This window comes from Aristolochia californica, unplaced genomic scaffold (assembly GCF_029961685.1).
Source record: "Aristolochia californica isolate CCGP_79_NKW_82.1479 unplaced genomic scaffold, dmAriCali1.0.hap1 SCAF_1, whole genome shotgun sequence".
NCBI lineage: Eukaryota > Viridiplantae > Streptophyta > Magnoliopsida > Piperales > Aristolochiaceae > Aristolochia > Aristolochia californica.
Genome location: NW_027181770.1, coordinates 30882609 through 31026787, shown reverse-complemented (window position 1 = coordinate 31026787; position 144179 = coordinate 30882609).

Sequence of the window (144179 nt, the reverse complement as noted above, 5' to 3'; positions counted from 1 at the left end):
CGTCGGGAAAAGGGGGAGGCGGTGGATTTTTAACCTGAGTGTTGATTCCCAATCCATAAGCCATTTCTTAGGGTAATATAGCCCTTACGCATGATAAATCAATTTACAATCATCAATGGTTGTTAAGTCAACTACTTGTAAATGGTCAAAATAATGGCTTGTTTGACTAGGCTAAATATCCCACCACACGTTCACTTGAGTATTTAATGAGCGTTTGTTATTATCTTTAAAAGGTTTGGATCCATAGGTGATTTGCATCTTTAACATGCTTCAAGCATGTATATCCATTTTTAAAGTTTGTGTGGAAGAAATCTCTTTCTTAGAAAGCTCCAAGTTGTTTGGATTCAACTAGTGGAATTTCCCAAACCATGATAACAAAACTTTTGTCTTCATTTGTGGTGCCTTTTTGGTTTATAGGATGAAGGGAGAGCGAAAACTCAAATTTTTGATTGAAGAAAAAAGAGTACATCTAAAATGAAATCCATAATGCACAAATTTAGAGAGAGATAATTTCAAAGAGTGTCTGTAATTTTTAGGGATTGTAAACTTTTTTAAGTTTTTATATATCAGGTTTTGCAATCGTCAGGAAAAGGGGGAGGCGGGGGATTTTTAACTGTGTATTTACTCCAAATCCATAAGCCAATTCTTAGGGTAATATAGCCCGTTTTGCACGATAAATCCCTGTACAATCATCTATGATTATTAGGTCAACTTTTTGTATAGGACAAAATAATGGCTTGTTTGACTCGGGTAAATATCCCACCGCACGTTCACTTGAGAATTTAATGAGCGTTTGTTCTTCTCTTTAAAATGTTTGGATCCATAGGTGATTTGCTTCTTTAAAATGTTTCAAGCATGCATATCCATTTTTAAAGCATGTGTCGAAGAAATCTCTTTCTTATAAAATTCCAAGCTGTTAGGGTTGAACTAGTGGAATTTCCCAAACTTGGACAACAAAAATTTTGTGTTCGTTGGTGGTGTGTGAATAAATTTTCTTTACTTACATTTGTTATTGTTTTAAATTTTTTCCACACATAAACTCTAAAATTTTCTTTTTGTTGTGATCAATTTGCCTTTTTCGTTTACGGCAAGAAGGGAGCGTGAAAACTCAAAGTTTTGATTTAAGAAAAAAGAGTACATCTAAAATTGAAATGGAAAATGCACAAATTTAGAGAGAGATATTTCCAAAGAGTGTTTGTAATTTTTAGGGATTGTAAGCTCTTTTTAGTTTTTATATATCAGGTTTTGCAATCGACGGGAAAAATGGGAGGCAAAGGATTTTTAACTGAGTGTTGAATCCCAATCCATAAGCCATTTCTTAGGGTAATATAGCCGGTTACGTACGATAAATCACTTTACATTCATTTGTGATATTTAGGTTAGGTTTTTATAAATGGGCAAAATAATGGCTAGTTTGACTCGTGTAAATATCCCAAGCATGTTCTCTTGAGAATTTAACGAGCTTTTGTTATTCTCTTTAAAAGGTTTAGATCCATCTAAAATTCCTAAATGTCTGAACAAATAGGAATAGAATGTACTTCTCTCCAAAATAGTGTTCATATACAGCATGAAACACAGGGAGAATACGATGAACATCCTAATCTGATGCAGGATGGACAAAAGTGGACAATAAGTATCCCTCGGATAACTGAAGTCTACAACAAAGATTGGATTGAATTCCAAAAGAAATCCTTCGTCTTCCAGAAGGAACTATCTGTAGAAATACAGGATACCGACTCAGGTACTTTCTGCTACAGATTATTAAGTGAATCTGACTTAGCTAAGCTAAAAAGATTCAAATATGTCCATTATGGACTAGTTCGTATAGGATTAGACCCCTTAATACGAATCAATCATAGCAGCTATAGTAGATAACTCTGTGAAGAATAATTTTGAAAAAGCCCTACTCGGAGGAGTTAGAGAAAATTTAGGATTAGGCCCAGTATCCTTTACAACATGGCCCAATCTACAATTAGATTTAGAAGACAAGCACATCCAAGATACCTTGTCCCTAAAAATCTATACAGACAACTAGTCAAAAAATGGAATTCAACTAGGAAGAAGAGTTATGCGCATACTTGTATGCATAGTAGGCCGAGGAATCAACACTGGAAAGGTTCCAGTTAAAGATTCAAAGAAACTCACAGAATTAGCCAAAAACATTGGTTATTCTGAAAACTTGACCATAGAAGAACTCGACCCAAGAGAGTTAACATGGCCAACAGAATGGGTAGTTCAACCTTTGGCACCCAGACACCTTCCTCTCTCTCGAAAAACCATAAAGGAGATAGAAGGAAAACTAGTGATCACAAACACTAGACCCAGCTTTTCCATCGAACAGGACAGGCCCTCTATTTAACATGTTTCAAGAAGGCAAATCTATTTTTAAAGCTTATGTGAAAGAAATCTCTATCTTATAAAATTCTAAGCTGTTATGGTTGAACTAGTGGAATTTCCCAAACTTGGACAATAAAACTTTTGTGTTCATTTATGGTGTGTGATTAAATTTTATTTACTTACTTTTGTTATTGTTTTAAATTTTTTCCAATCATAAATTCTAAAATTTTCATTTTGTTGTGATCTATTTGCCTTTTTGGTTTACGGGATGAAGGGAGAGAGAAAACTCAAAGTTTTGAATTAAGAAAAAAGAGTACATATAAAATGGAAATGTACAATACACAATGTAGATAGAAAAAATTCCTAAGAGTGTCTGTAATTTTTAGGGATTGTAAACTCTTTTTAGTTTCTATATATCAGGTTTTGGAATCGTCTGGAAAAGGGGGAGACATGGGATTTTTAACTAAGTGTTGAATCCCAATCCATAAGCCATTTCTTAGGGTAATATAGCCCGTTACGTATGATAAATCACTTTACAATCATCAGTGATTGTTAGGTCGGCTTTTTGTAAATGGGCAAAATAATGGCTTTTTTGACTCATGTAAATATCCCACAAATGTTCACTTGAGAATTTAAAGAGCTTTTGTTATTCTCTTTAAAAGGTTTAGATCCATATGTGATTTGCATATTTAACATGTTTCAAGAAGGTATATCCATTTTTAAAGCTTATGTGGAAGAAATCTCTATCTTATAAAATTCCAAGTTGTTAGGGTTGAACTAGTGGAATTTCCCAAACTTGGATAACAAAACTTTTGTGTTCATTTTTGGTGTGTGAATAAATTTTATTTACTTAAATTTGTTATTTTTAAAATGTTTTTCCATACATAAACTCTAAAATTTTTATTTTGTTGTGATCTATTTGCTTTTTTTGTTTACGGGATGAAGGGAGAGAGAAAAATCAAAGTTTTGAATTAAGAAAAAAGAGTACATATAAAATTGAAATGCACAATACACAAATGTAGAAAGAAATAATTCCAAAGAGTGTCTGTAATTTTTAGGGATTGTAAATCTTTCTAATTTCTATATATCAGGTTTTGCAATCATCGGGAAAAGGGGGAGATGGGGGATTTTTAACTGAGTGTTGACTCCCAATCCATAAGGCATTTCTTAGGGTAATATAACCCATTAAGTAAGATAAATCACATTACAATCATCTATGATTGTTAGGTCAACTTTTTATAAATGGGCAAAATAATGGCTTGTTTGACTCAGGCAAATATCCCACCGCACGTTCACTTGAGAATTTAATGGGCATTTGCTATTCTCTTTAAAAGGTTTGGATCCAAAGGTGATTTGCATCTTTATGAAGTTTCAAGCATGCATATAAATTTTTAAAGAATGTGTGGAAGAAATCTCTTTCTTATAAAACTCCAAGCTATTCAGGTTGAACTAGTGAAATTTCCCAAACCCTAACAACAAAACTTTTTTGTTCATTTGTGGTGTGTGAATAAATTTTTTTTTTCTACATTTGTTATTGTTTTAAATTTTTTCCATACATTAACTCTAAAATTTTCATTTTGTTGTGATCTATTTGCCTTTTTGGTTTACAGGATGAAGAGAGAGCGAAAACTCAAACATTTGAATTAAGAAAAAATAGTACGAATAAAATGGAAATTCACAATGCACAAATGTAGAAAGAGATAATTCATCACAGTGTCTGTAATTTTTAGGGATTGTAAACCCTTTTTAGTTTTTATATATTAGGTTTTGCAATCGTCGGGAAAAGGGGGAGGTGGGGAATTTTTAACTGAGTGTTGACTCCCAATCCGTAAGCCATTTCTTAGGGTAAAATAGCCTGTTACGCACGATAAATCATTGTACAGTCATCTATGATTGTTAGGTCAGCTTTTTGTAAAAGGGCAAAATAATGGCTTGTGTGACTAGGGGAAATATCCCACCTCACGTTCATTCGCTTGAAAATTTAATGAGCGTTTGTGATTCTCTTTAAAAGGTTTGCATCCATAGATTATTTGCATCTTTAAGCTGTTTCAAGCATGCATATCCATTTTTAAAGCTTATTTGGAAGAAATCTCTTTCTTATAAAATTCCAAGCTGTTAGGGCTGATCTAGTGGAATTTCACAAACTTGGACAACAAAACTTTTGTGTTCATTCGTGTTCTATGAATAAATTCTCTTTACTTACATTTGTTATTGTTTTAAATTTTTTCCATACATAAACTCCAAAAATTTCATTTTGTTGTGATCTATTTGCCTTTTTGGTTAAGGGATTAAGGGAAAGAGAAAACTCAAAGTTTTGATTTAAGAAAAAATTGTACATTTAAAATGGAAATGCACAATTCAACAATGTAGAGAGAGATAATTCAAAAGCATGTCTGTAATTTTTAGGGATTGTAAGCTTTTTTTAGTTTTTATATATCAGGTTTTACAATCGTTGGGAAAAGGGGGAGGCGGGGATTTGAAACTGAGTGTTGACTCCCAATCCGTAAGCTATTTCTTAGGGTACTATAGCCCGTTACGCATGATAAATGACTGTACAATCATCTGTGATTGTTAGGTCAGCTTTTTGTGAAAGGGTAAAATAATTGCTTGTTTGACTCGGGTAAATATCCCACCGCACGTTCACTTGAGAATTTAATGAGCGTTTGTTACTCTCTTTAAAAGGTTTGGATCCATAGGTGATTTGCATCTTTAACATGTTTCAAGCATGCATATCCATTTTCAAAGCAAGTGTGGAAGAAATCTCTATCTTATAAAATTCCAAGTTGTTAGGGTTGAACTAGTGGAATTTTCCAAACTTGGAAAACAAAACTTTTGTGTTCATTTGTGGTGTGCGACTAAATTTTCTTTTCTTACATTTGGTATTGTTTTAAATTTTTTCCACACTTAAACTCTTAAATTTTCATTTTGTTGTGATCTCTTTGCCTTTTTCGTTTACCGCATGAAGGGAGCGCAAAAACACAAAGTTTTGATTTAATAAAAAAGAGAAAATATAAAATAGAAATGGACAATGCACAAATGTAGAGAGAGATAATTCCAAAGTGTGTTTGCAATTTTTAGAAAATGTAAGCTCTTTTTAGTGTTTATATATCAGGCTTTGCAATCGTCAGGAAAAGGGGGAGTCCGGGGATTTTTAACTAAGTGTTGACTCCAATCCATAAGCCATTTCTTAGGGTAATATAGCCCATTACGCATGATAAATCACTTTAAAATCATCTATGATGGTTAGGTCTGCTTTTTGTTAAAGGGAAAAATAATGGCTTGTTTGACTCCTGTAAATATCCCACGGCACGTTCACTTGAGAATTTAATAAGCGTTTGTTATTATTTTTAAAAGGTTTGGATCCATATGTGATTTTCATCTTTAACATGTTTCAAGCATGCGTATCCATTTTTAAAGCTCATGTGGAAGAAATCTCTTTCTTATAAAATTCCAAGCTGTTAGGGTTGAGCTAGAGGAATTACCCAAACTTGGACAACAAAAATTTTGTGTTCATTTGTGGTGTGCGAATAAATTTTCCTTACTTAAATTTGTTATTGTTTCAAATTTTTTCCATACATAAACTCTAAAATTTTTATTTTGTTGTGATTTATTTGCCTTTTTTGTTTACGGGATAAAGGGAGAGTGAAAACTCAAAGTTTTGATTTAAGAAAAAAGAGTACATCTAAAATGGAAATGCACAATGCACAAATGTACAGAGAGATAATTCAAAAGAGTGTATGTAATTTTTAGGGATTGTACACTCTTTTTATTTTTTATATATCAGGTTTTACAATCGTCGGGAAAAAGGGGAGGCAGGGGATTTTTAACTAAGTGTTGCTCCCAATCCATAAGCCTTTTGTAAGGGTACTATAGCCCGTTACACAAGATAAATCACTTTATAATCATCTATGATTTTTAAGTCAACATTTTTTAAATGGGTAAAATAATGGCTTGTTTGATTCCGGTAATTATCCCACCGCATGTTCACTAGAGAATTTAATGAGCGTTTGTTAATCTCTTTAAAAGGTTTGGATCCATATTGGATTTGAATCTTTAACATGTTTCAAGCATGCATATCCATTTTTAAAGCATATGTGGAAGAAATCTCTTTCTTATAAACTTCCAAGCTATTAGGGTTGAACAAGTGGAATTTCCTAAACTTGAACAACAAAGCTTTTGTGTTCATTTGTGGTGTGTGAATAAATTTTCTTTACTTACATTTGTTAATTTTTCAAATTTTTTCCATACATAAACTCTAAAATTTTCATTTTGTTGTGATCTATTTGCTTTTTTGGATTATGGGATTTAGGGAGAGCGAAAAACTCAAAGTTTTGATTTAAGTAAAAAGAGTACATCTAAAATTCAAATGCACAATCCAAAAATGTAGAGAGAGAGAATTCCAAAGAGTGTCCATATTTTTTTTGGGATTTTAAGCTCTTTTTATTTTGTAATTTTAGGGTTTTGCAATCGTCGGGAAAAGGGGATGGTAGGGGATTTTTAACTGAGTGTTGACTCCGAATCTGTAAGCCATTTCATAGGGTAATATAGCCCGTTACGCATGATAAATCACTTTGCAATAATCTATGATTGTTAGGTCAACTTTTTGTAAACGGGCAAAATAATGGGTTGTTGGAATAAATATCCCACCACACGTTGACATGAGAATTTAATGAGCATTTGTTATTCTCTTTAAAATGTTTGGATCCATTGGTGATTTGCATCTTTAACATGTTTCAAGCATGCATATCCATTTTTAAAGCATGTGGGGTAGAAATCTCTTTCTTATAAAATTCCAAGCTGTTAGGGTTGAACTAGTGGAATTTTCAAAACTTGGACAACAAAACATTTGTATTCATTAGTGGTGTGAATAAATTTTCTTTACCAACAGTTGTTATTGTTTTAAATTTTTTCCTCACATAATGTCTAAAATTTTCAATTTGTTGTGATCAATTTGCATTTTTTGTTTACAGAATGAAGGGAGTGTGAAAACGCAAAGTTTTGATTTAAGAAGAAAGAGGACATCTAAAATGGAAATTGACAATGCACAAATGTAGAGGGAGATAATTCCAAAGAGTGTCTGTAATTTTTAGGGATTGTAAGCTCTTTTTAGTTTTTATATATCAGGTTTTGCAATCGTCGGGAAAAGGTGGAGGAAGGGGATTTTTAACTGAGTATTGACTCGCAATCCATAAGCCATTTCTTAGGGTAATATAGCCCATTACGCACGATAAATCACTTTACAATCATCTATGATTTTTTGGTCAGCTTGTTGTAAATGGGTAAAATAATGGCTTGTTTGACTCAGGTATATATCCCACCGCACGTTCACTTGAGAATTTAATAAGATTTTGTTATTCTCTTTAAAAGGTTTGGATCCATATGTGATTTGCATCTTGAACATGTTACAAGCATCCATATCCATTTTTAAAGCATGTTTGGAAGAAATCTCTTTCTTATAAAATTCCAAGCTGTTAGGGTTGATCTAGTGGAATTTCACAAACTTGGACAACAAAACTTTTGTGTTCATTGGTGGTGTCTGAATAAATTCTCTTTACTTACATTTGTTATTGTTTTAAATTTTTTTGATACATAAAATCTAAAATTTTCATTTTGTTGTGATCTATTTGCCTTTTTGGTTAAGGGATTAAGGGAAAGAGAAAACTCAATGTTTTGATTTAAGAAAAAATACTACATTTAAAATGGAAATTCACAATGCAACAATGTAGAGAGAGATAATTCCAAAGAGTGTCTGAAATTTTTAGGGATTATAAGCTCTTTTTAGTTTTTATATATGAGGTTTTGCTATCGTCGGGAAAAGGGGGATGCGGGGGATTTTTAACTGAGTGTTGACTCCCTATCCGTAATCAATTTCCTAGGGTACTATAGCTCGTTACACACGATAAATCACTGTACAATCTTCTATGATTGTTAGGTCAGCTTTTTGTAAAAGGGCCAAATAATGGCTTGTATGACTCGGGTAAATATCCCACCGCAGGTTCACTTGAGAATTTAATGAGCGTTTGTTATTCTCTTTCAAATGTTTGGATCCATAGGTAATTTTTATCTTTAACATGTTAAAAGCATGCATATCCATTTTTAAAGCATGTGTGGTAGAAATGTCGTTGTTATAAAATTCCAAGCTGTAAGGGTTGAACTAGTGGAATTTCCCAAACTTGGACAACAAAACTTTTTGTGTTCATTTGTGGTGTGTGAATAAACTTTCTTTACATAATTTGTTATTGTTTTAAATTTTTTCCAGAAATAAACTCTAAAATTTTCATTTTGTGGTGATCTATTTACCTTTTTGGTTTACAGAATGAAGGGAGAGCGAAAACTCAATGTTTTAATTTAAGAAAAAAGATTACATCTAAAATGGAAATGAACAATGCAAAAATGTAGAGAGAGATAATTCCAAAGAATGTCTATAATTTTTAGGGATTGTAAGCTCTTTTTATTTTTTTATATATCTGGTTTTGCAATCGTCGGGAAAAGGGGGAGGCGGTGGATTTTTAACCTGAGTGTTGATTCCTAATCCATAAGCCATTTCTTAGGGTAATATAGCCCATTACGCATGATAAATCACTTTACAATCATCGATGATCGTTAGGTCAACTTTTTGTAAATGGTCAAAATAATGGCTTGTTTGACTCGGCTAAATATCCCACCGCACGTTCACTTGAGAATTTTTATGAGCATTTGTTATTCTCTTTAAAAGGTTTGGATCCATAGGTGATTTGCATCTTTAACATGTTTCAATCATGCATATCCATTTTTAAGGTATGTGTGGAAGAAATCTCTTTCTTACAAAACTCCAAGCTGCTAGGGTTGAAGTAGTGGAATTTCCCCAATCATGACAACAAAACTTTTGTCTTCATTTATGGTGTGTGAATAAATTTTATTTACTTACATTTGTTATTGTTTTAAATTTTCTCCATACATAAACTCTAAAATTTTCAATTTTTTGTGATCTATTGCCTTTTACATTTACAGGATGAAGCGAGAGCGAAAACTCAAAGTTTTGATTTAAGAAAAAAGAGTACATCTAAAATGAAATGCAAAATGCACAAATTTTGAGAGAGATAATTCCAAAGAGTGTCAGTAATTTTTAGGGATTGTATGCTTTTTTAAGTTTTTATATATCAGGTTTTGCAATCGTCGGGAAAAGGGGGAGGCAGGGGATTTTTAACTGAGTGTTGACTCCCAATCCATAAGCCAATTCTTAGGGTAATATAGCCTGTTATGCACGATAAATCACTTTACAATCATCTATGATTGTTATGTCAGCCTTTTGTAAATGGGCAAAATAATGGCTTGTTTGACTCAGGTAAATATCTCATTGCACATTCACTTCAGAATTTAATGAGCGTTTGCTATTCTCTTTAAATGATTTGTATCCATATGTGATTTGCATCTTTAACATTTTTCAAGAATGCTTATCAATTTTAAAGCATAAGTGGCTGAAATCTCTTTCTTATAATATTCCAAGCTGTTAGGGTTGAACTAGTGGAATTTCCCAAATTTGGACCACAAAACTTTTGTGTTCATTGTCGTGTGTGAATAAATTTTCCTTACTTACATTTGTTATTTTTTAAAGTTTTTTCCATACACAAACTCTAAAATTTTCATTTTGTTGGGATCTATTTGCCTTTTTGGGTTACAGGATGAAGGGAGAGCGAAAACTCAAAATTTTCATTTAAGAAAAAAGACTACATCTAAAATGGAAATGCACAATGCACAAATGTAGAGAGAAATAATTCCAAAGATGTCTGTAATTTTTAGGGATTGTAAGGTCTTTTTAGTTTTTATATATCAGGTTTTGCAATCGTCAGGACAAGGGGGAGGCAGGGGATTTTTAACTGAGTGTTGACACCCAATCCGTAAGCCATTTCTTAGGGTACTACAGCCCATTACGTATGATAAATCACTTTACAATCATTTATGATTGTTAGGTCATCTTTTTGTAAAAGGAAAAAATAATGGCTTGTTTGACTCGGGTAAATATCCCACCGGACGTTCACTTGAGAATTTAATGAACGTTTGTTATTCTCTTTAAAAGGTTTGGATCCATAGGTGATTTGCATCTTTAACATTTTACAAGCATGCATATCCATTTTTAAAGCATGTGTGGAAGAAATCTCTTTTTTATAAAATTCCAAGCGTTAGGGTTGAACTAGTGGAATTTCCCAAACTTCGACAACAAAACTTTTGTCTTCATTTGTGGTGTGTGAATAAATTTTTTTTACATTTGTTATTGTTTTAAATTTTTACCATACATAAACTCTAAAATTTTCATTTTGTTGTGATCTATATGTCTTTTTTGTTTACGGGATGAAGGGATACCGAAAACTCAAAGCTTTGATTTAAGAAAACAGAGTACATCTAAAATGGAAATGCACAATCCAAAAATGTAGAGAGATATAATTCCAAAGAGTGTATATAATTTATAGGGATTGAAAGCTCTTTTTAGTTTTTTTATATCAGGTTTTGCAATCTTCGCGAAAAAGGGGAGACGGGAGATTTTTAACTGAGTATTGACTCCCAATCCATAAGCCATTTGTTAGGGTAATATAGCCCGTTAAGCAAGATAAATCACATTACCATCATTTGTGATTCCTAGGTCAAATTTTTTTAAATAGGAAAAATAATGGCTTGTTTGACTCGGGTAAATATCCCACCACACGTTAACTTGAGAATTTAATGAGCATTTGTTATTCTCTTTAAAAGGTTTGGATCCATAGGTGATTTGCATCTTTAACATGTTACAAGCATGCATATCCATTTTTCAAGCATGTGTGGTAGAAATCTCTTTTTTATAAAATTCCAAGCTGTAAGGGTAGAACTAGTGGAATTTCAAAAACTTGGACGACAAAACTTTTTTGTTCATTTGTGGTGTGTGAATAAATTTTATTTACTTACATTTTTTATTGTTAAAATTTTTGCAAAATAAACTCTCAAATTTTCATTTTGTTGTGATCTATTTGACTTTTTGGTTTACGGGATGAAGGGAGAGCGAAAACTCATAGTTTTGATTTAAGAGAACAGTGTATATCTAAAATGGAAATGCACAATCCAAAAATGTAGAGAGAGATAATTCCAAAGAGTGTATGTAATTTTTAGGGATTGAAAGTTGTTTATAGTTTTTATATATCAGGTTTTGCAATCGTCTGGAAAAGGGGGAGACGGGGGATTTTTAACAGAGTGTTGACTCCCAATCCATAAGACACTTCTTATGGTAATATAGCCCGTTAAGCAAGATAAATCACTTTACAATCATCTATGATTGTTAGGTCAGCTTTTTGTAAATGGGCAAAATAATGGCTTGTTTGACTCAGGTAAATATCTCATCGCACGTTCACTTCAAAATTTAATGAGTGTTTGTTGTTCTCTTTATAAGATTTGGATCCATATGTGATTTTTATCTTTAACATGTTTCAAGAATGCTTATCCATTTTTAAAGCATAAGTGGAAGAAATCTCTTTCTTACAAAATTCCAAGTTGTAAGGGTTGAACTAGTGGAATTTCCCAAACTTGAACCACAACTTTTGTGTTCATTTGTGGTGTGTGAATAAATTTTCCTTACTTTCAATTTTTATAGTTTTTAATTTTTCCTAACATAAACTCTAAAATTTTCATTTTTTTCTGATCTATTTGCCTTTTTCGTTTATGGGATGAAGGGAGAGAGAAAACTCAAAGTTTTGCTTTAAGAAAAAAAAGAACGTCTAAAATGGAAATAAAAAGTGCAAAAATATAGAGAGAGATAATTCAAAAGAGTTTCCGTATTTTTTAGGGATTGTAAGCTCTTTTTTGTTTTTATATATCATGTTTTGCAATCATTAGGACAAGGAGGAGGCAAGGGATTTTTAACTAAGTGTTGACTCCCAATCCGTATGCCATTTTTAGGGTACTATAGCCCATTACATATGATAAATCACTTTACAATCATCTATGATTGTTAGGTCAACTTTTTGTAAAAGGGAAAAATAATGGCTTGTTTGACTCAGGTAAATATCCCACTGCATTGTTCACTTGAGAATTTAATGAGCGTTTGTTATTCTCTTTAAAAGGTTTGGATCCATAGGTGATTTGCATCTTTAACATGTTACAATCATGCATATCCATTCTTAAAGCATGTGTGGAATAAATCTCTTCCTTATAAAATTCCAAGCTGTTAGGGTTGAACTAGTGGAAGTTCCCAAACTTGGACAACGAAACTTTTGTGTTTATTTGTGATGTGTGAATAAATTTTCTTTACTTACATTTGTTATTGTTTTAAATTTTTTCCATACATAAAATCTAAAATATTCATTTTGTTGTGATCTATTTGCCTTTTTGTTTTACGGGATGAACGGGGAGCGAAAACACAAAGTTTTGATTTTAGAAAAAAGAGTACATCTAAAATGGAAATGCACAATCCACAAATGTGGAGAGAGATAATTCCCAAGAGTGTATGTAATTTTTAGGGATTGTAAGCTCTTTTTAGCTTTTATACATCAGGTTTTGCAATCTTTGGGAAAAGGAGGAGACGAGGTTTTTTAACTGAGTGTTGACTCCCAATCTATAAGCCATTTCTTAGGGTAATATAGCCCGTTAAGAAAGATAAATGACAATACAATCATCTATGAATGTTAGGTCAACATTTAGTAAATGGGCAAAATAATAGCTTGTTTGACTCGCGTAAATATCCCACCGCACGTTCACTTGGATCCATAGGTAATTTGCATCTTGAAAATGTTAGAAGCATGCACATCCATTTTCAAAGCATGTGTGGAAGAAATCTCTTTCTTATAAAATTCCAATCTATTAGGCTTGAACTAGTGGAATTTCCCAAACTTGGACAACAAAACTTTTGTGTTCATTTGTGGTGTGTGAATAAATTTTATTTAGTTACATTTGTTATTGATTTGAATTTTTTCTATACATCAACTCTAAAATTTTCATTTTGTTGTGATCTATTTGCCTTTTTGGTTTACGGGATGAAGGAAGAGCGAAAACTCAAAATTTTGATTTAAGAAAACATAGTACATCTAAAATGGAAATGCACAATCCACAAATGTGGAGAGATATAATTCCAAAGAGTGTATGTAATTTTTAGGGATTGTAAGCTCTTTTTAGTTTTTATATATCAGGTTTTGCAATCGTCGGGAAAAGGGGGAGACGTGGGATTATTAACTGAGTGTTGACTCCCAATCCATAAGCCATTTCTTAGGGTAATATGACTCATTAAGCAAGATAAATCACATTACAATCATCTACGATTGTTAGGTCAACTTTTTGTAAATGGGTAAAATAATGGCTTGTTTGACTCGGGTAAATATCTCACCGCACGTTCACTTGAGAATTTAATTAGCTTTTGTTATTCTCTTTCAATGGTATGGATCCATAGGTGATTTGGATCTTTAACATGTTTCAAGCATGCATATCCATTTTTAAAGCATGTGTGGAAGAAATCGCTTTCTTATAAAACTCCAAAACCTTGACAACAAAACTTTTGTGTTCATTTGTTGTGTGTGAATAAATTTCTTTTCATACATTTGTTATTATTTTAAATTTTTTGCATAGATTAACTCTAAAATTTTCATTTTGATGTGATTTGTTTGCCTTTTAGGTTTATGGGAAGAAGGGAGAGCAAAAACTCAAAGTTCTGATTTAAGAAAAAAGATTACATCTAAAATGGAAATGCACATTGCACAAATGTAGAGAGAGATAATTCCAATGAGTGTTTGTAATTTTTAGGGATTGTAAGCTCTTTTTAGTTTTTTATATATCAGGTTTTGCAATCGTATGGAAAAGGGGGGGACGGAGGATTTTTAACTGAGTGTTCACACCCAATCCATAAGCAATTTTTTAGGATAATATAACCAGTTACGCATGATAAATTACTTTACAGCAATCTATGATTTTTAGGTCAGCTTTTTGTAAATGGGAACAATAATGGCTTGTTTGATTGGGGTAAATATCCCACCGCACGTTCACTAGAGAATTTAACCAGTGTTTGTTATTCTCTTTAAAAGCTTTGGATCCATAGGTGATTTGCATATTTAACATGTTTCAAGCATGCATATGCATTTTTAAAGCATGTGTGGAAAAAATCTCTTGGTTATAAAATTCCAAGTTGTTAGGGTTCAACGAGTGGAATTTCCCAAAGTTGGACAACAAAACTTTTGTGTTCAATTATGGTGTGTTAATAAATTTTCTTTACTTACATTTGTTATTGTTTTAAATTTTTTCCATACATAAAATCTAAAATATTGATTTTGTTGTGTTGTATTTGCCTTTCTGGTTTACGGGACAAAGGGAGAGCGAAAACTCAAAGTTTTGATTTAAGAAAAAAGACTACATCTAAAATGGAAATGCACAATGCACAAATGTAGAGAGAGATAATTCCAAAGAGTGTCTATAATTTTTAGGGATTGTAAGCTCTTTTCATTTTTATATAGAAGGTTTAGATCACGTTGGGAAAAGGGGGAGGCAGGCTATTTTTAACTGAGTGTTGACTAACATTCCGTAAACTATTTCTTAGGGTACTATCGCTCGTTACCCACGATAAATCACTTTACAATCTTCTATGATTGTTAGGTCAGCTTTTTGTAAATAGGCATAATAATGGCTTGTTTGATTCAAGTAAATATCTCACTGCACGTTCACTACAGAATTTAATGAGCGTTTGTTATTCTCTTTAAAAGGTTTGGATCCATATGTGATTTGCATCTTTAACATGTTTCAAGAATGCATATCCATTTTTAAAGCATAAGTGGAAGAAATCTCTTTCTTATAAAATTTCAAGCAGTTAGGGTTGAACTAGTGGAATTTCCCAAACTTAACCCACAAAACTTTTGTGTTCATTTGTGGTGTGTGAATAAATTTTCCACTCATCAACTCTAAAATTTTCATTTTTTTGTGATCTATTTGCCTTTTTGGGTTACGGGATGAAGGGAAAGCGAAAACTCAAAGTTTTGATTTAAGAAAAAAGAGTACATCTAAAATGGAAATGCACAATGCACAAATGTATAGAGAGATAATTCCAAAGAGTGTCTGTAATTTTTAGGGATTGTAAGCTCTTTTTAGTTATTACATATAAGGTTTTGCAATCGTCGGGACAAGGGGGAGGCGGGGGATATTTTTGACTGAGTGTTGACACCCAATCCATAAGCCATTTCTTAGGGTACTATAGCCCATTACGTACGATAAATAACTTTACAATCATCTATGATTGTTAGGTTAGATTTTTGTAGAAGGGAAAAATAATGGCTTGTTTGACTCGGGTAAATATCCCACCGCAAGTTCACTTGAGAATTTAATGAGCGTTTGTTATTCTCTTTAATAGGTTTGGATCCATAGGTGATTTGCATCTTTAACATGTTACAAGCATGCATATCCATTTTTAAAGCATATGTGAAAGAAATCTCTTTCTTATAAAATTCCAAGCTGTTAGGGTTGAACTGGTGGAATTTCCCAAACTTGGACAATAAAACTTTTGTGTTCATTTGTGGTGTGTGAATAAATTTTCTTTACATTTGTTATTGTTTTAAATTTTTTCCTTACATAAACTCTAAAATTTTCATTTTGTTGTGACCTATTTGCCTTTTTGGTTTAGAGGATGAAGGGAGAGTGAAAACTCAAAGTTTTGATTTAAAAAAGTAGAGTACATCTAAAATGGAAATGCATAATCCACATTTGTAGAGAGAGATAATTCCAAAGAGTGTATGTAATTTTTTGGGATGGTAAGCTCTTCTTAGTTTTTATATATCAGGTTTTGCAATCTTCAGGAAAAGGGGGAGACGAGGTAAATTTAATTGAGTGTTGACACCCAATCCACAAGCCATTTCTTAGGGTAATATAGCCCGTTAATCAAGATAAATCACATTGCAATCATCTATGATTGTTAGGTCAACTTTTGGTAAATGGGCAAAATAATGGCTTATTTTACTCGGGTAAATATTCCACCCCACGTTCACTTGAGAATTTAATGAGCGTTTGTTATTCTCTGTAAAAGGTTTGGATCCATAGGTGATTTGCATCTTTAACATGTTACAAGCATGCATATCCATTTTTAAAGCATGTGTTGAAGAAATCTCTTTCTTATAAAATTCCAAGCTATTAGGGTTAAAATAGTGGAATTTCCCAAACTTGGACAACAAAACTTTTCTGTTCATTTGTGGTGTGAATAAATTTCGTTTACTTACATTTGTTATTGTTTTGAATTTTTTCCATATATTAACTCTAAAATTTTCATTTTATTGTGATCTATTTGCCTTTTTTGTTTACAGGATGAATGGAGAGCAAAAACTCAATGTTTTGATTTAAGAAAACAGAGTACATTTAAAATGGAAATGCACAATCCACAAATGTAGAGAGAGATAATTCCAAAGTGTGTATGTAATTTTTAGGGATTGTAAGCTCTTTTTTTTATATATATCAGGTTTTGCAATCGTCTGGAAAAGGGGGGAGACGGGGGATTTTTAACTAAGTGTTGACTCCCAATCCATAAGCCATTTCTTAGGTAATATAGCCCATTAAGCAAGATAAATCACATTACAATCATCTATGAATGTTAGGTCAACTTTTTGTAAATGGGCAAAATAATGGCTTGTTTGACTCGGGTAAATATTCCACCGCACGTTCACTTGAGAATTTAATGAGCGTTTGTTATTCTCGTTAAATGGTTTGGATCCAAAGGTGATTTTCATCTTTAACATGTTTCTAGCATGCATATCAATTTTAAAAGCATGTGTGGAAGAATTCTCTTTCTTCTAAAACGCCAAGCTGATAAGGTTGAACTAGTGGAATTTCCCAAACCTTGACAACAAAATTTTTGTGGTTAATAGTGGTGTGTGAATAAAATTTTTTTATTATATTTTTTATTGTTTTAAAATTTTTCCATACATTAACCCTAAAATTTTAATTTTTTTTTATCTTTTTGCCTTTTAGGTTTAAGGGAAGAAGGGACAACGAAAACCCAAAGTTCTGATTTAAGAAAAAAGATTACATCTTAAATGGAAATGGACATTGCACAAATGTAGAGAGTGATAATTCCAATGAGTGTCTGTAATTTTTAGGGATTGGAAGCTCTTTTTAGTTTTTATATATCAGGTTTTGCAATCGTCGGGGAAAGGGGGAGACGGGGGATTTTTAACTGAGTATTGACTCCCAATCCATAAGCAATTTTTTAGGGTAATATAGCCCATTACGCATAATAAATCACTTTACAATAATCTATTATTCTTAGGTCAGCTTTTTGTAATTAGGCAAAATAATGGCTTGTTTGAATTGGGTAAATATCCCCCGGCACGTTCAATTGAGAATTTAACGAGTGTTTATTATTCTCTTTAAAAGGTTTGGATCCATAGGTGATTTGCAAATTTAACAAGTTTCAAGCATGCAAATGCCTTTTTAATGCATGTGTGGAAGAAATCTCTTTCTTATAAAATTCCAAGCTGTAAGGGTTGAACTAGTGGAATTTCCCAAACATGGACAACAAAACTTTTGTGTTCAATTCTGATGTGTGAATAAATTTTCTTTACTTACATTTGTTATTGTTTTAAATTTTTTCCATACATAAACTCTAAAATTTTCATTTTGTTGTGATCTATTTGCCTTTTTGGTTTACGGGATAAAGGGACAGCGAAAACTCAATGTTTTGATATAAGAAAATAGAGTACATCTAAAATGGAAGTGCACAATGCACAAATATAGAGAGAGATAATTCCAGAGAGCGTCTGTAATTTTTAAGGATTGTAAGCTCTTCTTAGTTTTTATATATAAAGTTTTGCAATGGTTGGGAAAAGGGGGAGGCGGGGGATTTTTAATTGAGTGTTGACTGCCAATCCGTAACCTATTTCTTAGGGTACTATTGCCCGTTACGCATGATAAATCACTTTATAATCATATATGATTGTTAGGTCAGCTTTTTCTAAATGGACAAATTAATGGCTTGTTTGACTCAGGTAAATATCTCACCCAACGTTCACTTTTGAATTTAATGAGCGTTTGTTATTCTCTTTAAAAGGTTTGGATCCATATGTGATTTGCATCTTTAACATGTTTCAAGAAGGCATATCGATTTTTAAAGCATAAGTGGAAGAAATCTCTTTCTTACAAAATTCCAAGCTATTAGGGTTGAACTAGTGGAATTTCCCAAACTTGAACCACAAAACTTTTGTGCTCATTTGTGGTGTGTGAATAAATTTTCCTTACTTACATTTGTTGTTGTTTAAATTTTTTCCACTCATAAACTCTAAAAATTTTATTTTGTTGTGATCTATTTGTCTTTTTGGTTTACAAGATGAAGGGAGAGCGAAAACTCAAAGTTTTGATTTAAGAAAAAAGAGTACATCTAAAATGGAAATGAACAATGCACAAATGAAGAGAGAGATAATTCCAAAGAGTGTTTGTAAGTTTTAGGGATTGTAAGCTCTTTTTAGTTTTTATATATCAGGTTTTGCAATCGTCGAGAGAATGGGGAGGTAGGGGATTTTTAACTGAGTATTGACTCCCAATCCGTATGCCATTTCTTTGGGTACTATAGCCCATTTCGTACGATAAATCAATGTACAATCATCTATGATTGTTAGGTCAGCATTTTGTAAAAGAGCAAAATAATGGCTTGTTTGACTCGGGTAAATATCCCACCGCACGTTCACTTGAGAATTTAATGTACGTTTGTTATTCTCTTTAAAAGGTTTGGATCCGTAGATGATTTGAATCTTTAACATGTTACAAGCATGCATGTCCATTCTAAAGCATGTGTGGAAGAAATCTCTTTCTTAAAAAATTCCATGTTGTTAGGGTTGAACTTGTGGCATTTCCCAAACTTGGTCAACAAAACTTTTGTGTTCATTTGTGGTGTGTGAATAAATTTTCTTTGCTTACATTTGTTATTGTTTTAATTTTTTTCCATACATAAACTCTAAAATTTTCATTTTGTTGTGATCTATTTGCCTTTTCTGTTTACGGGATGAAGGGAGAGCGAAAACTCAAAATTTTGATTTAGGAAAATAGAGTACATCTAAAATGGAAATGCACAATCCACATATGTAGAGAGAGATAATTCCAAAGAGTGTCTGTAATTTTTAGGGATTATATGCTCCTTTTAGTTTTTATATACCAGGTTTTGCAATTTTTGGAAAAGGTGGAAACAGGGCATTTTTAACTGAGTATTGACACCCAATCCATAAGCCATTTCTTAGGGTAATATAGCCCGTTAAGCAAGATAAATGACATTACAATCATCTATGATTGTTAGGTCAACTTTTTTAAAATGGGTAAAATGATGGCTTGTTTGACTCGGGTAAATATGCCACCGCACGTTCACTTGAGAATTTAATGAGAGTTTCTTATTCTCTTTTAAAGGTTTGGATCCATAGGTGATTTGCATCTTTAACATGTTACAAGCATGTGTGCAACAAATCTCTTTCTTATAAAATTCCAAGCAGTTAGGCTTGAACTAGTGGAATTTCCCAAACTAGGACAACAAAAATTTGTGTTCATTAGCGGTGTGTGAATAAATTTTATTTACTTACATTTAGTATTGTTTTAAATTTTTCTATACATAAATTCTAAAATTTTCTTTTTGTTGTGAACTATTTGCCTTTTTGGTTTACGGGATGAAGGGAGAGCAAAAACTCAGTGTTTTGATTTAAGAAAACAGAGTACATCTAAAATGGAAATGCACAATCCACAAATGTAGAGAGAGATAACTCCAAAGAGTGTATTTAATTTTTAGGGATTTTAAGCTCTTTTTAGTTTTTATATATCAGGTTTTGCAATCGGCAGGAATAGGGGGAGACGGGGGATTTTTAGCTGAGTGTTGACTCCCTATCCATAAGCCATTTCTTAGGGTAATTTAGCCCTTGAAGAAAGATAAATCACATTACAATCATCTAAGATTGTTAGGTCAACTTTTTGTAAATGGGCAAAATAATGGCTTGTTTGACTCGAGTAAATATCCCAACACAGCTTCACTTGAGAATTTAATGAGCGTTTGTTATTCTCTTTAAATGGTTTGGATCCATAGGTGATTTGCATATTCAACATATTTCAAGCATGCATATCCATTTTAAAAGCATTTGTGGAAGAAATCTCTTTTTTATAAAACTCCAAGCTGTTAAGGTTGAACTAGTGGAATTTCCCAAACCTTGACAACAAAACTTTTGTATTCATTTGTTGTGTGTGAATAAATTTTTTTTCTTACATTTTTTATTGCTTTAAATTTTTTGCTTACATTAACTCTAAAATTTTCATTTTTTTGTGATCTTTTTTCCTTTTATGTTTACAGGAAGAAGGGCGAGCGAAAACTCAAAGTTCTGATTTAAGAAAAAAGATTAAATCTAAAATGGAAATGCAAATTGAAAAAATGTAGAGAGAGATAATTCCATTGAGTGTCTGTAATTTGTAGGGATTGTCAACTCTTTTTAGTTTTTATATATCAGGTTTTGTAATCGTCGGGGAAAGGGGGGGACGAGGGATTTTTAATTGAGTGTTGACTCCCAATCCATAAGCAATTTTTTAGGGTAATATAGCCCATTACGCATGATAAATCACTTTACAATAATCTATGATTGTTAGGTGAGCTTTTTGTAAATGGGCAAAACATTGACTTGTTTGACTCGGGTAAATATCCCACCGCACGTTCACTTGAGAATTCACAAGCGCATGTTATTCTCTTTAAAAGGTTTGGATCCATACGTGATTTTCATATTTAACATGTTTCAAGCATGCATTTGCATTTTTAAAGCATGTGTGGAAGAAATTTATTTCTTATAAAATTCCAAGCTGTTAGGGTTGAACGAGTGGAATTTCCCAAACTTGGACAACAAAACTTTTGTGTTCAATTGTGGTGTGTGAATAAATTTTCTTTACTTACATTTGTTATTGGTTTAAATTTTTTCCAGACATAAACTCTAAAATTTTCATTTTGTTCTGATCTATTTGCTTTTTTGGTTTACGGGAAGAAGGGAGAGAGAAAACTCAAAATTTTTATTTAAGAAAAAGAGTACATCTAAAATGGAAATACACAATGAAAAATGTAGAGAGAGACAATTCCAAAGAGTTTCGGTAATTTTTAGGGATTGTAAGCTCTTTTTAGTTTTTATATATCAAGTTTTGCAATCGTCGGGAAAAGGGGCAGGCGGGGGATTTTTAACTGAGTATCGACTCCCAATCCATAAGCCATTTCTTAGGTTAATATAGCCCGTTACGCATGATAAATCACTTTACAATCATCTATGATTGTTAGGTCAACTTTTTGTAAATGGGCAATATAATGGCTTGTTTGACTCCGATAAATATCCCACCGCACGTTCACTTGAGAATTTAATGAGCATTTCTTATTCTCCTTTAAAGGTTTGGATCCATAGGTGATTTGCATCTTTAAGATGTTTCAAGCATGCATATTCATTTTTAAAGCATATGTGGAAGAAATCACTCTCTTATAAAATCCCAAGCTGTTAGGTTTGAACTAGTGGAATTTCCCAAAATTGGACAACAAAACTTTTGTGTTCATTTGTGGTGTGTGAATAAATTTTATTTATGTGCATTTGTTATTTTTTAAAAAAATTTCCATACATAAACTCTAAAATTTTCATTATGTTGTGATCTATTTGCCTTTATGGTTTAGGGGATGAAGAGAGAGCGAAAACTCAACGTTTTGATTTAAGAAAAAAGAGTACATCTAAAACAGAAATGCACAATCCACAAATGTAGAGAGAGATAATTCCAAGGAGTGTATGTAATTTTTATGGATTGTAAGCTCTTTTTAGTTTTTATAAATCATGTTTTGTAATAGTCGAGAAAAAGGGGAGGCTGGGGATTTTTAACTGAGTGTTGAATCCTAATCCATAACCCATTTCTTAGGGTAATATATCCCGTTAAGCAAGATAAATCACTTTAAAATCACCTATGATTGTTAGGTCAACTTTTTGTAAATGGGAAAAATAATGGCCTGTTTGACTCTGGTAAATATCCCACAGCACGTTCACTCGAGAATTTAATGAGCATTTTTTATTCCCCTTAAAAGCTTTGGATCCATAGGCGATTTGCATCTTTTACATGTTTCAATCATACCTATCTATTTTTAAAGCATGTGTGGAAGAAATCTCTTTCTTATAAAACTCCAAGCTATTAAGGTTGAACTAGTGGAATCTCCCAAACCTTGACAACAAAACTTTTGTGTTTATTTGTGGTTTGTGAATAAATTTTCTTTACTTACATTTGTTATTGTTTTAAATTTTTTCCATACATTAACTCTAAAATTTTAATTTTGTTGTGATATTTTTGAGTTTTAGGTTTACGAGAAGAAGGGAGAGCGAAAAATCAACGTTTTGATTTAAGAAAAAAGATTACATCTAAAATGGAAATGCACAATGCACAAATGTAGAGAGAGATAATTCCAATGAGTGCCTGTAATTTTTAGGGATTGTAAGCTCTTTTTAGTTATTATAAATAAGGTTTTGGAAACGTCAGGGAAAGGGGTAGGCGGGGGATTTTTTACTGAGTGTTGACTCCCAATCCGTAAGCAATTTTTTAGGGTACTATAGCCTGTTACTCAAGATAAATCACTTTACAATCATATATAATTGTAAGGTCAAATTTTTGTAAATGGGTAAAATAATGGCTTGTTTGACTTTGGAAAATATTCCACCGCATGTTCACTTGAGAATTTAATGAGCGTTTGTTATTCTCTTTAAAAGGTTTGGATCTATAGGTGATTTCCATCTTTAACTTGTTTCTAGCATGCATATCCATTTTTAAAACATGTCTGGAAGAAATCTCTTTCTTATACAATTCCAAGCTGTTAGGGTTGAACTAGTGGAATTTCCCAAACTTGGACAATTAAACTTTTTTGTACATTTTTGGGGTGTGAATAAATTTTCTTTACTTACATTTTTTATTTTTTAAAATTTATTCCATACTTAAACTCTAAAATTTTCATTTTTTTGCGATCTATTTGCCTTTTGGTTTACGGGATAAAGGGAGAGCCAAAACTCAAAGTTTTGATTTAAGAAAAAAGATTACATCTAAATCTGAAATGCACAACGCAGAAATGTAGAGAGAGATAATTCCAAAGAGTGTCTGTAATTTTTAGGGATTGTAAGATCTTTTCAGTTTTTATATATAAAATTTTGCAATGGTTGGGAAAAGGGGGAGGCGGGGGATATTTAACTGAATGTTGACTCCCAATCCACATGCTATTTCTTAGGGTACTATAGCTCATTATGCATGATAAATCACTTTACAATCATCTATGATTGTTAGGTCAGCTTTTTGTACATGGGCAAAATAATGGTTTGTTTAACTCGGGTAAATATCCCACCGCACATTCACTTGAGAATTTAATGAGCGTTTATTATTCTCTTTAAAAGGTTTGGATTCATAGGTGATTTCCATCTTTAACATGTTACATGCATGCATATCCATTTTTAAAGCATGAGTGGAAGAAATCTCTTTCTTATAAAATTCCAGTCTGTTAAGGTTGAACTAGTGGAATTTCCCAAAATTGGACAACAAAACTTTTGTGTTCATTTGTGGTGTGTGAATAAATTTTCTTTACTTACATTTTTTATAGTTTTAAATTTTTTCCATACATAAACTCTAAAATTTTCATTTTTTTGTGATCTATTTGCCTTTTTGGTTTACGGGATGAAGGGAGAGAAAAAACTCAAAGTTTTGATTAAAGAAAATAGAGTACATCTAAAATGGAAATGCACAATCCACAAATGTAGAAAAAGATAATTCCAAAGAGTGTATGTAATTTATAGGGATTGTAAGCTCTTTTAGTTTTTATATATCAGGTTTTGCAATCTTCGAGAAAAAGGGGAGACGGGGGATTTTTAACTAAGTGTTGACTCCCAAACCATAAGCCATTTCTTAGGGTACTATAGCCCGTTAAGCAAGATAAACCACATTACAATCATCTATGATTGTTAGGTCAGCTTTTTGTAAATGGGCAAAATAATGGTTTGTTTGAGTCGGGTAAATATCCCATCGCACATTCACTTGAGAGATTAATGAGCGTTTGTTATTCTCTTTAACAGTTTGGATTCGTAGGTGATTTCCATCTTTAACATGTTACATGCATGCATATCCATTTTTAAAGCATGAGTGGAAGAAATCTCTTTCTTATAAAATTCCAAGCTGTTAGGGTTGAACTAGTGGAATTTCCCAAACTTGGACAACAAAACTTTTGTGTTCATTTGTGGTGTGTGAATAAATTTTATTTACTTACATTTGTTAATGTTTTAAATTTTTTCCATACGTAAACTGTAAAATTTTCATTTTGTTGTGATCTATTTGCCTTTTTGGTTTACGGGATGAAGGGAGAGCGAAAACTCAAAGTTTTGATTTAAGAAAATAGAGTACATCTAAAATGGAAATGCACAATTCACAAATGTAGAGAGAGATAATTCCAAAGAGCGTATGTAATTTTTAGGGATTTTAAGCTCTTTTTAGTTTTTATATATCAAGTTTTGCAATTGTCGGGAAAAGGGGGAAACGGGGGATTTTTAACTGAGTGTTGACTCCCAATGTATAAGCCATTTCTTATGGTAATACAGCCCGTTAAGCAAGAAAAATCACATTACAATCATCTATGATTGTTAGGTCAACTTTTTGTAAATGGGCAAAATAATGGCTTGTTTGACTCGGGTAAATATCCCACGGCACATTCATTTGAGAATTTAACGAGCGTTTGTTATTCTCTTTAAAATGTTTGGATCCATAAGTGATTTGCATATTTAACATATTTCGAGCATGCATATGCAGTTTTTAAGCATATGTGGAAGAAATCTCTTTCATATAAAATTGCAATCACTTAGCATTGAACTAGTGGAATTTCCCAAACTTGGACAACAAAACTTTTGTGTTCAATTGTGGTGTGTGAATAAAATTTCTTTACTTACATTTGTTATTGTTTTAAATTTTTTCCATACATAAACTCTAGAATTTTCATTTTGTTGCATCTATTTACCTTTCTGGTTTACGGGATAAAGGGAGTGCGAAAACTCAAATTTTTTATTTAAGAAAAAAAATATATCTAAAATGGAAATGCACAATGCACAAATGTAGAGAGAGATAATTCCAAAGAGTGTCTGTAATTTTTAGGGATTGTAATCTCTTTTTAGTTTTTATATCTAAGGTTTTGCAATCATCGGGAAAAGAGGGAGGCGGGGGATTTCTAACTGAGTGTTGACTCCCAATCCATAAGCTATTTCTTAGTTTACTATTGCCCGTTACGCACGATAAATCACTTTACAATCATCTATGATTGTTATGTCAGCTTTTTGTAAATGGGCAAAATAATGGTTTGTTTGACTCAGGTAAATATCTCACCGCAAGTTCAGTTGAGAATTTACTCAGCGTTTGTTATTCTCTTTAAAAGGTTTGGATCCATATGTGATTTGCATCTTTAACATGTTTCAAGAATGAATATCCATTTTTAAAGCATAAGCGGAAGAAATCTCTTTCTGATAAAATTCCAAGCTGTTAGGGTTGAACTACTGAAATTTCCCAAACTTGGAAAACAAAACTTTTGTGTTCATTTGTGGTGTGTGAATAAATTTTCTTTACTTACATTTGTTATTGTTTTAAATTTTTTCCATACATAAACACTAAAATTTTCATTTTGTTGTGATCAATTTGCCATTTTTGTTTACGGGATGAAGGGAGAGCGAAAACTCAGAGTTTTTATTTAAGGAAATAGAATACATCTAAAATAGAAATGCACAATCCACAGATGTAGATAGATATAATTCCAAGGAGTGTATGTAATTTTTAGGGATTGTAAGTTGTTTTTAGTTTTTATATATCAGGTTTTGCGATCGTCGGGAAAAGGAGGAGACGGGGGATTTTTAACTAAGTGTTGACTCCCAATCCATAAGCCATTTCTTAGGGTAATATAGCCCGTTAAGCAAGATAAATCACATTACAATCATCTATGATTGTTAGGTCAACTTTTTGTAAATGGGCAAAATAATGGCTTGTTTGACTCGGTTAAGTATCCCACCGCACGTTCACTTGAGAATTTAATGAGCGTTTGTTATTCTCTTTAAAAGGTTTGGATCCATAGGTGATTTGGATCTTTAACTTGTTTCATGCTTGCATATCCATTTTTAAAGCATGTGCGGAAGAAATCTCTTTCTTATAAAACACCAAGCTATTAAGGTTGAACTAGTGGAATTTCCCAAACCTTGACAACAAAACTTTTGCATTCATTTGTGGTGTGTGAATAAATTTTTTTTCTTACATTTATTATTGTTTTAAATTTTTTCCATACATGAACTCAAAAATTATCATTTTGTTGTGATCTTTTTGCCTTTTAGGTTTACTAGAAGAAGGGAGAGTGAAAACTCAAAATTCTGATTTATGAAAAAAGATTACATCTAAAATGGAAATGCACATCGCACAAATGTAGAGAGACATAATTCCATTTAGTGTCTGTAATTTTTAGGGATATTAAGCTCTTTTTAGTTTTTATATATCAGGTTGTGCAATCGTCTAGAAAAGGGGGAGACGAGGGATTTTTAACTGAGTTTTCACTCCCAATCCATAAGCAATTTTTTAGGGTAATATAGCCCTTTACACATGATAAATCACTTTACAATATTCTATGATTGTTAGGTCAGCTTTTTGTAAATGGGTGAAATAATGGCTTGTTTGACTCGGGTAAATATCCCACTGCACGTTCACTTGAGAATTTAACTGGCGTTTGTTATTCTCTTTAAAAGGTTTGGATCCGTAGGTGATTTCCATCTTTAACAAGTTACAAGCAGGTATATCATTTTTAAAGCATGTATGGAAGAAATCTCTTTCTTATAAAATTCCAAGCTATTAGGGTTGAACTAGTGGAATTTCCCAAACTTGGACAACAAATTTTTTTTGTTCATTTGTGGTGTGTGAATAAATTTTCTTTACTTACATTTGTTTTTTTTTTTAAAAAAATTCCATACATAAACTCTAAATTTTTCATTTTGTTGTGATTTATTTGCCTTTATGGTTTATGAGATGAAGAGAGAGCGAAAACTCAAAGTTTTTTATTGAAGAAAAAAGAGTACATCAAAAATGGAAATGCACAATCCAAAAATGTAGAGAGAGATAACTCCAAAGAGTGTATGTAATTTTTTGGGATTGTAAGCTGCTTTTAGTTTTTATAAATCAGGTTTTGCTTTTGTCGGGAAAAAGGGGAGGCAAGGGATTTTTAACTGAGTGTTGACTCCCAATCCATAAGATATTTCTTAGGATAATATATCCCGTTCAGCAAGATAAATCACTTTACAATCATCTATGATTGTTAGGTCAACTTTTTGTTAATGGGCATAATAATGGCCTGTTTAACTCTGGTAAATATCCCACAACACGTTCACTTGCGAATTTAATGAGCATTTTTTATACTCTTTAAAAGCTTTGGATCCATAGGTGATTTGCATCTTTAACATGTTTCAAGCATGCATATCCATTTGTAAAGCATGTGTGGAAGAATTTTCTTTCTTATAAAACTCCAAGCTATTAAGGTTGAACTAGTGGAGTTTCCCAAACCTTGACAACAAAACTTTTGTGTTCATTTGTGGTTTGTGAATAAATTTTTTTCTTACATTTGTTATTGTTTTAAATTTTTTACATACATTAACTCTAAAATTTTCATTTTGTTGTAATCTTTTTGCCTTTTAGGTTTACGGGAAGAAGGGAGAGCGAAAACTCAAAGTTTTGATATAAGAAAATAGAGTACATCTAAAATAGAAGTGCACAATCCACAAATGTAGAGAGAGATAATTCCAAGGAGTGTATGTAATTTTTAGGGATTGTAAGCTGTTTTTAGTTTTTATATATCAGGTTTTCCGATCGTCGGGAAAAGGGGGAGACGGGGGATTTTTAACTGAGTGTTGACACCCAATCCATAAGCAATTTTTTAGGATAATATAACTAGTTACGCATGATAAATTACTTTACAATAATCTATGATTTTTAGGTCAGCTTTTTATAAATGGAACAATAATGGCTTGTTTGACTTGGGTAAATATCCCACCGCACGTTCACTAGAGAATTTAACCAGTGTTTGTTATTCTCTTTAAAAGGTTTGGATCCATAGGTGATTTGCATATTTAACATGTTTCAAGCATGCATATGCATTTTTAAAGCATGTGTGGAAGAAATCTCATTCTTATAAAATTTCAAGCTGTTAGGGATGAAGGAGTGGAATTTCCCAAAGTTGGACAACAAAACTTTTGTGTTCAATTGTGGTGTGTGATTAAATTTTTTTTACTTACATTTGCTATTTTTTAAAATTTTTTCCATACATAAAATCTAAAATATTGATTTTTTTGTGTTGTATTAGCCTTTCTGGTTTACGGGACAAAGGGAGAGCAAAAACTCAAAGTTTTGATTTAATAAAAAAGACTACATCTAAAATGGAAATGCATAATGCACAAATGTTGAGAGAGATAATTCCAAAGAGTGTCTATAATTTTTAGGGATTGTAAGCTCTTTTCAGTTTTTATATAGAAGGTTTAGATCACGTCGGGAAAAGGGGGAGGCGGGCAATTTTTAACTGAGTGTTGACTCACAATCTGTAAACTATTTCTTATGGTACTATCGCTCGTTGCCCACGATAAATCACTTTACAATCTTCTATGATTGTTAGGTTAGCTTTTTGTAAATGGGCATAATAATGGCTTGTTTGACTTAGGTAAATATCTCACCGCACGTTCACTACAGAATTTATTGAGCGTTTGTTATTCTCTTTAAAAGGTTTGGATCCATATGTGATTTGCATCTTTAACATGTTTCAAGAATGCATATCCATTTTTAAAGCATAAGTGGAAGAAATCTCTTTCTTATAAAATTCCAAGCAGTTAGGGTTGAACGAGTGGAATTTCCCAAACTTAACCCACAAAACTTTTGTGTTCATTTGTGGTGTGTGAATAAATTTTCCTTACTTTCATTTGTTATTGTTTTAAATTTTTTCCATTCATCAACTCTAAAATTTTCATTTTGTTGTGATCTATTTGCCATTTTGGGTTACGGGATGAAAGGAAAGCGAAAACTCAAAGTTTTGATTTAAGAAAAAAGAGTACATCTAAAATGGAAATGCACAATGCACAAATGTAGAGAGAGATAATTCCAAAGAGTGTCTGTAATTTTTAGGTATTGTAAGCTCTTTTTAGTTTTTACATATCAGGTTTTGCAATCGTCGGGACAAGGGGGAGGCGGGGGATTTTTTGACTGAGTGTTGACACCCAATCTATAAGCCATTTCTTAGGGTACTATAGCCCGTTACGTACGATAAATAACTTTACAATCATCTACGATTGTAAGGTCATATTTTTGTAAAAGGGCAAAATAACGGCTTGTTTGACTCGGGTAAATATCCCACCGCAAGTTCACTTGAGAATTTAATGAGCGTTTGTTAATCTCTTTAATAGGTTTGGATCCATAGGTGATTTTCATCTTTAAAATGTTACAAGCATGCATATCCATTTTTAAAGCATATGTGGAAGAAATCTTTTTCATATCAAATTCCAAGCTATTAGGGTTGAACTGGTGGAATTTCCCAAACTTGGACAATAAAACTTTTGTGTTCATTTGTGGTGTGTGAATAAATTTTCTTTACATTTGTTATTGTTTTAAATTTTTTCCTTACAAAAACTCTAAAATTTTCATTTTGTTGTGATCTATTTGCCTTTTTGGTTTACAGGATGAAGGGAGAGTGAAAACTCAAAGTTTTGATTTAAGAAAATAGAGTATATCTAAAATGGAAATGCACAATCCACAAATGTAGAGAGAGATAATTCCAAAGAGTGTATGTAATTTTTTGGGATGGTAAGCTCTTTTTAGTTTTTATATATCAGTTTTTGCAATCTTCGGGAAAAGGGGGAGATGAGGGAAATTTAACTGAGTGTTGACTCCCAATCCACAAGCCATTTCATAGGCTAATATAGCCCATTAATCAAGATAAATCACATTCCAATCATCTATGATTGTTAGGTCAACTTTTTGTAAATGGGCAAAATAATGGCTTGTTTTACTCGGGTAAATATTCCACCGCACGTTCACTTGAGAATTTAATGAGTGTTTGTTATTTTCTGTAAAAGGTTTGGATAAACAAGTGATTTGCATCTTTAACTTGTTACAAGCATGCATATCCATTTTTAAAGCATGTGTTGAAGAAATCTCTTTCTTATAAAATTCCAAGCTATTAGGGTTGAAATAGTGGAATTTCCCAAACTTGGACAACAAAACTTTTCTATTCATTTGTGGTATGAATAAATTTCATTTACTTACATTTGTTTTTGTTTTGAATTTTTTCCATATATTAACTCTAAAATTTGTATTTTATTGGATCTATTTGCCTTTTTGGTTTACGGGATGAAGGGAGAGCGAAAACTCAAAGTTTTTATTTAATAAAATAGAGTACATTTAAAATGGAAATGCACAATCCACAAATGTAGAGAGAGATAATTCCAAAGTGTGTATGTAATTTTTAGGGATTGTAAGCTCTTTTTTGTTTTTATATACCAGGTTTTGCAATCGTCTGGAAAAGGGGGAGACGGGCGATTTTTAACTGAGTGTTGACTCCCAATCCATCAGTCATTTCTTAGGGTAATATAGCCCATTAAGCAAGATAAAACACATTACAATCATCTATGATTGTTAGGTCAACTTTTTGTAAATGGGCAAAATAACGGCTTGTTTGACTCGGGTAAATATTCCACCGCACGTTCACTTGAGAATTTAATGAGCGTTTGTTATTCTCTTTAAAAGGTTTGGATCCATAGGTGATTTGCATATTTAACATGTTTCTAGCATGCATATCAATTTTAAAAGCATGTGGGGAAGAATTCTCTTTCTTCTAAAACGCCAAGCTGTTAAGGTTGAACTAGTGGAATTTCCCAAACCTTGACAAAAAAACTTTTGTGTTCAATTGTGGTGTGTGAATAAATTTTTTTTATTATATTTTTTATTGTTTTAAAATTTTTCCCGACCTTAACTCTAAAATTTTGATTTTTTTTTATCTTTTAGCCTTTTAGGTTTAAGGGAAGAAGGGAGAGCGAAAACCTAAAGTTCTGATTTAAGAAAAAAGATTACATCTTAAAAGGAAATGGACATTGCACAAATGTAGAGAGTGATAATTCCAATGAGTGTCTGTAATTTTTAGGGATTGTAACCTCTTTTTATTTTTTATATATCAGGTTTTGCAATCGTCGGGGAAAGGGGGAGACGGGGGATTTTTAACTGAGTATTGACTCCCAATCCATAAGCAATTTTTTAGGGTATAGCCCATTACGCATAATAAATCACTTTACAATAATCTATTATTCTTAGGTCAGCTTTTTGTAATTAGGCAAAATAATGGCTTGTTTGAATTGGGTAAATATCCCCCGGCACGTTCAATTGAGAATTTAACGAGTGTTTGTTATTCTCTTTAAAAGGTTTGGATCCATAGGTGATTTGCAAATTTAACAAGTTTCAAGCATGCAAATGCCTTTTTAATGCATGTGTGGAAGAAATCTCTTTCTTATAAAATTCCAAGCTGTAAGGGTTGAACTAGTTGAATTTCCCAAACATGGACAACAAAACTTTTGTGTTCAATTATGATGTGTGAATAAATTTTCTTTACTTACATTTGTTATTGTTTTAAATTTTTTCCATACATAAACTCTAAAATTTTCATTTTGTTGTGATCTATTTGCCTTTTTGGTTTACGGGATAAAGGGACAGCGAAAACTCAATGTTTTGATATAAGAAAATAGAGTACATCTAAAATGGAAGTGCACAATGCACAAATATAGAGAGAGATAATTCCAGAGAGCGTCTGTAATTTTTAAGGATTGTAAGCTCTTCTCAATTTTTATATATAAAGTTTTGCAATGGTTGGGAAAAGGGGGAGGCGGGGGATTTTTAATTGAGTGTTGACTGCCAATCCGTAACCTATTTCTTAGGGTACTATTGCCCATTACGCATGATAAATCACTTTATAATCATATATGATTGTTAGGTCAGCTTTTTCTAAATGGACAAATTAATGGCTTGTTTGACTCAGGTAAATATCTCACCACACGTTCACTTTTGAATTTAATGAGCGTTTGTTATTCTCTTTAAAAGGTTTGGATCCATATGTGATTTGCATCTTTAACATGTTTCAAGAAGGCATATCGATTTTTAAAGCATAAGTGGAAGAAATCTCTTTCTTACAAAATTCCAAGCTATTAGGGTTGAACTAGTGGAATTTCCCAAACTTGAACCACAAGACTTTTGTGCTCATTTGTGGTGTGTGAATAAATTTTCCTTACTTACATTTGTTGTTGTTTAAATTTTTTCCACTCATAAACTCTAAAAATTTCATTTTGTTGTGATCTATTTGTCTTTTTGGTTTACAAGATGAAGGGAGAGCGAAAACTCAAAGTTTTGATTTAAGAAAAAAGAGTACATCTAAAATGGAAATGAACAATGCACAAATGAAGAGAGAGATAATTCCAAAGAGTGTTTGTAAGTTTTAGGGATTGTAAGCTCTTTTTAGTTTTTATATATCAGGTTTTGCAATCGTCGAGAGAATGGGGAGGTAGGGGATTTTTAACTGAGTGTTGACTCCCAATCCGTATGCCATTTCTTTGGGTACTATAGCCCATTTCGTACGATAAATCAATGTACAATCATCTATGATTGTTAGGTCAGCATTTTGTAAAAGAGCAAAATAATGGCTTGTTTGACTCGGGTAAATATCCCACCGCACGTTCTCTTGAGAATTTAATGTGCGTTTGTTATTCTCTTTAAAAGGTTTGGATCCGTAGATGATTTGAATCTTTAACATGTTACAAGCATGCATGTCCATTCTAAAGCATGTGTGGAAGAAATCTCTTTCTTAAAAAATTCCATGTTGTTAGGGTTGAACTTGTGGCATTTCCCAAACTTGGTCAACAAAACTTTTGTGTTCATTTGTGGTGTGTGAATAAATTTTCTTTACTTACATTTGTTATTGTTTTAATTTTTTTCCATACATAAACTCTAAAATTTTTATTTTGTTGTAATCTATTTGCCTTTTTGGTTTACGGGATGAAGGGAAAGCGATAACTCAAAATTTTGATTTAGGAAAATAGAGTACATCTAAAATGGAAATGGACAATCCACAAATGTAGAGAGTGATAATTCCAAAGAGTGTCTGTCATTTTTAGGGATTGTATGCTCCTTTTAGTTTTTATATACACCCAATCCATAAGCCATTTCTTAGGGTAATATAGCCCGTCAAGCTTGATAAATGACATTACAATCATCTATGAATGTTAGGTCAACTTTTTTTAAATGGGAAAAATAATGGCTTGTTTGACTCGGGTAAATATGCTCGCACGTTCACTTGAGAATTTAATGAGAGTTTCTTATTCTCTTTAAAAGGTTTGGATCCATAGGTGATTTGCATCTTTAACATGTTACAAGCATGTGTGCAAGAAATCTTTTTCTTATAAAATTCCAAGCAGTTAGGCTTGAACTAGTGGAATTTCCCAAACTAGGACAACAAAAATTTGTGTTCATTTGTGGTGTGTGAATAAATTTTATTTACTTACATTTATTATTTTTTAAAATTTTTCTATACATAAATTCTAAAATTTTATTTTTGTTGTGACCTATTTGCCTTTTTGGTCTACGGGATGAAGGGAGAGCGAAGACTCAATGTTTTGATTTAAGAAAACAGTGTACATGTAAAATGGAAATGCACAATCCACAAATGTAGAGAGAGATAACTCCAAAGAGTGTATTTAATTTTTAGGGATTTTAAGCTCTTTTTAGTTTTTATATATCAGGTTTTGCAATCGGCGGGAAAAGGGGGAGACGGGGGATTTTTAGCTGAGTATTGACTCCCTATCCATAAGCCATTTCTTAGGGTAATTTAGCCCGTTAAGAAAGATAAATCACATTATAATCATCTAAGATTGTTAAGTCAACTTTTTGTAAATGGGCAAAATAATGGCTTGTTTGACTCGGGTAAATATCCCACTGCATGTTCACTTGAGAATTTAATGAGCGTTTGTTATTCTCTTTAAATGGTTTGGATCCATAGGTGATTTGCATCTTTAATATGTTTCAAGCATGCATATCCATTTTAAAAGCATTTGTGGAAGAAATCTCTTTCTTATAAAACTCCAACCTGTTAAGGTTGAACTGGTGGAATTTCCCAAACCTTGACAACAAAACTTTTGTGTTCATTTGTTGTGTGTGAATAAATTTTTTTTCTTACATTTTTTATTGCTTTAAATTTTTTCCTTACATTAACTCTAAAATTTTCATTTTGTTGTGATCTTTTTTCCTTTTATGTTTACGGGAAGAAGGGCGAACGAAAACTCAAAGTTCTGATTTATGAAAAAAGATTAAATCTAAAATGGAAATGCACATTGAAAAAATGTAGAGAGAGATAATTCCATTGAGTGTCTGTAATTTGTAGGGATTGTCAGCTCTTTTTAGTTTTTATATATCAGGTATTCCAATCATCGGGAAAAGGGGGGGACGGGGGATTTTTAACTGAGTGTTGATTCCCAATCCATAAGCAATTTTTTAGGGTAATATAGCCCGTTACGCATGATAAATCACTTTACAATAATCTATGATTATTAGGTGAGCATTTTTTAAATGGGCAAAACATTTACTTGTTTGACTTGGGTAAATATCCCACCGCACGTTCACTTGAGAATTCATGAGCGCATGTTATTCTCTTTAAAAGGTTTGGATCCATAGGTGATTTTCATGTTTAACATGTTTCAAGCATGCATATGCATTTTTAAAGCATGTGTGGAAGAAATTTCTTTCTTATAAAATTTCAAGCTGTTAGGGTTGAACTAGTTGAATTTCCTAAACTCTGACAACAAAACTTTTGTGTTCAATTGTGGTGTGTGAATAAATTTTCTTTACTTACATTTCTTATTGGTTTAAATATTTTCCAGACATAAACTCTAAAATTTTCATTTTGTTCTGATCTATTTGCCTTTTTGGTTTACGGGAAGAAGGGACAGAGAAAACTCAAAATTTTGATTTAAGAAAAAGAGTACATCTAAAATGGAAATGCACAATGAAAAATGTAGAGAGAGATAATTCCAAAGAGTTTCGGTAATTTTTAGGGATTGTAAGCTCTTTTTAGTTTTTATATATCAGGTTTTGCAATCGTCGGGAAAAGGGGGAGGCGGGGGATTTTTAACTGAGTGTTGACTCCCAATCCATAAGCCATTTCTTAGGTTAATATAGCCCGTTACGCATGATAAATCACTTTACAATCATCTATGATTGTTAGGTCAAATTTTTGTAAATGGGCAATATAATGGCTTGTTTGACTCCGATAAATATCCCACCGCACGTTCACTTGAGAATTTAATGAGCGTTTCTTATTCTCCTTAAAAGGTTTGGATCAAAAGGTGATTTGCATCTTTAACATGTTTCAAGCATGCATATTCATTTTTAAAGCATAAGTGGAAGAAATCTCTTTCTTATAAAATTCCAAGCAGTTAGGGTTGAACTAGTGGAATTTCCCGAACTTAACCCACAAAACTTTTGTGTTCATTTGTGGTGTGTGAATAAATTTTCCTTACTTTCATTTGTTATTGTTTTAAATTTTTTCCATTCATCAACTCTAAAACTTTCATTTTGTTGTGATCTATTTGCCTTTTTGGGTTCAGGATGAAGGGAAAGCGAAAACTTAAAGTTTTTATTTAAGAAAAAAGAGTACATCTAAACTGGAAATGAACAATGCACAAATGTCGAGAGAGATTATTACAAAGAGTGTCTGTAATTTTTAGGGATTGTAAGCTCTTTTTAGTTTTTACATATTAGGTTTTGCAATCGTCTGGACAAGGGGAGGCGGGGGATTTTTTGACTGAGTGTTGACACCCAATCCATAAGCCATTTCTTAGGGTACTGTAGCCCGTTACGTACGATAAATAACTTTACAATCATCTATGATTGTTAGGTCAGATTTTTGTAAAAGGGCAAAATAATGGCTTGTTTGACTCGGGTAAATATCCCACTGCACGTTCACTTGAGAATTTAATGAGCGTTTGTTATTCTCTTTAAATGGTTTGGATCCATAGGTGATTTGCATCTTTAATATGTTTCAAGCATGCATATCCATTTTAAAAGCATTTGTGGAAGAAATCTCTTTCTTATAAAACTCCAAGCTGTTAAGGTTGAACTGGTGGAATTTCCCAAACCTTGACAACAAAACTTTTGTGTTCATTTGTTGTGTGTGAATAAATTTTTTTTCTTACATTTTTTATTGCTTTAAATTTTTTCCTTACATTAACTCTAAAATTTTCATTTTGTGTGATCTTTTTTCCTTTTATGTTTACGGGAAGAAGGGCGAACGAAAACTCAAAGTTCTGATTTATGAAAAAAGATTAAATCTAAAATGGAAATGCACATTGAAAAAATGTAGAGAGAGATAATTCCATTGAGTGTCTGTAATTTGTAGGGATTGTCAACTCTTTTTAGTTTTTATATATCAGGTATTCCAATCATCGGGAAAAGGGGGGGACGGGGGATTTTTAACTGAGTGTTGATTCCCAATCCATAAGCAATTTTTTAGGGTAATATAGCCCGTTATGCATGATAAATCACTTTACAATAATCTATGATTATTAGGTGAGCATTTTTTAAATGGGCAAAACATTTACTTGTTTGACTTGGGTAAATATCCCACCGCACGTTCACTTGAGAATTCATGAGCGCATGTTATTCTCTTTAAAAGGTTTGGATCCATAGGTGATTTTCATGTTTAACATGTTTCAAGCATGCATATGCATTTTTAAAGCATGTGTGGAAGAAATTTCTTTCTTATAAAATTTCAAGCTGTTAGGGTTGAACTAGTGGAATTTCCTAAACTCTGACAACAAAACTTTTGTGTTCAATTGTGGTGTGTGAATAAATTTTCTTTACTTACATTTGTTATTGGTTTAAATATTTTCCAGACATAAACTCTAAAATTTTCATTTTGTTCTGATCTATTTGCCTTTTTGGTTTACGGGAAGAAGGGACAGAGAAAACTCAAAATTTTGATTTAAGAAAAAGAGTACATCTAAAATGGAAATGCACAATGAAAAATGTAGAGAGAGATAATTCCAAAGAGTTTCGGTAATTTTTAGGGATTGTAAGCTCTTTTTAGTTTTTATATATCAGGTTTTGCAATCGTCGGGAAAAGGGGGAGGCGGGGGATTTTTAACTGAGTGTTGACTCCCAATCCATAAGCCATTTCTTAGGTTAATATAGCCCGTTACGCATGATAAATCACTTTACAATCATCTATGATTGTTAGGTCAACTTTTTGTAAATGGGCAATATAATGGCTTGTTTGACTCCGATAAATATCCCATCGCACGTTCACTTGAGAATTTAATGAGCGTTTCTTATTCTCCTTAAAAGGTTTGGATCAATAGGTGATTGCATCTTTAACATGTTTCAAGCATGCATATTCATTTTTAAAGCATAAGTGGAAGAAATCTCTTTCTTATAAAATTCCAAGCAGTTAGGGTTGAACTAGTGGAATTTCCCGAACTTAACCCACAAAACTTTTGTGTTCATTTGTGGTGCGTGAATAAATTTTCCTTACTTTCATTTGTTATTGTTTTAAATTTTTTCCATTCATAAACTCTAAAACTTTCATTTTGTTGTGATCTATTTGCCTTTTTGGGTTACAGGATGAAGGGAAAGCGAAAACTCAAAGTTTTTATTTAAGAAAAAAGAGTACATCTAAACTGGAAATGAACAATGCACAAATGTAGAGAGACATTATTACAAAGAGTGTCTGTAATTTTTAGGGATTGTAAGCTCTTTTTAGTTTTTACATATTAGGTTTTGCAATCGTCGGGACAAGGGGAGGCGGGGGATTTTTTGACTGAGTGTTGACACCCAATCCATACGACATTTCTTAGGGTACTGTAGCCCGTTACGTACGATAAATAACTTTACAATCATCTATGATTGTTAGGTCAGATTTTTGTAAAAGGGCAAAATAATGGCTTGTTTGATTCGGGTAAATATCCCACTGCACGTTCACTTGAGAATTTAATGAGCGTTTGTTATTCTCTTTAAATGGTTTGGATCCATAGGTGATTTGCATCTTTAATATGTTTCAAGCATGCATATCCATTTTAAAAGCATTTGTGGAAGAAATCTCTTTCTTATAAAACTCCAAGCTGTTAAGGTTGAACTGGTGGAATTTCCCAAACCTTGACAACAAAACTTTTGTGTTCATTTGTTGTGTGTGAATAAATTTTTTTTCTTACATTTTTTATTGCTTTAAAGTTTTTGCTTACATTAACTCTAAAATTTTCATTTTGTGTGATCTTTTTTCCTTTTATGTTTACGGGAAGAAGGGCGAACGAAAACTCAAAGTTCTGATTTATGAAAAAAGATTAAATCTAAAATGGAAATGCACATTGAAAAAATGTAGAGAGAGATAATTCCATTGAGTGTCTGTAATTTGTAGGGATTGTCAGCTCTTTTTAGTTTTTATATATCAGGTATTCCAATCATCGGGAAAAGGGGGGGACGGGGGATTTTTAACTGAGTGTTGATTCCCAATCCATAAGCAATTTTTTAGGGTAATATAGCCCGTTACGCATGATAAATCACTTTACAATAATCTATGATTATTAGGTGAGCATTTTTTAAATGGGCAAAACATTTACTTGTTTGACTTGGGTAAATATCCCACCGCACGTTCACTTGAGAATTCATGAGCGCATGTTATTCTCTTTAAAAGGTTTGGATCCATAGGTGATTTTCATGTTTAACATGTTTCAAGCATGCATATGCATTTTTAAAGCATGTGTGGAAGAAATTTCTTTCTTATAAAATTTCAAGCTGTTAGGGTTGAACTAGTGAAATTTCCTAAACTCTAACAACAAAACTTTTGTGTTCAATTGTGGTGTGTGAATAAATTTTCTTTACTTACATTTGTTATTGGTTTAAATATTTTCCAGACATAAACTCTAAAATTTTCATTTTGTTCTGATCTATTTGCCTTTTTGGTTTACGGGAAGAAGGGACAGAGAAAACTCAAAATTTTGATTTAAGAAAAAGAGTACATCTAAAATGGAAATGCACAATGAAAAATGTAGAGAGAGATAATTCCAAAGAGTTTCGGTAATATTTAGGGATTGTAAGCTCTTTTTAGTTTTTATATATCAGGTTTTGCAATCGTCGGGAAAAGGGGGAGGCGGGGGATTTTTAACTGAGTGTTGACTCCCAATCCATAAGCCATTTCTTAGGTTAATATAGCCCGTTACGCATGATAAATCACTTTACAATCATCTATGATTGTTAGGTCAACTTTTTGTAAATGGGCAATATAATGGCTTGTTTGACTCCGATAAATATCCCATCGCACGTTCACTTGAGAATTTAATGAGCATTTTTTATTCTCCTTAAAAGGTTTGGATCAATAGGTGATTTGCATCTTTAACATGTTTCAAGCATGCATATTCATTTTTAAAGCATAAGTGGAAGAAATTTCTTTCTTATAAAATTCCAAGCAGTTAGGGTTGAACTAGTGGAATTTCCCGAACTTAACCCACAAAACTTTTGTGTTCATTTGTGGTGTGTGAATAAATTTTCCTTACTTTCATTTGTTATTGTTTTAAAGTTTTTCCATTCATCAACTCTAAAACTTTCATTTTGTTGTGATCTATTTGCCTTTTTGGGTTACAGGATGAAGGGAAAGCGAAAACTCAAAGTTTTTATTTAAGAAAAAAGAGTACATCTAAACTGGAAATGAACAATGCACAAATGTAGAGAGAGATTATTACAAAGAGTGTTTGTAATTTTTAGGGATTGTAAGCTCTTTTTAGTTTTTACATATTAGGTTTTGCAATCGTCGGGACAAGGGGAGGCGGGGGATTTTTTGACTGAGTGTTGACACCCAATCCATAAGCCATTTCTTAGGGTACTGTAGCCCGTTACGTACGATAAATAACTTTACAATCATCTATGATTGTTAGGTCAGATTTTTGTAAAAGGGCAAAATAATGGCTTGTTTGACTCGGGTAAATATCCCACCGCAAGTTCACTTGAGAATTTAATGAGCGTTTTTTATTCTCTTTAATAGATTTGGATCCATAGGTGATTTGCATCTTTAACATATTACAAGCATGCATATCCGTTTTTAAAGCATATGTGGAAGAAATCTCTTTCTTATAAAATTCCAAGCTGTTAGGGTTGAACTGGTGGAATTTCCCAGACTTGGACAATAAAACTTTTGTGTTCATTTGTGGTGTGTGAATAAATTTTCTTTACATTTGTTATTGTTTTAAATTTTTTCCTTACATAAACTCTAAAATTTTCATTTTGTTGTGATCTATTTGCCTTTATGGTTTACAGGATGAAGGGAGAGTGAAAACTCAAAGTTTTGATTTAAGAAAACAAAGTACATCTAAAATGGAAATGCACAATCCAAAAATGTAGAGAGAGATAATTCCAAAGAGTGTATGTAATTTTTTGGGATGGTAAGCTCTTTTTAGTTTTTATATATCAGGTTTTGTAATCTTCGGGAAAAGGGGGAGACGAGGGAAATTTAACTGAGTGTTGACTCCCAATCCACAAGCCATTTCTTAGGGTAATATAGCCCGTTAATCAAGATAAATCACATTGCAATCATCTATGATTGTTAGGTCAACTTTTTGTAAATGGGCAAAATAATGGCTTGTTTTACTCGGGTAAATATTCCACCGCACGTTCACTTGAGAATTTAATGAGCGTTTGTTATTCTCTGTAAAAGGTTTGGATCCACAGGTGATTTGCATCTTTAACATGTTACAAGCATGCATATCCATTTTTAAAGCATGTGTTGAAGAAATCTCTTTCTTATAAAATTCCAAGCTATTAGGGTTGAAATAGTGGAATTTCCCAAACTTGGACAACAAAACTTTTCTGTTCATTTGTGGTGTGAATAAATTTCATTTACTTACATTTGTTATTTTTTTGAATTTTTTCCACATATTAACTCTAAAATTTGCATTTTATTAGATCTATTTGCCTTTTTGGTTTACAGGATGAATGGAGAGTGAAAACTCAAAGTTTTTATTTAAGAAAATAGAGTACATTTAAAATGGAAATGCACAATCCACAAATGTAGTGAGAGATAATTCCAAAGTGTGTATGTAATTTTTAGGGATTGTAAGGTCTTTTTTTTTATATATACCAGGTTTTGCAATCATCTGGAAAAGGGGGAGACGGGGAATTTTTAACTGAGTGTTGACTCCCAATCTATAAGCCATTTCTTAGGATAATATAGCCCGTTAAGCAAGATAAATCACATTACAATCATCTATGATTGTTAAGTCAACTTTTTGTAAATGGGCAAAATAACTGCTTGTTTGACTCGGGTAAATATTCCACCGCACGTTCACTTGAGAATTTAATGAGCGTTTGTTATTCTCTTTAAAAGGTTTGGATCCATAGGTGATTTTCATATTTAACATGTTTCTAGCATGCATATCAATTTTAAAAGCATGTGTGGAAGAATTCTCTTTCTTCTAAAACGCCAAGCTGTTAAGGTTGAACTAGTGGAATTTCCCTAACCTTGACAACAAAACTTTTGTGTTCAATTGTGGTGTGTAAATAAATTGTTTTTATTATATTTTTTTATGTTTTAAAATTTTTCCATACATTAACTCTAAAATTTTCTTTTTTTTTTTTTATCTTTTTGCCTTTTAGGTTTAAGGGATGATGGGAGAGCGAAAACCCAAAGTTCTGATTTAAGAAAAAACATTACATCTTAAATGGAAATGGACATTGCACAAATGTAGAGAGTGATAATTCCAATGAGTGTCTGTAATTTTTAGCGATTGTAAGCTCTTTTTGGTTTTTATATATCAGGTTTTGCAATCGTCGGGGAAAGGGGGAGACGGGGGATTTTTAACTGAGTATTGACTTCCAATCCATAAGTAAATTTTTAGGGTAATATTGCCCATTACGCATGATAAATCACTTTACAATAATCTATGATTGTTAGGTCAGCTTTTTGTAATTAGGCAAAATAATGGCTTGTTTGAATTGGGTAAATATCCCGCGGCACGGTCAATTGAGAATTTAACGAGCGTTTGTTATTCTCTTTAAAAGGTTTGGATCCATAGGTGATTTTCAAATTTAACAAGTTTCAAGCATGCATATGCATTTTTAATACATGTGTGGAAGAAATCTCTTTCTTATAAAATTCCAAGCTGTAAGGGTTGAACTAGTGGAATTTCCCAAACATGGACAACAAAACTTTTGTGTTCAATTGTGATGTGTGAATAAATTTTCTTTACTTACATTTGTTATTGTTTTAAATTTTTTTCGTACATAAACTCTAAAATTTTCATTTTGTTGTGATCTATTTGCCTTTTTGGTTTACGGGATAAAGGGACAGCGAAAACTCAATGTTTTGATATAAGAAGATAGAGTACATCTAAAATGGAAATACACAATGCACAAATATAGAGAGAGATAATTCCAAAGAGTGTCTGTAATTTTTAAGGATTGTAAGCTCTTCTCAGTTTTTATATACAAAGTTTTGCAATGGTTGGGAAAAGGGGGAGGCGGGGGATTTTTAATTGAGTGTTGACTGCCAATCCGTAAGCTATTTCTTAGGGTACTATAGCCTGTTACGCATGATAAATCACTTTATAATCATCTATGATTGTTAGGTCAGCTTTTTCTAAATGGGCAAATTAATGGCTTATTTGACTCAGGTAAATATCTCACCGCACATTCACTTTAGAATTTAATGAGCGTTTGTTATTCTCTTTAAAAGGTTTGGATCCATATGTGATTTGCATCTTTAACATGTTTCAAGAAGGCATATCGATTTTTAAAGCATAAGTGGAAGAAATCTCTTTCTTACAAAATTCCAAGCTATTAGGGTTGAACTAGTGGAATTTCCCAAACTTGAACCACAAAACTTTTGTGTTCATTTGTGGTGTGTGAATAAATTTTCCTTACTTACATTTGTCATTGTTTAAATTTTTTCCACTCATAAACTCTAAAAATTTCATTTTGTTGTGATCTATTTGTCTTTTTGGTTTACAAGATGAAGGGAGAGCGAAAACTCAAAGTTTTGATTTAAGAAAAAAGAGTACATCTAAAATGGAAACGAACAATGCAAAAATGTAGAGAGAGATAATTCCAAAGAGTGTTTGTATGTTTTAGGGATTGAAAGATCTTTTTAGTTTTTATATATCAGGTTTTGCAATCGTCGAGAGAATGAGGTGGCAGGGGATTTTTAACTGAGTATTGACTCCCAATCCGTATGCCATTTCTTTGGGTACTTAGCCCATTACGTACGATAAATCAATTTACAATCATCTATGATTGTTAGGTCAGCATTTAGTAAAAGGGCAAAATAATGGCTTGTTTGACTCGGGTAAATATCCCACCGCACGTTCACTTGAGAAATTAATGAGCATTTGTTATTCTCTTTAAAAGGTTTGGATCCGTAGATGATTTGCATCTTTAACATGTTACAAGCATGCATGTCCATTCTAAAGCATGTGTGGAAGAAATCTCTTTCTTAAAAAATTCCATGTTGTTAGGGTTGAACTTGTGGCATTTCCCAAACTTGGTCAACAAAACTTTTGTGTTCATTTGTGGTGTGCGAATAAATTTTCTTTACTTACATTTGTTATTGTTTTACTTTTTTTCCATACATAAACTCTAAAATTTTCATTTTTTTGTGATCTATTTTCCTTTTTGGTTAACGGGATGAAGGGAGAGCGAAAAGTTAAAATTGTGATTTAGGAAAATAGAGTACATATAAAATGGAAATGCACAATCCACAAATGGAGAGAGAGATAATTCCAAAGAGTGTCTGTAATTTTTAGGGATTGTATGCTCCTTTTAGTTTTTATATACCAGGTTTTGCAATCTTTGGGAAAAGGGGGAAACGGGGCATTTTTAACTAAGTATTGACACCCAATCCATAAGCCATTTCTTAGGGTAATATAGCCAGTTAAGCAAGATAAATGACATTACAATCATTTATGAATGTTAGGTCAACTTTTTTTAAATGGGCAAAATAATGGCTTGTTTGACTCGGGTAAATATGCCACTGCACGTTCACTTGAGAATTTAATGAGAGTTTCTTATTCTCAGGTTTGGATCCATAGGTGATTTGCATCTTTAACCTGTTACAAGCATGTGTCCAAGAAATCTCTTTCTTATAAAACTCCAAGCTGTTAAGGTTGAACTAGTGGAATTTCCCAAACCTTGACAACAAAACTTTTGTGTTCATTTGTTGTGTGTGAATAAATTTTTTTTCTTACATTTTTTATTGCTTTAAATTTTTTCCTTACATTAACTCTAAAATTTTCATTTTGTTGTGATCTTTTTTCCTTTTAGGTTTACGGGAAGAAGGGCGAGCGCCAACTCAAAGTTCTGATTTAATAAAAAAGATTAAATCTAAAATGGAAATGCACATTGAAAAAATGTAGAGAGAGATAATTCCATTGAGTGTCTGTAATTTGTAGGGATTGTCCGCTCTTTTTAGTTTTTATATATCAGGTTTGGCAATCGTTGGGAAAAGGGGGGGACGGGGGATTTTTAATTGAGTGTTGACTCCCAATCCATAAGCAATTTTTTAGGGTAATATAGCCCGTTATGCATGATAAATCTCTTTACAATAATCTATGATTGTTAGGTGAGCTTTTTGTAAATGGGCAAAACATTGACTTGTTTGACTCGGGTAAATATCCCACCGCACGTTCACTTGAGAATTCACGAGCGCATGTTATTCTCTTTAAAAGGTTTGGATCCATAGGTGATTTTCATGTTTAACATGTTTCAAGCATGCATATGCATTTTTAAAGCATGTGTAGAAGAAATTTCTTTCTTATAAAATTCCAAGCTGTTAGGGTTGAACTAGTGGAATTTCCCAAACTTGGCCAACAAAACTTTAGTGTTCAATTTTGGTGTGTGAATAAATTTTCTTTACTTACATTTTTTATTGGTTTAAATTTTTTCCATACATAAACTCTAAAATTTTCATTTTTTTCTGATCTATTTGCCTTTTTGGTTTACGGGAAGATGGGAGAGAGAAAACTCAAAATTTTGATTTAAGAAAAAGAGTACATCTAAAATGGAAATTCACAATGAAAAATGTAGAGAGAGATAATTCCATAGAGTTTCGGTAATTTTTAGGGATTGTAAGCTCTTTTTAGTTTTTTATATATCAGGTTTTGCAATCGTCGGGAAAAGGGGGAGGCGGGGGATTTTTAACTGAGTGTTGACTCCCAATCCGTAAGCCATTTCTTAGGTTAATATAGCCCGTTACGCACGATAAATCACTTTACAATCATCTATGATTGTTAGGTCAACTTTTTGTAAATGGGCAATATAATGGCTTGTTTGACTCCGATAAATATCCCACCGCATGTTCACTTGAGAATTTAATGAGCGTTTCTTATTCTCCTTAAAAGGTTTGGATCCATAGGTGATTTGCATCTTTAACATGTTTCAGGCATGCATATTCTTTTTTAAAGCATATGTGGAAGAAATCTCTTTCTTATAAAATTCCAAGCTGTTAGGGTTGAACTAGTGGAATTTCCCAAACTTGGACAACAAAACTTTTGTGCTCATTTGTGGTGTGTGAATAAATTTTCTTTATGTGCATTTGTTATTTTTGAAATAAATTTCCATACATAAACTCTAAAATTTTCATTATGTTGTGATCTATTTGCTTTTATGGTTTACGGGATGAAGAGAGAGCGAAAACTCAATGTTTTGATTTAAGAAAAAAGAGTACATCTAAAACAGAAATGCACAATCCACAAATGTAGAGAGAGATAATTCCAAAGAGTGTATGTAATTTTTATTCATTGTAAGCTCTTTTTAGTTTTTATAAATCATATTTTGCAATAGTGGAGAAAAAGGGGAGGCTGGCGATTTTTAACTGAGTGTTGACTCCCAATCCATAACCCATTTCTTAGGGTAATATATCCCGTTAAACAAGATAAATCACTTTAAAATCATCTATGATTGTTAGGTCAACTTTTTGTAAATGGGAAAAATAATGGCCTGTTTGACTCTAGTAAATATCTCACAGCACGTTCACTCGAGAATTTAATGAGTATTTTTTATTCCCCTTAAAAGCTTTGGATCCATAGGTGATTTGCATCTTTAACATGTTTCAATCATGCCTATCTATTTTTAAAGCATGTGTGGAAGAAATCTCTTTCTTATAAAACTCCAAGCTATTAAGGTTGAACTAGTGGAATTTCCCAAACCTTGACAACAAAACTTTTGTGTTCATTTGTGGTTTGTGAATAAATTTTCTTTACTTACATTTGTTATTGTTTTAAATTTTAATTTTGTTGTGATATTTTTGACTTTTAGGGTTATGAGAAGAAAGGAGAGCGAAAAATCAACGTTTTGATTTAAGAAAAAAGATTACATCTAAAATGGAAATGCACAATGCACAAATGTAGAGAGAGATAATTCCAATGAGTGTCTGTAATTTTTAGGGATTGTAAGCACTTTTTAGTTATTATAAATAAGGGTTTGGAAACGTCAGGGAAAGGGGGAGGCGGGGGATTTTTAACTGAGTGTTGACTCCCAATCCGTAAGCTATTTCTTAGGGTACTATAGCCCGTTACTCAAGATAAATCACTTTACAATCATCTATGATTGTAAGGTCAAATTTTTTTAAATGGGCAAAATAATGGCTTGTTTGACTCTTGAAAATATTCCACCGCATGTTCACTTGAGAATTTAGTGAGCGTTTGTTATTCTCTTTAAAAGGTTTGGATCTATAGGTGATTTGCATCTTTAACTTGTTTCAAGCATGCATATCCATTTTTAAAACAAGTCTGGAAGAAATCTCTTTCTTATAAAATTCCAAGCTTTTAGGGTTGAAGTAGTGGAATTTCCCAAACTTGGACAATTAAACTTTTTTGTACTTTTGTGGGGTGTGAATAAATTTTCTTTACTTACATTTGTTATTTTTTAAAATTTATTCCATACTTAGACTCTAAAATTTTTATTTTATTGCGATCTATTTGCCTTTTGTGTTTACGGGATATAGGTGATGTAGAATTTTAGTTACATCGACTTTTATACCTCGCAAGCGTACGAATCGTTCATGTAATCTAGCAGTAAGCGAGGGTCATATCCACAGGGAGGATTGAATTTCGTGTATTCTTCAGTCAACTAGCCTAACCAAATATGATGAATTAATATGAACTAAATACTAATTATATCCTAAATTATCAAGCAATAATTTAATTAACTACTTGCACAACAGGAAACGTCAACTCTGGATTTTACCGTGATTCGTGCCTCTCTCGAGCGCCACGTAACTACGAATCCAGATTTCTCAATCCTTGCGTCTAGCCCCTCTCGGGCGCCTAGAGTTAAAGACAGAAATCGGATTAAAATACCAAAATCTAACCTCAATTAGAATCTTACCCTAATTAACTAATTTAATCAAATATCAAGAAAACAAATCTCAAATAAACCTTAATTATCAAATCAGATTCAATTAACATTCAAAACCTAAGTTCAAACCATATAAAAAATCAAATTCAATAATGATGAATTACTCCCCTTCTTCCTCCTCTCGCTCGGGCGGCAACTCATTCTCACGGGTGCTGCGATTTCCGGAAATTGGTGGCGTCGGGTAGCAATAGTGAGTGGCCGGAGGTAGAGACGACGCCGGCGACGACGGTTAGAAGCCGACGGCCGGAGGTAATGTCCGGCAAAGAGCGAAACAGAGCTGACGTTCTCTAACCGGCTCTCTCGAGTCTCGGTTAGAGTCGGAATGGCTCCGGGACTGGTCGGAATATGTAAACGACACCAGAGGATGGTCTGAAAACGGAAGTGGCGCCAGAGAAGCCCTCTCGGATCCCCTCCCGGCCTGGCGAGCAAAGACTGGCATCGTCAAACTCGCCGCGACGGAGACTCTCTCAAGCTCTCCTCGGGTCTGTTCTCGGTTGCCTGATGGTGGTGGACGACGGTGGACGACGGTGGCGAAAGGTCTTGGCCGGCGAACAGCGGTGGGGAACTCCTCTCGGGTCCTCCCCTGTTTCCGGTCAAAGTCCTCCCTTTTGGTCTCTACTCCTCTTCTCTTTACGCTCCCCCTTCTTCACGCCCCTCTCGTTCTTTAAATATGATTTTCTTATTTTAAAACGATTTGCCCTAGAAATTACCTCCATTTCACTAAGGGCATTTTGGTAAATATCTTCTTCTCCACCCAAATTCTCCTGAAATTCCATAATTGAATCTATAAAAAGCATTTCAGGAAGAAATAAGACTAAAAAATAATGAAATATAATTCAGGAGAGAGAAATATGCAATATCGACAGTGATTAATGCCAAATTCAATAAATGTTCATTTCATTTGAAAACCAATAAGTAACTACCTATAATACAATTATAAAGGTTATTCTATTATAATTAACCTAGTTCTCATGTCAAAATATGGCATCTATCACACCCCCAAACCTAAATCTTTGCTAGTCCCTAGCAAAACAACAATCGAACCAAAATTAAGCCTAGGAAAACAAAATGCCACTTTTGTAGGGAGCACGATTGCATTTAGCGTATGCAACAAGCCGTTAAACCCCTACTCTGCAGTAGTGGACGAGTTATGTCTCGTGAGGGTTTGCATGGAATTTACCCACAAAATTCATCTAAATCAATAATATAAAAAGAAGAAAAACTGAAGAAAATTTACTCCTCATTAGCATATGACTAACACTTAGTATCGTAAAATATTTGAAATTCATATGAGATCTTGCGAAATATTAAAACCTGTGTAAAAGATAGCCTATTATCAATCCAAATACACTCATTGTTACTCCACCTAAACCAATGTGACCCATAAGCTATTACTTCAACAGAACAAAGAGGCAGCAAATAACAATAAAATCCTGGTCACATCACAATTAAGAGAAAATAGTAAAGTAAGCCTGTTGTCTTACAATCTCACCAAAGAAATATACCAATTTCAATCTTGACTTGTAACTTCTTTCAAATTACAATTCATCATCAAAGTTAAGGAAACTCATTGCTTCCAGATTTAAAACCATTTTTCACTATTACCAGCGCACTTTTGCTATTACCAACGTAATTTTTGTTTTTTTTGTTTTCTTCACTGAATACTTTTGGTATTACCACCATTTTGTATTCGTCTTCACTGCACAAGCACTTATTTTTAAGTAACCCACTGTTCCGGTGCATGTCCCTGGGTTTGCCCAGGCTGTTTCTGAAGTTATCTGTCTTTTCCAAGCAAGAGCATTTCCATTTGCATTTATACATTACAACAAGGAATTTTACTGAGGTATGAGTTCAAACAGGCATACAAGACTATTCAGACTAACATAGATCAACACTAGATTTACATGTTCTCTTTTGCAACTAAGTTCCAAGTCTAATGCAATAGGAAGCTATCCCACTGAATTCTCATGAATCACAACAAATGATATCGGATTTCTAATAGGCATATTCTACACAAATTTACGAAAATTTTTGAAAAACATTTGAGCAACTTATTTTAACTCTACTAATGTTAACCACATACTAAGAGGAGTAATTTGAAAACCACGAACAAAAATCGAACGAAAATTATTGCTAAGACATAAAAGAGTCGTTCCCCCCCCCCCCCCCCAAAACCTAAACCTGACATTGTCCTCAATGGGGAAAAGTTAAAACACTATAACGACTACAAAAAAAAAAAAAAAAAATAATAAAGACCCCCAGGAATGATACATAGTCTCCCTCGAAGAAGGTTTACTCGTATCAGCCGTACCCGTAGGTAATCATCCGTAGATGAAACCGCTATCCCACATCACACTTTGAAGAAATCTCCGTGTGACTGGCCACTGAAGGCAGCAGGAATCACGCGCTGAACACAAGTCCTTAAGTTACTCACCATAAGGTTTTCATTCAATACTTCAAGATCGAACTGGTCAATCCCAGAACGGTTGTTTGAGTACAGACCTCTCAAACTAGGGACCAAAAGTCTGGTCATCGACTATCGGAACCATTTATGCTCTCAGCCGGTAAGAGAGTATGAATAAACCAAAAAAATAAAATAAAAATAAAAATAAAAATAAAACTGTAATGTACAAAGGGATAGAAACGTGGGGATTGCCCACAATGTGCTAAGTTTATAGTCGTAAGCAAGACTCTGACGCATTCAAGATGAAATGACAGGTTCCTCCAAGAAAATCACCATCACCTCCTCTGGTGTGGGGACATTCTCAAGATACGGTTTGAGCCTCTGACCGTTAACTTTGAAGATCGACCCGTCTCCGTGATTGCGGATCTCAATAGCGCCATGAGGAAACACCTGTGTAACTTCAAATGGACCGGACCACCTGGATCTTAGCTTCCCTGGAAACAAATGCAATCGTGAGTTATAAAGTAAAACATTCTGCCCAACAGTAAAAGACTTGCGAAAAATAGATTTATCATGTAAAAGCTTTGTTCGCTCCTTATACAGTTTGGCATTCTCATAAGCATCATGACGTATCTCTTCCAACTCATTCAATTGCAACTTTCTCTCCTCACCCGCTTGAGTTAAATCAAAATTTAAAGCCTTAATGGCCCAATAAGCTCTATGCTCAAGCTCAACAGGTAGATGACATGCTTTGCCGAATACTAGGCAAAATGGAGACATCCCAATAGGAGTCTTATAAGCGGTTCGATAGGCCCATAAGGCATCGTCCAATCGAGTGGACCAATCTTTCCTATCAAAGCGAACCGTCTTCTCCAAAATCCGTTTGATCTCTCTATTAGAGATTTCCACTTGACCACAAGTTTGCGGGTGGTATGGAGTGGACACCCGATGAGTGATGGAATATTTCTTCAATAAGGCCTCAAATGCTCTGTTACAAAAATGAGATCCCGCATCACTGATGATCGCTCTCGGGGTACCAAATCGATTAAAGATATTTTCTTTTAAAAACTTTACCACCACTTTGTGATCGTTTGTCTTACATGATATAGCTTCAATCTATTTAGAGACATATTCAACAACAACAAGAATGTATTGATAGCCGAACGAGACAGGAAAAGGACCCATGAAGTCAATACCCCACACATCAAACAATTCAACAATAAGAATGGGGTTAAGAGGCATCATGTTCTTCCTAGACAAACAACCAGTTCGTTGGCATTTATCACACACCTGACAAAACTCATGGGCATCTCTAAATAATGAAGGCCAATAGAAACCACATTGCAAGACTTTAGCCGCGGTCTTTCTAGCACCAAAATGTCCACCACATGCGTGGGAATGACAAAATTCAAGAATGTTGGCAAAGTCTTGCTCATGTACACAACACCTAATGACTTGGTCAGAACACACCTTGAACAAATAAGGGTCATCCCAAAAAAAATGTTTGACTTGGGAAAAGAATTTCAATCTATCTTGTTTACTCCAATAATCAGGAATCTTATGAGTTACAAGATAGTTGACTATATCAGCAAACCAAGGCAACTGGGATACTTGGAGAAGTTGTTCATCAGGGAAGGAATCATTTAAAGGAAGGAATCCTTCCTGAGGTACTACACATATCCTAGATAGATGATCAGCAACAACATTCTCACAACCCTTCTTATCTCGAATCTCAAGGTCAAATTCTTGCAATTGCAAGATCCATCTAATCAAGCAAGGTTTAGTGTCCTTGATAGATAATAAATACTTCAAAGCAGAATGATCAGTGAACACTATAACCTTTGACCCTAACAGATATGATCTGAATTTGTTCAAGGCAAACACAACAGCTAGCAACTCCTTCTCAGTGGTAGTGTAATTCAATTGAGCATCATGAAGAGTTCGGCTAGCATATTGAATGACACAGGGCATTTTATCCATCTTTTGCCCCAAAACAGCCCCCAATGCATAGTCAGAGGCATCACACATCAACTCAAAAGGCAAAGACCAAATAGGGGGTTGGACAATGGGTGCAGTGGACAAACATTTCTTCAGTGTCTCAAAAGCATGAATACAGGCATCATCAAAGGCAAAAGCAACATCTTGAGCAAGTAAATTCGTCAAAGGAAGAGAAATTTTGCTAAAGTCTTTAATGAAACACCTATAGAACCCAGCATGGCCAAGTAAAGAACGCACTCCCTTCACAGAAGTAGGTGGTGATAGATTGGTAATTAGGTCAACCTTGGCTTTGTCCACTTCTACACCCCTCTCAGACACTACATGTCCTAACACAATTCCTTCTTTCACCATGAAGTGGCATTTCTCCCAATTCAAGACTAAATTGGACTTAATGCAACGGGACAATACGAGTAAAAGATTGTACAGACATGTATCAAAACTAGAGCCAAACACAGAAAAGTCATCCATAAAGACCTCTAAAAATTCACCAATCATGTCAGAAAAAATACTCATCATGCACCATTGGAAAGTGGCGGGTGCATTGCATAAACCAAAAGGCATGCGTCTGTAAGCATAGGTGCCAAACGGACACGTGAATGTGGTCTTTTCCTGGTCTTCTGGAGCAATGGAAATTTGATTGTAGCCGGAGTATCCATCTAAGAAGTAATAAAAATTGTGGCCGGCCAATCGCTCTAGTACCTGATCAATGAAAGGTAGTGGGAAGTGATCCTTCCTAGTGACGGAATTAAGTTTTCTATAGTCAATGCAGACACGCCACTTGGTGGTAGTTCTTGTGGGAATCAATTCACCACTCTCATTTTTCATTATTGTTATCCCCCCTTTCTTAGGGACAACTTGAATTGGACTCACCCAGGTGCTATCGGAAATAGGGTAAATGATTCCTGTCACAAGCAACCTAATGACTTCTTCTCTCACAACCTCCAGCATATGGGGATTTAACCTACGTTGCATCTCACGTGAGGCTTTAGTCCCCTCCTCCAAATGAATACGATGCATGCATATGGAGGGGCTAATCCCTTTTAAGGCATCAAGAGTCCACTCCAATGCCTCTCTATGTGCTTGTAAAACTTCAGTCAATTGTTCCTCCTGCTCAATACTCAAATCAGAGGAAATAATGACTGGTAATGAGTTCATGGGTCCCAAGAACGCATACTTCAACGTGGGAGGAAGTGGCTTAAGATCTAGCTTGGAAGTTTCGAGAGGTTTGTCTAAGTCAAGAGGAAGATCCTGTGGATGATCAGTTGTGATAACCTCATAAGCTTCCTCCAACAGAGGTACAGAATTGAGTAAAGAATTAACCTCTCGGAAATATGTTTCTTCATCAAAATAGTCCATGTCTAAAGATGTTATGCAAGACTCAAAAGATTCAAGAGTGGATTCGTTATCAAGCATAACAGTTTCTATATTAAATGCAGGACTCAGGTCATCAGACTCAAGTGGGTGGTGCCCGGCATTAAATACATTCAATGAGACCTTAAAATTTCCAAAAGACAACTCCAACTCACCACTTTTACAATGAATGATAGCATTAGATGTGGCTAAGAAGGGACGTCCTAGGATGACAGGAATTTGGTTGGTCACATTGAATACTGGTTCTGTATCAAGAACAATGAAATCAACCGGGAACAAAAATTTGTCCACTTTTATCTAAACATCTTCAACTATTCCTCGTGGTATCTTGACAGAACGGTCAGCTAGTTGAAGTGTGATGGGGGTAGGCTTCAATTCCCCCAAACCTAATTGCTGGTACACAAAGAAAGGAAGCAAATTCACACTTGCTCCTAAGTCAAGAAGAGCTCTCTGGATGGTATGTTCACCAATGACACATGAAATTGTGGGACATCCAGGATCTTTAACTTTAGGAGGAGTGTTGTGCTTCAGAATTGAGCTTACATTCTCAGTAAGAAAGACCTTTTTGTTAACATGTTGTTTTCTCTTCTGTGTACAAAGGTCTTTCAAAAATCGGGCATAGGCAGGGACTTGCCTAATAGCATCAAGAAGTGGAATGTTAATGTGAACCTTACTAAACAGTTCCAACGTTTCATGCATGCTATCTCTTTAAAAGGTTTGGATCCATAGGTGATTTGCATATTTAACATATTTCGAGCATGCATATGCATTTTTTCAGCATAAGTGGAAGAAATCTCTTTCATATAAAATTGCAATCACTTAGCGTTGAACTAGTGGAATTTCCCAAACTTGTACAACAAAACTTTTGTGTTCAATTGTGGTGTGTGAATAAAATTTCTTTACTTACATTTGTTATTTTTTTAAATTTTTTCCAACATAAACTCTAAAATTTTCATTTTGTTGGATCTATTTGCCTTTCTGGTTTACGGGATAAAGGGAGAGCAAAAACTCAAAGTTTTGATTTAAGACAAAAGAGTATATCTAAAATGGAAATGCACAATGAAAAAATGTAGAGAGAGATAATTCCAAAGAGTGTCTGTAATTTTTAGGGATTGTATGCTCTTTTTAGTTTTACTATCTAAGGTTTTGCCATCGTCGGGAAAAGAGGGAGGCGGGGGATTTTTAACTGATTGTTGACTCCCAATCCATAAGCTATTTCTTAGGGTACTATTGCCCGTTACGCACGATAAATCACTTTACAATCATTTATGATTGTTATGTCAGCTTTTTGTAAATGGGCAAAATAATAGTTTGTTTTACTCAGGTAAATATCTCACCGCACGTTCACTTGAAAATTTACTCAGCGTTTGTTATTCTCTTTAAAAGGTTTGGATCCAAATGTGATTTGCATCTTTAACATGTTTCAAGAATGCATATCCATTTTTAAAGCATAAGCGGAAGAAATCTCTTTCTGATAAAATTCGAAGCTGTTAGGGTTGAACTACTGGAATTTCCCAAACTTGGACAACAAAACTATTGTGTTCATTTGTGGTGTGTAAATAAATTTTCTTTAATTACATTTGTTATTGTTTTAAATTTTTTCCATACATAAACTCTAAAATTTTCATTTTGTTGTGATCAATTTGCCATTTTTGTTTACGGGATGAAGGGAGAGCAAAAACTCAGAGTTTTTATTTAAGAAAATAGAGTACATCTAAAATAGAAATGATCAATCCAGAAATGTAGATAGATATAATTCCAAGGAGTGTATGTAATTTTTAGGGATTGTAAGTTGTTTTTAGTTTTTATATATCAGGTTTTGCGATCGTCGGGAAAAGCGGGAGACGGGGGATTTTTAACTAAGTGTTGACTCCCAATCCATAAGCCATTTCTTAGGGTAATATAGCCCATTAAGTAAGATAAATCACATTACAATCATCTATGATTGTTAGGTCAACCTTTTGTAAATGGGTAAAATAATGGCTTGTTTGACTCCGGTAAGTATCCCACCGCACGTTCACTTGAGAATTTAATGAGCTTTTGTTATTCTCTTTAAAAGGTTTGGATCCATAGGTGATTTGGATCTTTAACTTGTTTCAAGCTTGCATATCCATTTTTAAAGCATGTGTGGAAGAAATCTCTTTCTTATAAAACTCCAAGCTATTAAGGTTGAACTAGTGGAATTTCCCTAACCTTTGCAACAAAACTTTTGCGTTCATTTGTGGTGTGTGAATAAATTTTTTTTCTTACTTTTGTTTTTGTTTTAAATTTTTTCCATACATGAACTCAAAAATTATCATTTTGTTGTGATCTTTTTGCCTTTTAGGTTTACGGGAAGAAGGGAGAGTGAAGACTCAAAGTTCTAATTTAAGAAAAAAGATTACATATAAAATGGAAATGCACATTGCACAAATGTAGAGAGAGATAATTCCATTGAGTGTCTGTAATTTTTAGGGATTGTACGCTCTTTTCAGTTTTTATATATCAGGTTGTGCAATCGTCTAGAAAAGGGGGAGATGAGGGATTTTTAACTGAGTGTTCACTCCCAATCCATAAGCAATTTTTTAGGGTAATATAGCCCTTTACACATGATAAATCACTTTACAATAATCTATGATTTTTAGGTAAGCTTTTGTAAATGGGTAAAATAATGGGTTGTTTGACTCAGGTAAATATCCCACCGCACGTTCACTTGAGAATTTAACCAGCGTTTGTTATTCTCTTTAAAAGGTTTGGATCCGTAGGTGATTTCCATCTTTAACAAGTTACAAGCAGGTATATCCATTTTTAAAGCATGTATGGAAGAAATCTCTTTCTTATAAAATTGTAAGCTGTTAGGGTTGAACTAGTGGAATTTCCCAAACTTGGACAACAAAATTTTTTTGTTCATTTGTGGTGTGTGAATAAATTTTCTGTACTTACATTTGTTATTTTTAAAATTTTTTCCATACATTAACTCTAAATTTTTCATGTTGTTGTGATTTATTTGCCTTTATGGTTTATGAGATGAAGAGAGCGAAAACTCAAACTTTTTTATTTAAGAAAAAAGAGTACATCTAAAATGGAAATGCACAATCCAAAAATGTAGAGAGAGATAATTCCAAAGAGTGTATGTAATTTTTTGGAATTGTAAGCTATTTTTAGATTTTATAAATCATGTTTTGCTTTCGTCGGGAAAAAGGGGAGGCAGGGGATTTTTAACTGAGTGTTGACTCCCAATCCATAAGATATTTCTTAGGGTAATATATCCCGTTCAGCAAGATAAATCACTTTACAATCATCTATGATTGTTAGGTCAACTTTTTGTTAATGGGCATAATAATGGCCTGTTTGACTCTAGTAAATATCCCACCGCACGTTCACTTGCGAATTTAATGAGCATTTTTTATACTCTTTAAAAGCTTTGGATCCATAGGTGATTTGCATCTTTAACATGTTTCAAGCATGCATATCCATTTGTAAAGCATGTGTGGAAGAATATTCTTTCTTATAAAACTCCAAGCTATTAAAGTTGAACTAGTGGAGTTTCCCAAACCTTGACAACAAAACTCTTGTGTTCATTTGTGGTTTGTGAATAAATTTTTTTTACTTACATTTGTTATTGTTTTAAATTTTTTCCATACATTAACTCTAAAATTTTCATTTTGTTGTGATCTTTTTGCCTTTTAGGTTTACAGGAAGAAGGGAGAGCGAAAACTCAAAGTTTTGATTTAAGAAAATAGAGTACATCTAAAATAGAAATGCACAATCCACAAATGTAGAGAGAGATAATTCCAAGGAGTGTATGTAATTTTTATGGATTGAAAGCTTTTTTTAGTTTTTATATATCAGGTTTTGCGATCGTGGGGAAAAGGGGGAGACGGGGATTTTTAACTGAGTGTTGACACCCAATCCATAAGCAATTTTTTAGGATAATATAACCAGTTACACATGATAAATTAATTTACAATAATCTATGATTTTTAGGTCAGCTTTTTGTAAATGGGAACAATAATGGCTTGTTTGGCTGGGGTTACTATCCCACCGCACGTTCACTAGAGAATTTAACCAGTGTTTGTTATTCTCTTTAAAAGGTTTGGATCCATAGGTGATTTGCATATTTAACATGTTTCAAGCATCCATATGCATTTTTAAAGCATGTGTGGAAGAAATCTCATTCTTATAAAATTCCAAGCTGTTAGGGTTGAACGTGTGGAATTTCCAAAAGTTGGACAACAAAACTTTTGTGTTCAATTGTGGTGTGTGAATATATTTTCTTTACTTACATTTGTTATTGTTTTAAATTTTTTCCATACATAAAATCTAAAATATTGATTTTGTTGTGTTGTATTTGCCTTTCTGGTTTACGGGACAAAGGGAGAGCGAAAACACAAAGTTTTGATTTAAGAAAAAAGACTACATCTAAAATGGAAATGCACAATGCACAAATGTAGAGAGAGATAATTCCAAAGAGTGTCTATAATTTTTAGGGATTGTAAGCTCTTTTCAGTTTTTATATAGAAGGTTTACATCACGTCGGGAAAAGGGGGAGGCGGGCTATTTTTAATTGAGTGTTGACTCACAATCCGTAAACTATTTCTTAGGGTACTATCGCTCATTACCCACGATAAATCACTTTACAATCTTCTATGATTGTTAGGTCAGCTTTTCGTAAATGGGCAGAATAATGGCTTGTTTGACTCAAGTAAATATCTCACCGCACGTTCACTACAGAATTTAATGACCGTTTGTTATTCTCTTTAAAAGGTTTGGATCCATATGTGATTTGCATCTTTAACATGTTTCAAGAATGCATATCCATTTTTAAAGCATAAGTGGAAGAAATCTCTTTCTTATAAAATTCCAAGCAGTTAGGGTTGAACTAGTGGAATTTCCCAAACTTAACCCACAAAACTTTTGTGTTAATTTTTGGTGTGTGAATAAATTTTCCTTACTTTCATTTTTTATTGTTTTAAATTTTTTTCCATTCATCAACTCTAAAATTTTCATTTTGTTGTGATCTATTTGCCTTTTTGGGTTACGGGATGAAGGGAAAGCGAAAACTCAAAGTTTTGATTTAAGAAAAAAGAGTACATCTAAAATGGAAATGCACAATGCACAAATGTAGAGAGAGATAATTCCAAAGAGTGTATGTAATTTTTTGGGATGGTAAGCTCTTTTTAGTTTTTATATATCAGGTTTTGCAATCTTCGGGAAAAGGGGATACGAGGGAAATTTAACTGAGTGTTGAATCCCAATCCACAAGCAATTTCTTAGGGTAATATAGCCCGTTAATCAAGATAAATCACATTGCAATCATCTATGATTGTTATGTCAACTTTTTGTAAATGGGCAAAATAATGGCTTGTTTTACTCGGGTAAATATTTCACAGCAAGTTCACTTTAAAATTTAATGACTGTTTGTTATTCTCTATAAAAGGTTTGGATCCATAGGTTATTTTCATGTTTAACATGTTACAAGCATGCATATCCATTTTTAAAGCATGTGTTGAAGAAATATCTTTCTTATAAAATTCCAAGCTATTAGGGTTGAAATAGTGGAATTTTCCAAACTTGGACAACAAAACTTTTCTGTTCATTTGTGGTATGAATAAATTTCATTTACTTACATTTGTTATTGTTTAGAATTTTTTCCATATATTAATTCTAAAATTTTCATTTTATTGTGATCTATTTGCCTTTTTGGTTTACAGGATGAATGGAGAGCGAAAACTCAATGTTTTGATTTAAGAAAGCAGAGTACATTAAAAATGGAAATGCACAATCCAAAAATGTAGAGAGAGATAATTCCAAAGTGTGTATGTAATTTTTAGGGATTTTAAGCTCTTTTTTGTTTTTATATATCAGGTTTTGCAATCGTCTAGAAAAGGGGGAGACATGGGATTTTTAACTGAGTGTTGACTCCCAATCCATAAGCCATTTCTTAGGGTAATATAGCCCATTAAGCAAGATAAATCACATTACAATCATCTATGATTGTTAGATCAACTTTTTGTAAATGGGCAAAATAACGGCTTGTTTGACTCATGTAAATATTCCACCGCACGTTCACTTGAGAATTTAATGAGCGTTTGTTATTCTCTTTAAAAGGTTTGGATCCATAGGTGATTTGCATCTTTAACATGTTTCTATCATGCATATCAATTTTAAAAGCATGTGAGGAAGAATTCTCTTTCTTCTAAAACGCCAAGCTGTTAAGGTTGAACAAGTGGAATTTCCCAAACCTTGACAACAAAACTTTTGTGTTCAATTGTGGTGTGTGAATAAATTTTTTTTATTATATTTTTTTTTGTTTTAAAATTTTTCGATACATTAACTCTAAAATTTTCATTTTTTTTAATCTTTTTGCCTTTTAGGTTTAAGGGAAGAAGGGAGAGCGAAAACCCAAAGTTCCTATTTAAGAAAAAAGATTACATCTTAAATGGAAATGGACATTGCACAAATGTAGAGAGTGATAATTCCAAAGTGTGTATGTAATTTTTAGGGATTGTAAGCTCTTTTTAGTTTTTATATATCAGGTTTTGCAATCGTCGGGGAAAGGGGGAGACGGGGGATTTTTTACTGAGTGTTGATTCCCAATCCATAAGCAAATTTTTAGGGTAATATAGCCCATTACGCATGATAAATCACTTTACAATAATCTATGATTGTTAGGTCAGCTTTTTGTAATTGGGCAAAATAATGGCTTGTGTGAATTGGGTAAATATCCCGCGGCACGTTCAATTGAGAATTTAACGAGCGTTTGTTATTCTCTTTAAAAGGTTTGGATCCATAGGTGATTTGAAAATTTATCAAGTTTCAAGCATGCATATGCATTTTTAATGCATGTGTGGACGAAATCTCTTTCTTATAAAATTCCAAGCTGTAAGGGTTGAACTAGTGGAATTTCCCAAACATGGACAACAAAACTTTTGTGTTCAATTGTGATGTGTGAATAAATTTTCTTTACTTACATTTGTTATTTTTTTAAATTTTTTCCATACATAAACTCTAAAATTTTCATTTTGTTGTGATCTATTTGCCTTTTTGGTTTACGGGATAAAGGGACAGCGAAAACTCAATGTTTTGATATAAGAAAATAGAGTACATCTAAAATGGAAATGCACAATGCACAAATATAGAGAGAGATAATTCCAAAGAGTGTCTGTAATTTTTAAGGATTGTAAGCTCTTCTCAGTTTTTATAAATAAAGTTTTGCAATGGTTGGGAAAAGGGGGAGGCGGGGGATTTTTAATTGAGTGTTGACTGCCAATCCGTAAGCTATTTCTTAGGGTACTATAGCCCGTTACGCATGATAAATCACTTTATAATCATCTATGATTGTTAGGTCAGCTTTTTCTAAATGGGCAAAATAATGGCTTGTTTGACTCAGGTAAATATCTCACCGCACGTTCACTTTAGAATTTATTGAGCGTTTGTTATTCTCTTTAAAAGGTTTGGATCCATATGTGATTTGCATCTTTAACATGTTTCAAGAAGGCATATCGATTTTTAAAGCATAAGTGGAAGAAATCTCTTTCTTACAAAATTCCAAGCTATTAGGGTTGAACTAGTGGAATTTCCCAAACTTGAACCACAAAACTTTTGTGTTCATTTGTGGTGTGTGAATAAATTTTCCTTACTTACATTTGTTATTGTTTAAATTTTTTCCACTCATAAACTCTAAGAATTTCATTTTGTTGTGATCTATTTGTCTTTTAGGTTTACAGGATGAAGGGAGAGCGAAAACTCAATGTTTTGATTTAAGAAAAAAGAGTATATCTAAAATGGAAATGAACAATGCACAAATGTAGAGAGAGATAATTCCAAAGAGTGTTTGTATGTTTTAGGGATTGTAAGCTCTTTTTAGTTTTTATATATCAGGTTTTGCAATCGTCGATAGAATGGGGAGCCAGGGAATTTTTAACTGAGTATTGACTCCCAATCCGTATGCCATTTCTTTGGGTACTATATCCCATTACGTACGATAAATCAATTTACAATCATCTATGATTGTTAGGTCAGCATTTAGTAAAAGGGCAAAATAATGGCTTGTTTGACTCGGGTAAATATCCCACTGCACGTTCACTTGAAAATTTAATGAGCGTTTGTTAATCTCTTTAAAAGGTTTGGATCCGTAGATGATTTGCATCTTTAACATGTTACAAGCATGCATGTCCATTATAAAGCATGTGTGGAAGAATTTTTTTCTTAAAAAATTCCATGTTGTTAGGGTTGAACTTGTGGCATTTCCCAAACTTGGTCAACAAAACTTTTGTGTTCATTTGTGGTGTGTGAATAAATTTTCTTTACTTACATTTGTTATTGTTTTAATTTTTTTCCATACATAAACTCTAAAATTTTCATTTTGTTGTGACCTATTTGCCTTTTTTGTTTACGGGATGAAGGGAGTGCGAAAACACAAAATTTTGATTTATGAAAATAGAGTACATCTAAATGGAAATGCACAATCCACAAATATAGAGAGAGATAATTCCAAAGAGTGTCTGTAATTTTTAGGGATTGTATGCTCTTTTTAGTTTTTATATACCATGTTTTGCAATCTTTGGGAAAAGGGGGAAATGGGGCATTTTTAACTGAGTATTGACACCCAATCCATAAGCCATTTCTTAGGGTAATATAGCCCGTTAAGCAAGATAAATGACATTACAATCATCTATGAATGTTAGGTCAACTTTTTTTAAATGGGCAAAACAATGGCTTGTTTGACTCGGGTAAATATGCCACCGTACGTTCACTTGAGAATTTAATGAGAGTTTGTTTTTCTCTTTAAAAGGTTTGGATCCATAGGTGATTTGCATCTTTAACATGTTACAAGTATGTGTGCAAGAAATCTCTTTCTTATAAAATTCCAAGCAGTTAGCCTTGAACTAGTGGAATTTCCAAAACTAGGACAACAAAAATTTGTGTTCATTTGTGGTGTGTGAATAAATTTTATTTACTTACATTTATTATTTTTTAAAATTTTTCTATACATAAATTCTAAAATTTTCTATTTGTTGGGAACTATTTGCCTTTTTGGTTTACAGGATGAAGGGAGAGCGAAAACTCAATGTTTTTATTTAAGAAAACAGAGTACATCTAAAATGGAAATGCACAATCCACAAAAGTAGAGAGAGATAACTCCAAAGTGTGTATTTAATTTTTTGGGATTTTAAGCTCTTTTTAGTTTTTATATATCAGGTTTTGCAATCGACGGGAAAAGGGGGAGACAGGGGATTTTTAGCTGAGTGTTGACTCCCTATCCATAAGCCATTTCTTAGGGTAATTTAGCCCGTTAAGAAAGATAAATCACATTACAATCATCTAATATTGTTAGGTCAACTTTTTGTAAATGGGCAAAATAATGGCTTGTTTGACTCGGGTAAATATCCCACCGCACGTTCTCTTGAGAATTTAATGAGCATTTGTTATTCTCTTTAAAAGGTTTGGATCCATAGGTGATTTGCATCATTAACATGTTTCAAGCATGCATATCCATTTTAAAAGCCTTTGTGGAAGAAATCTCTTTCTTATAAAACTCCAAGCTGTTAAGGTTGAACTAGTGGAATTTTCCAAACCTTGACAACAAAACTTTTGTGTTCATTTTTTGTGTGTCAATAAAATTTTTTTCTTACATTTTTTATTGCTTTAAATTTTTTCCTTACATTAACTCTAAAAGTTTCATTTTGTTGTGATCTTTTTTCCTTTTAGGTTTACTGGAAGAAGGGAGAGCGAAAACTCAAAGTTCTTATTTAAGAAAAAAGATTAAATCAAAAATAGAAATGCACATTGAAAAAATTTAGAGAGAGATAATTCCATTCAGTGTCTGTAATTTGTAGGGATTGTCAGCTCTTTTTAGCTTTTATATATTAGGTTTTGCAATCGTCAGGTAAAGGAGGGGACCGGCGATTTTTAACTGTGTGTTGACTCCCAATCCATAAGCAATTTTTTAGGGTAATATAGCCCGTTATGCATGATAAATCACTTTACAATAATCTATGATTGTTAGGTCAGCTTTTTGTAAATGGGCAAAACATTGACTTGTTTGACTCGGGTAAATATCCCACCGCACGTTCACTTGAGAATTCACGAGCGCATGTTATTCTCTTTAAAAGGTTTGGATCCATAGGTGATTTTCATATTTAACATGTTTCAAGCATGCATATGCATTTTTAAAGCATGTGTGGAAGAAATTCCTTTCTTATAAAATTCCAAGCTGTGAGGGTTGAACTAGTGGAATTTCCCAAACTTGGACAACAAAACTTTTGTGTTCAATTGTGGTGTGTGAATAAATTTTCTTTACTTACATTTGTGATTGGTTTTAATTTTTTCCATACATAAACTCTGAAATTTTCATTTTCTTCTGATCTATTTGCCTTTTTGGTTTACGGGAAGAAGGGAGAGAGAAAACTAAAAATTTTGATTTAAGAAAAAGAGTACATCTAAAATGGAAATGCACAATGAAAAAAATTAGAGAGAGATAATTCCAAAGAGTTTCGGTAATTTTTAGGGATTGTAAGCTCTTTTTAGTTTTTATATATCAGGTTTTCCGATCGTCGAGAAAAGGGGGACGCGGGGGATTTTTAACTAAGTGTTGGCTCCCAATCCATAAGCCATTTCTTAGGTTAATATAGCCCGTTACGCATGATAAATCACTTTACAATCATCTATGATTGTTAGGTCAACTTTTTGTAAATGGGCAATATAATGGCTTGTTTGACTCCGATAAATATCCCACCGCACGTTCACTTGAGAATTTAATGAGCGTTTCTTATTCTCCTTAAAAGGTTTGGATCCATAGGTGATTTGCATCTTTAACATGTTTCAAGCATGCATATTCATTTTTAAAGCATATGTGGAAGAAATCTCTTTCTTATAAAATTCCAAGCTGTTAGGGTTGAACTAGTGGAATTTCCTAAACTTGGACAACAAAACTTTTGTGTTCATTTGTGGTGTGTGAATAAATTTTCTTTATGTGCATTTGTTATTTTTTTAAAAAAATTCCATACATAAACTCTAAAATTTTCATTATGTTGTGATCTATTTGCCTTTATGGTTTACGGGATGAAGAGAGAGCGAAAACTCAATGTTTTGATTTAAGAAAAAAGAGTACATCTAAAACAGAAATGCACAATCCACAAATGTAGAGAGAGATAATTCCAAAGAGTGTATGTAATTTTTATGGATTGTAAGCTCTTTTTAGTTTTTATAAATCATGTTTTGCAATAGTCGAGAAAAAGGGGAGGCCGGGGATTTTTAACTGAGTGTTGACTCCTAATCCATAAGCCATTTCTTAGGGTAATATATCCCATTAAGCAAGATAAATCACTTTAAAATCATCTATGATTGTTAGGTCAACTTTTTGTAAATGGGAAAAATAATGGCCTGTTTGACTCTAGTAAATATCCCACAGCACGTTCACTCGAGAATTTAATGATCGTTTTTTATTCTCCTGAAAAGCTTTGGATCCATAGGTGATTTGAATATTTAACATGTTTCAATCAAGCCTATCTATTTTTAAAGCATGTGTGGAAGAAATCTCTTTCTTATAAAACTCCAAGCTATTAAGGTTGAACTAGTGGAATTTCCCAAACCTTGACAACAAAACTTTTGTGTTCTTTTGTGGTTTGTGAATAAATTTTCTTTACTTCCATACATTAACTCTAAAATTTTAATTTTGTTGTGATATTTTTGACTTTTAGGTTTACGAGAAGAAGGGAGAGCGAAAACTCAACGTTTTGATTGAAGAAAAAAGATTACATCTAAAATGGAAATGCACATTGCACAAATGTAGAGAGAGATAATTCCTATGAGTGTCTGTAATTTTTAGGGATTGTAAGCTCTTTTTAGTTATTATAAATAAGGTTTTGGAAACGTCAGGAAAAGGGGGAGGCGGGGGATTTTTAACTGAGTGTTGACTCCCAATCCGTAAGCTATTTCTTAGGGTACTATAGCCCGTTACTCAAGATAAATCACTTTACAATCATCTATGATTGTAAGGTCAAATTTTTTTAAATGGGCAAAATAATGGCTTGTTTGACTCTGGAAAATATTCCACCGCATGTTCACTCTAGAATTTAATGAGCGTTTGTTATTCTCTTTAAAAGATTTGGATCTATAGGTGATTTGCATCTTTAACTTGTTTCAGGCATGCATATCCATTTTTAAAACATGTCTGGAAGAAATCTCTTTCTTATACAATTCCAAGCTTTTAGGGTTGAACTAGTGGAATTTCCCAAACTTGGACAATTAAACTTTTTTGTACATTTTTGGGGTGTGAATAAATTTTCTTTACTTACATTTTTTATTTTTTAAAATTTATTCCATACTTAAACTCTAAAATTTTCATTTTGTTGTGATCTATTTGCCTTTTTGGTTTACGGGATAAAGGGAGAGCGAAAACTCAAAGTTTTGATTTAAGAAAAAAGATTACATCTAAAATGGAAATGTACAATGCAGAAATGTAGAGAGAGATAATTCCAAAGAGTGTCTATAATATTTAGAGATTGTAAGATCTTTTCAATTTTTATATATATGGTTTTGCAATGGTTGGGAAAAGGGGGAGGCAGGGGATATTTAACTGAATGTTGACACCCAATCCACAAGCTATTTCTTAGGGTACTATAGCCCATTACGCATGATAAATCACTTTACTATCATCCATGATTGTTAGGTCAGCTTTTTGTAAATGGGCAAAATAATGGTTTATTTAACTCGGGTAAATATCCCACCGCACATTCACTTGAGAATTTAATGAGCGTTTATTATTCTCTTTAAAAGGTTTGGATTCGTAGGTGATTTCCATCTTTAACATGTTACATGCATGCATATCCATTTTTAAAGCATGGGTGGAAGAAATCTCTTTCTTATAAAATTCCAAGCTGTTACGGTTGAACTAGTGGAATTTCCCAAACTTGGACAACAAAACTTTTGTGTTCATTTGTGGTGTGTGAATAAATTTTATTTACTTACATTTTTTATAGTTTTAAATTTTTTCCATACATAAGCTCTAAAATTTTCATTTTTTTGTGATCTATTTGCCTTTTTGGTTTACGGGATGAAGGGAGAGCAAAAACTCAAAGTTTTGATTAAAGAAAATAGAGTACATCTAAAATGGAAATGCAAAATCCACAAATGTAGAAAGAGATAATTCCAAAGAGTGTATGTAATTTTTAGGGATTGTAAGCTCTTTTAGTTTTTATATATCAGGTTTTGCAATCTTCGAGAAAAGGGGGAGACGGGGGATTTTTAACTGAGTGTTGACTCCAAAACCATAAGCCATTTCTTAGGGTACTATAGCCTGTTAAGCAAGATAAATCACATTACAATCATCTATGATTGTTAGGTTAGCTATTTGTAAATGGGCAAAATAATGGTTTGTTTGACTCGGGTAAATATCCCACCGCACATTCACTTGAGAGATTAATGAGCGTTTGTTATTCTCTTTAAAAGGTTTGGATTCGTAGGTGATTTCCATCTTTAACATGTTACATGCATGCATATCCATTTTTAAAGCATGAGTGGAAGAAATCTCTTTCTTATAAAATTTCAAGTTGTTAGGGTTGAACTAGTGGAATTTCCCAAACTTGGACAACAAAACTTTTGTGTTAATTTGGGGTGTGTGAATAAATTTTATTTACTTAAATTTGTTAATGTTTTAAATTTTTTCCATACATAAACTCTAAAATTTTCATTTTGTTGTGATCTATTTGCCTTTTTGGTTTACGGGATGAAGGGAGAGCGAAAACTCAAAGTTTTGATTTAAGAAAATAGAGTACGTCTAAAATGGAAATGCACAATTCACAAATGTAGAGAGATAATTCCAAAGAGTGTATGTAATTTTTAGGGATTTTAAGCTCTTTTTAGTTTTTATATATCAAGTTTTGCAATTGTCGAGAAAAGGGGGAGACGGGGATTTTTAACTGAGTGTTGACTCCCAATGCATAAGCCATTTCTTACGCTAATACAGCCCGTTAAGCAAGACAAATCACATTACAATCATCTATGATTGTTAGGTCAACTTTTTGTAAATGGGCCATATAATGGCTTGTTTGACTCGGGTAAATATCCCACCACACATTCACTTGAGAATTTAACGAGCGTTTGTTATTCTCTTTAAAAGGTTTGGATCCATAGGTGATTTGCATATTTAACATATTTCGAGCATGCATATGCATTTTGTAAGCATAAGTGGAAGAAATCTCTTTCATATAAAATTGCAATCCCTTAGCATTGAACTAGTGCAATTTCCCAAACTTTGACAACAAAACTTTTGTGTTCAATTGTGGTGTGTGAATAAAATTTCTTTACTTACATTCGTTATTGTTTTAAATTTTTTCCATACATAAACTCTAAAATTTTCATTTTGTTGTGATCAATTTGCCATTTTTGTTTACGGGATGAAGAGAGAGCAAACACTCAGAGTTTTTATTTAAGAAAATAGAGTACATCTAAAATAGAAATGCACAATCCACAAATGTAGATAGAGATATTTCCAAGGAGTGTATGTAAATTTTAGGGATTGTAAGTTGTTTTTAGTTTTTATATATCAGGTTTTGCGATCGTCGGGAAAAGGGGGAGACAGGGGATTTTTAACTGAGTGTTGACTCCCAATCCATAAGCCATTTCTTAGGGTAATATAGCCCGTTAAGCAAGATAAATCACATTATAATCATCTACGATTGTTAGGTCAACCTTTTGTAAATGGGCAAAATAATGGCTTGTTTGACTCAGGTAAGTATCCCACCGCACGTTCACTTGAGAATTTAATGAGCGTTTGTTATTCTCTTTAAACGGTTTGGATCCAAAGGTGATTTGGATCTTTAACTTGTTTCAAGCTTGCATATCCATTTTTAAAGCATGTGTGGAAGAAATCTCTTTCTTATAAAACTCCAAGCTATTAAGGTTGAACTAGTGGAATTTCCCAAACCTTGACCACAAAACTTTTGCGTTCATTTGTGGTGTGTTAATAAAATTTTTTTTCGTATATTTGTTATCGTTTTAAATTTTTTCCATACATGAACTCAAAAAGTATCATTTTGTTGTGATCTTTTTGCCTTTTAGGTTTACGGGAAGAAGGGAGAGTGAAAACTCAAAGTTCTGATTTAAGAAAAAAGATTACATCTAAAATTGAAATGCACATTGCACAAATGTAGAGAGAGATAATTCTATTGTGTCTGTAATTTTTTGGGATTGTAAGCTCTTTTTAGTTTTTAGATATCAGGTTGTGCAATCATCTAGAAAAGGGGGAGACGAGGTATTTTTAACTAAGTGTTCACTCCCAATCCATAAGCAATTTTTTAGGGTAATATTGCCCTTACATGATAAATCACTTTACAATAATCTATGATTGTTAGGTCAGTTTTTTGTAAATGGGTAAAATAATGTCTTGTTGACTCGGGTAAATATCCCACCGCACGTTCACTTGAGAATTTAACCAGCGTTTGTTATTCTCTTTAAAAGGTTTGGATCTGTAGGTGATTTGCATCTTTAACAAGTTACAAGCAGGTATATCCATTTTTAAAGCATGTATGGAAGAAATCTCTTTCTTATAAAATTCTGAGCTGTTAGGGTTGAACTAGTGGAATTTCCCAAACTTGGACAACAAAATTTTTTTGTTCATTTGTGGTGTGTGAATAAATTTTCTTTACTTACATTTGTTATTTTGAAAATTTTTTTCCATACATAAACTCTAAATTTTTCATTTTGTTGTGATTTATTTGCCTTTATGGTTTATGAGATGAAGAGAGAGCGAAAACTCAAAGTTTTTTATTTAAGAAAAAAGAGTACATCTAAAATGGAAATGCACAATCCAAAAATGTAGAGAGAGATAATTCCAAAGAGTGTATGTAATTTTTTGGGATTGTAAGCTATTTTTAGTTTTTATAAATCAGGTTTCGCTTTCGTCGGAAAAAAGGGAGGCAGGGGATTTTTAACTGAGTGTTGACTCCCAATCCATATGATATTTCTTAGGGTAATATATCCCGTTCAGCAAAATAAATCACTTTACAATCATCTATGATTGTTAGGTCAACTTTTTGTTAATGGGCATAATAATGGCCTGTTTGACTCTAGTAAATATCCCACCGCACGTTCACTTGCGAATTTAATGAGCATTTTTTATACTCTTTAAAAGCTTTGGATCCATAGGTGATTTTCATCTTTAACATGTTTCAAGCATGCATATCCATTTGCAAAGCATGTGTGGAAGAATTTTCTTTCTTATAAAACTCCAAGCTATTAAGGTTGAACTAGTGGAGTTTCCCAAACCTTGACAATAAAACTTTTGTGTTCATTTGTGGTTTGTGAATAAATTTTTTTTACTTACATTTGTTATTGTTTTAAATTTTTTCCATACATTAACTCTAAAATTTTCATTTTGTTGTGATCTTTTTGCCCTATAGGTTTACGGGAAGAAGGGAGAGTGAAAACTCAAAGTTTTGATTTAAGAAAATAGAGTACATATAAAATAGAAATGCACAATCCACAAATGTAGAGAGAGATAATTCCAAGGAGTGTATGTAATATTTAGGGATTGTAAGCTGTTTTTAGTTTTTATATACAAGGTTTTACAATCGTCAGGAAAAGGGGGTGACGGGGGATTTTTAACTGAGTGTTGACTCCCAATCCATAAGCCATTTCTTAGGGTAATATAGCCCGTTAAGCAAGATAAATCACATTACAATCATCTATGATTGTTAGGTCAACCTTTTGTAAATGGGCAAAATAATGGCTTGTTTGACTCGGTTAAGTATCCCACTGCACGTTCACTTGAGAATTTAATCAGCGTTTGTTATTCTCTTTAAAAGGTTTGGATCCATAGGTGATTTGGATCTTTAACTTGTTTCAAGCTTGCATATCCATTTTTAAAGCATGTGTGGAAGAAATCTCTTTCTTATAAAACTCCAAGCTATTAAGGTTGAACTAGTGGAATTTCCCAAACCTTGACAACAAAACTTTTGCGTTCATTTGTGGTGTGTGAATAAATTTTTTTTCTTACATTTGTTATTGTTTTAAATTTTTTCCATACATGAACTCAAAAATTATCATTTTGTTGTGATCTTTTTGCCTTTTAGGTTTACGGGAAGAAGGGAGAGTGAAAACTCAAAGTTTTGATTTAAGAAAAAAGATTACATTTAAAATGGAAATGCACATTGCACAAATGTAGAGAGTGATAATTCCATTGAGTGTCTGTAATTTTTAGGGATTGTAAGCTCTTTTTAGTTTTTATATATCAGGTTGTGCAATCGTCTAGAAAAGGCGGAGACGAGGGATTTTTAACTGAGTGTTCACTGCCAATCCATAAACAATTTTTTAGGGTAATATAGCCCTTTACACATGATAAATCACTTTACAATAATCTATGTTTGTTAAGTCAGCTTTTTGTAAATGGGTAAAATAATGGCTTGTTTGACTCGGGTAAATATCCGACCGCACGTCACTTGAAAATTTTACCAGCGTTTGTTTTTCTCTTTAAAAGGTTTGGATCCGCAGGGGATTTGCATCTTTAACAAGTTACAAGCAGGTATATCCATTTTTAAAGCATGTATGGAAGAAATCTCTTTCTTATAAAATTCCAAGCTGTTAGGGTTGAACTAGTGGAATTTCCCAAACTTGAACAACAAAATTTTTTTGTTCATTTGTGGTGTGTGAGTAAATTTTCTTTACTTACATTTGTTATTTTTAAAATTTTTTTCCATACATAAACTCTAAATTTTTCTTTTTGTTGTGATTTATTTGCCTTTATGGTTTATGAGATGAAGAGAGAGCGAAAACTTTAAGTTTTTTATTTAAGAAAAAAGAGTACATTTAAAATGGAAATGCACAATCCAAAAATGTAGAGAGAGATAATTCCAAAGAGTATGTAATTTTTTGGGATTGTAAGCTTTTTTAAGTTTTTATAAATCCGGTTTTGCTATCGTCGGGAAAAAGGGGATGCAGGGCATTTTTAACTGAGTGTTGACTCCCAATCCATAAGATATTTCTTAGGGTAATATATCCCGTTCAGCAAGATAAATCACTTTACAATCATCTATGATTGTTAGGTCAACTTTTTGTTAATGGGCATAATAATGGTCTGTTTGACTCTGGTAAATATCCCATCGCACGTTCATATGCGAATTTAATGTGCATTTTTTATACTCTTTAAAAGCTTTGGATCCATAGGTGATTTGCATCTTTAACATGTTTCAAGCATGCATATCCATTTGCAAAGCATGTGTGGAAGAATTTTCTTTCTTATAAAACTCCAAGCTATTAAGGTTGAACTAGTGGAGTTTCCCAAACCTTGACAACAAAACTTTTGTGTTCATTTGTGGTTTGTGAATAAATTTTTTTTACTTACATTTGTTATTTTTTAAAAATTTTTCCATACATTAACTCTAAAATTTTCATTTTGTTGTGATCTTTTTGCCTTTTAGGTTTACGGGAAGAAGGGAGAGCGAAAACTCAAAGTTTTGATTTAAGAAAAAATAGTACATCTAATATGCAAATGCACAATGCACAAATGTACAGAGAGATAATTCCAATTAGTGTCTGTAATTTTTAGGGATTGTAAGCTCTTTTCAGTTATTATATACAAGGTTTTACAATCATCAGGAAAAGGGGGAGGCGGGGGATTTTAAACTGAGTGTTGACTCCCAATCCGTAAGCTATTTCTTAGGGTACTATAGCCCGTTACGCAAGATAAATCACTTTACAATCATCTATGATTGTTAGGTCAAATTTTTGTAAATAGAAAAAATAATGGCTTGTTTGACTCTTGTAAATATCCCGCCGCACGTTCACTAGAGAATTTAATGAGTGTTTGTTATTCTCTTTAAAAGGTTTGGATCCATAGGTGATTTTCATCTTTAACTTGTATCAAGCATGCATATCCATTTTTAAAACATGTGTGGAAGAAATCTGTTTCTTATAAAATTCAAGCTGTTAGGGTTGAACTAGTGGAATTTCCCAAACATGGACAAAAAAGGTTTTTTGTACATTTTTGGGGTGTGAATAAATTTTCTTTACTTACATTTGTTATTGTTTTAATTTTTTTCCGTACATAAACTCTAAAATTTTCATTTTGTTGTGATTTATTTGCCTTTTTGGTTTACGGGTTGAAGGAAGAGGGAAAACTCAAAGTTTTGATTTAAGAAAAAAGAGTACATCTAAAATTGAAACTCACAATGCACAAATGTAGAGAGACATAATTCCAAAGAGTGTCTGTATTTTTTTGGGATTGTAAACTCTTTTTAGTTTTTGTATATCAGGTTTTGCAATCGTCGGGAAAAGGTGGAGGCGGGGGATTTTTAACTAAGTTTTGACTCCCAATCCGTAAGATATTTCTTAAGGTACTATAGCCCGTCATGCATGATAAATCACTTTACAATCATCTATGAGTGTTAGGTCAGCTTTTTGTAAATGGGCAAAATAATGGCTTGTTTGACTCAGGTAAATATCTCACCGCACGTTCACTTGAGAATTTCATGAGCGTTTGTTAGTGTCTTTAAAAGGTTTCGATCCATATGTGATTTGCATCTCTAACATGTTTCAAGAATGGGTATCCATTTTTAAAGCATAAGTGGAAGAAATGTCTTTCTGATAAAATTCCAAACTGTTAGGGTTGAACTAGTAGAATTTCAAAAACTTGAACCACAATACTTTTGTGTTCATTTGTGGTGTGTGAATAAATTTTCCTTACTTACATTTGTTATTGTTTTAAATTTTTTCCATACATAAACTCTAAAATTTTCATTTTCTTGTGATATATTTGGCTTTTTGGTTTTCGGGATGAAGGAAACCGAAAACTCAAAGTTTTGATTTTAGAAAAAAGAGTACATCTAAAATGGAAATGCACAATGCACAAATGTTGAGAGAGATAATTCCAAAGAGTGTTTGTAATTTTTAGGGATTGTAAGCTCTTTTTAGTTTTTATATATCAGATTTTGCAATCGTCGGAACAACGGGTGGCATGGGATTTTTAATTGAGTGTTGACTCCCAATCTGTAAGTCATTTCTTAGGGTACTATAGCCGTTATGTACGATAAATAACTTTACAATCATCTATGATTGTTAGGTCAGCTTTTTGTAAAAGGGCAAAACAATGGCTTGTTTGACTCGGGTAAATATCCCACCACACGTTCACTTGAGAATTTAATGAGTGTTTGTTATTCTCTTTAAAAGGTTGGATCCATAGGTGATTTGCATTTTTAACATGTTACAAGCATGCATATTCATTTTTAAAGCATGTGTGGAAGAAATCTCTTTTTTATAAAATTCCAAGTTGTTAGGGTTGAACTAGTGGAATTTCCCAAACTTGGACAACAAATCTTTTATGTTCATTTGTGGTGTGTGCATAAATTTTCATTACTTACATTTTTTATTGTTTTAAATTTATTCCATACATAAACTCTAAAATTTTCATTTTGTTGTGATCTATTTGCCTTTTTGGTTTACGGGATGAAGGGAGAGCGAAAACTCAAAGTTTTGAGTTAAGAAAATAGAGTACATCTAAAATGGAAATGCACAATCCACAAATGTAGAGAGAGATAATTCCAAAGAGTGTATGTAATTTTTAGGAATTGTAAACTCTTTTTAGTTTATATATATCAGGTTTTGCAATCTTCGGGAAAAGGGGGAAATGGGGGATTTTTAACTGAGTGCTAACTCCCAATCCATAAGCCATTTCTTAGGGTAATATAGCCCGTTAAGCAAGATAAATCACATTACAATCATCTATGATTGTTAGGTCAACTATTTGTCAATGGTCAAAATAATGGCATGTTTGACTCGGGTAAATATCCCACCGCACGTTCACTTGAGAATTTAATGAGTGTTTGTTATTCTATTTAGAAGGTTTGAATCCATAGGTGATTTCCATCTTTAACATGTTACAAGCATGCATATTCATTTTTGAAGCATGTGTGGAAGAAATCTCTTTCTTATAAAATTCCATGTTGTTAGGGTTGAACTAGTGGAATTTCCCAAACTTGGACAACAAAACTTTTGTGTTTATTAGTGGTGTGTGAATAATTGTTTTTACTTTCTTTTGTTATTGTTTTAAATTTTTTCCATACATAAGCTCTAAATTTTCATTTTGTTGTGTTCTATTTGCCCTTTTGGTTTATGGGATGAAGGGAGAGCGAAAACTCAAAGTTTTGATTTAAGCAAAAAGAGTACATCTAAAATGGAAAATCGCAATGCACAAATGTAGAGAGAGATAATTTAAAAGTGTGTCTGTAATTTTACAATTCCCAAAAATTACAGACTGCTTTTGGAATTATCTCTCTCTACATTTGTGCATTGTGCATGTCCATTTTAGATGTATACTTCTTTCTTAAATTAAAACTTGAGTTTTCACTTTTTCTTCTTCTCGTAAACAAAAAAAGAGATAAATGGCAAAAAAAATCACAAAAAAATGATAATTTTAGAGTTTATGTATGCAAAGATTTTAACGCAATAACAAATGTATGTAAAGAAAATTTATTCACACACCAGAAATGATCACAAAAGTTTTGTTATCCTAGTTTGGGATATTCCACTAGTAAACCCTAATAGCTTGGAATTTTGTAAGAAAGAGATTTTTTTACACATGTTTTAAAAAAGGGATATGCATGCTTGAAAGAAGTTAAAGATGCAAATGGCCTATGGATCCAAACCTTTTACAGAGAATAACATTAAATTCTCAAGTAAACGTACGGTGGGATATTTACCAGAGTCATACGAGTAATTATTTTTCCCATTTACAAAAATCTGACCTAACGATCATACATGATTGTAAACGGATTTATCATACGTAACAGGCTATATTTTTGTAAGAAATGACTTATGGATTGGGAGTCAACACCGAGTTAAAAATCCCCAGCCTCCCACTTTTCCCGACGATTGCAAAACCTGATATATAAAAACTAAAAAGAGTTTACAATCCCTAAAAATTACAGACACTTTTTGCAATTATCTCTCTCTACATTGCATTGTGCCTTTCCCTTTTAGATTTATACTTTTTTCTTAAATCAAAACTTGAGTTTTCACTTTCCCTTCATGTCGTAAACAAAAACAAGAGAAAAAAGGCAAAATGAGATCACAAAAAAAGGAAAATTTTAGAGTTTAAGTATGGAAAGAATTTAAAGAAATAAAAAATGAACACAAAAGTAATCCAAGTTTGGGAAATTCCACTAGTTCAACCCTAATAGCTTGGAATTTTATAAGAAAGAGATTTTTCTACACATGTTTTAAAAAAGGGATATGCATGTTTGAAACATGTTAAAGATGCAAGTGACCTATGGATCCATACCATAAAAAGAGAATAACATTAAATTCTCAAGTGAATGTGCGGTGGGATATTTACCTGAGTCAAACTAGCCATTCTTTTTCTGATTTACAAAAACCAGACCTAACGATCATAGATGATTGTAAAGTGATTTATTATGTGTAACGGGCTGTATCTTTGTAACGAATGACTTATGGATTGGGAGTCAGCACTCAGTTAAAAATTCACCCGTATCCCCTTTTTCCTAACAATTGAAGAACCTGATATATAAAAACTAAAATAATTTTACAATCCCCTAAAATTATAGACACTTTCTGGAATTATCTCTCTCTATATTTGTGCATTGTGCATTTCCATTTTAGATGTATACTTTTTTCTTAAATCAAAACTTGATTTTTCACTTTTACTTCATCTCGTAAACAAAAAAAGAGATAAAAGGCAAAAATACATCACAACAAAATGAAAATTTTAGAGTTTATGTATGGGAAGAATTTAAAGCAATAACATATGTAAGTAAAAAAAATTTATTCACACACTAGAAATGAACACAAAAGTTTTGTTATCCAAGTTGGGGATATTCCACTTGTTCAACCCAAATAGCTTGGAATTTTATAAGAAAGAGATTTTTCTACACATGTTTTAAAAAATGGATATGCAAGTTTTAAACATGTTAAAGATTCAAATGACCTATGGATCCAAACCTTTTAAAGAGAATAATTTTAAATTCTCAAGTGAACGTATGGTGGGATAATTACCAGAGTCGTACAAGCAATTATTTTTCCCATTTAAAAAAATCTGACCTAACAATCATACATGATTGTAAAGTGATTTATCATACATAATGGGCTATATTTTTTTAAGGAATGGCTTATGGATTGGGAGTCAACACTGAGTTAAAAATCCCCTGCCTCCTCCTTTTCCCGACGATCGCAAAACCTGATATATAAAAACGAAAAAGAGTTTACAATCCCTAAAATTTACAGACACTTTTTGCAATTATCTTTCTTTACAGTTCTGCATTGTGAATTTCTCTTTTAGATGTATACTTTTTTCTTAAATCAAAACTTGAGTTTTCACTCTCCCTTCATCTCGTAAACAAAAAAAGAGATAAAAGGCAAAAATAGATCACAACAAAATAAAGATTTTAGAGTTTATGAATGGAAAGAATTAAAGCAATAAAAAATATAAGTAAAGAAAATTTATTGACACACCACAAAAGAACACCAAATTTTTGTTATCCAAGTTTGGGAAATTCCAGTAGTTCAACCCTAATAGCTTGGAATTTTATAAGAAAGAGATTTTTCTACACATGTTTTAAAAAATGGATATGCATGCTTGAAACTTGTTAAAGATTCAAATTACCTATGGATCCAAACCTTTTAAAAAGAATAAAATTAAATTCTCAAGTGAACATGCGGTAGGATATTTACCCGAGTCAAACAAGCCATTATTTTGCCCATTTACAAAAAGCTGACCTAACGATCATAGACGATTGTAAAGTGATTTATCATGTATAACGAGGTATATTATTTTAAGGAATGACTAATGGATTGGGAGTCAACACTCAGTTAAAAATCACCCGCCTTCCCCTTTTCCCGACGATTGCAAAACGTTATATATAAAAACTAAAAAGAGTTGACAATCCCTAAAAATTAAAAAAAAAATTTGGAATTATCTCTCTCTACATTTTGGCATTGTGCATTTCTATTTTAGATGTATACTTTTTTCTTAAATCAAAACTTGAGTTTTGACTTTCCCTTCATGTCGTAAACAAAAATAGAAATAAAAGGCAAATAGATCACAACAAAATGAAAATTTTAGATTTTGTGTATGGAAAGAATTTTGAAGCAATAAAAAATGCTAGTAAAGAAAATTTATTCACTCACCACAAATGAACACAAAATTTTGCTTTCAGAGTTTGGGAAATTCCACTAGTTTAAACCTAATGTCATGGAATTTTATAAGAAAGAGATTTTTATACACATGTTTTAAAAAATGGATATGCATGCTTGAAACATGATAAAGATGCAAAAGATCTATGGCTACAAACCTTTCAAAGAGAATGACATTAAATTCTCAAGTGAACGTGTAGTGGGATATTCACCCGAGTCAAACAAGCCATTATTTTTCCCTTTTACAAAAAGATGACGTAACGATCATAGATAATTGTAACGTGAATGATCATGTGTAATGGGCTATATGTTTGTAAGGAATGACTTATGGATTGGGAGTCAACACTCAGTTAAAAATCCCCCACCTTCGCCTTTTCCCAACAATTACAAAACCTGATGTATAAAAACTAAAAAGAGTTTAAAATCCCAAAACATTTAAGACAATTTTCTGAATTATCTCTCACTACATTTGTGCATTGTGAATTTCCATTTTAGATGTATACTTTTTTCTTAAATCAAAACTTGAGTTTTCACTTTCCCTTCATCTCGTAAACAAACAAAGAGAAAAAAGGAAAATATAGATCACAAAAAAATGAAATTTTTAGATTTTATGTATGGAAAGAATTTAAAGCAATAAGAAAAGCAAGTAAAGAAAATTTATTCACACATCACAAGTGAACGCAAAAGTTTTGTTGTCCAAGTTTGGGAAATTTCACTAGTTCAACCCTAATAGCTTGGAATTTTATAAGAAAAAGATTTTTCTACACAAGTTTAAAAAAATGGATATGCATGCTTGAAACATGTTAAAGATGCAAATTACCTATGGATCCAAACCTTTTAAAGATAATAACATTAAATTCTCAAGTGAATGTGCAGTGGGATATTTACCCGAGTCAAACAAGCCATTATTTTTCACATTTACAAAAAGTTGACTTAATGATCATAGATGATTGTAAAGTGATTGATCATGCGTAATGGGATATATTTTTGTAATGAATGACTTATGGATTAGGAGTCAACACTCAGTTGAAAATCCCCGGCCTCCCCCTTTTTCCAACGATTGTAAAACTTGATATATAAAAGCTAAAAAGAGTTTTCAATCCCTAAAAATTACAGACACTTTGTGGAATTAACTCTCTTTAGATTTGTGCATTGAGGATTTCCATTTCAGATGTATACTTTTTCCTTAAATCAAAACTTGAGTTTTCACTTTCCCTTCATCTCATAAACAAAAAAAGAGATAAAAGGCAAACATAGATCACAACATGATGAAAATTTTCGAGTTTATGTGTGGAAAGAATTTAAAGCAACAACAAATGTAAGTAATGAAAATTTATTCACACACCACAAATGAACATAAAAGTTTTGTTATCCAAGTTTGGGAAATTCCACAACTTCAGCTCTAATGGCTTTGAATTTTATTAGAAAGAGATTTTTCTACACATGTTTTAAAAAAATATTAGATTCTCAAGTGAAAGTGCGGTGGGATATTTACCTGAGTCAAACAAGCCATTATTTTACCCATTTACAAATAGTTGACCTAACGATCGTAGATGATTGTAAAGTGATTTATCATGCGTAACGGGCTATATTTTTTGTAAGGAATGACTTATGGATTGGGAGTCAACACTCAGTTAAAAATCTCCCGCCTCCCCCTTTCCCGACGATTGAAAAACCTGATATATAAAAGCTAAAAAGAGTTTACAATCCCTAAAAATTACAGACACTTTTTGGAATTATCTATCTCTACATTTGTGCAATGTGCATTTCTATTTTAGATGTATACTTTTTTTCAAATCAAAACCTGAGTTTTCACTTTCCCTTCACTTGTAAACAAAAAACCAAATAAAAGGCCAATAGATCAAGAGAAAATGAAAATTTTAGAGTTTATGTATGAAAAGAATTTAAATCAATAACAAATGTAGGTAAAGAAAATTTATTCACATACCACAAATGAACACAAAACTTTTGTTATCCAAGTTAGAGAAATTCCACTAGTTCAACCCTAATAGCATGGAATTTATAAGAATGAAATTTTTCAAAAAATGTTTTAAAAAATGGATATGCATGCTTGAAACATGTTAAAGATGTAAATGACCTATGGATCCAAACCTTTTAAATACAATAACATTTGATTCACAAGTGAACGTGCGGTGGGATATTTACCTGAGTAAAACAAGTCATTATTTTGCCCACTTAAAAAAAGTTGGCCTAACGATCATAGATGATTGTAAAGTGATTTATTATACGTAACAGGCTATATTTTTGTAAGGAATGCCTTCTGGATTGGGAGTCAACACTCAGTTGAAAATTCCACGCCTCCCCCTTTTCCTGACGATTGCAAAACCTTATATAAAAAAACTAAAAGGAGTTTACAATCCCTAGAAATTACAGACACTTTTTGGAATTATCTCTCTCAACATTTGTGCATTTTGCATTTCCATTTTCAAAGTATAGTTTTTTCTGAAATCAAAACATGAGTTTTCACTTTCCCTTCATCTCGTAAACAAAAATAGAGATAATAGGCAAATAGATCACAACAAAATGAAAATTTTAGAGTTTATGTATGGTAAGAATTTAAAGCAATAAAAAATGTAAGTAAAGAAATTTATTCACACACCACAAATGAACACAAAAGTTTTGTAATCAGAGTTTTGGAAATTCCACTAGTTCAACCCAAATAGCTTGGAATTTTGTAAGAAAGAGATTTTTCTACACATGGTTTAAAAAATGGATATGCATGCTTGAAACATGTTAAAGTTTCAAATGACCAATGGATCCAAACCTTTAAAAGAGAATAACATTAAATTATTAAGTGAATGTGCGGTGAGATATTGACCAGAGTCACACAACCCATTATTTTGCCCATTTACAAAAACTTGACCTAACGACCACAGATTATTGTAAAGTTATTTATCATGTGTAACAGGCTATATTTTTGTAAGGAATGACTTATGGATAGGGAGTTAACACTCTATTAAAAATCCCCTGCCTCCCCCTTTTCCCGGCGATTGCAAAACCTGATATATAAAAAAAGAGTTTACAATCCCTAAAAATTACAGACACTTTTTTGAATTATCTCTCTCTACATTTCCATTTTAGATGTATACTCTTTTCTTAAATCAAAACTTGAGTTTTCACTTTTCCATCATCTCATGAAAAAATAGAGATAAAAGCCAAATAAATCACAACAAAATGAAAATTTTAGAATTTACGTATGGAAGAATATAAAGCAATAAAAATGTAAGTAAATAAAATTTATTCACACACCACAAATGAACCCAAAAGTTTTCTTACTCAATTTTGGGAAATTCCACTTGTTCTACCCTAATAGCTTGGAATTTTATAAGAAAGAGATTTTTGCACACATGTTTTAAAAAATGGATAAGCAAGCTTGAAAAATGTTAAAGAGGCAAATGACCTATGGATCCAAACCTTTTAAAGAGGACAACAATAAATTCTCAAGTGAAGGTGTGGTGGGATATTTACCGGAGTCAAACAAGCCATTATTTTGCCCATTTACATAAAGCTGACCTAACGATCATAGATGATTGTAAAGTTATTTATCATGCGTAATGGGCTATATTTTTGTAAGGAATGACTTATGGATTGGGAGTCAACACTCAATTAAAAATTCCCCACCTCCCCCTTTTCCCAACAATTGCAAAACCTCATATATAAAAACAAACAGGAGTTTACAATCCCTAAAAGTTACAGACCCTTTATGGAATTATCTCTCTCTATCTTTTTGCATTGTGCGTTTCCATTTTATATGTATACTTTTTTCTTAAATAAAAATTCTGGTTTTCACTTTCCCTACATCTCGTAAACAAGAAAAGAGATAAAAGGCAAAAATAGATCACAAAAAAATGAAAATTTTAGAGTTTATGTATGGAAATAATTTAAAGGAATAACAAAAGAAAGTAAAGAAAAATTATTTACACGCCACAAATGAACACAAAAGTTTTGTTATCCAAGTTTGGGATATTCCACTAGCTCAACCCTAATAGCTTGGAATTTTATAAGAAAGATTCTTCTACACATGTTTTAAAAAATGGATATGCATGCTTGAAACATTTTAACGATGTAAATGACCTATGGATCCAAACCTTTTAAAGAGAATAACATTAAATTCTCAAGTTAACTTACGGTGGGATATTTACCTGAGTCAAACAAGCCATTATTTTGCCCATTTAGAAAAAGTTGACCTAACAATCATACTTGATTGTAAAGTGATTTAACATGCATAATGGGCTATATTTTTTGAAGGAATGACTTATGGATTGGGAGTCAACACTGAGTTAAAAATCCCCTGCCTCCCCCTTTTCCCGATGATCGCAAAACCTGATATATCAAATCTAAAAAGAGTTTACAGTCCCTAAAAATTACAAACACTTTTTGGAATTATCTCTCTCTACATTTGTTCATTGTGCATTTCCATTTTAGACGAATACTTTTTTCTTAAATCAAAACTTGAGTTTTCACTTTCCCTTCATCTCGTAAAATAAAAATAAAAAAGATAAAAGGCAAAAATAGATCATAGCAAAATGATATTTTATAGAGTTTATGTATGGAATGAATTAAAAGTAATAAGAAATATAAGTAGAGAAAATTTATTCACACAACACAAATGAACACAAAAATTTTGTTATCCAAGTTTGAGAAATTGCACTTGTTCAACCCTAATAGCGTGGAATTTTATTAGAAAGAGATTTTTCAACACATGTTTTAAAAAATGGATATGCAAGCTATAAATTTGTTAAAGATGCAAATAACCTATGGATCCAAACCTTTTAAAAAGAATAACATTAAAATCTCAAGTGAACGTGCGGTGGGATATTATCCCGAGTCAAAATAGCCATTATTTGGCCCATTTAAAAAACGCTGACCTAACGATCATAGATGATTTTAAAGTGATTTATCATGTGTAACGGGCTATATTTTTGTAAGGAATGACTTATGGATTGGGAGTAAACACTCAATTAAAAATCCCCCGCCTCCCCTTTTTCCCAAGGATAGAAAAATGTTATATATAAAAATTAAAAACAGTTGACATTCCTAAAAAATTACAGACATTTTTTGGAATTATCTCTCTCTGCATTGGTGCATTGTGCATTTCCATTTTAGATGTATACTTTTATCTTAAATCAAAACTTGAGTTTTCACTTTCCCTTTATCTCGTAAAGAAAAAAAGGAGAGAAAAGGCAAATAGATCACAACAAAATGAAAATTTTAGAGTTTACGCATGGAAAGAATTTTGAAGCAATAACAAATGCAAGTACAGAAAAAAATTTCACACACCACAAATGAACACAAATTTTGTTATCAAAGTTCGGGAAATTCCACTAGTTCAACCCTAATATCATGGAATTTTATAAGAAAGAGATTTTTCTACACATGTTTTAAAAAATGGATATGCATGTTTGAAACTTGTTAAAGATGCAAATGACCTATGGATCCAAGTCTTCTAAAGAGAATGATATTAAATTCTCAAGTGAACGTGCGGTGGGATATTTACCTGAGTCAAACAAGCCATTATTTTTCCCTTTTACAAAAAAATGACCTAACGATCATAGATGATTGTAACGTGATTTATCATGTGTAACGGGCTATTTTTGTAACGAATGACTTATGGATTGGGAGTCAACACTCAGTTAAAAATCCCCCGCCTCCCCCTTTTCCCGACAATTGCAAAACCTGATATATAAAAGCTAAAAAGAGTTTACAATCCCTAAAAATTAAGTAATCTTTTTTTAATTATCTCTCTCTGAATTTGTGCATTGTGCATTTCCATTATAGATGTATATTCTTTTCTTAAATCAAAAGTTGTGTTTTCACTTTTCCATCATCTCGTAAACAAAAAAAGAGATAAATGGGAAAAATAGATCACAACAATATGAAAATTTTAGAGTTTATGTATGGAAAGAATTTAAAGCAATAACAAATGTATGTAAAGAAAATTTATTCACATGCCACAAATGAATACAAAAATTTTGTTGTCCAAGTTTGGGATATTCCACTAGTTCAACCCTAATAGCTTGGAATTTTATAAGAAAGAGATTTTTCTACACATGTTTTAAAAAATAGATATGCATGCTTGGAACATGTTAAAGATGCAAATGACCTATGGATCCTAACCTTTTAAAGAGAATCATATTAAATTCTCAAGTGAACCTACGGTGGGATAGAGTCAAACAATCAATTATTTTGCCCATTAAAAAAAGCTGACCTAATGATCATACATGATTGTATAGTGATTTATCATGCGTAATAGGCTATATTTTTGTGAGGAATGACTTATGGATTGGGAGTCAACAATGAGTTAAAAATCCTCTGCCTCCCCCTTTTCCTGACTATTGCAAAACTTGATACAAAAAAACTAACAAGAGTTTACAATCCCTAAAAATTACAGACACTTTTTGGAGTCATCTCTTTCTACATATGTGTATTGTGTATGTCCTTTTTAGATGTATACTTTTTTTCTTAAATCAAAACTTGAGTTCTCACTTTCCCTTCAACTCGTAAACGAAAAAAGAGATAAAAGGCAAATTGATCACAACAAAATGAAAATTTTAGAGTTTATGTATGGAAAGAATATATACAATAACAAATGTAAGGGAAGAAAATATATTCACACACCAAAAATGAACACAAGTTTTGTTATCCAAGTTTGGGAAATACTACCTATTCAACCCTAATATCTTGAAATTTTATAAGAAAGAGATTTTTCTGCACATGTTTTAAAAAATAGATATGCATGCTTGGAACATGTTAAAGATGCAAATTACCTAAGGATCCAAACTATTTAAAGTGAATAACATTAAATTCTCTTGTGAACGTGGGGTGGGGTATTTACCCGAGTCAAACAAGCCAGTATTTTGCCCATTTACAAAAAACTTGACCTAACGATCATAGATTATTGTAAAGTGATTTATCATGCGTAATGGGTGATATTTTTGTAAGGAATGACTTATGGATTGGGAGCAACACTCAGTCAAAAATCCCCCACCTCCTCCCTTTCCCGACGATTGCAAAACATGATATTTAAAAACTAAAAAGAGTTTACAATCCCTAAAACATACAGACACATTTTGGAATTATCTCTCTATGCATTTGTGCATTGTGCATTTCCATTTTAGATGTATACTTTTTTTTTTAAATCAAAACATGAGTTTTCACTTTCCCTTCATCTCGTCAACAAAAAAAGAGATAAAAGGCAAATCGATCAGAACAAGACAAAAATTTTAGAGTTTATGTATGGAAAGCAATTCAAGCAATAAAAAATGTAAGTAAGGAAATTTTTTTCACACACACAACTGAACACAAAATTTTTGTTATCCAAGTATGGGAAATTCCACTAGTTCAACCCTAATTGCTTGGAATTTTATAAGAAAGAGATTTTTCTACACTTGTTTTAAAAAATGGATATGCATGCTTGAAACATGTTAAAGATGCAAATTACCTATGGATCCAAACCTTTTCAAGAGAATGACATTAAATTCTCAAGTGAACGTGCGGTGGGATATTTACCCGAGTCAAACAAGCTATTATATTTCCCATTTACAAAAAGCTGACCTAGCAAGCCATTATATTTTTGTAAGGACTTATGGATTGGGAGTCAACACTCAGTTAAATATTCCCCGCCTCCCCCTTTTCCCAACAATTGCAAAACCTGATATATAAAAAAAAAAGAGTTTACAATCTGTAAAAATTACAGACACTTTTTGGAATTATCACTCTCTACATTTGTGCATTGTGCATTGTGCTTTTCCATTTTAGATGTATACTTTTTTCTGAAATCAAAACTTGAGTTTTCTCTTTCCTTTCATCTCGTAAACAAAAAAAGAGATAAAAGGCAAAAATAGATCAAGACAAAATGAAAATTTAAGAGTTTATGTATGGAAAGAATTTAAAGCAATAACATATGTAAGTAAAGAAAATTTATTCACACACCACAAATGAATGCAAAAATTAATCCATATTTGTGAAATTCCACTAGTTCAACCCTAATAGCTTGGAATTTTATAAGAAAGAGATTTTTCTACACATGTTTTCAAAAAGGTATATGCATGTTTGAAATATTAAAGATGCAAATGACCTATGGATCCTTACCATAAAAAAAGAATAACATTAAATTATCATGTGACCGTGCGGTGGGATATTTACCCGAGTCAAACAAGCCATTCTTTTGCCCATTTAAAAAAAGTAGACCCATTGATCATAGATGATTGTAAACTGATTTATTATGTGTAAGGGGCTGTATTTTTTTAAGGAATGACTTATGGATTGGGTGTTAACATTCAGTTAGAAATCCCCCACCTCCCCCTTTTCCCAACGATTGAAAAACCTGATATATAAAAAACTTTAATGAGTTTACAATCCCAAAAAATTACAGACAATTTTTGGAATTATCTCTCTCAACATTTGTGCATCGTGCATTTCCATTTTAGATGTATACTTTTCTTCTTAAATCAAAACTTATGTTTTCACTTTCCCTTCATCTCATAAACAAAAAAAGATATAAAAGGCAAATAGATCCCAACCAAATGAAAATTTTAGAGTTTTTGTATGGAAACCATTTAAATCAAACAAATGTAAGTAAATAAAAATTATTCACACAAAAAAAATGAACACAAAAGTTTTGTTATTCAAGTTTGGAAAATTTCACTAGTTCAACCCTAATCGCTTGGAATTTTATAAGAAAAACATTTTTCTACACTTTTTTTAAAAAATAGATGTGCATGCTTGAAACATGTTAAAGATGCAAATTACCTATGGATCCAAACCTTTTAAAGAGAATGACATTAAATTATCAAGTAAACGTGTGGTGGGATATTTACTGGAGTCAAACAAGCCATTATTTTTTCCGTTTACAAAAAGATGACATAACGATCATAGATGATTGTAACGTGATTTATCTTGCGTAACGGGCTATATTTTTTTAAGAAATGACTTATGGATTGGGAGTCCACACTCAGTTAAAAATTTCCCGCCTCCCCCTTTTCCCGACGATTACAAAACCTAATATATAAAAAGTAAAAAGAATTTACAATCCCTAAAAATTACAGACACTTTTTGGAAATATCACTCTCTACATTTGTGCATTGTGCAATTCCATTTTAGATGTATAGTTTTATCTTAAATCAAAACTTGAGTTTTCACTTTCCCTTATTCTCGTAAACAAAAAAAGAGATAAAAGGATGATATAAATCACAACAAAATGAAAATTTTAGAGTTTATAGATGGAAAGAATTAAAAGCAATAACAAATGCAAGTAAAGAAAATTTATTCACACACCACAAATGAACACAAAAGTTTTGTTATCCAAGTTTGGGAAATTGCACTAGTTCAACCTTAATAGCTTGGAATTTTATAAGAAAGAGATTTTTCTACACAAGTTTTAAAAAAAGGATATGCATTCATGAAACATGTTAAAGATGCAAATGACCTATGGATCCAAACCTTTTAAAGAGAACAATATTAAATTCTCAAGTGAACGTGGGGTGGATATTTACTCGAGTCAAACAAACCATTATTTTGGCATTTAAAAAAAAACTGACCAAACGATCATAGATGATTGTAAAGTGATTTATCATGCGTAACGGGCTATATTTTTGTAAGGAATGACTTATGGATTGGGAGTCAACACTTAGTTAAAAATCCTTCGCCTTCTCCTTTTCCCCATGATTGCAAAACCTGATATATAAAAAATAAAAAGAGTTTAAAATCCCTAAAAGTTACAGACACTTTTCTAAATTATTTCTCTCTACATTTGTGCATTGTGCATTTTGCATTTCCATTTTAGATGTATACTATTTTCTTAAATCAAAACTTGAGTTTTCACTTTCCCTTCAACTTGTAAACAAAAAAAGAGATAAAAGGCAAAAAAAGATCACAACAAAATGAAAATTTTACAGTTTATGTATGGCAAGAATTTAAAGCAAATACATATGTAAGTAAAGAAAATTTATTCACACACCAAAAATGAACACAAAAGTTAATCCAAGTTTGGGAAATTCCACTAGTTCAACCCTAATAGTTTGAAATTTTATAAGAAAGAGATTTTTCTACACATTTTTTAAAAAAGGTATATGCGTGTTTGAAACATGTTAAAGATGCAAATGACCTATGGATCCTTAACATAAAAAGAGAATAACATTAAATTTTCAAGTGAACATGTGGTGGGATATTTACCCGAGTCAAACAAGCCATTCTTTTGCCCATTTACAAAAAGCGGACCTAACGATCATAGATGATTGTAAAGTGATTTATTATGTGTAACGGGCTATATTTTTTTAAGGAATGACTTATGGATTAGGGGTCAACATTCAGTTAAAAATCCCCCACCTCCCCCTTTTCCCGACGATTGCAAAACCTGATATATAAAAACTAAAATGAGTTTACAATTCCCAAAAATTACAGACAGTTTTTGGAATTATCTCTCTCTACATTTTTGCATTGTGCATTTCAATTTTAGATGTATACTTTTTTCTTAAATCAAAACTTGAATTTTCACTTTTCCTTCATCTCGTAAACAAAAAAAGAGATATAAGACAAAAATACATCACAACAAAATGAAAATTTTAGAGTTTATGTAAGGAAAGAGTTTAACGCAATAAAAAAATATAAGTAAAGAAAATTTATTCACACACCAGAAATGAACGCAAAAGTTTTATTATCCAAGTTTGGGATATTCCACTAGTTAAACCCTAATATCTTGGAATGTTATAAGAAAGAGATTTTACTACACATGTTTTAAAAAATGGATATGCATGCTTGAAACAAGTTAAAGATCCAAATGACCTATGGATCCAAACCTTTTACAGAGAATAACATTAAATTCTCAAGTGAACGTACGGTGCGATATTTACCAGAGTCATACAAGCAATTATTTTGCCCATTTATAAAAATCTGACCTAACGATCATACATGATTGTAAATGGATTTATCATGCATAACGGGCTATACTTTTGAAAGGAATGACTTATGGATTGGGAGTCAACACTGAGTTAAAAATCCCTAGCCTCCCCCTTTTCCCGACGATTCGAAAACCTGATATATAAAAACTAAAAAGAGTTTACAATCCCTGAAAATTATAGACACTTTTTGCAATTATCTCTCTCTACATTTCTACATTGTGCCTTCCCCTTTTAGATGTATACTTTTTTCTTAAATAAAAACTTGATTTTTCACTTTCCCTTCATCTCATAAACAAAAAAAGTGAAAAAAAGCAAAAATAGATCACAAAAAAGTAAAAATTTTAGACTTTATGTATGGAAAGAATTTAAAGAAATAACAAATGAACACAAAAGTTAATCCAATTTTGGGAAATTCCACAAGTTCAACCCTAATAGCTTGGAATTTTATAAAAAAGAGATTTTTCTACACATGTTTAAAAAAAGGGATATACATGTTTGAAACATGTTAAAGATGCAAATGACCTCTGGATCCAAACCATAAAAAGTGAATAAAATTAAATTATCAAGTGAACTTACGGCAGGATATTTACCCGAGTCAAACTAGCCATTCTTTTGCCCATTTACAAAAAGAACATCTAACGATCATAGATGATTGTAAAGTGATTTATTATTTGTAACGAGCTGTATTTTTGTAAGGAGTGACTTATGGATTGGGAGTCAACACTCAGTTAAAAATCCCCCACCTCCCCCTTTTCCCGACGATTGCAAAACCTGATATATAAAAACTAAAATGAGTTTAGAATCCCCAAAAATTACAGACACTTTTTGGAATTATCTCTCTCTTCATTTGTGCATTATGCATTTAAATTTTAGATATATACTTTTTTCTTAAATCAAAACTTGAGTTTTCACTTTTCCTTCATCTCATAAACAAAAAAAGAGATAAAAGGCACAAATACATCACAATAAAATGAAAATTTTAGAGTTTATGTATGGAAAGAATTTAAAGCAATAAAAAATTTAAGTAAAGAAAATTTATTCACACACCAGAAATGAACAAAAAAGTTTTTGTATCCAAGTTTGGGATACTCCACCTGTTCAACCATAATAGCTTGGAATTTTATAACAAAGAGATTTTTCTACCCATGTTTTAAAAAATGGATTTGCATGATTGAAACATGTTAAAGATTCAAATGACCTAAGGATCAAAACCCTTTAAAGAGAATAACATTAAATTCTCAACAACGTACGGTGGGATATTTACCAGAGTCATATAATCAATTATTTTTCCCACTTACAAAAATCTGACCTAACAATCATACATGATTGTAAAGTGTTTTATCATGCGTAACGGGCTATATTTTTGTAAGGAATGACTTATGGATTGGGAGTCAACACTGAGTTAAAAAAACCTTGCCCCTCCTTTTCCCGACAATCGGAAAACCTGATATATAAAAACTAAAAAGAGTTTACAATCCCTAAAATTTACAGACACTTTTTGTAATTATCTTTCTCTACATTTTTGCATTGTCCATTTTAGATGAATACTTTTTTCTTCAATCAAAACTTGAGTTTTCAGTTTCCCTTTATCTCGTAAAAAAAAAAAAAGAGATAAAAGGAAAAAATAGATCACAACAAAATGAAAAATTTAGAGTTTATGAATGGAAAGAATTAAAAGCAATAACAAATATAAGTAAAGAAAATTTATTCACACACCACAAATGAACACAAAATTTTTGTTATCCAAGTTTGGGAAATTCCACTAGTTCAACCCTAATAGCCTGGAATTTTATAAGAAAGAGATTTTTCTACACATGTTTTAAAAAATGGATATGCATGCTTGCAACTTATTAAAGATGGAAATGACCTATGGATCCACACCTTTTAAAAATAATAACATTAATATCTCAGGTGAACGTGCGGTAGGATATTTACCGAAGTCAAACAAGCCATTATTTTGCCCATTTACAAAAAGCTGACCTAACGATCATAGATGATTCTAAAGTGATTTATCATGTGTAACGAGCTATATCATTTTAAGAAACGACTTATGGATTGGGAGTCAACACTCAGTTAAAATTCCCCCGCCTCCCCCTTTTCCCGACGATTGCAAAATGATATATATAAAAACTAAAAAGAGTTGATAATCCCTAAAAATTACAAACACTTTTTTGAATTATCTCCCTCTACATTTTTGCATAGTGCATTTCCATTTTAAATGTATACTTTTTGCTTAAGTCAAAACTTGCGTTTTCACGTTCCCTTCATCTCATAAACAAAAATTGAGATAAAAGGCAAGTAGATCACACCAAAATAAAAATTTTAGAGGTTATGTATGGAAAAAATTTTGAAGCAATAACAAATCCAAGTAAAGAAAATTTATTCACTCACCACAAATGAACACAAAATTTTTGTTTTCGGAGTTTGGGAAATTCCACTAGTTCAAACCTAATATCATGGAATTTTATATGAAAGTGATTTTTCTACACATATTTTAAAAAATGGATATGCATGCTTGAAACATGTTAATGATGCAAAAGACCTATGGATCCAAACCTTTTAAAGAGAATGACATTAAATTCTCAAGTGAACGTGCAGTGGGATATTTTCCCGAGTCAAACAAGCCATTATTTTTCCCATTTACAAAAAGTTGACCAAACGATCATAAATGATTGTAACATGATTCATCATGTGTAATGGGCTATATTTTTTTAAGGAATGACTTATGGACTGGGAGTCAACACTCAGTTAAAAATACCCCACCTCCCCCTTTCTCGATGATTGGAAAACATATATATAAAATCTAAAAAGAGTTCACAAACCCTAAAAATTACAGACACTTTTTGGAATTATCTCTCTCCACATTTGTGCATTTTGCATTTTCATTTGAGAAGAATACTTTTTTCTTAAATCAAAACTTGAGTTGTCACTTTCCCCTGAATAAGTAAACAAAAAAAGAGATAAAATGGAAACATATAACAACAAAATGAAAATATCAGAGTTTATGTATGGAAAGAATTTAAATCAATAACCAATGCAAGTAAAGAAAAATCCCCCACCTTTGCCTTTTCCCGACGATTGTAAAACCTGATGTGTAAAAACTAAAAAGAGTGTAAAATCCCTAAAAATTTAAGAGAATTTTTGGAATTATCTCTCTCTACCTATGTGCATTGAGCATTTCCATTTTAGATGTATACTTTTTCTTAAATCAAAACTTGAGTTTTCACTTTCCCTTCATCTCGTAAAAAAAAAAAAAAAGAGAAAAAAGGAAAATATAGATCACAAAAAAATGAAATTTTTAGATTTTATGTATCGAAAGAATTTAAAGCAATAAGAAATGAAAGTAAAGAAAATTTATTCACACATCACAAATGAACACAAAAATTTTGTTATCCAAGATTGGGAAATTCCACTAGTTCAACCCTAATAGCTTGGAATTTTATAAGAAAGAGATTTTTTTATACATGTTTAAAAAAATGGATATGCATGCTTGAAACATGTTAAATATGCAAATTACCTATCGATCCAAACCTTATAAAGATAATAACATTAAATTCTCAAGTGACTGTGCGGTGGGATATTTACCCGAGTCAAACAAGCCAGTATTTTGCCCATTTACAAAAAGTTGTCTTAATGATCATAGATGATTGTAAAGTGATTTATGATGTGTTACGGGCTATATTTTTTGTAAGGAATGACTTATGGATTAGGAGTCAACACTAAGTTAAAAATCCCCCACTTCCCCCTTTCCCGACGATTGGAAAACCTTATATATAAAATCGAAAAAGAGTTTACAATCCCCAAAAATTACATACACTTTTTGGAATTATCTCTCTCTACATTTGTGCATTTTGCATTTCCATTTGAGAAGAATACTTTTTTTTTAAATCAAAATTTGAGTTTTCACTTTCCCTTCAACTAGTAAACAAAAAAAGAGATAAAAGGGAAACATATAAGAACAAAATGAAAATATTAGAGTTTATGTATGGAAAGAATTTAAAGCAATAACCATTGAAAGAAAGAAAATTTATTCACACACCACAAATGAACATCAAAGTTTTGTTATAAAAGTTTGGGAAATTCCACTAGTTCAACCCTAATAGCTTGGAATTTTATAAGAAAGAGATTTTTCTACACATGTTTAAAAAAATGGATATGCATGCTTGAAACATGTTAAATATGCAAATTACCTATCGATCCAAACCTTATAAAGATAATAACATTAAATTCTCAAGTGACTGTGCGGTGGGATATTTACCCGAGTCAAACAAGCCAGTATTTTGCCCATTTACAAAAAGTTGTCTTAATGATCATAGATGATTGTAAAGTGATTTATGATGTGTTACGGGCTATATTTTTTGTAAGGAATGACTTATGAATTAGGAGTCAACACTAAGTTAAAAATCCCCCACCTCCCCCTTTCCCGACGATTGGAAAACCTTATATATAAAATTGAAAAAGAGTTTACAATCCCCAAAAATTACATACACTTTTTGGAATTATCTCTCTCTACATTTGTGCATTTTGCATTTCCATTTGAGAAGAATACTTTTTTTTTAAATCAAAATTTGAGTTTTCACTTTCCCTTCAACTAGTAAACAAAAAAAGAGATAAAAGGGAAACAGATACGAACAAAATGAAAATATTAGAGTTTATGTATGGAAAGAATTTAAAGCAATAACCATTGCAAGAAAGAAAATTTATTCACACACCACAAATGAACATCAAAGTTTTGTTATAAAGTTTGGGAAATTCCACTAGTTCAACCCTAATAGCTTGGAATTTTATAAGAAAGAGATTTTTCTACACTTGTTTTAACAAATGGATATTCATGCTTGAAACACGTTAGAGATGCAAAAGACCTATCGATCCAAACCTTATAAATAAATAACATTAAATTCTCAAGTGACTGTCCGGTGGGATATTTACCCGAGTCAAACAAGAAAATATTTTGCCCATTTACAAAAAGTTGTCTTAATGATCATAGATGATTGTAAGTGATTTATGATGCGTAACGGGCTATATTTTTGTAAGGAATGACTTATGGATTAGGAGTCAACACTCAGTTAAAAATCCCCCACCTCCCCCTTTCCCAATGATTGGGAAACATATATATAAAATCTAAAAAGAGTTCACAATCCCTAAAAATTACAGACACTTTTTGGAATTATCTCTCTCCACATTTGTGCATTTTGCATTTTCATTTGAGAAGAATACTTTTTTCTTAAATCAAAACTTGAGTTTTCACTTTCCCTTGTGTAAACAAAAAAAGAGATAAAATGGAAACATATAACAACAAAATGAAAATATCAGAGTTTATGTATGGAAAGATTTTAAATCAATAACCAATGCACGTAAAGAAAAATCCCCCACCTTTGCCTTTTCCCAACGATTGTAAAACCTAATGTGTAAAAACTAAAAAGAGTGTAAAATCCCTAAAAATTTAAGAAAATTTTTGGAATTATCTCTCTCTACCTATGTGCATTGTGCATTTCCATTTTAGATGTATACTTTTTTCTTAAATCAAAACTTGAGTTTTCACTTTCCCTTCATCTCGTAAAAAAAAAAAAAGAGAAAAATGGAAAATAAAGATCACAAAAAAATGAAATTTTTAGATTTTATGTATCGAAAGAATTTAAAGCAATAAGAAATGAAAGTAAAGAAAATTTATTCACACATCACAAATGAACACAAAAATTTTGTTATCCAAGATTGGGAAATTCCACTAGTTCAACCCTAATAGCTTGGAATTTTATAAGAAAGAGATTTTTCTACACAAGTTTAAAAAAATGGATATGCATGCTTGAAACATGTTAAATGTGCAAATTACCTATCGATCCAAACCTTATAAAGATAATAACATTAAATTCTCAAGTGATTGTGCGGTGGGATATTTACCTGAGTCAAACAAGCCATTATTTTGCCCATTTACAAAAAGTTGTCTTAATGACATAGATGATTGTAAAGTGATTTATGATGCGTAACGGGCTATATTTTTTGTAAGGAATGATTTATGGATTAGGAGTCAACACTAAGTTAAAAATCCACCACTTCCCCCTTTCCCGACGATTGCAAAACCTTATATATAAAATCTAAAAAGAGTTTACAATTCCCAAAAATTACATACACTTTTTGGAATTATCTCTCTCTACATTTGTGCATTTTGCATTTCCATTTGAGAAGAATACTTTTTTTTTAAATCAAAATTTGAGTTTTCACTTTCCCTTCAACTAGTAAACAAAAAATGAGATAAAAGGGAAACAGATAAGAACAAAATGAAAATATTAGAGTTTATGTATGGAAAGAATTTAAAGAAATAACCATTGCAAGAAAGAAAATTTATTCACACACCACAAATGAACATAAAAGTTTTGTTATAAAAGTTTGGGAAATTCCACTTGTTCAACCCTAATAGCTTGGAATTTTATAAGAAAGAGATTTTTCTACACTTGTTTTAAAAAATGGATATTCATGCTTGAAACACGTTAGAGATGCATATGACCTATCGATCCAAACCTTATAAAGATAATAACATTAAATTCTTAAGTGACTGTGCGGTGGGATATTTACCCGAGTCAAACAAGAAAATATTTTGCCCATTTACAAAAAGCTATCTTAATGATCATAGATGATTGTAAAGTGATTTATGATGCGTAACGGGCTATATTTTTGTAAGGAATGACTTATGGATTAGGAGTCAACACTCAGTTAAAAATCCCCCACCTCCCCCTTTCCCGAAGATTGAAAAACCTTATATATAAAATCTAAAAAGAGTTTACAATCCCCAAAAATTGCATACACTTTTTGGAATTATCTCTCTCTACATTCGTGCATTTTGCATTTCTATTTGAGAAGAATACTTTTTTTTTAAATCAAAATTTGAGTTTTCACTTTCCCTTCAACTAGTAAACAAAAAAAGAGATAAAAGGGAAACAAATAAGAAAAAAATGAAAATATTAGAGTTTATGTATGGAAAGAATTTAAAGCAATAACCATTGCAAGAAAGAAAATTTATTCACACACCACAAATGAACATCAAAGTTTTGTTATAAAAGTTTGCGAAATTCCAGTAGTTCAACCCTAATAGCTTGGAATTTTATAAGAAAGAGATTTTTCTACACATGTTTTAAAAAATGGATATTCATGCTTGAAACACATTAGAGATGCAAATGACCTATCGATCCAAACCTTTTAAAGAGAATAAATTTAAATTCTCAAGTGGATGCGCGCTGGGATATTTTCGCGAGTCAAACAAGAAAATATTTTGCCCATTTACAAAAAGCTGATCTAACAAGCATAGATGATTGTAAAGTGATTTCTCATGCGTAACGGGCTATATTTTTGTAAGGAATGACTTATGGATTGGAAGTCAACACGCAGTTAAAAATCCCCCGCCTCCCCGTTTTCTCTATGATTACAAAACTTGATACATAAAACTGAACAGAGTTTTCAATCCCTAAAAATTACAGACACTTTTTGGAATTAACTCCCTTTTCATTTGTGCATTGTGGATTTCCATTTTATATGTATACTTTTTTCTTAAATCAAAACTTGAGTTTTCACTTTCCCTTCATCTCGTAAACAAAAAAAGAAATAAAAGAAAAAAATAGATCACAACATAATGAAAATTTTAGAGTTTATGTTCGGAAAGAATTTAAAGCAATAACAAGTGTAAGAAAAGAAACTTTAGCTTGGAATTTTATATGAAAGAGATTTTTCTACACATGTTTTAATAAATGGATATTCATGCTTGAAACATGTTAGAGATGCAAATGACCTATCGATCCAAACCTTTTAAAAAGAATAACATTAGATTCTCAAGTGAACGTGCATCGGGATATTTACTCGAGTCAAACAAGCCATTATTTTTCCCATTGACAAATAGTTGACCTAACGATCGTTGATGGTTGTAAAATGATTTAACATGCGTAACGGGCTATATTTTTGTAAGGAATAACCTATGGATTGGGAGTCAACACTCAGTTAAAAACCTGATATATAAAAAATTAAAAGAGTTTACAATCCTTAAAAAATACAAACACTTTTTGGAATTATCTATCTCTACATTTGTGCAATGTGTATTTCCATTTTTTATGTATACTTTTTTTTAAATCAAAACTTGAGTTTTCACTTTCCCTTCATCTTGTAAACAAAAAATGAGATAAAAGGCAAATAGATCAAGAGAAAATCAAAATTTTATAGTTTATGTATGGAAAGAATTTAAATCATTAACAAATGTAAGTAAAGAAAATTTATTCACAAACCACAAATGAACACAAAAATTTTTTTATCCAAGTTTGAGAAATTCCACTAGTTCAACCCTAATAGCATGGAATTTTATAAGAAAGAAAATTTTCAAAACATGTTTAAAAAAATGGATATGCTTGCTTGAAACATGCTAACGATGCAAATGACATATGGATCCAAACCTTGTAATGAGAATAACATTAAATTCTTAAGTGAACGTGCGGTGGGATATTTGCCCGAGTCAAACATGCCATTATTTTGCCCATTTACAAAAAGTTGACCTAATGATCATAGATAATATTAAAGTGATTTATCATGCGTATTGTAATGTGATTTATCATGTGTAACAGCCTTTATTTTTGTAAGGAATGACTTATGAATTGGGAGTCAACACTCAGTTAAAAATCCCCCGCTTCCCCCTTTCCCCGATGATTGCAGAACTTGATACATAAAAACTAAAAAGTGTTTAGAATCCCTAAAAGTTATTGACACTTTTTGGAATTATCTCTCTCTATAATTTTGGATTGTGCATTTCCATTTTAGATGTAAACAATTTTTTTTAAATTAAAACTCGAGTTTTCACTTTCCCTTCATCTCGTAAACAAAAAAAGAAATAAAAGAAAAAAATAGATCACAACATAATGAAAATTTTAGAGTTTATGTTCGGAAAGAATTTAAAGCAATAACAAGTGTAAGAAAAGAAACTTTAGCTTGGAATTTTATACGAAAGTGATTTTTCTACACATGTTTTAATAAATGGATATTCATGCTTGAAACACGTTAGAGATGCAAATGACCTATCGATCCAAACCTTTTAAAAAGAATAACATTAGATTCTCAAGTGAACGTGCATCGGGATATTTACTCGAGTCAAACAAGCCATTATTTTTCCCATTGACAAATAGTTGACCTAACGATCGTTGATGGTTGTAAAATGATTTAACATGCGTAACGGGCTATATTTTTGTAAGGAATAACCTATGGATTGGGAGTCAACACTCAGTTAAAAACCTGATATATACAAAATTAAAAGAGTTTACAATCCCTAAAAAATACAAACACTTTTTGGAATTATCTATCTCTACATTTGTGCAATGTGTATTTCCATTTTTTATGTATACTTTTTTTTAAATCAAAACTTGAGTTTTCACTTTCCCTTCATCTTGTAAACAAAAAATGAGATAAAAGGCAAATAGATCAAGAGAAAATCAAAATTTTATAGTTTATGTATGGAAAGAATTTAAATCATTAACAAATGTAAGTAAAGAAAATTTATTCACACACCACAAATGAACACAAAAATTTTTTTATCCAAGTTTGAGAAATTCCACTAGTTCAACCCTAATAGCATGGAATTTTATAAGAAAGAAAATTTTCAAAACATGTTTAAAAAAATGGATATGCTTGCTTGAAACATGCTAACGATGCAAATGACATATGGTTCCAAACCTTGTAATGAGAATAACATTAAATTCTTAAGTGAACGTGCGGTGGGATATTTGCCCGAGTCAAACATGCCATTATTTTACCCATTTACAAAAAGCTGACCTAATGATCATAGATAATATTAAAGTGATTTATCATGCGTATTGTAATGTGATTTATCATGTGTAACAACCTTTATTTTTGTTAGGAATGACTTATGAATTGGGAGTCAACACTCAGTTAAAAATCCCCCGCTTCCCCCTTTTCCCGATGATTGCAGAACTTGATACATAAAAACTACAAAGTGCTTAGAATCCCTAAAAGTTATAGACACTTTTTGGAATTATCTCTCTCTATAATTTTGGATTGTGCATTTCCATTTTAGATGTAAACAATTTTTTTTAAATTAAAACTTGAGTTTTCACTTTCCCTTCATCTCGTAAACAAAAAAAAAAAGATAAAAGGCAACAAGATCAAAACAACATGAAAAACAAAAGTAAGTAAAGAAAATTGATTCACACACCAAGAATGAACAAAAAAGTTTTGTTATCCAAGTTTTGGAAATTCCACTTGTTTAACCCTAATAGCTAGAAATTTTATAAGAAAGAGATTTTTCTACACATGTTTTAAAAAATGATATGCATGCTTGAAACATGTTAAAGATGCAACTGACCTATGGATCCAAACCTTTTAAAGAGAATAACATTAAATTTCCTAGTGAACATGCGGTGGGATATTCACCCGAATCAAACAAGCCATTATTTTTCCCATTTACAAAATACTAACCTAACTATCATAGATGATTGTAAATTGATTTATCATGCGTAACAGGCTATATTTTTTAAGGAAATGACTCATGGATTGGGAGTCAAAACTCAGTTGAAAATCCCCCGACTCCCCCTTTTCCCAACGATTGCAGAACCTGATATACAAAAACTAAAAAGAGTTTACAATCCCTAAAACTTATAGAAAGTTTTTGGAATTATCTCTCTCAGTCCAAAAATGGACATGCATTGTGCATGTCCATTTTATATGGATAATTTTTTCTTAAATAAAAACTTAAGTTTTCACATTCCCTTTGTCTCGTAAACAAAAAAAGAGATAAAAGGCAAATAGATTACAACAAAATGAAAGTTTTAGAGTTTATGTATGGAAATAATTAAAGCAATAAAAAATGTAAGTAAAGAAAATTTATTCACACACCACAAATGAACACAAATGTTTTGTTATCCAAGTTTGGGAAATTCCACTAGATCAACTCCAATAGCTCAAAATTTTATGATGAAGAGATTTTTCTACACAAGTTTTAAAAAACAGATATGCATACTTGAAACATGTTAAAGATGCAAATGACCTATGGATCCAAACCTTTTATAGAGAATAACATTAAATTCCTAAGTGAACATGCGGTGGGATATTTACCTGACTCAAACAAGCCATTATTTTGCCCATTTACAAAAAGCTGACCTAACGACTATAGATGATTGTAAAGTGATTTATCATGCATAATGGGCAATATTTTTGTAAGGAATGACTTATGGACTGGGAGTCAACACTTAGTTAAAAATCCCCTCCTCCCCCTTTTCCCAACTATAGTAGAACTGATATATAAAAACTAAAAAGAGTTTACAACCCCTAAAAATTATGGAAACCTTTTGGAATTACCTCTCACTACATTTGTGCATTGTGCATTTCCATTTTACTTGTATGCTTTTTTCTTAAATCAAAATTTGAGTTTTCACTTTCCCTTCATCTCGTAAACAAAAAAAGTGTTAAAAGGCAAATAGATCACAACAAAATGAAAATTTTAGAGTTTATGTATGGAAAGAATTTAAAGCATTAAAAAATGTAAGTAAATAAAATTTATTCAGACACCACTAATGAACACAAAAATTTTGTTTTCCAAGTTTGGGAAATTCCACAAGTTTAACCCTAATTGCTCAGAATTTTATAAGAAAGAGATTTTTCTATACTTGTTTTTAAAAATTGAAATGCATGGTTGAAACATATTAAACATTCAAATGACATATGGATCCAAACCTTTTAAATTGAATAACATTAAATTCCCATGTGAACGTACGATGGGATATGTACCCGAGTCGGACAAGCCATTATTTTGCCCATTTACAGAAAGCTGACCTAACGAGCATAGATGATTGTAAAGTGATATATCATGAGTAAGATTCTATATTTTTGTAAGTATGGACATATGGATTGGAGTCAACATGCAATTAAAAATTCCCCGCCTCCCCCTTTTCTCGACAATTGCAGAACTTTATATATAAAAACCAAGAAGAGTTTACAATTCCTAAAAATTACAAACCCTTTTTGGAATTATCTCTCTCTACATTTATTCATTGTGCATTCATATTTTAGATGTATACTTTTTTCTTCAATCAAAACTTGAGTTTTCACTTTCCCTACATCACGTAAACAAAAAAAGCGATAAAAGGCAAAAATAGATCACAACAAAATGAAACTTTTAGTGGTTATGTATGGAAAGAATTTAAAGAAATAACAAATGTAAGTAAATAAATTTTATTCACCCATCACAAATGAACACAAAATTTTTGTTATCCAAGTTTGGGAAATTCCACTAGTTCAACCCTAATAGCTCGGAATTTTATAAGAAAGAGAATTTTCTACACATGTTTTAAAAAATGGACATGCATGCTTGAAAAATGTTAAAGATGCAAATGACCAATGAATCCAAACATTTCAAAGAGGATAAGATTAAATTCTCAAGTGAACGAGCGGACGGATATTTACCTGAGTCAAACAAGCCATTATTTTTCCCATTTACAAAAAGCTGACCTAACAATCATAGATGATTGTAAAGAGATTTATCCTGCGTAATGGGTTATATTTTTGTAAGGAATGACTTATGGATTGTGGGTCAACATTCAGTAATAAATCGCTAAAAAGAGTTTACAATCGCTAAAAATTACATACACTTTTTGGAATTATCTCTCTCTAAATTTTTGCATTGTGCGTTTCCATTTTAGATGTATTCTTTTTTCTTAAATGAATACTTGTTTTTTCACATTCCCTTCATCTCGTAAGCAAAAAAAGTGATAAAAGGTAAATAGATCACAACAAAATGAAAATGTTAGAGTTTATGTATAGAAAGAATTTAAAGCAATAACTAATGCAAGTAAATGAAACTTATTCACACACTACAAATGACCACAAAAGTTTTGTTATCTAACTTTTGGAAATTCAACTAGTTCCACCTTAATAGCTAGGAATTTTATAAGAAAGAGATTTTTCTACACATGTTTTAAAAAATGGATATGCATGCTTGAATCATGTTAAAGATGCAAATGATCTTTGGATCCAAACCTTTTAAGGAGAATAACATTAAATTTCGAAGTGAACGTGTGGTGGGATATTTACCCTTGTCAAACAAGACATTATTTTGTCCATTTACAAAAAGCTGACCTAACGATCAGCTATGATTGTATAGTTATATATCATGCATAATAGGCTTTATTTTTGTAAGGAATGACTTATAGATTGGGAGTCAAGACTCAGTTAAAAATCCCCCGCCTCCCCCTTTTCACGACGATTGCAGAACCTGATATATAAAAACTAAAAAGAGTTTACAATCCCTTAAAATTATAGACACTTTTTGGAATTATCTATCTCTTTATTTGTGCATTGCGCATTTCCATTTCAGATGTCTACTTTTTACTTAAATGAAAACTTGATTTTCACTTTCCCTTCATCTTGTATACAAAAAAAGAGATAAAAGGCAAATAGATCACAACAAAATGAAAATATTAGAGTTTATGTATGGAAATAATTTAAAGCAATAACAATTGTAAGTAAAGAAAATTTATTCACACACCACATATGAACACAAAAGTTTTGTTATCCAATTTTCGGAAATTCCACTTGTTCAACCTTAATAGCTCAAAATTTTATAAGAAAGAGATTTTTCTACACATGTTTTAAAAAAAGGATATGCATGATTGAAACATGTTAAATATGAAAATGACTCATGGATCCAATCCTTTTAAAGAGAATAACATTAAATTCCCAAGTGAACGTGCGGTGGGATATTTACGCGAGTAAAAAAAGCCATTATTTCGCCCATTTTAAAAAAGCTGACCTAACGATCATAGATGATTATAAAGTGATTTATCATGCAGAACGGGCTATATTTTTGTAAGGACTAACTTATGGATTGGGAATCAACACTGAGTTAAAAATCCCCTGCCTCCCCCTTTTCCCGATGACTCCAGATCCTGATATATAAAAACTAAAAAGAGTTTACAATCTTTAAAAATTATAGACACTTTTTGGAATTATCTCTCTCAACATTTGTGCATTGTGCATTTCCATTTTACATGTATACTTTTTTCTTAAATAAAAAACTTGATTTTCCACTTTCCCTTCATCTTGTAAATGAAAAAAGAGATAAAAGGCAAATAGATCACAACAAAATGAAAATTTTAGAGTTTGTGTATAGAAAGAATTTAAAGCAATAACAAATGTAAGTGAAAAAAATTTATTCACACACCACAAATGAACACAAAAGTTTTGTTATCCAAGTTTGGGAAATTCCACTAGTTCAACCCTAATAGCTCAGAATTTTATAAGAAAGAGATTTTTCTACACATGTTTTAAAAAATGGATATGCATGCTTGAAACATGTAAAAGATGCAAATGACCTATGGATCCAAACCTTATAAAGAGAGTAACGTTAAATTCCCTAGTGAATGTGCTGTGGGATATTTACCCGAGTGAAACAACCATTATTTTGCCCATTCACAAAAAGATGACCTAACGACCATATATGATTGTAAAGTGATTTATCATGCGTAATGGGTTATATTTTTTACAGGAATGACTTATGGATTGGGAGTAAACACTCAGTTAAAAATCCCTCACCTCCCCCTTTTGCAGAAGATTGTAGAACCTAATATATAAAAATTAAAAAGAGTTTATAATCCCTAAAAATTACAGTCCCTTTTTGGAATTATCTCTTTCTAAATTTTTGCATTGTGCATTTCCATATTAGATGTATACTATTTTCTTAAACCAAAACTTAAGTTTTCACTTTCCCTTCATCTCGTAAAGAAAAAAAAAAGATAAAAGGCAAATAGATCACAACAAAATGAAAATTTTAGAGTTTATGTATGGAAAGAATTTTAACCAATAACAAATGTAAGTAAAGTAAATTGATTCATACACCACAAATGAAAACAAAAGTTTTCTAGCAAAGTTTTGGAAATTCCACTAGTTCAACCCTAATAGCTTGGAATTTTATAAGAGATTTTTCTACACATGTTTTATAAAAGGAAAGTGCATGCTTGAAACATGTTAAAGATGCAAATGACCTATGGATCCAAACCATTTAAGGGGAATAACATTAAATTCCCATGTGAACGTGTGGTGGGATATTTACCCAAGTCAAACAAGCCATTATTTTGCCCATTTGCACAAAGCTGACCTAACGATCATAGATGATTGTAAAGTGATTTATCATGTGTAACAGTCTATATTTTTTTAAAGAATGACTAATGGATTGGGAGACAACACTCAGTTAAAAATCCCCTGCCACCCCCTTTTTTCGACGATTGCAGAACTTGATATATAACAACTAAAAAGAGTTTACAATCCCTAAAAATTACATAAACTTTTTGGAATTATTACTCTTCACATTTGTGCCTTTAGCATTTTCATTTTCGATGTATATTTTTTTCTTAAATCAAAGCTTGAGTTTTCACTTTCCCTTCATCTCGTAAACAAAAAAAGAGATAAAAGGCAAATAGATCACATCAAAATGAAAATTTTAGAGTTTATGTATGGAAAGAATTTAAAGCAATAATAAATGTAAGTAAAGAAAATTTATTCACACACCATAAATGAACACAAAAGTTTTGTTATCCAAGTTTGGGAAATTTCTGTAGATCAACCCTAATAGGTCGGAATTTTATAAGAAAAAAAGTTTTTTACACATGCTTTAAACAATGGATATGCATGCTTGAAACATGTTAAAGATGCAAATGACCTATGGATCTAAAAATTTTAAGGAGATTTACATTAAATTCCCAAGGGAACGTGCAGTTGGATATTTACTCGAGTCAAACAAGCCATTATTTTGCCCATTTACAAAAAGCTGACCTAACGAACATAGATGATTGTAAAATGATTTATAATGCGTAAAAGGCTATATTTTTCTAAGGAATGACTTATGGATTGGGAGTCAACACTTAGTTAAAAATCCCTCGCCTCCCCCTTTTCCCGACGATTCCAGAACCTGATATATAAAAACTAAAAACAGTTTACAATCCCTAAAAGTTACAGACACTTTTGGAATTACCTCTCTCTAAAAATGTGGATTGTGCATTTCCATTTAACATGTACACTTTTTTCTTAAATAAAAACTTGAGTTTTCACTTTCCCTTCATCTCGTAAACAAAAAATGAGATAAAATGCAATAAGATCAAACAACATGAAATTTTTTTATTTTATGTATGGAAAGAATTTAAAGAAATAAAAAATGTATGTAAAGAAAATTGATTCACACACCAAGAATGAACACAAAAGTTTTGTTATCCAAGTTTTGGAAATTCCACTTGTTCAACCCTAATTGCTCGGAATTTTATATGAAAGAGATTTTTCTACACATGTTTTAAAAAATGGATATGCATGCTTGAAACATGTTAAAGACGCAAATGTCCTATGGGTCCAAACATTTTAAAGAGAATAACATTAAATTCCCAAGGGAACGTGTGGTGGGATATTTACCTGAGTCAAACAAGCCATTATTTTGCCCATTTACAAAATGTTGACCTAACAATCATAGATGACTGTAAATTGATTTATCATGTGTAACAGGCTATATTTTTGTAAGGAATGACTTATGGATTGGGAGTCAACACTCAGTTAAAAATCCCCAGACCCCCGCTTTTCCAGATGATTACAGAACCTGATATATAAAAACTAAAAAGAGTTTACAATCCCTAAAAATTATAGAAACTTTTGGAATTATCTCTCTCTACATTGGTGCATTCTGCATTTCCATTTTAGATGGATACTTTTTTCATAAATCAAAACTTAAGTTTTCACTTTCCTTTCATCTCGTAAACAAAAAAAATAGATAAAAGGAAAAAAGATCACAACAAAGTGAAAATTTTAGAATTTATGTATGGAAACAATTTAAAGAAATAAAAATTATAAGTAAATAAAATTTATTCATACACGATAGATGAACAAAAAAGTTTTTTTATCCAAGTTTGGGAAATTCCACTCGTTCAACCCTAATAGCACGAAATTTTATAAGAAAGAGATTTTTCTACACATGTTTTAAAAAATGGATATGCATGCTCGAAACATGTTAAAGATGCAAATGACCTATGGATCCAAACCATTTAAAGGGAATAACATTAAATTCCCAAGTGAACATGCGACGGGATATTTACCCGAGTCAAACAAGCTATTATTTTTCCCATTTTAAAAAAGTTGTCCTAACGATCATAGATGATTTGAAAGTGATTTATCATGTATAACGGGATATATTTTTGTAAGGAATGAATAATGGATTGGGAGTCAACACTAAGTTAAATATCCCTCGCATCACTTTTTTCACGACGACTCCTGAACCTGATATATAAAAACTAAAAAGAGTTTACATTCCCTAAAAGTTCCTGACACTTTTTGAAATTATCTCTCTCTACATTTTTGCATTGTGCATTTCCATTTTACATGTATACTTTTTTCTTATATTAAAACTTGAGCTTTCACTTTCCCTTCATCTCGTAAACAAAAAAAGAGATAAAAGGAAAATAGATCACAACAAAATGAAAATTTTAGAGTTTGTGTATGGAAAGAATTTAATGAAATAAAAAATGTAAGTAAAGAAAATTTATTCACACACCACAAATGAACAATAAATTTTTGTTATCCTAGTCTGGGAAATTCCACTAGTTCAACCCTAATAACTTGAAATTTTATAAGAAAGAGATTTCTCTACACATCTTTTAAAAAATGGATATGCATGCTTGAGACATGTTAAAGATGCAAATGACCTATGGATCCAAACCTTTTAAGGAGAATAAAATTAAATTCCCAACTGAACGTTCGGTGAGATATTTACTCGTGTCAAACAAGCCATTATTTTGCCCATTTACAAAAGGCTGACCTAACGATCATAGATGATTGTAAAGTGATTTATTATACTTGACGGGCTATATTTTTATTCGGAATGACTTATGGATTGTTAGTCAACACTCAGTTAAAAATCCCTCGACTCCTCTTTTTCCCGACGATTGCAGAACCTGATATATAAAAACTGAAAACAGTTTACAATCCCTGAATATAACAGACACTTTTATGAATGATCTTTCTCTACATTTTTGCATTGTACATTTCCATTTTAGATGGATACTTTTTTCTTAAATCAAAACATGAGTTTTCACTTTCCCTTCATCTCTTAAAAAAAAAAAAAAAAGGCAAATGGATCACGACAAAATGAAAATTTTAGAGTTTATTTATGGTAAGAATTAAAGCAAAAAAAATGTAAGTAAATAAAATTTATTCACACACCACAAATGAACACAAAAGTTTTGTTATGCAAGTTTGGGAAATTCCACTAGTACAACCCTAATAGCTTTGAATTTTATAAGAAAGAGATTTTTGTACACAAGTTTTAAAAAACGGATATGCATGCTTGAAAAATGTTACAGATGCAAATGACCTATGGATCCAAACCTTTTAAAGAGAATAACATTAAATTCCCAAGTGAACGTCCGGTGGGATATTTACCCGAGTCAAACAAGCCATTATTTTGCCCATTTACAACAAGCTGACCTAACGATCATAGATGATTTTCAAGTTTTGATTTATCACCACTCAGTTAAAAATCCCCCACCTCCAACTTTTCCAAATGATTGCAGAACTGATATATAAAAATAAAAAGAGTTTACAATCCCTAAAAATTACAGACACTTTTTGGAATTATATCTCTCTACATTTGTGCATTGTGCATTTTCTTTTTACAAGTGTTGTGTTTTTTTAAATCAAAACTTGAGTTTTCCCTATTCCTTCATCTCGTAAAAAAAAAAGAGATAAAAGGCAAATAGATCACAACAAAATGAAGATTTTAGAGTTTATGTATGGATAGAATTTAAAGCAATAACAAATGTAAGTGAAGATAACTTATTCGCACACCACAAATGAACACAAAAATTTTGCTATCCAAGTTCGGGAAATTCCACTAGTTCAACCCTACTAGCTTGGAATTTTATAAGAAAGAGATTTTTATTCACATGTTTTAAAAGGTGGATATGCATGCTTGAAACATGTTAAAGATGCAAATGACCTATCGATCCAAACCTTTTAAAGAGAACAACATTAAATTCCCAAGTGAACGTGCGGTGGGATATTTACCCGAGTCAAACAAGCCATTATTTTTGCCCATTTAAAAAAAGCTGACCCAACGATCATAGATGAGTGTAAAGTGATTTATCATGCATAAGGGCCTATATTTTTTTAAGGAATGACTTATTGACTGGGAGTCAACACAAAGTTAAAAACCCTCTGCCTTCCCATTTTCACGACGATTGAAGAACCTGATATATAAAAGCTTAAAAGAGTTTACAAACCCTAAAAATTACAGACACTTTTTGGAATTATCTCTCTCTACATTTTTGCATTGTCCATTTCCATTTTAGATGTATACTTTTTTCTTAAATCAAAACTTGGATTTTAACTTACCCTTCATCTCGTAAACAAAAAAAGAGATAAAAGGCTAATAGATCACAACAAAAAGAAAATTTTAGCGTTTACGTATGGAAAGAATTTAAAGCAATCAGAAATTTAAGTAAAGAATACTTATTCACACACCACAAATGAACACAAAAGTTTTGCTATCTAAGTTTGGGAAATTCCACTAGTTCAACCCTAATAGCTTGGAATTTTATAAGAAAGAAATTTTTCTACACATGTTTTAAAAAATGGATATGCATGCTTGAAACAAGTTAAAGATACAAATGACCTTTAGATCCAAACCATTTAAAGAGAATAACGTTAAATTCCCAAGTGAACGTGTGGTGGGATATTTACCCGAGTCAAACAAGCCATTATTTTGCCCATTTACAAAAAGCTAACCTAACGATTATAGATGAGTGTAAAGTGATTTATCATGCATAATAGGCTATATTTTTGAAAGGAATGACATATGAATTGGGAGTCAACACTTAGTTGAAAATCCCCAGCCTTCCTCTTTTCTCGACGATTGCAGAACCGGATATATAAAAACTAAAAAGTGTTTACAATCCCTAAATATTACAGACACTTTTTGGAATTATCTCTTTCTACATTGGTGCAGTGTACATTTCCGTTTTAGAAGTATACTTTCTTCTTTAATCAAAACTTGAGTTTTCACTTTCCCTTCATCTCGTAAACAAAAAAAGAGATAAAAGGCAAAAAGATCACAACAAAATGAATATTTTAGAGTTTATGTATGGAAATAATTTAAATCAATAACAAATGTATGTAAAGAAAATTTATTCACACACCACCAATGAACACAAAAGTTTAGTTATCCAAGTTTGGGAAATTCCGTTAGTTCAACCCTAATAGCTCGGAATTTAAAAAGAAAGAGACTTTTCTACACATATTTAAAAAATGGATATGCAAGCTTGAAACATGTTAAAGATGCAAATGACCTAAGGATCCAAACCTTTTTAAAGAGAAAAACGTTAAATTCCCAAGTGAACGTGCGGTGGGATATTTACCCCAGTCAAACAAGCCATTATTTTGCCCATTTAAAAAAAGCTGACCTAACGATCATAGATGACTAGAAAGTGATTTAATATGCGTAACCGACTATATTTTTGTAAGGAATGATTTATGGATTGGGAGTCAACATAGTAAAAAATCTCCCGCCTCTCCCTTTTCTCGACGAATGCAGAACCTAATATAAAAAAACTAAAAAGAGTATACAATCCCTAAAAGTTACCGACACTTTTTGGAATTATCTCTCTCTACATTTTTGCATTGTGCATTTCCATTTTCGATGTATACTTTTTTCTTAAATCAAAACTTGAGTTTTCAGTTTCCCTTCACCTCGTAAACAAAAAAAGAGATAAAAGGCAAATAGATCACAACAAAATCAAAATTTTAGAGTTTATGAGTGGAAAGAATTTAAAGAAAAATAACAAATGTAAGTAAAGAAAATTTATTCATGCATCACAAATGAACAAAAAAAGGTTTGTTATCCAAGTCTGGGAAACTCCACTAGTTCAACCCTAATTGCTTGGAATTTTATAAATAAAAGATTTTTCTACTCTTGTTTTAAAAAATGGATATGCAAGCTTGAAACATGTTAAAGATGCAAATGACCTATGGATCCAAACCATTTAAAGATAATAACATTAAATTCCCAAGTGAACGTGCGGTGGGATATTTACTCGAGTCAAACCAGCCATTATTTTGTCCATTTACAAAAAGCTGACCTAATGATCATAGAGGAGTGTAAAGTGATTTATCATGCGTAACGGGCAATATTTTGGTCAGGAATGACTTATGGATAAGGAGTCAACCCTAAGTTAAAAATCCCCGCCTCCGCCTTTTCCCGACGATTGTAGAACCTAATATATAAAAACTAAAAAGAGTTTACAATCCCTAAAAATTACAGACACTTTTTGGAATTATCACTCTCTACATTTAGGCATTGTGCATTTCCTTTTTAGATGTATAGTTTTTTATTAAATCAAAACTTGAGTTTTCACTTTCCCTTCATCTAGTAAACAAAAAAAGAAATAAAAGGCAAATAGATCAAAACAAAATGAAAATTTTACAGTTTATGTATGGAAAGAATTTAAAGCAATAACAAAAGTAAGTAAATAAAATTTATTCACACACCAAAAATGAACACAAAAGTTTTGTTATCCAAGTTTGGTAAATTCCACTAGTTAAACACTAATAGCTAGGAATTCTAAAAGAAAGAGATTTTTATATACATGTTTTAAAAAATGGATATGCATGCTTGAAACATATTAAACATGCAAAAGACCAATGGATGCAAACCTTTTAAAGAGAATAACATTAAATTCCCTGGTGAACGTGCGGTGGGATATTTACCCGAGTAAAATAACCCATTATTTTGCCCATTTACAAAAAGTTGAGCTAACGTTCACAGATGATTGTAAAGTGATTTATCATGCGTAACGGACTATATTTTTTAAGGAATGACATATGGATTTGGAGTCAACACTTAGTTAAACCCCCCCCCCCCCCCCCCCCCCCCCCCCCCCCCCCCCCCTCCCCCATTTCCCAACGATTGCTGAACCTGATATATAAAAACCAAAAAGAGTTAACAATCCCTAAAAATTACCGACCGTTTAGCGAATTATCTCTCTCTACATTTGTGCATTGTGCATTTCCACTTTAGATGTGTACTTTTTTCTTAAATCAAAACTTGAGTTTTCACTTCATCTCGTAAACAAAAAAAAGAGATAAAAGGCAAATAGATCACAATAAAATGAAACTTTTATAGTTTATGTAAGGAAAGAATTTAAAGAAATAGTAAATTTAAGTAAAGAAAATTTATTCACACACCACAAATGAACACAAAAGTTTTGTTATCCAAGTATGGGAAATTTCTGTAGATCAATCCTAATAGCTTGGAATTTTATAAGAAACAGATTTTTCTACACATGTTTTAAAAAATGGAAACGCATGCTTGAAACATATTAAAGATGAAAATGACCTATAGATCTAAACATTTTAAGGAGATTAACATTAAATTCCCAAGGGAACGTGCGGTTGGATATTTACCCGAGTCAAACAAGCCATTATTTTGCCCATTCAAAAAAAGCTGACCTAACGAACATAGATGTTGTAAAGTGATTTATAATGTGTAAAAGGCTATATTTTTGGAAGGAATAACTTATGGATTGGGAGTCAATACTCAGTTAAAATTCCCCTGCCTCCCCCTTGTCCCGACGATTGCAGAACCTGATATATAAAAACTAAAAAGAGTTTACAATCCCTAAAAGTTACAAACACTTTTTGGAATTACCTCTCTATATAATTATGGATTGTGCATTTTCATTTTACATCTATACTTTTTTCTTAAATCAAAACTTGAGTTCTCACTTTCCCTTCATCTCGTAAACAAAAAATGAGATAAAAGGCAATAAGATCAAAACAACATTTTTTGATTTTATGTATGGAAAGAATTTAAAGAAATAACAAATGTAAGTAAAGAAAATTGATTCACACACCAGGAATAAACACAAAAGTTTTGCCATCCAAGTTTGGGAAATTCCACTAGTTCAATGCTAATAGCTCGGAATTAATAAGAAAGAGATTTTTCTTCACATGTTTAAAAAAATGGATATGCATGCTTGGAAAATTTTCAAGATGCAAATGTCCTATGGATCCAAACATTTTAAAGAGAATAACATTAAATTCCCAAGTGAACGCGCGGTGGGATATTTACCCGAGTAAAACAAGCCATTATTTTGCCCATTTACAAAAAGCTGATCTAACGATCATAGATGATTGTAAAGTGATTTATCATGCGTAAGGGCCTATCTTTTTTTAAGGAATGACATATGGATTTGGAGTCAACACTCAGTTAAAAATTCCCCGCCTCCCCCTTTTCCCGACAATTGTAGAACCTGATATATAAAAACCAAAAAGAGTTAACAATCCATAAAAATAACCGACCCTTTTTGGAATTATCTCTCTCTACTTTTGTGCATTGTGCATATCCATTTTAGATGTGTACCTTTTTCTTAAATCAAAACTTGAGTTTTAAATTTTCCTTGATATGGTAAAAAAAAAAGATAAAAGGCAAATAGATCACAACAAAATGAAAATTTTAGAGTTTATTTATGGAAAGAATTTAAAGCAATAAAAAATGTAATAAAATAAAATCTATTCACCCACCACAAAAGAACACAAAATTTTTGTTATCCAAATTTGGGAAATTACACTAGTTCAACCATGATAGCTCAGAATTTTATAAGAAAGAGATTTTTCTACACATGTTTTTAAAAATGGATATGCATGCTTGAAACAAGTTAAAGATGCAAATGACCAATGGATCCAAACCTTTTAAAGAGAATAACATTCAATTCCCAAGTGAACGTGCAGTGGGATATTTACCCGAGTCAAACAAGCCATTATTTTGTGCATTTACAAAAGCTGACCTGACAACCATAGATGATTAAAAGTGATTTATCATGCATAATGGGCTATATTATTGTAAGGAATGGCTTATGGATTGGGAGTCGACACTCAGTTAAAAATCCCCCGCCTGCCCCCTTTCCCAATGATTGCAGAACTGATATATAAATACTAAAAGTGTTTACAATCCTTAAAAATTACAGACACTTTTTGGAATTATCTCTCTCTACATTTGTGCATTCTGCATTTCCATTTTATAAGTATACTTTTTTCTTAAATCAAAACTTGAGTTTTCACTTTCCCTTCATCTCGTAAACAAACAAAGAGATAAAAGGCGAATACATCACAAGAAAATGAAAATTTTAGACTTTATGTACGGAAATAAATTAAAGCAATAACAAATGTACGTAAATAAAATTTATTCACACACCACAAATAAACACAAAAGTTTTGTTATCCAAGTTTGGGAAATTTCACTAGTTCAACACTAATAGCTCGGAATTTTAGAAGAAAGAGATTTTTGTATGCATGTTTTAAAAAATTGATATGCATGCTTGAAACATATTAAACATGCAAATGACCAATGGATCCAAACCATTTAAAGAGACTAACATTAAATTCCCAAGTGAACGTGCGGTGGGATATTTAACCAAGTAAAACAAGCCATTATTTTGCCCACTTACAAAAAGCTGACCTAACGATCATAGATGATTGTAAAGTGATTTAGCATGCGTAACGGGCTATATTTTTGTAAGGAATGACATATGGATTGGGAGTCGACACTCAGTTAAAAATTCCCTGCCACCCCCTTTTCCCGACAATAGCAGAACCTGATATATAAAAACAAAAAAGATTTTACAATCCCTAAAAATTACCAACCCTTTTCTGAATTATCTCTCTCTACATTTGTGCATTATGAATTTCCATTTTTGATGTATAGTTTTTTCTTAAATCAAAACTTGAGTTTTCATTTTTCTATTATCTCGTAAACAAAAAAAGAGATAAAAAGCAAATAGATCACAACAAAATGAAAATTTTAGAGGTTATGTATAGAAAGAATTTAAAGCAATACCAATTGTAAGTAAATAAAATTTATGCACACACCACAAATGAACACAAATGTTTTTTTATCCAACTACGGGAAATTCCACTAGTTCAACCCTAATAGATCGGAATTCTATAAAATAGAGGTTTTCTACACAAGTTTTAAAAATCGGATATGCTTGCTTGAAACATGTTAAAGTTTCAAATGACCTATGGATCGAAGCCTTTTAAAGAGAATAACATTGAATTTCCAAGTGAACATGCTGTGAGATATTTACCCGAGTCAAACAAGCCATTATTTTGCCCATTTATAGAAAGCTGACCTAACGACCATAGATGATTGTAAAGTGATTTATCATGCATAACGGGTAATATTTCTGTAAGGAATGACTTATGGATTGGGTGTCAACACTCAGTTAAAAATTCCCCGCCTCCCCCTTTTTCCCGATGATTGCAGAACCTAATATATTAAAACTGAAAAGAGTTTACAATCCCTAAAAATTCCAAACACTTTTTCAAATTATCTATCTCTACATTTGTGCATTGTGCATTTCCATTTTAGATATATACTTTTTTCTTAAATCAAAACTTGATTTTTCACTTTCGTTTCATCAAGTAAACAAAAAAAAGAGATAAAAGGCAAATAGATCACAACAAAATGAAAATTTTAGAGTTTATGTATGGAAAGAATTTAAAGCAATAACAAATATAAGTAAAGGAAATTTATTCACGCACTACAAATGCACACAATAGTTTTGTTATCCAAGTTTGGAAAATTCCACTAGTTTAAACCCTAATAGCTCGGAAAATTATAAGAAAGAGATTTTTCTACACATGTCTTAAAAAATTCATATGCACACTTGAATCATGTTAAAGATTCAAATAACCTATGGATCCAAACCTTTTAAAGAGAATAACATAAATTCCCAAGTGAAAATGTGGTGGGATATTTACCCGATTCAAACAAGCCATTATTTTGCCCATTTACAAAAATCTGACCTAACAATCATATATGATTGTAAAGTTATTTATCCTGTGTAATAGGCTATATTTTTATAAGGAATTACTTAAGGATTGGGAGTCAACATTCAGTTAAAAATCCCCCGCCTCCACCTTTTCCCGACGATTGCAGAGCCTGATATATAAAAACTAAAAGGTGTTTACAATCCCTAAAAATTACTGACACCTTTTGGAATTATATCTCTCTTTATTTGTGCATTATGAATTTCCATTTCAGATATATACTTTTTACTTAAATCAAAACTTGAGTTTTCACTTTACCTTAATCTCGTAAACAAAAAAAGAGATAAAAGGCAAATAGATCACAACAAAATGAAAATTTGAGACTTTATGTATGGAAAGAATTTAAAGCAATAACAATTGTAAGTAAAGAAAATTTATTCACACACCACAAATGAACACAAAAGTTTTTTTATCCAAGTTTGGGAAATTCCACTTGTTCAACCCTAATAGCACAAAATTTTATAAGAGAGAGATTTTTGTACATATGTTTTAAAAAATGGATATGCATGCTTGAAACATGTTAAAGATGCAAATGACCTATGGGTCCAAACCTTTTGAAGAGAATAACATTAAATTCCCAAGTGAACATGCAGTGGGATATTTACTAGAGTCAAACAAGCTATTAGTTTGCCCATTTTAAAAAGCTGACCTAACATCATAGATGATTGTAAAGTGATTTATCATGCGTAACAGGCTATATTTTTGTAAGGAATGACATCTGGATTGGGAGTCAACACTCAGTTAAAAGTCCCCCACCTCCCCCTTTTTCCCGATGATTGCAGAACCTGATATATGAAAACTTAAAAGAGTTTACAATCCCTAAAAATTCCAAACACTTTTTCGAATTATCTCTCTCTACATTTGTACATTCTGCATTTCCATTTTAGATGTATATTTTTTTCTTAAATCAAATCTTGAGTGATATCTTTCCCTTCATCTCGTACACAAAAAAAGAGATAAAAGGCAATAAGACCAAAACAACATTAAAATTTTAGATTTTATGGATGGAAAGAATTTAAAGCAATAAAAAATTTAAGTAAAGAAATTTTATTCACACACCACTAATGAACACAAAAATTTTGTTATCCAAGTTTTGGAAATTCCACTAGTTCAACCCTAATAGCTCGGAATTTTTTAAGAAAGAGATTTTTCTACACATGTTTTAAAAAATGGATATGCATGCTTGAAACATGTTAAAGATGCGAATGAACATCGGATCCAAAAATTTTAAAGAGAATAACATTAAATTCCCAAGAGATGTGCGGTGGGATATTTACCCGAGTCAAACAAGCCATTATTTTTCCGATTTTAAAAAAGTTGACCAAACAATCATAGATGATTGTAAAGTGATTTATCATGCGTAACGGGCTATATTTTTTTTAGGAATGACTTATGGATTGGGAGTCAACACACAGTTAAAAATCTCCTGACTCCCCCATTTCCTGACGAGTGCAGAACCTGATATAAAAAAAATAAAAACAATTTACAATCCCTAAAATTACATACACTTTTTGGACTTATCTCTCTCTACATTTGTGCATTGTGCATTTCAATTTTAGATGGATACCTCTTTTTTAATCAAAACTTGAGTTTTTACTTTCCCTTTATCTCAAAAACAAAAAAAGAGATCGAAGGCAAATAGATCAGAAGAAAATGAAAATTTTAGAGTTTATGTATGTAAAGAATTAAAGTAAAAAAAAAATGTAAGTAAAGAAAATTTATTCACACACCACAAATGAACACAAAAGTTTTGTTGTCCAAGTTTGGGAAATTCCACTAGTTCAACCCTAATAGCTCGGAATTTTATAAGATAGTGATTTTTCTACAGAAGTTTTAAAAAATGGATATGCATGCTTGAAACATGTTAAATATGCAAATGACCTATGGATCCAAACCTTTTAAAGAGAATAACATTAAATTCCAAAGTGAATGTGCGGTGGGATATTTATTCGAGTCAAACAAGCCATTATTTTTCCCATTTAAAAAAAGCTGACCTAACAACCATAGATGATTGTAACGGGCTATATTTTTGTAAGGATTGACTTATGGATTGGGTGTCAACACTCAGTTTAAAATCCCTCGCCTCCCCCCTTCTCCGGACGATTGCAGAACCTGATATATAAAAACTAAATAGAGTTTAATCCCTAAAAATTCCAAACACTTTTTCGAATTATCTCTCTCTACATTTTTGCATTGTGCATTTCCATTTTAGATGTATACTTTTTTCTTGAATCAAAACTTGATTTTTCACTTGCCCTTCATTAAGTAAACAAAAAAAGAGATTAAAGGCAAATAGATCACAACAAAATGAAAATTTTAGAGTTTATGTTTGGAAAGAGTTTAAAGCAATTACAAATGTAAGTAAAGAAAATTTATTCACACACCACAAATGAACACAAAAGTTTTGTCATCCTAGTCTGGGAAATTCCACTAGTTTAACCCTAATAGCTCGGAATTTTATAAAAACAGATTTCTCTACACATCTTTTTAAAAATGGATATGCATGCTTGAAACAATTAAAGATGTAAATGACCTATGGATCCAAACCTTTTAAGAAGAATAACATTAAATACCCAAGTGAACGTGCGGCGGGATATTTACCCGAGTCAAACAAGCCATTATTTTGCCTATTTACAAAAAGCGGACTTAACGACCATAGATGATTGTAAATTGATTTATCATGCGTAATTGGCTATATTTTTGTAAGGAATGACTTATAGATTGGGAGAAAACACTCAGTTAAAAATTCCCCGCGGCCCCCTTTCCCTAACGATTGCAGAACCATATATATAAAAACTAAAAAGAATTTACAATCCCTAAAAAATATAGACACTTTTTTGGAATTATCTCTCTCTACATTTGTCCATTGTGCATTTCCATTTTAGATGTATACTTTTTTCTTAAATAAAAACTTGATTTTTCACTTTCCCTTCATCTCATAAACAAAAAAAGAGATAAAAGGCAAATAAATCACAACAAAATGAAAATTTTAGAGTTTATGTATGGAAAGAATTTAAAGCAGTAACAAATGTAAGTAAAGAAAATTTATTCACACACCACAAATGAACACAAAAGTTTTGTTATCCAACTTTGGGAAATTCCAGTTGATCAACCCTAATAGCTCGGAATTTTATAAGAAAGAGATTTTTTTACAAAATGGATATGCATGCTTTCAAAAAATGGATATGCATGCTTGAAACATGTTAAAGATGCAAATGACCTATGGATCCAAACCTTTTTAAGGAGACTAACATTAAATTCCCAAGGGAACATTCGATGGGATCTTTACCCGGGTCAAACAAGCTATTATTTTGCCCATATAAAAAAGCTGACCTATCCATCACAGATGATTGTAAAATGATTTATAAAGCATAATAGGGTATATTTTTGTAAGGAATGACTTATGGATTGGGAGTCAACACTTAGTTAAAAATCCCCCGACTCCCCCTTTTCCTGACGATTGCAGAACTTGATATATAAAAAACTAAAAAAGTTTACAATCCCTAAAAATTACAGACACTTTTTGGATTTATATCTCCTTACATTTGTGCATTGTGCATTTCCATTTTAGATGTATACTTTTTTCTTCAATTAAAACTTGAGTTTTCACTTTCCCTTCATCACGTAAACAAAAAAAAAAGATAAAAGGCAAATAGATTTCAACAAAATGAAAATTTTAGATTTTATGTATGGAAAGAATTAAAGCAGAAAAAAATGTAAGTAAAGAAAATTTATTCACCCACCACAAATGAAAAATAAAGTTTTCTTATCCAAGTTTTGGAAATTCCACTAGTTCAACCTAATAGCTCGAAATTTTATAAGATAGAGATTTTTCTACACAACTTCTAAAAAACGGATATGCATGCTTGAAGCATGTTAAAGATGCAAATGACCTATGGATCGAAACCTTTTAAAGAGAAGAACATTAACTTCCCAAGTGAACGTGCGGTGGGATATTTACCCAAGTCAAACAAGCCATTATTTTTCCCATTAACAAAAAGATGACCTAACAACCATAGATGATTGTGAAGTGAATTTATCATGCATAATGGGCTATATTTTTGTAAGGAATGACTTATGGATTGGGTGTCAAAACTCAATTAAAAATCCCCCGCCTCCCTCTTTTCCCGACAATTGCAAACCTGATGTATAAAAACTAAAAAGAGTTTACAATTCCTAAAAATTACAGACACTTTTGGAATTATGTCTCTCTATATTTTTGCATTGTGCATTTCCATTTAACATGTATAGTTTTTTTCTTAAATCAAAACTTGAGTTTTCACTTTCCCTTCATCTCGTAAACAAAAAAGAGATTAAAGGAAAACCAATTACAAGAAAATAAAAATTTTATAGTTTATGTATGGAAAGAATTTAAAGCAATAACTAATGTATGTAAATAAAATTTATTCACACACCACAAATTAACACAAAAGTTTTGCTATCCAAGTTTGGGAAATTCCACTAGTTCAACCCTAATAGCTCGGAATTTTATAAGGAAGAGATTTTTCTTCACATGTTTTAAAAAATGGAATATGCATGCTTGAAACATGTTAAAGATGCAAATGACCTATGGATCCAAAATTTTTAAAGTGAATAACATTAAATTCCCTAGTGAACGTGCGGAGGGATATTTACCCGAGTCAAACTAGCCATTATTTGCACATTTTAAAAAAGCTGACCTAACGCTCATAGATGAATGTAAAGCGATTTATCATGCATAACGGGTTATATTTTTGTAAGGAATGACTTATGGATTGGGTGTTAACACTGAATTAAAAATCCTCGCTTCACCCTTTTCCGGACGATTGCATAACTGATATATAAAAACTAAAAAGAGTTTACAAACCCTAAAAATTATTGACACTTTTTGGAAATATCTCTCTCTATATTTGTGCATAGTGCATTTCCATTTTACATGTATAGGTTTTTCTTAAATCAAAACTTGAGTTTTCAGTTTTTCCTTCAAATAGTAAATAAAAAAAGAGATAAATGGCAAATAGATCACAACAAAATGAAAATTTTAGCGTTTATGTATGGAAAGAATTTAAATCAATAACAAATATAAGTAAAGAAAATTTATTCACACACCACAAATGAACACAAAAGTTTTGTTGTCCAAGTTTGGGAAATTCCACTAGTTCAATCCTAATAGCTCGGAATTTTATAAGAAACAGATTTTTCTTCACATGTTTTAAAAAATGGATATGCATGCTTGAAACCCGGTAAAGAAACAAATGTCCTATGGATCCAAACCTTTTAAAGAGAATAACATTAAATTCGCAAGTGAACGTGCGGAGGGATATTTACCAGTGTCAAACAAGCCATTATTTTGCCTATTTAAAAAAAGTTGACCTAATGATCATCGATGACTGTAAAGTGATTTATCATGCGTAACGGGCTATATTTTTTTAATGAATGACTTATTTATTGGGAGTCAACACTCAATTAAAAATCCCCTCCCTCCCCCTTTTCCCGACGATTGCAGAACGTAATATATAAAAAAATAATAAATTTTTTAAAATACCTAAAAATTACAGACACTTTTTGGAATTATCTCTCTCCACATTTGTGCATTGTGCATTTCCATTTTAGATGTATACTTTTTTCTCAAATCAAAACTAGAGTTTTCACTTTCCCTTTATCTCGTAAACAAAAAAAGAGATAAAACGTAAATAGATCACGACAAAATGAAAATTTTAGAGTTTATGTATGGTAACAATTTAAATCAATAAAAAATGTGAGTAAAGAAAATTTATTCACCCGGCACAAATGAACACAAAATATTTTTTATCCATGTTTGGGAAATTCCACTTGTTCAACCCTAATTGCTCAGAATTTTAAAAGAAATAAATTTTTCTTCACAAGTTTTAAAAAATGGATATGCATGCTTCAAACCTGTTAAAGATGTAAATGACCAATGGATCCAAACCTTTTAAAGAGAATAGCATTAAATTCCCAAGTGAAAGTGAGGTGGGATATTTACCGGAGTGAAACAAGCCAATATTTGGCCCATTTGCAAAAAAATGACCTAACGATCATAGATGAGTGTAAAGTGATTTATCATCCGTAACGGGTGATATTTTTTTTAGGAATGTCTTATTGATTGGGAGTCAATACTCAGTTAAAAATCCTCTGCTTCCCCCTTTTATCGTCGATTGCTGAACCTGATATATAAAAACAAAAAAGAGTTTACAATCCCTAAAAATTAAAGACACATTTTGGAATTATCTCTCTCTACATTTGTGCATTGTGCATTTCCATTTTAGATGTATACTTTTTTCTTAAATCAAAACTTGAGTTTTCACTTTCCCTTCATTTCGTAAACAAAAAAAGAGATAAAAGGCAAATAGATCACAACAAAATGACAATTTTACAGTTTATGTATGGAAAGAATTTAAAGCAATAACAAATGTAAGTAAAGAAAATTTATTTACACACCACAAATGAACACAAAAGTTTTGTTATCCAAGTTTGGGAAATTCCACAGTTCAACCCCAATAGCACAAAATTTTATAAGAAAGAGATTTTTCTACACATGTTTAAAAAAATGGATATGCATGCTTGAAACATGTTAAAGATGCAAATGACCTATGGATCGAAACATTTTAAGGGGAATAATATTAAAGTCCCATGTGAACGTGCGGTGGGATATTTACCCGAGTCAAACAGGCCATTATTTTGCCCATTTACAAAAAGCTGACCTAACGACCATAGATGATTGTAAAGTGATTTATCATGCGTAACGGGCTATATATTTTTAAGGAATGACTTATGGATTGGGAGTCAAAACTCAGTTAAAAATCCCCCGCCTCCTTTTCCCGACGAAAACCGAACCTGATATATAAAAATGAAAAAGAGTTTACAATCCCTAAAAGTTATAGACACTTTTTGGAATTATCTCTCTCTACAATTGTGCATTGTGCATTTCCATTTTAGATGTATACCTTTTTCTTAAATCAAAACTTGAGTTTTCACTTTCCCTTCATCTCGTAAACAAAAAAAGAGATAAGAGGCAATAAGATCAAAACAAAATGAAAATTTTAGATTTTAAGTATGGAAAGAATTTAAAGCAATAACATGTGTAAGCAAATAATATTTATTCACTCACCAGAAATGAACACAAAAGTTTCGTTATCCAAGTTTGGGAAATTCCTCTAGTTCAACCCTAATAGCTCGGAATTTTATAAGAAATAGATTTTTCTACATATATTTTGAAAAATAGATATGCATGTTTGAGACATGTTAAAGATGCAAATGACCTATGGATCTTAACCTTTTAAAGCGAATAACAATAAATTCCCAAGTGAACATACGGTGGGATATTTACCCGAGTCAAACATGCCATCATATTGCCCATTTACAAAAAGCTGACCTAACGATCATAGATGATTGTAAAGTGATTTATCATGCGTAACGGTCTATATTTTTGTAAGGAATGACTTATTTATTGGGACTGAACACTGGATCAAAAATCCCCTGCCTCCCCTTTTTCCCGACGATTGTAGAACCGGATATATAAAAACAATAAACAGTTTACAAACCTTAAAAATTACAGACACTTTTTGGAATTATCTCTCTCTACATTTGTACATTTTTTACTTCCATTATAAATATATACTTTTTTCTTAAATCCAAACTTGAGTTTTCACTTTCCCTTCATCTCGTAAACAAAAAAAGAGATAAAAGGCAAATACATCACAACAAAATGAAAATTTTAGTGTTTATGTATGGAAAGAATTTAAAGAAATAACAAATGTAAGTAAAGAAAATTTATTCACACACCACAAATGAACACAAAATTTTTGTTATCCAAGTCAGGGAAATTCGACTAGTTCAACCCTAATAGCTCAGAATTTTATAAGAAAGAGATTTTTCTACACTTGTTTTAAAAAATGGATATGCACGCTTGAAACATGTTAAAGATGCAAATGACCCATGGATCAAAAGCTTTTAAATAGAATAAAAAACACTCATTAAAGTCTCAAGTCAACGTGCAATGGGATATTTACCCGAGTGAAACAAGCCATTATTTTGCCCATTTACAACAAGCTGACCTAACCATCATAGATGAGTGTCCAGTGATTTATCATGCGTAAAGGGCTACATTTTTGTAAGGAATGACTTATGGATTGGCAGTCAATACTCAATTAAAAATCCTCTGCCTCCCCCTTTTCCCGACGATTGCAAAACCTTACATATAAAAACTAAAAAGATTTTACAATCCCTAAAAATTACAGCCACATTTTGGAATTATCTCTTTCTACATTTGTGCATTTTGCATTTCCATTTTAGATGTATACTTTTTTCTTAAATCAAAACATGAGTTTTCACTTTCCCATCATCTCGTAAACAAAAACAAAAACAAAAGGCAATAAGATCAAAACAACATGAAAATTTTAGATTTTATGTATGGAAAGAAATTAAAGCAATAACAAATGTAAGTAAAGAAAATTTATATGCACACCAGGAATGAACACAAAATTTTAGTTATCCAAGTTTGGGAAATTCCACTAGTTCAACCCTAATAGCTCGAAATTTATAAGAAAGAGATTTTTCTACTCATGTTTTAAAAAATGAATATTCATGTTTGAAACATGTTAGAGATGAAAATGACCTATGCATCCAAATCTTTTAAAGAGAATAACATTAAATTCCCAAGTGAACGTGCGATGAGATATTTACCTGAGTCAAACAAGCCATTATTTTGCCCATTTACAAAAAAGCTGACCTAAAGATCATAGATGATTGTAAAGTGATTTGTCATGCATAACAGGCTATATTTTTTTAAGGAATGACTTATGGATTGGGAGTCCACACTCAGTTAAAAATCCCCCGACTCCCCCTTTTCCCGACGATTGCAGAACCTGATATATGAAAATTAAAAAGAGTTTACAATCCCTAAAAATTATGGAAACTTTTTTGAATTATCTCTCTCCATATTTGTGTATTGTGCATTTCCATATTACAAGTATACTTTTTTCTTAAATTGAAACTTGAGATTTCACTTTCCCTTCTTCTCGTAAACAAAAAAAGAGATAAAAGGATAAGATCACAACAAAATGAAACTTTTAGAGTTTATGTATGGAAAGAATTTAAAGCAATAAGAAATGTAAGTAAATATAATTTATTCACACACCACAAATGAACACAAAAGTTTTGTTATCCAAGTGTGGAAAATTCCACTAGTTCAACCCTTATAGCTCGGAATTTCATAAGAAAGAGATTTTTCTATACATGTTTTAAAAAATTGAAATGCATGCTTGAAACATATTAAACATGCAAATGACCTATGGATCCATTCCTTTTAAAGAGAATAACATTCAATTCCCAAGTGAACGTGCGTTGAGATATTTACCCAAGTCAAACAAGCCATTATTGTGCCCATTTACAAAAAGCTGACCTAACGATCATAGATGATTGAAAAGTGATTGATCATGCGTAACGGGCTATATTTTTGTAAGGAATGACATTTACATTGCGAGTAAACACTCAGTTAAAAATCGCCCGCCTCCCCCTTTTCCCAATGACTGCAAAACCTAATATATAAAAACCAAAAAGAGTTTACAATCCCTAAAAATTACAGACCCTTTGTAGAATTATCTCTCTCCACATATGTTCTTTGTGCATTTCCATTTTAGACGTATACTTTTTTCTTAAATCAAAACTTGACTTTTCACTTTTCCTTCATCTCGTAAATAAAAAAAGAGATAAAAAGCAAACAGATCACAACAAAATGAAAATTTTAGGTTATGTATGGAAAGAATTTAAAGCAATAACAAATGTGAATAAATAAAATTTATTCACACACCACAAGTGAACACAAAAGTTTTGTTATCCAAGTTTGGGAAATTCCACTAGTTCAACCCTAATAGCTCGGCATTTTATAAGAAAGAGAATTTTCTACACTTGTTTAAAAAATGGATATACATGCTTGAAACATGTTAAAGAAGCAAATGACCAATGGATCCAAACCTTTTAAAGATAATAACATTAAATTCCTAAGTGTACGTGTGGTGGGATATTTACCCGAGTCAAACAAGCCATTATTTTGCCTATTTACGAAAAGTTGAGTTAACGATCATAGATGATTGTAAAGTGATTGATCATGCGTAACGGGCTATGTTTTTGTAAGGAATGCCTTATGGATTGGGGGTCAACACTCAGTTAAAAATCCCTCGCCCCCCCCCCCCCCCCCCCCCCCCTTTTCCTGGCGATTGAAGAACCTGATGTATAAAAATTAAAATGAGTTTACAATCCCTTAAAATTACAGACACTTTTTGGATTTGTCTCTCTCTAAATTTGTGCATTGTGCATTTCATTTTTAGGTGTATAATTTTTTCTTAAGTCAAAACTTGAGTTTTCACATTCCCTTCATCTCGTAAACAAAAAAAGGGATAAAAGGCAAAAAGATGACAACAAAATGAAAATTTTAGATTTTAAGTATGGAAGGAATTTAAATCAATAACAAATGTAAGTAAAGAAAATTTATTCATAGGCCACAAATGAACACAAACGTTTTATTATCCAAGTTTGGGAAATTCCACAAGTTCAACCCTAATAGCTCGAAATTTAAGAAGAAGAGATTATTCTACAGATGATTTAAAAAATGGATACGCATACTTGAAACATGTTAAAGATGCAAATGACCTATGGATCCAAACCTTTTAAAGAGAATAACATTAAATTCCCAAGTGAACGTGCAAGTGGATATTTACCCCAGTCAAAGAAGTCATTATTTTGCCCATTTACAAAAAGCTGACCTAACGATCATAGATGACTATAAAGTGATTTTTCTTGTGTAATGGGCTATATTTTTTTAAGTAATGATTTATGGATTGGGAGTCAACACTTAGTTAAAAATCCATCGCCTCCCCCTTTTCCTGATGATTGAGAACCTAATCTATAAAAACTTTAAAGTGTTTACATTTTAGATGGATTCTTTTTGCTTAAATCAAAAATTGAGTTTTCACTTTCCCTTCATCTCATAATTTTAAAAAATAAGAATAAAAGGTAAATACATAATAACAAAATAAAAATTTTAGAGTTTATGTATGGAGAGAATTTAAACCAATAACAAATGTGAGTAAAGAAACTTTATTCATACACCACAAATGAACACAAAATTTTTGTTATCCAAGTTTCGGAAATTCCACTAGTTCAACCCATATAGCTCATAATTTTATAAGAAACTGATTTTTTTACACATGTTTTAAAAAATGGATATGCATGCTTGAAACATGTTAAAGATGCAAATGACCTATGGATCCAAACCTTTTAAAAAGAATAACATTAAATTCCCAAGTGAACGTGCGGTGGGATATTTAACCGAGTCAAGCAAGCCATTATTTTGCCCATTTACAAAAAGCTCACCTACAGATCATTAATGACTGTAAAGTGATTTATCATGCGTAATGGGCTAAATTTTCGTTAGGAATGACTTAAGGATTGGGAGTCAACACTCAGTAAAAAATCCCCCGCCTCCCCCTTTCTCGACGAATGCAGAACTTGATATATATAAAATAAAAAGAGTTTACAATCCCTAAAAATTACAGGCACTTTTTGGAATTATCTCTCTATATTTGTGCATTGTGCATTTCCATTTTAGATGCATACTTTTTTTATAAATAAAAACTTGAGTTTTCACTTTCCCTTCATCTCGTAAAAAAAAAAGAGAAAAAAGGCAAATCGATCACAACAAAATGAAAATTTGAGTGTATTTGTGGAAAGAATTTACAGCAAAACAAATGCATGTAAAGAAAATTTATTCACGCGCCACCAATGAACACAAAAGTTTTATTATCGAAGTCTGGGATATTCCACTAGTTCAACCCTAATAGCTCGGAATTTTATAATTAAGAGATTTTTCTACATATGTTTTAAAAAATGGATATGCATGCTTCAAACATGTTAAAGATGCAAATGACTTATTGGATCCAAACCTTTTAAAGAGAATAACATCAAATTCCCTAGTGAACATGCGGTGGGATATTTACTCGAGTCAAACAAGCCATTATTTTGCCCATTTACAAACCGTTGACCTAATGATCATAGATGATTGTAAAGTCATTTATCATGCGTAACGGGATATATTTTTGTAAGGAATGACTTATGGATTGGGAGTCACCACTAAGTTAAAAATCCCCCACCTCCCCCTTTTCCCGACGATTGCAGAACCTGATTTATAAAAACTAAAAAGTGTTTACAATCCCTAAAAATTACAGACACTTTTTGGAATTATCTCTCTCTAAATTTGTCCATTATGCATTTAAATTTGAGATCTATACTTTTTTATTAAATAAAAACTTGAGTTTTCACTTTCCTTTCATCTCGTAAGCAAAAAAAGAGATAAAAGGCAAATGGATCACAACCAAATGAAAATTTTAGACTTTATGTATGAAAAGAATTTAAAGTAATAACAAATGTAAGAAAAGAAAATTTATTCACACACCACAAATGAACACCAAAGTTTTTTTATCAAAGTTTGGGTAATTTCACTAGTTCAACCCGAATAGTGCGAAATTTTATAAGAAAGAGATTTTTCTACATATGTTTCAAAAAATGGATATGCATGCTTGAAACATGTTAAAGATGCAAATGACCTATGGATCCAAACCTTTTAAAGTGAATAACATTAAATTCTCAAGTGAACGTGCGGTGGGATATATACTCGAGTCAAACAAGTCATTATTTTTCCTATTTACAAAAAGTTGACTTAATGATCATAGATGATTGTAAAGTGATTTATCAAACATAACCGGGTATTGTTTTGAAAGGAATGACTTATGGATTGGGCGTCAACACTTAGTTCAACCCTAATTACTTGGCATTTTATTAGAAAGAGATTTTTCTACGCATGTTTTAAAAAATGGATATGCATGCTTGAAACATTTTACAGATGCAAATGACCTTTGGATTCAATCCTTTTAAAAAGAATAACATTAAATTCCCAAGTGAACGTGCGGTGGGATATTTACTCGAGTCAAACAAGCCATTATTTTGCACATTTAAAAAAAGCTGACCTAACGATCATAGATAATTGTAAAGTGATTTATCATGTGTAACGGGATATATTTTTGTAAGGAATGACTTATGGATTGGGAGTCAACACTCAGTTAAAAATCCCCCGCCTCCTTTTCTCGACGATTAGAGAACTCATATATTAAAACTAAAAAGTGTTTACATTCCCTAAAAATTATAGACACTTTTTGGAATTATCTCTCTCTACATTTGTGTATTGTGCATTTCCATTTTAAATGTATATTTTTTTCTTAAATCAAAACTTGAGTTTTCACTTTCCCTTCATGTCGTAAACAAAAAAAGAGATAAAAGGCAAAAAGATATAAAAAAAATAAAAATTTATTTTTTATGTATGGATAGAATTTAAAGCAATAAAATAATGTAAGTAAAGAAAATTTATTCACACACCATAAATGAACACAATGTTTTGTTATCGAAGTTTGGGAAATTCCACTAGTTCAACCCTAATAGCTCGGAATTTTATAAGAAAAAGAATTTTCTTCACATGTTTTAAAAAATGGATTTGGACGCTTGAAACATGCTAAAGATGCAAATGACCTATGGATCCAAACCTTTTAAAGTGAATAACAGTAAATTCTCAGATGAACGTTTGGTGGGATATTTACCCGAGTCAAACAAGCCACTATTTTTCCCATATACAAAAAGCTGCCCTAACTATCGTAGATGATTGTAAAGTATTTATCATGCGTAACAGGCTATATTTTTTTAATGAATGACTTATGGATTGGGAGTCAACACTCAGTTAAAAATCACCCGCCTCCCCCTTTTCCCGACGATATCAATAGCTTATATATAAAAACATAAAAGAGTTTACAATACCTAAAAATTATAGACACTTTTTGGAGTTATCTCTCTCTCCATTTGTGCATTGTGCATTTCCATTTTAGATGTCTTCTTTTTTCTTAAATCAAAACTTGAGTTTTCACAAAAAAAGAGATAAAAGGCAAATAGATCACAACAAAATGAAAATTTTAGAGTTTACATATGGAAAGAATTTAAAGCAATATAAAATGTAAGTAAAGAAAATTTATTCTCACACCATAGATGAACACAAAAGTTTTGTTATCCTAGTTAGAGAAATTCCACTAATTCAACCCTAATAGCTTAGAATTTTATAAGAATTTTTTTTTCAACACATGTTTTAAAAATTGGATATACATGCTTGAAATATGTTAAAGATGCAAATGACCTATAGTTCCAAGCCTTTTAAAGAGAATAACATTAAATTCCCAAGTGAACGTGCGGTGGGATATTTACCCGAGTCAAACAAGCCATAATTTTGCCCATTTACAAAAAGTTGACCTAACGATCAATAATGACTGTAAAGTGATTTATCATGCGTAACGGGCTATATTTTTGTAAGGAATGATTTAAGGATTGGGAGTCAACACTTAGTTAAAAATCCACCGCCTCCCCCTTTTCTCGACGATTGCCGAACCTGATATATAAAAACTAAAAAGAGTTTACAATCCCTAAAAAATTATAGACACTTTTTGGACTTATCTCTCTCTACATTTGTGCATTGTGCATTTCCATTTCTATGTATACTTTTTTCTTAAATCAAAACTTGAGTTTTCACGTTCCCTTCATCTCGTAAACAAAAAGAGAGACAAAAGGCAATTAGATCACAACAAAATGAAAATTTTAGAGTTTATGTGTGGAAAAAATTTAAAGCAATAAAAAATGTAAGTAATGAAAATTTATTCACACACCACAAATGAACACAAAAGTTTTGTTATCCTAGTTTGGGAAATTCCACCAGTTCAACCCTAATAGCTCAGAATTTTATAAGAAAGAGATTTTTCAACTCATGTTTTAAAAAATGGATATGTATGGTTGAAACATGTTAAATATCCAAATGACCTATGGATCTAAACCTTTTAAGGAAAATTAAATTAAATTCCCAAGTGAACGTGCGGAGGGAGATATGCCCGACTCAAACAAGCCATATTTTTGCCCATTTACAAAAAGCTGACCTAACGATCATAGATGAGTGTAAAGTGATTTACGATGCATAACGGGCTATATTTTTGTAAAGAATGACTTTGGGATTGGGATTCAACACTTAGTTAAAAATCCCCCGCCTCCCGCTTTTCCCGACGATTGCCAAACCTGACATTTAAAAACTAAAAAGAGTTTACAATCTAAAAAAATTACAGTCACTTTTTGGAATTATCTCTCTCTACATTTGTGCATTGTGCATTTCCATTTTAGATGTACAATTTTTTCTTAAATCAAAACTTGAGTTTTCACTTTCCCTTCATCTCATAAACAAAAAAAGAGATAAAAGGCAAATAGATCACAACAAAATGAAAATTTTATAGTTTATGTATGGAAAGGATTTAAAGCAATAACAAAATTAAGTAAAGAAAATTTATTCACACACCACAAATCAACTGAAAAGTTTTGTTTTCGAAGTTTGGGAAATCCCACTAGTTCAACACTAATAGCTCAGAATTTTATAAGGAAGAGATTTCTCTACACATGTTTTAAAAAATTCATAAGCATGCTTCAAACATGTTAGAGATACAAATGACCAATGGATCCAAACCTTTTAAAGAGAATAACATTAAATTCCCAAGTGAACGTGCGGTGGGATATTTATCTGAGTCAAACCAGCCATTATTTTGCCCATTTACAAAACTCTGAACTAACGATCATAGATGATTGTAAAATGATTGATCTTGCGTGAAGGGCTATATTGTTGTAAGGAATGACTTATGGATTGGGAGTCAACACTTAGTTAGAAATCCATCGCCTCCCCCTTTTTCCCGACGATTACAGATCCTGATATATAAAAACTTAAAAGAGTTTACAATCCCTAAAAATTATAGACACGTTTTGGAATTATCTCTCTCTATATTTGTGGATTGTGCATTTCCATTTTAGATGTTTAATTTTTTCTTAAATCAAAATTTGAGTTTTCACTTTCCCTTCATCTCATAAAAAAAAAAAGAGATAAAAGCCAAATAGATCACAACAAAATGAAAAGTTAGACATTATGTATGAAAAGAATTTAAAGCAATAAAAAATGTAAGTAAAGAAAATTTATTCAAATCCTACAAATGAACACAAAACTTTTGTTATCTAAGTTTGTAAAATTTCACTAGTTCAACCCTAGTAGCTCAAAATTTTATAAGAAAGAGATTTTTTTACACAGGTTTTAAAAAATGGATATGCATGCTTGAAACCTGTTAAAGTTGCAAATGACCTTTGGATCCAAACCTTTTAAAGAGAATAACATTAAGTTCCCAAGTGAACGTGCAGGGGGATATTTTCCAGAGTCAAACAAGCCATTATTTTGCCCATTTACAAAAAAGCCGACCTAACGATATTAAATGACTGTAAAGGGATTTATCATGCATAATGGGATATATTTTTGTAAGGTATGACGTATAGATTGGGAGTCCACATTCAGTTAAAAATCCCCCCGCCCCCACCCACCCCCCCCCCCACCCGTCCCCCTTTACTCGACGATTGTAGAACCTGATATATAAAAACTAAAAAGAGTTTACAATCCCTAAAAATTACTGACACTTTTTGGAATTATCTCTCTCTACATTTGTGCATTGTGCATTTCCATTTTAGATGTACACTTTTTTCGTAAATCAAAACTGTAGTTTTCACTTTCCCTTGATCTCGTAAACAAAAAAAGAGATAAAAGCCTAATAGATCACAACCAAATAAAACTTGTAGAGTTTACGTATGGAAAGAATTTAAAGGTATAACAAATGTAAGTAAAGAAAATTTATTCATTCACCACAAATGAACTCAAAAGTTTTGTTATCCAGGTTTGGGAAATTCCACTAGTTCAACCCTAATAGCTCGGAATTTTATAAGAAAGAGATTTTTCTACACATGTTTTAAAAAATTGATATTCATGCTTGAAACATGTTAAAGATGCAAATGACCTATGAATCCAAATATTTTAAAGATAATAACATTATGTTCCCAAGTGAACGTGCAATGGGATATTTACCCGAGTCAAACAAGCCAATATTTTTCCCATTTACAAAAAGCTGACCCGACGATCATAGATGATTGTTAAGTGATTTATCATGCATAACAGGCTATATTTGTTTCAGGAATGACTTATGGATTGGGAGTCAACACTCAGTTAAAAATCCCCCGCCTCCCCCTTTTCCCGACGATTGCAGAACCTGATATATAAAAACTAAAAAGAGTTTACAATGCTTAAAAATTATTGACACTTTTTGGAATTATCTCTCTCTACATTTGTGCATTGTGAATTTCCATTTTAGATGGACACTTTTTTCTTAAATCAAAACTTGAGTTTTCACATTCCCTTCATCTTGTAAACAAAAGAAGAGATAAAAGACTAATAGATCACAACAAAATGAAAATTTTAGAGTTTATGTACGGAAAGAATTAAGAGCAATACAAATTTAAGTCAAGAAAATTTATTCACACACCACAAATGAACACAAAAGTTTCGTTATCCAAGTTTGGGAAAATCCAATAGTTCAACCCTAATAGCTCGGAATTTTATAAGAAAGAAATTTTTTTACACATGTTTTAAAAAATGGATATTCATGCTTAAAACATGTTAAAGATGCAAATGACCTATGGATCCAAACCTTTTAAATAGAATAACATTAAATTCCAATGTGACGTGCGGTGGGATATTTACCCGAGTCAAATAAGCCATTATTTTGCCCATTTACAAAAAGCTGACCTAACGATCATAGGTGATTGTAAAGTAATTTATCATGCGTAACGGGCTATATTATTTTAAGGAATGACATATGGATTTGGAGTCAACACTCAGTTAAAAATTCCCCACGTCCCTTTTTGCCGACGATTGCAGAACTAGATATATAAAAACTTAAAAGAGATTAAAATCCCTAAAAGTTACAGACACTTTTTTGAATTATCTCTCTCTACATTTGTGCATTGTGCATTTATATTTTAGGTGAATACTTTTTTCTTAAATCAAAACTTGAGTTTCCACTTTTCCTTCATCTTGTAAATAAAAAAAGAGATAAAAGGCAAATCGATCACAACAAAATCAAAATTTTAGAGTTTATGTAAAGAAAGAATTTAAAGCAATAACAAATGTAAGTAAAGAAAATTTATTCACACACCACAAATGAACAAAAAAAAATTTTTATCCAAGTTTGGGAAATTCCACTTGTTCAACCATTAGAGCACGGAATTTTATAAGAAAGAGATTTTTCTACACATGTTTTTAAAAATGGGTATGCATGATAGAAACAAGTTAAAGATGCAAATGACCTATGGATGAAAACAATTTAAAGAGAGTAACAATAAATTCTCAAGTGAACATGAGATGGGATATTTAGCTGAGTCAAACAAGCCATTATTTTGCCCATTTACAAAAAGCTGACTTAATGATCATAGACGACTGTAAAGTGATTTATCATGCATAACGGGCTATATTTTTGTAAAGAATGACTTATGGATTGAGAGTCACAACAAAATGAAAATTTTATAGTTTATGTATGGAAAGAATTTAAAGCAATAAAAAAAGTAAATAAAGACAATTTATCCACACGCCACAAATGAACACAATTTTTGTTATCCAAGTTTGGGAAATTCCACTAGTTCAACACAAATAGCTCGGAATTTTATAAGAAAGAGATTTTTCTACATATGTTTTAAAAAATGGATATGCATGCTTGAAACAAGTTAAAGATGCAAATGACCTCTGGATCCAAACCTTTTAAAGAGAATAATATTAAATTCTCTAGTGAACGTGCAGTGGGATATTTACCCGAGTCAAACATTTGTGCATTGTGGATTTCCACTTTAGGTGTATACTTTTTTCCTAAATCAAAACTTGAAGTTTTGCTTTCTTTCATCTCACTAACTAAAAAAATAGATAGAAGGCAAATCGATAACAACAAAATGAAAATTTTAAAGTTTATTTATGGAAAGAATTTAAAGCAATAAACAAATGTAAGTATACAAAATTTATACTCACACCACTATTAAACACAAAAGTTTTGTTATCCAAGTTTGGGTAATTCCACTAGTTCATCCCCAATAGCACGGAATTTTATGAGGAAGAGATTTTTCTACTTATGTTTTAAAAAATGGATATGCATGCTCGAAACATGTTAAAGATGCAAATGACCTATGGATCCAAACCTTTTAAAAAGAATAACAATAAATTCTCTCGTGAACGTGCGGTGGGATATTTACTCGAGTCAAACAAGGCAATATTTTTCCCATTTACAAATAGCTGACCTAATGATCATAGATGATTGTAGAGCGATTTTTCATGCGTAACCGGCTATATTTTAGAAATGAATGACTTATGTATTTGGAGTCAACACTCAGTTAAAAATCCCCCACCTCCCCCTTTTCCCTACGATTGCATAACCTAATATATAATAACTAAAAAGATTTTTCAATCCTTAAAAATTACAGAAATTTTTTGGAATTATCTCTCTCTACATTTGTGCATTGTGCATTTCCATTTTAGATGTATACTTTTTTCTTAAATCAAAACTTGTGTTTTTACTTTCCCTTCATCTTGCAAAAAAAAAAAAGAAATAAATGGAAAATAGATCAAAAATAATTAAAAAAATTAGAGTTTATGTATGGAAAGAATTTACAGCAATAAACAAACGTAAGTAAAGAAAATTTATTCACAAACCACAAATGAACACCAAAGTTTTTTTATCCAACTTTGGGTAATTTCACTAGTTCAACCCTAATAGTGCGAAATTTTATAAGAAAGAGATTTTTCTACATATGTTTCAAAAAATGGATATGCATGCTTGAAACATGTTAAAGATGCAAATGACCTATGGATCCAAACCTTTTAAAATGAATAACATTAAATTCTCAAGTGAACGTGCGGTGGGATATATACTCGAGTCAAACAAGTCATTATTTTTCCTATTTACAAAAAGTTGACTTAATGATCATAGATGATTGTAAAGTGATTTATCAAAAATAACCGGGTATTGTTTTGAAAGGAATGACTTATGGATTGGGCGTCAACACTTAGTTAAAAATCCCCCGCCTCCCCCTTTTCCTGACGATTGCAGAACCTGGTATATAACAACTAAAAAGAGTTTTCAATCCCTAAAAATTACAGAAACTTTTTGGAATTATCTCTCTCTACATTTGTGCATTATGCATTTCCATTTTAGATGTATACTTTTTTCTTAAATCAAAACTTGAGTTTGTACTTACCCTTCATCTCGCAAACAAAAAAAAGAGATAAAAGGCAAATACATCACAACAAAATGAAAATTTTAGAGTTTTTGTATGGAAATAATTTTACACAATAAACAAATTTAAGCAAAGAAAATTTATTCACACACCACAAATGAAGACAAAAGTTTTTTTATCCAAGTTTGGGTAATTCCACTAGTTCAACCCTAATAACTTGCAATTTAATAAGAAAGAGATTTTTCTACACATGTTTTACAAAAAGGATATGCTTCCTTGAAACATGTTAAAGATGCAAATGACCTATGGATCCAAACCTTTTAAAGAGAATAACATTTAATTGTCAAGTGAACGTGCGGTGGGATATTTACCCAAGTGAAACAAGCCAATATTTTGCCCATTTCCTAAAAGCTAACCTAATGATCATAGATGATTGTAAAGTGATTTATCTTGCATAACGGGATATATTTTTGTAAGGAATGACTTATGGATTGCGAGTCAACACTCACTCAAAAATCCCCCGCCTCCCCCTTTTCCTGACGATTGTAGAACTTGATTTATAAAAACTAAAAAGAGTTTACATACCCTAAAAATTACAGACACTTTTTAGAATTATCTCTCTCTACATTTTTGCACTGTGCACTTCCATTTTAGATGTATGATTTTTTCTTAAATCAAAACTTGAGTTTTTACTTTCCCTTCATCTCGCAAACAAAAAAAAGAGATAAAAGGCAAATGTATCACAAAAAAATGAAAATTTTAGAGTTTATGTATGGAATGAATTTACAGGAATAAACAAATGTAGGTAAAGAAAATTTATTCTAACACAACAAATAAACACAAAAGATTTGTTATCCAAGTTTGGGTAATTGCACTAGTTCATCCCTATTAGCGCGAAATTTTATAAGAAAGAGATTTTTCTACATATGTTTTAAAAAATGGATATGCATGCTTGAAACATGCTAAAGATGCAAATGACCTATGGATCCAAACCTTTTAAAGAGAATAACATTAAATTCTCTTGTGAAAGTGCGGTGGGATATTTACTCGAGTCAAACAAGCCATTATTTTGCCCATTTACTAAAACATGACCTAAGGATCATAGATGATTGTAGAGTGATTTATCCTGAATAACCGGCCATATTTTTGAAAGGAATGACTTATGGATTGGGAGTCAACACTCAGTTAAAAATCCCTCTCCTCTCCCTTTTCCCGACTATTGCAGAACCTGATAAATAATAACTAAAAATAGTTTTCAATCCCTAAAAATTACACACACTTTTTAGAATTATCTCTCTCTATATTTGTGCATTGTGCTTTTCCATTTTACTTGTATACTTTGTTCTTAAATCAAAACTAGAATTTTTACTTTCCCTTCATCTCGCAAACAAAAAAAAAAGAGATAAAAGGCAAATAAATCACAACATAATGAATATTTTAGAGTTTATGTATGGAAAGAATTTAAGCAATAAACAAATGTAGGAAAATAAAATTTATTCACACACCACAAATGAACACAAAAGTTTTGATATCCAAGTTTGGGTAATTCCATTAGTTCAACCCTAGAAGCTCTGAATATTATATGAAAGAGATTTTTCTACACATGTTTTAAAAAAATGCTTATGTATGCTTTAAACATGTTAAAGATTAAAATGACCTATGGATCCAAACCTTTTAAAGATAATAACATTAAGTTCTCAAGTGAACGTGCAGTGGGATATTTACCCGAGTCAAACAAGCCATTATTTTGCCCATTTTGAAAAAGCTGACTTAAGGATCATAGATGATTGTAAAGTGATTTATCATGTATAACGGGCAATATTTTTTTAAGGAATCTCTTATGGATTGGGAGTCAACACTAAGTTAAAAATACCCCACCTCCTCCTTTGTCCCGACGATTGTAGAACTTGATATTTAAAAAATAAAAAGATTTTCCAATCCCTAAAAATTACATACACATTATGGAATTATCTCTCCGTACATTTTTCCATTGTGCAATGTGCATTTCCATTTTAAATTTATATTTTTTTCTTAAATCCAAACTTGAGTTTTCACTTTCCCTTCATCTCGCAAGCTAAAAAAATAGATAAAAGCCAAATAGATCACAACAAAATGAAATTTTTAGAGTTTACGTATGGAAAGATTTTAAAGCAATTAAAAAATGTAAGTATATAAAATTTATTCACACACCACAAATGAACACAAAAGTTTTGTCATCCAAGTTTTGGTAATTCCACTAGTTCACGCTTAATAGCACGGAATTTTATAACAAAAAGATTTTTCTACATATGTTTTAAAAAATTGATTTGCGTGCTTGAACCTTGATATATATGCTAATGACTTATGGATCCAAACCTTTTAAAGAGAATAACATTAAATTCTCAAGTGAACATGCGGTGGGATATTTACCCGAGTCAAACAAGTCACTATTTTGCCAATTTACAAAAAGTTGACCTAAAAATCATAGATGATTGTGAAGTGATTTATCATGCGTAACGGGCTATATTTTTGTAAGGAATGATTTATGGATTCGGAGTCAACACTCAGTTTAAAATCCCCCGCCTCCGCCTTTTCCTGACGATTGCAGAACCTGATATATAAAAACTAAAAAGAGTTTACAATCCCTAACATTTACAGACACTTTTTGGAATTATCTCTCTCTACATTTGTGCATTGTGCATTTCCATTTTAGATGTATACATTTTTCTTTAATAAAAACTTGAGTTTTCACTTTCCCTTCATCTCGTAAACAAAAAAAGAGATCAAAGGCAAATAGATCACAACAAAATGAAAATTTTAGAGTTTATGTATTGAAAGTATTTAAAGCAATAAAAAAATGTAAGTAAATAAAATTTATTCACACACCACAAATGAACACAAAAGTTTTGTTATCCAAGTTTGGGAAATTCCACTAGTTCAACCCTAATAGCTCGGAATTTTATAAGAAAGAGATTTTGCAACATATATTTTAAAAAATGGATATGCTTGCTTGAAACATGTGAAAGATTCAAATGACCTATGTATCCAAACCTTTTAAAGATAATAACATTAAATTCTCAAGTGAACATGCGGTGGGATATTTACCCGAGTCAAACAAGCCATTATATTTCCCATTTGCAAAAGCTGACTTGGTAATGTGATTTATCATGGGTAACCGGCTATATTTTTGTAAGGAATGACTTATGGATTGGGAGTCAAGACTCAGTTAAAAATCCCCCGCCTTCACCTTTTCCCGACGATTGTAAAACCTGATATATAAAAACTAAAAAGATTTTACAATCCCTAACAATTACTGCCACTTTTTGGAATTATCTCTCTCTATAATTTTGCATTGTGCATTTCCATTTTAGATGTATACTTTTTTCTTAAATCAAAACTTGAGTTTTCACTTCCTTTTCATCTTGTAAACAAAAAAAAGAGATAAAAGGCAAATATCAAATATAAGTAAAGAAAATTTATTCACACAACACAAATGAACATAAAACTTTTGTTATCCAAGTTTGGTAAATTCCACTAGTTCAACCCTAAACCCTCAACCCTAAATTCTCAAGTGAACATGCGGTGGGATCTTTACCCGAGTCAAACAAACCATTATTTTGCTCATTTACAAAAAGGTGACCTACCGATCATAGATGATTGTGAAGCGATTTATCATGTGTAACGGGCTATATTTTTGTAGCGAATGACTTCTGGATAGGGAGTCAAGACTCAGTTAAAAATCCCCCACCTCCCCCTTTTCGCGACGATTGCTGAACAAGATATATAAAAACTAAAAAGAGTTTACAATCCCTAAAAATTACACTCATTTTTTTGAATTATCTCTCTCTACATTTGTGCATTGTAAATTTCTATTTTAGATGTATAATTTTTCTTAAATCAAAACTTCAGTTTTCACATTCCCTTCATCTCGCAAACAAAAAAAAGAGATAAAAGGCAAATAGACAACAAAAAAATTAAAATTTTAGAGTTTATGTAAGGAAAAAATTTAAGGCAATAAAAAAATATAAGTAAATAAATTTATTCATTCACCACAAATGAACACAAAAGTTTAGTGATCCAAGTTTGGGTAATTCCACTAGTTCAACCCTAATAGCTCGGAATTTTTTAAGAAAGAGATTTTTGTACATATGTTTTAAAAAATGGATATGCATGCTTAAAAAATGTTAAAGATGCGAATGACCTATGGATCCAAACCTTTTAAAGAGAATAACATTAAATTCTCAAGTGACGTGCGATGTGATATTTACCTAAGTGAAACAAGCCATTATTTTTCCTATTTACAAAAAGCTGACCTAACGATCATAAATGATTATAATGTGATTTATCATGCATAACCAGCTATATTTTTGTAAGGAATTACTTCTGATTAGGAGTCAACACTGAGTTAAACCCCCCCCCCCCCCCCCCCCCCCCCCCCCCGCCCCCCCCCCCCCCCCCCCCCGTATCCCCCTTTTCCCGACTATTGCAGAACCTGATATATAAAAACTAAAAAGAGTTTACAATACCTAAAAATTACAGACACTTTTTGGAATTATCTCTCATTACATTTGTGCATTGTGTATTCAATTTAGATGTATACTTTTTTCATAAATAAAAACTTACGTTTTGACTTTCTCTTCATCTCGTAAAAAAAAAAAAAAAGAGATAAAAGGCAAATAGATCACAACAAAATGAAAATTTTAGAGTTTATGTATGGAAATAATTTAAAGCAATAAACAAATGTAAGAAAAGAAAATTTATTCACACACCAAAAATGAACACAAAACTTTTGTTATCAATGTTTGGGAAATTCCACTAGTCCAACCCTTATAGCTCGGAATTTTAAAAGAAAGAATTTTTTTACACAACTTTTAAAAAATGGCTATGCATGCTTTAAATATGTTAAAGATGCAAATGACCTATGGATCCAAACCTTTTAAAGATAATAACATTAAATTCTAGAGTGAACATTGGGTGGGATATTTACCCGAGTCAAACAAGCCATTATTTTGCCCATTTACTAAAGGCTGACCTAACAATCATAGATAATTGTAAAGTAATTTATCATTTGTAACATGCTATCTTTTTTTAAGGAATGACTTATGGATTTGGAGTCAAGACTCAGTTAAAAATCCCCCGCCTCCACCTTTTCCCGACGATTGCAGAACCTGAAATATAAACACTAAAAAGAGTTTACAATCGCAAAAAATTACAAAAACTTTTCTTAATTATTGCTTTCTATATTTTTGCATTGTGCATTTCCATTTTATAAGTATACCATTTTCTTTAATCAAAACTTGATTTTTCACTTTCCCTTCATTTTGTAAACAAAAAAAAAAGAGATAAAAGGCATATAGCTCACAAAAAAATGAAAATTTTAGAGTTTATGTATGGAAAGAATTTAAAGCAATAAACAAATGTAAGTAAAGAAAATTTATTCACACACCACAATTGAACACAAAACTTTTGTTATCCAAGTTTTAGAAATTCCACTGGTTCAACCCTAATATCAGGCCTGAAACATGATAAAGATGCAAATGACCTATGGATCCAAACCTTTTAAAGAGAATAACATTAAATTCTCAAGAGAACATGCAGTGGAATCTTTACCCGAGTCAAACAAACCATTATTTTTCCTATTTACAAAAAGCTGACATAACGATCATAGATAATTGCAAAATGATTTATCATCCATAACGGGATATATTTTTTTAAAGAATGACTTATGGATTGGGAGTCAACACTCAGTATAAAACCCCCCGCCTCCCCCTTTTCCCGACGATTGCAGAACCTGATATATAAAAACTAAAAAGAGTTTACAATCCCTAAAAATTACAGACACTTTTTAGAATTATCGTTCTCTACATTTTTGCAATGTGCATTTCATTTTAGATCTATACTTTTTTCTTAAATCAAAACTTGAGTTTTCACTTTCCCTTCATCTCGTAAACAAAAAAAAGAGATAAAAGGCAAATAGATTACAAGAAAATGAAAATTTTAGAATTTATGTATAGAAAGAATTTCCAGCTATAAACAAATGTAAGAAAATAAAATTTTTTCAAACACCACAAATGAACACAAAAGTTTTGTTGTCCAAGTTCGGGTAATTCCTCTAGTTCGACCCTAACAGCGCAGAATTTTATAAGAAAGGGATTTTTCTACATATGTTTTAAAAAATGGATATGCATGCGTGAAACATGTTAAATATGCAAATGACCTATGGATCCAAACCTTTTAAAGAGAATAACATTAAATTTTCAAGTGAACATGCAGTAGGATATTTACTCGAATCAAACAATCCACTATTTTGCCCTTTTACAAAAAGCTGACCTAACGATCATAGATGATTGTAGAGTGATTTATCATGCGTAACCGGTTACATTTTTGAAAGGAATGACTTACGGATTGGGAGTCAACACTCAGTTAAACATTCCCCCGCCTCCCCCTTTTCCCGACGATTGCAGAACCTGATATATAAAAACTAAAAAGAGTTTACAATCCCTAAAAATTACATACACATTTTGGAATTATCTCTCTCAACATTTGTGCATTGTGCATTTCCATTTTAGTTGTATACTTTTTTTTTAATTAAAACTTGAGGTTTCACTTTCCCTTCATCTTGTAAAGAAAAAAACAAAGATAAAAGGCAAATAGAGTACAACAAAGTGAAAATTTTAGAGTTTATGTCTGGAAATAATTTAATGCAATAAACAAATGTAAGTAAAGAAAATTTATTCACACACCACCAATGAACACAAAAGTTTAGTTATCCAATTTTGGGAAATTCCACTAGTTAAACCCTATTAGCTTGGAATTTTATAAGAAAGAGATATTTCTACATATGTTTTAAAAAATGGACGTGCATGCTTGAAGCATGTTAATGATGCAAATGACCTATGGATCAGAATCTTTTAAAGAGAACAACATTAAATTCTCAAGTGAACATGCGGTGGGATATTTACCTGAGTCAAACAAGCCATTATTTTTCCCACAAAAAGCTGACCTAATGATCGTAGATGATTATAATGTGATTTATCATGCGTAACGGGCGACATTTTTGTAAGGAATGACTTATGGATTGGGATTCAAGACCCAGTTTAAAATCCCCCGCCTCCCCCTTTTCTCGACGATTCCTGAACCTGATATATAAAAACTAAAAAGAGTTTACATTCCTTAAAAATTACAGACACTTTTGGAATTATCTCTCTCTACATTTGTGCATTGTGGATTTCCATTTTAGATGTATACTTTTTTCTTAAATCAAAACTTGAGTTTTCACTTTCTTTTCATCTTCTAAAGAAAATAATGAGATAAAAGGCAAAAAGATCATAACAAAATGAAAATTTTAGACTTTATGTATGGAAAGAATTTACAGCAATAAACAAATGTAAGTAAAGAAAATTTATCCACACACCACAAATGAACACAAAAGTTTTGTTATCCAAGTTTGGGTAATTCCACTAGATCAACCCTACTAGCGCAAAATTTTATAAGAAAGAGATTTTTCTACATATGTTTTAAAAAAAGGATATGCATGCTTGAAACATGTTAAAGATGCAAATGACCTATGGAACCAAACCTTTTAAAGAGAATAACATTAAATTCTCAAGTGAACCTACGGTGGGATATTTACCCGAGTCAAACAAACCATTACTTTGCCCATTTACAAAAAGTTGACCTAACGATCATAGATGATTGTAAAGTGATTTATCATGCGTAACGGGCTATATTTTTGTAAGGAATGACTTATGGATTGGGATTCAAGACTTAGTTTAAAATCCGCTGCCTCCCCCTTTTTCGGACGATTGCAAAATGTGATATATAAAAACTTATAAGAGTTTACAATCCCTAAAAATTACCGATACTTTTTGGAATTACAATCTCTCTACATTTGTGCTTTGTGTATTTCCATCTTAGATGTATAATTTTTTCTTAAATCAAAACTTGAGTTTTCACTTTTCCTTCATCTCGTAAACAAAAAAAAAAGAGATAAAAGGCAAATAGATCACCACAAAATGAAAATTTTAGAGTTTATGTATGGAAAGAATTTACAGCTATAAACAAATGTGAGTAAATAAAATTTATTTACACACCACAAATGAACACAAAAGTTTTTTTGTCCAAGTTTGGGTAATTCCACTAGTTCAACCCTAATAGAGCGGAATTTTATACGAAAGAGATTTGTCTACATATGTTTTAAAAAATGGATATGCATGCTTGAAACATGTTAATGATGCAAATGACCTATGGATCCAAACCTTTTAAAGAGAATAACATTTAATTCTCAAGTGAATGTGCGGTGGGATATTTACTCAAGTCAAACAAGTCATTATTTTGCCCATTTAGAAAAAGCTGACCTAACGATCATAGATGATTGTTGCGTGATTTATCATGCATAACCGGTTATATTTTTGAAAAAAATTTCTTATGGATAGGGAGTAAACACTCAGTTAAAAATCCCCTGCCTCCCCGTATTCCCGACGATTGTAGAACCTGATTTATAATAACTAAACAGAGTTTTCAATCCATAAAAATTGCAGACACTTTTCGGAATTATCTCTCTCTACATTTGTTCATTGGGAAATTCCATTTTAGATGTATATTTTTTTTAAATCAAAACTAGAGTTTTTACTTTCTCTTCACCTCGCAAACAAAAAATAGAGATAAAAGGCAAATAGATCACAAAAAAATGAAAATTTTGGATTTTATGAATGGAATGAATTTAAAGCAATAAACAAATGTAAGAAAAGAAAATTTATTCGCACGCCACAAATGAACACAAAATTTTTTATTTCCAGGTTTGGGAAATTCCACTAGTTCAACCCTAATAGCACGGAATTTACTAAGAAAGAGATTTTTCTACATATGTTTTAAATATGGATATCCATGCTTGAAACATGTTAAAGATGCAAATGACCTATGGTTCCAAAGTTTTAAAGAGAATAACATTAAATTCTCAAGTGAACATGCGGTGGGATATTTACCCGAGTCAAACAAGCCATTATTTTTCCCATATACAAAAAGCTGACCTAACGGTCATAGATGATTGTAGAGTGATTTATCATGTGTAACCGGCTATAATTTTGAAAGGAATGACTTATGGATTGGGAGTCAACACTCACTCAAAAATCCCCCACCTCGCCTTTTTCCCCACGATTGTAGAACCTGACATATAAAAACTAAAAGGAGTTTACATTCCCTAAAAATTACATATACTTTTTGGAATTATCTCTCTACATTTGTGCATTGGGCATTGCCATTTTAGATGTATACTTTTTTCTTAAATCAAAACTTGATTTTTTACTTTCCCTTCATCTCGCAAACAAAAAAAAGAAAGGCAAATAGTTCACATCAAAATCAAAATTTTAGAGTTTATGTATGGAAATAATTTACAGAAATAGGCAAATGGAAGTAAAGAAAATTTATTCACACATCACAAATGAACACAAAAGTTTTTTTATCCAAGTTTGGGTAATTCCACTAGTTCAACCCTAATAGCGTGGAATTTTATAAGAAAGAGATTT